The 144,179-nt window shown below is 41.0% G+C and overlaps 1 long non-coding RNA gene across 1 annotated transcript; it reads left to right on the forward strand.

Annotated features, from left to right (window-relative positions):
- The first annotated feature begins 21,872 nt into the window (after positions 1–21,872).
- Positions 21,873–78,625, forward strand: LOC311606182. The gene is made up of 7 exons (XR_014782246.1): positions 21,873–22,099; positions 33,223–33,319; positions 47,517–47,612; positions 47,899–47,971; positions 49,937–50,002; positions 76,138–76,208; positions 78,429–78,625. It is a non-coding gene; the product is annotated as an uncharacterized lncRNA (long non-coding RNA).
- The last annotated feature ends 65,554 nt before the right edge of the window (positions 78,626–144,179 follow it).

Consider the following 144,179-nt stretch of genomic DNA (forward strand, 5'->3'; position numbering starts at 1 on the left):
CTGCAGTTATATATCACTATTTATTTTCATATATTTTTTCCTGGTTCCTCTCTACAACTATTTACACATTGAAGTCAGAAATACATATTGCAGTCAGAGAAAGGCACCTCCCCCCTTTCATGTGATAATGTGAACAGAGTGCAGCTACACTTTTAATATTCTTTAATGTTTTTCTTTATGATTTTGGAAAACCTGTCAGTATTAATGAACTACCAAGTAATGGAATATCTCGTGCTGGAATGCAAGTCATTCTACCCTCTAGATCCTTTGCTTCAAGTTCCTTGATGCCAGTGAGCTGTAGTCTGGAACATGGGTTTTGCTAAAAAAAAAAAGAAAAAAAAAGTTTCCCCACTTCTTTAATCTTTAGTGGAAGTCCACAACTCAAAACATTCACGTGCTTCACGAGAATTACTAACAAGCTTAGCTGAAGCATGCTGGGATAATTTTAGCTAGCAGGTAAGTCAATATTTCTTTTACAAGAATAGTGAAATAGTGTTTACACAACTGGTGGACTATTATGGACTTATTTAACTTGTCTGAGAGAGCATAGAGCCCATTATTTGCCCACCTCATTTTACATTCATGATATAATCAGGCTAATGCTGAATTTCTTAACTTCCTTTCACCAACAACGACTAATTAATTGAGAAGGGAGGGGGGAAGATTTAAGAATAAAGATGTATTTTCTTTGGGGATTATTTATTTTGTGAGAAAGCATTAGTTCAGCTAATTCATTACTTTGAAATAGCCCATTATGTAAAATCAATCGGATCTGTCTTTGATTGTATCAAACATAAAGGCGACCTTTAACTGTATCCATATGCTGCAGAGCACAGGACAATGGCGTGCGATACCATCAGTTCCTTACCTCATTTGGACCCTCTTGTAGAGCTTGTGTCTGATGAAGAATGCACCGCTCCTGACATGCTGCCCGCTTCCTGAGAGTATGTGTCCAATCAAGCTCACATGGAAACCAGAGAGAGACTTTCTTTTCAAATTTAGAATAACACCAATGAGAGAGAAACAAAATAGCAAAGGCTTGAAATGAAAGGATCTTCCTGCCCATTGATGTGATTTATTTAATACTTCCTTGTAGTGTCCGAGTATCCAGACAAATTTTTCCTTATGTCCCAGTTCACGTGCTTGTTCTGAAATGGCAGGACTCGGGCAAAGCAGCCCATGCTCCAAAAATGACGATGCACTAAGCTTCCCTGGACATGTCCTCTGCTTCCCTGACATGACCGGAGCTCCACGCTATGCTGTGTCCTAGTTCTTCACCTGCAAACCTATATCAAATCTCCACACCAGGTGGAGAAAGCTTTTGTGAGAAACATGTAGTAGCAAATTGTGAACTGAGCTACAGTAAGTCTCCTTGTAGCCTTTGAAAGCCCATATAAACATTGATCTTCTGCAGGAAGGCAGATATGGCTGACTACATACAATGCCATCCTCCCTAGGTCTCACTGAGGATTTTATAAAGTATAAAGACACAGCATTCTAAATGAGTTGTATTTTTAAAAAAATCTCCAAAATTCTGCCTTCTGTCTTCTGCAACATCTATGATTTTGACTTTTTTTTTTTTTTTTTTGGATAAAGGATTGTGAACATGTCAACATCAGCACACCAAGGAATACCCTTTTTTCAGAAGAAAAAGATCAAGGCAGGAAAAAAAATACTTTTTAGATGAGGAGAGAGTGGGAGATCTACTCGAGATCAAAGCTGGGAGCCGGGGAGATAGTTGCATCAGGGATGTACGGCTTATACGCGAGGACCTGATTGGCTCCCCAGCACCCACCTAGGCACACTCCTGTAACTTCCAGACTGGTGTACTGCTTATGTACAAGGACCCGGATTGGCTCCCCTGCACCCACCTAGGCACACTCCTGTAACTTCCGGGCCGGGGAACCTCAGTGGTCAATCAGCCAACCAAAAGTTGCAAGTGACTCTGTCTCAAAAGAGGTAAGGTAGGAGAGTGACAGAGGAAAATACCAGGGATCAACTTCATGCCTCCACACACATGGACATGGACAAACGTACATGTACACACACACACACACACACACACACACACACACACACACACAGGGAAAAGGGGCAAGTTCTTGGTTAGGTGATGTACGGCCATTGATGGCCAAGGTCTCCTTTACAGAGAATTCACTGGAATTTACTCCGGGACTCAGGTTCTTGACAAGTCTTCATGAAAAGGTGGCAGACACGTTCTGTATATTAGGACTCAGCTATCTTGAACACTAGAAAAATAAATATTAGCTAGCAAATGGACTCACCCCAAGGCAAAGACAGTTATGGGTCTGAGATTGTGAAAGTGACTGCCTGGAGATTTGATACTTGGATGTGCACAATTCATAAAGTAAACCAAACAGCACTGAGAGCCCTGTTTCCCCAAGTGCCATATTTTGATGAGCCCTGTGCACTTCAATTGAGCATGCATAGTAGCATTTTTTTTTGCTGCGACTACAATCTCATAAATCTTGGCAAAACATATTGCACAAACATCGTAGCTCAAGTCTGTGAGTCAGCGTGAAACACTGTCCAGATTACAGCTATTAAAATTTACAGAAACCTTTTGTTGAGTGTTATTAGGTTTGTGGATTAATAAAACCAGCCTGTTTGTTTTCATTGGTCTTTAACAAGAGACAACAGTTTGCTTTTTAAGTTTCCTTGATTATTATTATTTTTTCTGCGTAGATTTTTAGATTGGAGTTTTGCCGAAAGAAATCTCATTGACATCTCAAAAAGCTTCTTAATTCATATTTTGAGATGTACCCGCCCGCCCCACCTCTGTTTCCTTAACTTTCCTTCCTTCCTTTTGTTATGCCATCTTTGTTTATCCCAGCCTTTCTACCAGGCGTACTGAGCATGGGTATGTATGTGGCCAGAGGGTCACTGGCTCAGTCACTAATGATAATGAGAACACGTCGTCGTAAGAACCCAGTACAACTGCCCAAGGACCAGAGGCCAGAACTCTGGTTAGTCATAGACAGGCTGTGTGAATTGAAACAGTCCTTTGGAGACCCAAATTAAAGGACTGCATTTGTTAATCTGAAATTTTCAATAAGCACACACAGTGTTAGATCTTACTGTCCTCTTTAAAACAAAATTTGCTTTTGTGGAGTCTCCACCCTGCTCTACTCTCCCCTCCCCCTTCCCCCATCCCTCCCCCATGGTGCCCTTATAGTCTCCTTTCTGCTTTTATATTCATGTGGCTGTTGCCATTCTCCCTTCATCAAAAACCTTTCCCCCAACTTTTGTGATGTCATTCCTAGTTTCTAAACTCACCCCACCTATAAACATACACATAACAGGAAGCTAGTCTCGGCATGAGAGAGAACATGTGACCTTCATCTTAGTCTGGCTCACTTTACCTACTACAATACTTTCCAGATCCACTCATATTCCTGAAATTCTTACAATTTCATTTTTCTTTAGAGCCAAATGGAGCCCATTGTATATAATGCATTTTTCACCATTCATCAGCTTACAGACATCTATACTATTGTGTTTCCTTGCCATTGCAAATGATGTAGGAATAACCACAGATGTGCGGGTATTGTTGTGGTAGGACATAAAGTCCTTAGTCTATGTACACCAGGAAGTGGTACATTGGGGTCACATGGCATTTCTAGGTTTAACTTTGTGAAACCTCCCGACTGATATCCATAGCGACTGCATTTATGCTTCTACCATTAATGAGCAAGGGCTCCTCTTCTTTCCCCAGTCCTCTCCATCACTTGTTGTTGTTTATTTTCTAATTGGAGAGGCGGCTTCTCAAAGTGGTCTTAATGTACATTTTTCAAATGGCTAACAATGCTGAACACTACAACATTAAGCAGCCATTTGTATTTCTTTTTATGAGAGCTTTGTGTTCGTTGCACTAGTTCATCTGTTGTAGTTGTAGTTGTGTGTGTGTGTGTTTAATGTTTACAATTACAAAATGTTTTAGCTATTACCCTATATCTGAAATATAGTTGGCCAATTGTCCACTCTAATGTTAGGCTAATTGTCTGTAATTGTCCGCTCTACTGGTAGGTTTCTTTTGTTGTGTAGAAACCTTTTCAGTTTCACATGGTCCTATTGGTTACTTTTCAGGGTTATTTTATCATTTACTTATCTCCTTGAGTCCAATTAGTGCTTCCCACACACAGATATGCATGTGATCGTCTACTGGGAAATGGAGGCCCTGAGTGGTTATGCTCTGTCTCTGCTAAGCCATAAGCTGCCAACAGCTCCTCAAGTAGGGACGGGATTGGTATCTTTAACTGACATGACCTGGGTCTTGTGTGGGTGACCTCAGCAGCCCTGAGTTCATGAAGGAGACATGATTTCCTCACCTGCAACAGGAGACTCTAGGAATGAAAACCTGTCCATCTACTAGATGCCAAGTACTTGGTTGTGGGGACCAATATAAACAGAGCTCCCTTTCAAGTAGTTTGCCACTGAGTTGAGAAGAAACATGGAAAACAGAAAATTAAAACACAGCATGATGTCAAGGGCTGAAAAGCCTTCTGTTGGCATAAAGAAGAAGGAGAAATCCAACAGCTTCATAGGAAAGGACGTGTTCGGAGCAGGCTCCTAAAATCTCAATTAGAATTTGCTACATGAAGAGGAGGAACAGAATGAGCTGGATGGAAACAAATTGTCATCCTTAGACATTATGTAGGCTTCGGAACAGGGGGACACTTGCGCAGTTTGGTAGACTGGCCTAATGTAAAGCAGGAAAGAGAGATTTCTAAAAGAATGCCCTAACCTTTGTTAAGATGTTATTTTGTCCTGCGTGCAGGAAGCCACTGGATCTCTAAGCAAGGCAGTAGCACAGCTGTATTTTATCTCCTTGAGGAGAAAATCCTGAGTTGGTGGCGATGCTGGAGATGGCTAGGAGAGGTAGGAGGGCAGGGAGTGTTCCTGAGACCTGCAAGGAGTGAGGGTCTGGAGCAGAAGCCATGTGGGGGAGCCGTGTGTTAGGGCCTTATGATACTTTAGGATCAGAATTCTGACCTGCCTGACTGAGGTATCTATGGGGCAGGGTGGACGTAAGATCTCGGTTGCCCTAGCCTGGGAGACTGAGCCCACAGTTACTACCCACTGTGGCCGGCACCATTTTGATGTGTGTCCCTATTTATGCTGGGTGCTGGTCTAAGTACATTACACATGTTCTTTTTTCATTTCTCCTTCTTCTTCAGAACATTCAAGGAAAAATTATAGCTTTTATTTTAGAAATAAGAAATAATAAGGCTCAGTTATTAAGCAACTTTCCAAAGGCATTCTATCAACAGATGATGTAATCTACATTAATTTGCTGTCTAACTCATCCTAATGCCCAACTTTTAAGTCCTGGAAGGGGTACAGGATTGGAAGGAAAAAAAGGCAATAAACATAGCTTTCAGCATGTCAAACTCACACACCAGAAAAATTTTCAAAACGGTGCTGACAATAACCTCTGCATCTTCAAACATCTTTTGAAGCGGATTACTCCGTTTGAGCCAAACACAGATTCCTGTTCATGGACTTGCTGCAGTGTCATTAAAATCTGTGCTGCTCACTTGTATTCAACATGCTATATGGTGATAAGATCTGGTATCTGGTAGCTATGTTATCCTATGGTCCTAACCACTTTTATGGCAAATATTCTTGGCAGGTGATTTTTTTTGTTTTGTTTTGTTTCTTTGTTTTTGTTTTTCAACATGGTTTCTCTGGGTAGACTTGGCTGTTCTGGACTTGCTTTGTAGACCAGGCTGTCCTGGAATTTACAGAGATCTGCCTGCCTCTGCCTCCCCAAGTGCTGGGATTACAGGCGTGTGCCATGCACCCAGAAAGTGATTTTTAAGTTTCCTTGTTCTACCTAGGCCTTTCTCATCACATCGTGGGTTGAAGTTTGATGCATTTCAAAGGCAGCAGCATCTTTCCCCTTCTAATTTCTTTTTGTTGGCTAATGACACATATTACTCCACTGATTCAAAAAAAATCCCCTTTTTTATGCACTGTCCTTGTCTTAATCTTTTTGTGTCATCAGACCACAGTCTAGTTTCTGAAGGCATGCTACCAATGCTTGTTTGGTGAGTCAGCAACCTGATGAATGAGTACACGCTTATTATAGAAACACTGGAAAAATAAATAAATGCAGAGCAAAATAAGAATCATATGCTGTTCTACCAGTAGGCATTAATTGTGGGTAAGATTTCATTTATTTCCTTTCAGTCTCATTGGTGGTCACAGATTTCTACCTAACTGTGGTGATGCTCTACTCAAATAGGAAAACAAATTCCCCTGTCATTAAACATCTTCATAAAGATGGACATCTCTGTCTTCATGAGCATTTATTCTCCCCAAAGTAGAGTCCAGGACCTTGGGGCTCAGGGAACTTGAAAGGCTTTCCTAATTAGGACAGATGAAATTAGGTCATCGTTGGGATGGGTATTCAGATGTGGTGAATGTAGTGTGAGAATACACAGAATTGGTTGTAGATAGATATCTAATGTTTCTTTTTACTTTCCCTTTGGATACATGTGCATGCCTATGTGCTTATGTGTGTATATGTGCACACACACTTGCATGTGTAAGTGCTTGTAGAGGCCAGATGATGATGGTGATGGTGGTGGTAATGGTGGTGGTGATGATGAGGATGGTGGTGGTAGTGATGATGATGATGACCATGGTGGTGGTGATGATGATGGTGGTGGTGGTAGTGATGATGATGATGACCATGGTGGTGGTGATGATGATGGTGGTGGTGGTTGTGATGATGATGATGACCGTGGTGGTGGTGGTGATGATGGTGGTGGTGGTAGTGATGATGATGATGACCGTGGTGGTGGTGATGATGGTGGTAGTGATGATGATGATGACCATGGTGGTGGTGGTGGTGATGATGGTGGTAGTGATGATGATGATGACCATGGTGGTGGTGGTGATGATGGTGGTGGTGGTAGTGATGATGATGATGACCGTGGTGGTGGTGGTGATGATGGTGATGGTGGTAGTGATGATGATGATGACCATGGTGGTGGTGATGATGATGGTGGTGGTGGTAGTGATGATGATGATGACCATGGTGGTGGTGATGATGATGGTGGTGGTGGTTGTGATGATGATGATGACCGTGGTGGTGGTGGTGATGATGGTGGTGGTGGTAGTGATGATGATGATGACCGTGGTGGTGGTGATGATGGTGGTAGTGATGATGATGATGACCATGGTGGTGGTGGTGGTGATGATGGTGGTAGTGATGATGATGATGACCATGGTGGTGGTGGTGATGATGGTGGTGGTGGTAGTGATGATGATGATGACCGTGGTGGTGGTGGTGATGATGGTGATGGTGGTAGTGATGATGATGATGACCATGGTGGTGGGGTGATGATGGTGGTAGTGATGATGATGATGACCATGGTGGTGGTGGTGGTGATGATGATGGTGGTAGTGATGATGATGATGACCGTGGTGGTGGTGGTGATGATGGTGGTAGTGATGATGATGATGACCGTGGTGGTGGTGATGATGGTGGTAGTGATGATGATGATGACCATGGTGGTGGTGGTGATGATGATGATGGTGGTAGTGATGATGATGATGACCGTGGTGGTGGTGATGATGATGGTGATGGTGGTAGTGATGATGATGATGACCATGGTGGTGGTGGTGATGATGATGATGGTGGTAGTGATGATGATGATGACCGTGGTGGTGGTGATGATGATGGTGGTAGTGATGATGATGATGACCATGGTGGTGGTGGTGATGATGATGATGGTGGTGGTGGTAGTGATGATGATGACCATGGTGGTGGTGGTGATGATAATGATGACCATGGTGGTGGTGGTGGTAATGAGGATGATGATGACAATAAGATAGACTCTCTCACTGTGTCCCAAACTTATTGTTTCAGACTACAGTAGCTATCCTCCATTCCTCACTCTATAACTCTGGGGCTACAGGCGTACATCAGCATGCCCAGTTTTTACACTATCTCTCCATGTGTGTGTGGCAGGCCCTTTGCACACCAAGTCACTTCCCTCACCCTGTAGCAGTTCTTGAGCACCGATTACACACTAGTTACTATGCAAGGAAATTCATAGTCGTCGATTTATTTAATCTTCACAAAAGACCTTGTGAGGTAAATCCTACCATTGTCCCCAGTTTATAGAAACACATTGTATACAGTAAGAAATTAAGACCCAACATCATATACCCAAAATATTTTACTTCTGGGATTTGGCTGTTAACAGGTTGATTTCATACTCATGCATACTCATAGCCCTACCTTCAAACACCACACACAGCTTTATGCAGCTTCTAGGGTTGAGAGACAAATGATAGCAATATCAAAATTTAGTGGAGGACCAGAAATTAGTATGGCTAAAGAGGAACAGTTAGAAAGATACAAAAGGATGGGTAGCCTCAGGGTCAAAGACTATAGCCATTTTTTTTAAAAAATAAAAGGCACATTACTGTTATTTAAATGAGGTGTTTATCAAAGCAGTTTAAAACTAGTCATATTTGGAGGGCTAATTAAAATGATTCTAACTATTATTTTAATAGTGTGCTTAATAAATAGTTAATTTCTAACCATCTTCCTCAACACCTCATCTTAAACAATTCAAGAAGGATTTGTTAGCAACTACTCTATTGAGATGAATTATGCTAGACTCCGTGACTATAGTGATTATTTGCCCATCCATTGGACATTTCTTATTTACACATTTAAATAATAGTTTTGTATGCCTAAAGTATATTCATGCATACTTTCTCATTTATTAGATCTCTGCAGAGTTGGCCAGGAATACGCACAGGAGCTAACTTGGAAAACTGCTAGCAGCCGCTCATTGTTAGTAACCCCCATGTCACTGGTATTTCTTGAGGTCTTATTCTGGGCTACACACTGCATTCTTCACTAACAACACACTAATGAATAATAAGACAGAAGGCCCTGGACTTCTTTTTTTCTTTCATTATTATTATTATTATTATTATTATTATTATTATTATTATTAATTGATGTAACTTAATTTATTTTTTTCTTTTTTTTTCTTTTTTTTTCCTCCTTTATTAATTTATTCTTGTTACATCTCAATGGTTATCCCATCCCTTGTATCCTCCCATTCTCATTATTATTATTTTTATTCAAGTAATTTATTCAGATTACATCTAAATTGTTACCCCTTCACTTGTATCTTCCTGTTCCTCCTTCCCCCCCTTCTTTCACTCTATTCCATTCCCCTAGGTCTGTGACAGAAGGGGACCTCCTCCCCCAGCATATGATAGGCCCTGGACTTCTTAAAGTGCATGGTCTAGCGAACACACTGAGCATTGAACACATGTGCATACATGAGAGATACATGGTTACAAACTGCAGGGCTCTAACTCTTACCAGTCAGGAAATAACATGACATGAGATGTGAGCGTGTGCTACATTTCTTAAGAGGGCTGGCATCGGATCAGTTTGTCCAGTCATCCTTCATTTCAGAGAAGATGAAGCAATAGTCCAGACAGTTATCCTTGCCAGTTAGTGAGATGCGGTTTTGCTTTTCTTTAGGGATTTCTATGACTTTCCTTTGTGTGTGAGTCTCTCTGACTGTGGGGGTAGCTTGTTGGGTATAGGTTCATTCTAGTGATAAACAGATAAAAGAAAGGAATCCAGGGACCTTTTAGTAAAGGACAGCTGGCCAAAACAACATGTTGTAGCTACTTTTCTGTTGCTGTGACAAAACACCTTGGCCAAGACAAATGATAGAAGGAAGAATTTATCAGAGGCTTGCGTACAGTTTCAGAGTTAGAGCCTATGACCATCACGGCAGGAAGCATGGCATGATGCTAGAACAGAAGCTGAAAGCTCACATCTTATCTGAATATCAGAGGCAGAGGAGAGAGAGAGAGAGAGAGAGAGACCGACAGACAGACAGACAGACAGACAGACAGACAGACACACACACACACACACACACACACACACACACACACACACACACAGAGAGAGAGAGAGAGAGAGACAGAGAGACACAGAGAGAGAGAGAGACAGAGACAGAGACAGAGACAGACAGAGATACAGAGAGACAGACAGAGAGACAGAGAGAGAGGGAGAGACACACACACACACACACACACACAGAGAGAGAGAGAGAGAGAGAGAGAGAGAGAGAGAGAGTAGGTCTTTGAAACCTCAGTGCTCACCCTCAGTGACGCACCTCCTCCAGCAAGGCCACACCTCCTAATTTTTCCCAAACAGTTCACCCAGTTGGGAAGCAAGCGGTCAAATATATAAGCCTATGGGGACCATTCCCATCCAAACCACCACACAGAGTTTTAGCACTGCAGTTTTAGGACACCTTTGAGCACTTCAGGTGTGTGTTGTTCCTGCAGAGAAAAGCAGTGCATAGCAGATATCTGATTTAATTTTTAGATACTGTTATAATCTTTTAAGAACTAGATCAGTGTCTTCTACTGACTAGTAATCAAACAAACAAACAAACAAACAAACAATCCAAACCAAACCAAACCAGAACCCACTAGGCCACTGTGGACATTTGTTAATAAACTAACATTGACTTTTTACTGCTGATTTACTTATATATGAAATGTTTGAAGAGATTGTATTTTTCCATACAAATCAAAATGTTTGACAATGTGGTTTTTATTTTATTTCCAAAATGCAAATGCTTTCAGTGTTCACACTGAGAGCTGTGCTTGCGGGTCTGCACTGAACAGGGAGCCAGACTCTGGAAGGCCCTTTAAGGAGGAACAAACAGGTGTCTGAGTGGTAAGAAAAGAAAATGTCAATTGTAAAATTTTTGGATATGGAGAAAAGAAAAGAACCCTAAGAAAGATACCATTTTAGAAAGAAAGGGCAAGAACTTAGTTCACTCTCAGGTATAAATGGAAAATACACATAGCACAACAACTGAAATTGCTATCAATCCTCAGAAATTAAAGAGATAGTCAGCTTAAGCTATTTAAGAGGTAAAAAGCTTATTTTGCATGATATGAACAAGACCCCCCCCCAAAAAAATGGTAATAATATTCTTCTGACTTCAGAAATAAAGTAGAGCCAGGCCTGGTTGGTACCTTGATTATATATAATAATAATAATGATAACAACAACAACAACAACAACAACAACAACAACAACAACAATAATAATAATAATAAAGTGACAGAGTACCAAAAGTGAACAGTTCCTCAGGCAGTCAGTGTAGAATGGGAAGGGAAGCTGCTGGGACTTAAGTTCATGTGATAAAAGCTAATGAGGTGCTACAAGAAGGATGCATTTGCTGGTGGGCTTTGTGTGCTTGTGTGCACACGTACATGCATACAGAATAGTGTATGTTAAGGGACTAGCCATTGCATATATTTTAAGAGATCTTGTTTCATAAGCACATATTTCAAGTTCAGATTTACTTTCCTTTTGATATAATTCTTTCTTTTTCTTTTTTTCCCTCTGTGTAGCCTTGGCCGTCCTGGACTCTCTTTGTAGACCAGGCTGGCCTCGAACTCACATCAATCTGCCTGCCTCTGCTTCCCGAGTGCTGGGATTAAAGGCGTGCACCACCACACCCGGCACTTACCACAATTTTTACTGCTTCCTTTGTGGTTAGGAAGCCAGTTAACATCTATTCAAAGCATAGGAAAACTGTTCTTTCATCATTTTCACTTACTTGACAAATATTTATTGGGTGCCTACTGTGGTGGTAGGATTCTGCTCTTGGTCCTGGAGCCCTAGCAACCAAAGGCAACAGGCAAAGACTCTATAATCTTTACAGTCTATCCTAGAGGCTGATGACTAAAAAAAGAAAAAGTAGGTAACTAAACTATACAAAGTAGATGGCAATCTACTAACACAAACAAGTGACCAAAACTAGGCAGGGAGGGTGGGCTGCAGCTTTAAGCGGAACGGCGGGGCAAAGCTCAAGAAGTGGTGTGGGTGACAGCAGAGTGAAGAATTCCCTGAGGGACACAGGAGAGGAGCATATGTTGTCAAATAGGGATAATCAAGTTGACAGGAATGGAGACTCAAGGGAGAGGCAAGCGTCTGGCCGTGTGTGAGAGGGATTATGAACCTTAGATTCGTTGAGGTCTAAATGCTCATCCTCAATGTGGGAAGCATCATTCCTTGGCCCGGGTCTAGACTGAATGAAAAGGAGAAAGTGAGCAGAGCGTATCCCAGCGATTCATTTCTCTCTGCTTCCGGACTGGGATGCAGTGCGACCAGGTCTCCTAATCTTCTGCCACCATGCCTTCACGCCGTAAGCGACAGCATAGCCTGGACCCAAAACAAACCCTTCCTTCCTTTAAAAATGTTTCTTATTAAATATTTTTTTACATATGCATTTATATTATTACACATACATACAATAAACTACCTACATCAAGAAGAACCATGAAACAACCAGGACTTAATTGTCTATATCTATATCTATCTATCTATCTATCTATCTATCTATCTATCTATCTATCTATCTATCCACATAGGCTGTCCTAAAGAAAACATCTTTCCTATCTTGGTAAGTCTAAAATGTAATGTAAATCAGAATCTATCATATCTCATCATTATCCACATAAAACACCTATCTAGACCTAGAAACATCTTAACCCCTAAACAACTAAGCTTAATTGTAAAATTAAAGTATCTGGTCTTCAACCACATCAGAGACTTGAGAAGGAATAAAATTAACTCCCTGAGTATACAGGGAGTGAAGATTAGCAGCTTCCCAAATGAGAAGATGACATAGGCAGTTTGTTGCCTGATCAGTCACCCAAAACTCCCTGTAACATTGGAGCATCATCTTCAGCCTTCTGGCCCAATATCTCTGACAGATGTATTTGTGAGTCGGGAACTATTGAGGACTTGCTTACCCTGACTTGGCAGAGTTTGGCTGTCGACTCTGCCTGCATCCAAGCTTGTCCTTTTTTCAGGCAGAATTCTGTTTGTGGTAGACACGAGGACATTTTGCCCAACCCTTCCTTTTTAAAATTCATTTTTTCAGGTGTTTTCCCACAGCAATGGTAAAAGTGACCACTACAGGGCTTTACAGCCTTCAAGGGGAGGCGTTTCCCAGGGAGAAGCAACAGTGACCACAATCCCCAAGGCAGGCGGGTACAGAGTCTGAAGAAGAGAGAAGGGAAGGTGACAGGAGTGTGCAGACAAGAGGAGAAAGGCTTCAAGATGGCATCAAGTGTTACTTTCAGTCAGTTGGGGATCCAGGAGAAGGTCTGAATGGGAGTGCCTTGTCTGAATTATGCATAGGTGGATGACAGTGTCGACTAGGGAGGAGCCAGTGAGTGATGGGAGGCAGGAGAAAAGCCAAGTTCTTACGATGAGACCACAGCTTGTGCTGAGGCATTCTCAGCGGAAGCACAAGTGGCTGTAGTAGGGATTAAATTCTGGATATTTTCTGAAAACGGAGCTGGCGGATTCTGATGATGGATTGTATGTGGGCTTTTGAGAGGAAGGGAGGAGTCAAGGAAGAAGAATTAGAGGGTTTTGACCTGAGCAACTGGAAGGATAACACTGACTTGAACTGAGATGCAGCCAGCCGTGGGAAGAAAGAAAGGGGCTTAGGAGAAAACAAGGTTGAAACTAGACATGTTGATTTTGAAAGCGTATTATATTTCCAATTGGAAACACCAGATATGTCCTTGGGTATAGGCAGCTTGCCTTCTGAGAACTCTGGGCTGGAAATGAAGATTTGATAAAGGTCGAATATAGTATCTTAGTTAGGATTTCTACTTCTGTGATGAAACACCAGGACCCAAAAGCAAATTGGGGAGGCAAGGGTTTACTCAGCTTACACTTCCATGTTTCTGTTTGTTATTGAAGGAACGCAGACAGGGGAAAGATCCTGGAGACAGGAGGCAGAGGCCATGGAGGGGTGGGGCTTACTGCTTACTTGCTCCCCATGCCTTGCCTTGCTCAGCCAGCTTCCTTATAGAACTCAGGACCACCAGCCCAGGGATGGCACCACTCACGGTGGCCTTGGCCCTCCCCACACTGATCACTAACTGAGAAAATGCCTTACAGCTGGATCCCATGGAGGCATCTCCTCAACCGAGGGGTCTTCCTCTCTGATGACTCTAGCTTGTGTCAAGTTAACACACAAAACCAGGCAGTACATGTAGGATGGTTTTAAAAACAAAGGTTTTTTTTGAGGTCACTCAAGTAATAAGCAGAGACAGGAGAGGGAAGAAGAGACCTTGGCAAACCTGAAGGCTAGCCTGTGAGAGAGACCGATGTTTAGGATGGTTCCCCGAGGCTCAGAGAAGGAAATTGGGAGGCAGGGAACTGTGAGGGAGGAGGAAGATGGGAGAAATCATTGTCTGGAAGGGAAGAAACCTTTTCTAAGTGGAAAAGAATGATCAGCAATGGCACATTTTTCTTATAATTTCACTATGGAGTCTAGCATAGGGCAGGTCATTTGTGATCTCAAATGTGAGTACTAGGGTTGGGCTCAGATAGTCAGTTTGAAAATGTGTGAGATAAGCTAGGCGAGGTGGCGCACACCTTTAATTCCAGCATTGGGAGGCAGAGGCAGGCAGATCTCTGTGAGTTCGAGGCCAGCCTGCTCTACAAAGTGAGTTCTAGGACAGTGAGGGCTGCAAACAGAGAAACCCTGTCTCGATGAAACAACAAAATCAAATAAACAACAACAAAAAGAAAACGTGTGAGATAGACAGTCCACATATTCTCTAAGCAAAAGACCTAAACCATATTTCGCATATTGAGACAGAAACAGCATCACCCATGAGTCAGGCATGTGTTAAAGGACTTTATGTGTATAATTTTATTTGACTTTCCATATGATACATACGAATTATTACAATCTGATCTCAATTTTCTATGAGAAAATTCAGGAGTATAGATTTTACCAGCTTTTAAAAAAATGATAGTGATGAGGAGTTGGGAACATTTCCTAAACTTCTAATCTGGCTAATCACTTTGTTTCCAAGCTATATTAGTTGTTTTTTTGGGAAACACTGTTATTCAATAGAAAGTAATTTTCTAGAATGATTTTTGTTTTTGGAGTCCATGCGTACACATGTGTGCATGCTTGCACATGCAGGCGCATTGCATGTGGAGGCCAGAGGCCAACCTTGGCCATCACTGCCTCTTTGTTTCTTGAGACAGGATCTCTGGATGACCTGGGCTTTGCTGACTCAGCTAGACCAGGAGGTCAAGAAGGCCAGGGATCAGGCTGTGCCCACCTCCCCAGTACAGGAATCACAAACACTCAGCCCTGTGCTGGAAAACTCAGGTCCTTATGTTTGCATAGCAAGTATTCTGACAAGCGAGCCACCTCCTCAGCCTCTCATTTCCAGTTACAATAGGAGTTCATTTGGAGAAACTCATGTACATTCGTTTGACGTCTATTCTTAGAGTGATGACACTGAAAAGCCGTTGGCTTCAACATGTCCATGTCCACAACGTCCCGCAAGGCAGATATTATTCTTTATCCAAATTTTACATAGGGATGCTCCAGTTGGGTTTAGAGAAGTTGAACAAACTGCCTAAAGTCACAGAGCTTCTAAGAATTGACCCCATGTCCTCTGAAATTGCATTCCATGCTCTTTCCACTACAACATGCATGTAAATTTAGTTAATTCCCAGGCTCAGCTTGAAATATTATCTCTTTACTCATCTGTGTAAAATTGATTACTCTTATTTGATGCACCATAATAACCCTGACAGCTGGAGCCATGGGGGACGTGAGTTTAGGAAGCACGTATGCATGCTTTCATTACACTTGTTTTCTCTGTGAAGCACATCACTTGATTTTTTTTCCACTATTAAAATTTTTACATAACACAACAGAAGAAAAAGCAGATTTGTTGTGTGCTTAGTTGTGCTTTTCACATTTGCCGGCTCTTTGGGGGGACGTGGGGCTGGGAGTGACGCTGTCGGTGGAGAAATGGAGTGAACACAAATTGGGATGCCGAATTTTGGAGTTTGTGGTGAGTTGGGCTCAGGAACAAGTCATTGCTTTGCAAGACCTTGTTTTATTTATTTTTATTTTTTTATTGTACCTTGAACTCAGATTCTATACACAGCACGTTTGTCGATTTCTTTATGCTAGTATGCACTTGCCGCTTCTGCTTTATGGCGAATACAGAGGCTGGGAAGAAAGTTCAATTTGTAAAGCGTTTGCCTCACAGACATCAGACATGAGTTTGGTCCTCAGGAAGCGTGATGTAGAACACGAATTTGGGAGAGTAGCGCGGTGGGGGAGGACTTGACAGGGGCTCAGGACAGACATGGATATGATCTAAGTTATGAGAAATCCTCAGATAATAATTTTTAAAATCTGGGTGTGATGACACATGCTTATAATCCTAGCACTGGGGAGGGTGGGGACAGGTGGATCCCTGAGGGGGTCTCTGAGCAGCTAACTGAGCCTACTTGGTGAGTTCTAGTTTTAAGGAAAATAAGGAGAGTGGCTGCCAAGGAATGTCACCTGGCTTCCATGTGCTTACATACACACAGACATGCATATCTGCATCAGCACATGCTCCTGCACCCCCACAAACACATGCATGCACATACACACACACACACACACACACACACACACACACACACACACACACGCAGAGAATACAATTATGAATCTAAAATTCTTTTCTTTTTTTTCTTTTTTTCTTTTTGAGACAGGGTTTCTCTCTGTAGCCTTGGCTGTCCTGCAACTCACTCTGGCCTCGTATGAACTCGGAGATCCGCCTGCCTCTGCCTTCCGAATGCTGGGGTTAAAGGCATGCACCACCAACTGCCCACCCGAATCTAAAATCCTCTAATAGCTCAACCAGTCTATGAAAAGTACAATGTCAATCCTGCAACACTATTTGGAGGACTCAGAATGACTCAACTCCCTCCCCATTCTCCTATTGCCACCAGTGGAGGAGAGAGAAACACGTTTTTGTTTAGATCCCAAGTGTGGGATGAGGAACAGACTTGTGAGAGAGCAGGTGATGTTTATCCCCTTAGAAGTCGAACCACCTTGTGGGGGGAGCTTTATTGTTACCAGATGAAAAATATCTTTGAGCAAATTCTGAGAGGAGATATAAATGTGAGTCAAAAACAAGAGGCGGGGCCTTTGAAGACTCGGGATTGTTTGGCTCTTCATGGCTCCACTAGAGAGAATCATTTGAGGTAAAGCTTCGGAGCTCTGGGCACTGGGCTCCAGTTGAGGCTCCAGGTTCCAGTTGCTCCAGGTTCCAGCAGAAGAAATCCTGCTGACTATGCCAGGAGTAAGTAAGTAAAATAAATAAAGAAAAAAATTGAGCCTATATAACAGCACCATTTTTCATTTTGTTATGTGGTGGTTTGAGTGAAATTGGCTCCCACAGGCTGGAGTGGCACTGTCAGGAAGTGCAGTCTTGTAGGAGTAGGCGTGGCCTTGTTAGAGGAAGTGTGTCACTGGGTGCGACTTGGAGGTTTCAAATGCTCAAGCCAGGCCCAGTGTTGCTCTCTCGTCCTGCTGCCTGCTGATCCAGATATAGAACTCTCAAATACCTCTCCAGCACCACGCCTGCCTGCCACCATGCTTCCCACTATGATGATAATGTACTAAACCTCTGAACTGGAAGCCAGCCCCAATGAAATGGTTTCCTTTATAGGAGTTGCTATGGTCACGGTGTCTCTTCACAGCAATAGAAACCCAGTTAAGACATTACAACCTCCACGGTTTCTTGAAGTCCTTCAAAGTCTTCTGCTTCCACAATCCTAGTTCCTTTTTCTAGAACACTCTTTTCCGTATCTTGGCGCAAGTGTTACCTCTGCGGAGACCTTCCCTGACCATCCAGTCTGGAGTCCTCTATTATTGTGCACATTTTATTCAAAAGTATTCATTACAAGTGAGAGTTACATTTTGTTTATAGGCTTATTTTTATATCACCTACCTCAGCACAAATGTAAGCCACATTGGTACAATTTCAGTTTTGATTGGGTAATATATTCATCCAGAATAAGTGAGTGCCTTTTTGAAAACTGTGTTCTCAGCTTGAGGTATGTCAAAACTGTCTAACAACATTGACTTTGGGCCATCAGCATTAGCACTATGATGATGTCAGAAACCAGTCCGTGGCAGAGAGTAGGTGTTCATACTTGGCATGGGCACATCAGGATGTTTGCAGAACAGATGCCAACTCTCTGGTCTTTTCGTTCACTGACTACCTTAAAGGCAGCCAATCTACAGGGAAAGAGTGCCAAAGGAGTAGATTAAACACCATATTCATCAATCAAGAAGCTGAGATGTGGAGATCTGCAGATCTTGATGCTACCCCTCTCTCCTCCAAATCCAATTCCTCAGTCTCACTCCCAGCTCTGTATCAGACCACCTGTTCTGGCCTACCATTCCCATCCTGCCAATTTCCAGAGGATCATACTGATCTCCTCCAATCTTCCTCCACCGCCCTCGACTCATCCATTTGTTCCAGCCCCAACTCCAGCAGGCAACCCCGCCAAGCCAGCCAGGGCAGCAGGTAGGCTAACTGAAGATCTTCACCTCTCCCGACTTGCTCTCCTCCAAATGAAGTCTGCCAGTCTCTTCCTCAGCTGTGTAGCACAGTACCTGCTATGGCCTCTTCTTATTCTCTGACCCCATTCCTAGGGGACTAAGCAGATGCTGTGAAGCACCATGCTTTCTTCTCTCTTGTGGGCCTCCTCAGCCTTCTGGCCCATCCCCATCCCTACCAGCTCCCCATAACCAGAAACACATTCTACCCAGAATCCCCAGTGGTCATACCAGCCAGCAAAGAGCTAACACACATTTCCTAAGAACCAGAGAGGGCAACAAAAACCAACTGACAAAATATCCATCCAACAAGGACAAGACCAGATATCAGCACCTAGAATTAACAATTATCCCAAACTCAGATGCCTAGATGCCAGCATAAAAACAGTCAGTAAGGGCCAAGGCAGTATGTCTCTACTAGAGCCCCACAACCCTACTACAGTAGGCTTTGAGAAATGGAATATAGTTGAAGCCTAAGACAAAGGCCTTAAAATAGCTGTTACAACTATGACAGAGATCCTTAAAGAGGAAATAAAGAAATTGCTTAAAGAAACCTATGGAAACACAAACAACAAGTGGAAGGAAATGAATAAAACAGCTCCAGACTTGAAGGTGGAACAAAATCAACAAAGAAACCCTAAACCAAGGGAAATCTGGAAATGAAAAATTTAGGAACTGAATGTAGTAATAGTAATAAAAATAGCATGGTACTGACACAAAAACAGACATATTGATCAATGGAATCTAATAGAAGGGTCTGACATAAATCTACACACCTATGGATGCCTGAGTTTTTTGATAAAGAAGCCAGAAATACACATTGGGAAAAAAAAAAAACCCTAGCATCTTCAACAAATGGCGTTGATCAAACTGGATGGTTGAGTGTAGAAGTCCAAATAAATCTATATTTATGACTCTGAACAAAAACTCAACTTAAGACAAAACACAATGAATCTGATAGAAAGGAAAGTGGAAAATAGCCTTGAACTCATGGGCACAGAAGACTTTCTGAAGAACAAGCAAACAAACAAACAAGCAAGCAAACAAGCAAACAAGCACCATTAACACAGACACTAAGATCAACAATAAGTGGGACTTCATAAACCTGAAAAGCTGCATGGCAAAGAATATTATTGTTCTGACAGGGTGAGAGCCTGCAGATGGGAAAAGATATTTACCAACTACACAGCTAATGAAGAGTTAATACAAAAATATACGAAGAAACTATATATCAGGACAAGTAATCAAGTTAAAAATGGGGTACAAATCTAAACAGAGAGTTCTAAATAGAGCAGACTCAAATGTCTGAGAAACACTTAAGGAAATGTTAAACATCCTTAGTCATCAGGGGAATGCAAGTCAGACCTATTTTGATGTTTCATCTTTTTCTTTCTTTTTTTCTTTTTTTAATTAATTTATTCATATTACATCTCAATTGTTAGCCCATCCCTTGTATCCTCCCATTCCTCCTTCCCTCCCACTTCCCCCCTACTCCCCTCCCCTATGTCTGTGACTGAGGGGGACCTCCCCCCCATATATGCTCTTAAGGTATCCAGTCTCTTCTTGGTAACTTGTTATCCTTCCTCTGAGTGCCACCATGCCTCCCCATCCAGGGGAAGTGGTCAGAGATGGGGCACCAGAGTTTGTGTGAAAGTCAAATCTCCTTCTCCACTCAATGGTGGAGAATGTCCTGTCCATCGGCTAGTCTGGGTAGGAGTTCGAAGTTTACTGCCTATATTTTCCTTGGCTGGTGTTTTTTGGCTCTTTTTGAGACAGGGTTTCCTTGTGTATCCTTGGATGCTCTGGATTCTTTTTGTAGACCAGGCTGGCCTCGAACTCACAGTGGTACACCTGCCTCTGCTTCCTGAGTTCTGAGCTTAAAGGCATGTGCCAACACCCTCAGCGAGATTTCATCTTATACTTGTCAGAATAGCTAAGATCAGTAAAACAAGTGACAGCTTATGCTGGCAAGGAGTAAGGGAAATACTCATTCATTGCTAGTGGGAGTGCAAACCTGCACAGCCACTATGAAATTCACTGTGGTGGCTCCTCAGGAAAGTGAGAAATGATCTACCTCAAGACCTAGCTACATCACTCTTGGGCATATACCCAAAGCTTCATCCTACCACAAAGGCACTTGCTGTGTTATTAATGTTCACTACTGTGCTATTAATAATAGCCAGAAATTGGAAACAACTTAGATGTCAATCAACACATGAGTGCATAAAGAGAATGTGGTACATTTACATAATAGAATATTACTCAGCTGTTAAAAATGAAACCATGAAATTCATTGGTAAATGGGTGGAATGAGAGGTGGGAAAGTCATCCTGAACGAGGTATACCTGAACTAGAAAGACAGTATAGAGGTTAGGTATAGAGTAAGGGACTAGAGTGGGTAGACAGATCTCCCTAGGAAAGGGAAATAGAAAAGACAGTTATTAATGGAGAAGAAGAAGAGGAGGAGGAGGAGGAGGAGGAAGAAGAAGAGGAAGAGGAAGAAGAAGGCTAGAATGCAAGAATTAAGCAGCAGGAAGAGAGGACAAAGTGAAGAATATGGGGAGGCTCAGCTAAAATGGAGGGCCATTTGAGGGGTACTATGGAAACCCAATACAGTATATATTTCCTCAAATAAACACATGTATGAAGATGATCTAAATGAAATCACCAAATAACAATGGAGACAGAAACCGAGCCAGAATCTCTTGTCATCAGATGAAGCTTTTACTAGCAGGAATAGGTTACATTGAAATGAACTGTTGGCCAAAGGGGTCCCACGGGAACCGGCAAACAGCACAGGCTGGCTACAGATCACTTCCTACAACCTGAAGGCAAAGCCCTATTGCTGAAGACAACACCTATGCAGCTCATTACACACGGAGAAGCTGAGCTAGTGCCTACCTGGAGCCTTCACCCATGTGGGCTAGTGTTCTTGGTAGAGGAAGGTACTCTGTATGCTACTAAAGGAGAAATGGAAACACCAGCCAAGCTACAAACTCTTTCATCCACAACTGTTTTCCTGAAAGATACGCTAATGCAGTGGTGGCACAAAGCTTGTGGGAGTAACCAACCACTGTCTGATTTGACTTAAGGCCCACTCCACGAGATGGAACACATACATACTGCTGTTTGGGTAATGAAGAACCTGAGGCTAGGTAGTCCATGGACCTAGGGGAAAACCAAATACTACAGTTGTGCTAAAGGAATGTAGCAGTGAAATGACTTCAATAGAAGTTATACTGCTCTGCTTTGTAGATCAGCGCCTCGCTCAGCCATCATCAGACAAGCTTCCGCTTGCAGAAGATTGGAACAAATACCAAGACCTGGAGCCAGACAATGTGTAGAGAGTGAGAAATCTTGCAACATTCAACCCTAAGTAGAACGTTTTCATCAAATCCATCGCTGCGGGGCTCAGGGACCTCTGCAGATGAGGAGGAAGAAAGAGTGTAAGAGCCAGAGGGGACGGAGGACACCAAGGAGAAACAAGGCCTGCTAAACACAAGGCTGGCCCACATGTGAACTCACATGTGGCGGCGCGCACAAGGCCTGCGCCGGTCTGCGGACGATGGGTCTTAGAGCTGAAAGGAGAGGTAGGTGCCAGCCCCCATCCCTGCCCCAGAAGCAGTCTCCAGTTGATAACCACTTGCAAATGAAAATTTAGTTTTCTCCCAGGGAGTCTCACTGGGAAACGACCACTCTGAAGGGCACACTGCATGCCCAGCTGTGGATGGCCAACAGAAAACGAACTCAGTGACCTTTTTTGGAGGTTCCTTGTGTCATAATGCCATGCCAAGGCCTTTTCTTTGTCTTTTTCTTTTCTTTTTTTAAAAATTTAACTTTTAACTTTGAAATTTTTATTTATTCTCTGTCTCCCTCCTTACCTCTTATAGGTCCTTTACATAATATATTATAGCTTCCAGTTTTGTGTTTTTAATGGGGTTCCTGAGTGTGTGAACTTGTGGGTCTCTGCTTCTGTGAGTGTTTCTTGTGCCATTCTTGGGCTCTTTTCCTTCTGTTTGCTTTGTCCTATTCTGATATGTTGGAGTTAGGGTTAGGGTGAAGGTTAGGTTTTTGTTTTTATCTTCTTTTGTATTATCCCTTCAAAGCCTGTTTTCTTAGGAGATGGGGAGGAACTCGGAAGAGTACAGGGAAAGGAAGCTCATCTATTTTTAATAACGATAAAAAAAAGAAACTGAGATGTGTAAACCTGTGGGAGTCCAAAAAAGATGAATATCAACTTTCAACCCTTTTGATAAGATAAGTGAGGATAAAATTCAGCCAACCCAGTTATCTCTAAACTTGACATTCTTCTGCTGCCCTTTCAGCGGCAGACCGTGGCTAAAGCTATCATTTTAGCTCCCTCTGCTGGTTGGAGAGGATGTGTTTTCAGGAGCCTGGGCTGATAAGGATGGATTTCTTTTTCTCTTTTTTTTTTTTTCCTCTTTTTTTCCTGAACTCTTCTGGGTCCAGGGGAGGCCAGTATATGGTCTTCTTTACAGCGTTTTAAACAACTGGATTGAGATACAATGAACACACCATGAAGTTCAGTCTTGTCCTTAGTGTGTTAGCAGAGTGTGAAGCATCACCGTCATCTTTTATTTTTCTCCCGACACCAGCTCCTGAAAGTTACTAATCCTTCCCGGTTTTAAAAGAGACATTTATTTATCCATTCATTTAATTTATTTGCTTGTTACTAAAGGGAGAATCTTTCTCTCTTTTTATTTTTGACCATTTCATGTATGTACGCAGATACATTGTGATCTTCTTAACTTCTTATGCCTGAGTTTCTCAGGAGTTCTTGTCTGCCCTTTCATCTGCTCTCCCTCCCACGTTCATGCCTATTTCCCCCGCTGTTTTCATTTCTTGCTTTTGGAGCAGGTCTTGTGCACGTAGTCACAGCCGTGGTATAATCGTGGTGACAGAGGCTGCGTCATGTCTGGAAGACTGTGTTTCATAGCACTTCTCTCAACCTTCCAGCTTCTGTGATCTTTCTGCCTTCTTCTCCTTGGTTTCCCTGCACCTTGGAGGGGATGAGGTAAATGTTGCACTTAGGGCTGAGCACACAACAGTCACTTTTCCTCAGCACTCTGATGAGTTATGCAATCTATGCCTCATCTGCCACCCACGGTGCGAAGATGCTCTCTTGTCCAAGGCTGGGAACAGCACCAGGAAATGGACATAGATACGTAGAACGCAATTTGGCTAAATGCCCATCCAGTAAAACAACAGAACCGGCCTTCCCCATAGGCTTCTGACCAAGTTCTCAGTACCAGGCGTGTACTCCTTCCTGGGAAGCTGGTTTCAAGTCCCAGCAGAAAGCGGCTGGTTATTCCTAACCATGTGCCACTATGACAACAGTGGGCACATCTTGTTTACAAGGTCAGAACTGTGGCGTGCAGCGTCCGAAGCCTGAGAGCACCTTCTGCCGCTATGAACGCTAGCAGCACAGAGGAACCTTCTAGCTTGGTCCCAGCTTGATTTCTTTATGTTCTGTTTACAAAATGTACCCTGTTTTCATCAACAGGGCCTTACCATGTAGCTCTAGTGGTCAACCGAGAGCAATGGCAACAGCTTGTGTTATTTTGGGAGCCTCGTCGGTCTCCCCGGGGAATAACTCACAGGGAGAGAGCTCACCCTTGGCTCTGGGATTTTTGTTTAAAAAGAAAATCCATGACATCTGGGAAGAGCATCACTGAACCACGCAGTTACGCCTGTCCAAATGGTTTAAAAATTACATTTTGAGAAAAGCTATATTTTGTACAGCTTGTAAAGCTGTAGGTTTCCATGTAGCCTTTTCCTATCCTTAGATTTGGTTACCCCACTCTTACTGTTCCCCCCTCCATCTACCTACCCCATGTCTGTCTAAACCTTTCCACGCCTAGTTGTTCTCTCCTCTACTTTTATATTAAGTGTGCTTTTCTATGCCCAGTTCCCTGTGTGTAGTGTCTTTCATAATGTCTACAAAAAAAAAAAGAAAAAAAAAAAAAGAAATCTCACTCCTGATTGTGATGGATGATTTTCTTTTTCCCACGTTCTCAACAATTAAAAAAAAAAAACCCACCTTTTTGATAGCATTCGTTGTAGTTTCACTTTGTTGCTGTGACAAACGCCACAACCCAAAGCAACCTGACAGAGGAAAGAGTTTATTTGGCTTCCACGTCCAGATCAGTCTGTCTGCTTCATTTCCGGTCTCTAGCTTCCTGCCTTCAATTCCTACTTTAGCTTTCCTTGGTGATGGACTCTAACTTGCACACCAAATAAGCTCTGTCCTACCTCGGGTTTCTGGTCATAGTTTATATCACAGCAACAGAGGCCAAACTAGGACACCCCTTATCCAACATCCAGTTTACAAATATTTTCCTCCCAAGCCTCTTGGGAAGCCTCTAGTATTTCCTTTGCTGTGGAGACTTTTTACTTTAATGTAGCACCACTTACTGTTTTTGAGTTTTGTCGTCTGTGTTTTTAGGGTCCTCTCTGTATTCCCAGCTTCCCACCTGTATTTTCTTTCTGATAGTTACATATTTTCCGGTCTCAATATTTATTTATTTTTTATTCATCTTGAGTTAACTTTTAAGGATGTAAGAGGAACCAATTTCACTTATTTCCATACGTGTTCAGTTTTCTCAGTCGTATTTAATGATGCTCTGTCTTTTCCCTGTGTTTCAGTATTGACCCCTTTGTTGAATATCAGCCACATTTTGTTGAAATTATGGGTGTGATGGCTTCAGCTCTAAAAGTTTTTCTAAGGCTTTGCTAAAACTACTCAAGTTCTCTATGCTTCCATATAAATGATAAGACATAGTTTCTATTCCTGTGAACAATAACTTTATAATTTTAACAGAAATACAGAAATATAGATTGCTCTGGGCAGCAAATTCGTTTCAACAATATTAACCTTCCAGTCTGTGAGCATGAAATATCTTTTCACTCATTTGTGTCTTCAGTTTTGTCATCAGTACTCTCTAGTGTTCAGTGGCCATATCTTTCACTTCAGTTTTTATTCATTCCCAAACATTATTTTTCTGAGGGGACAGAGTTTTTTATTCTTTCTACTTTGTTAGTGCATGTAGAAAGCCAATGATTCGGGAACATTGATTTTTTTTTTCTCCTGTAACTTCACTGTATTTATCTATTAGTTCTAACAAGTTTTTATTTTGTTAAGTGTCTGAGCTTTTTTTTTTTTTTTTTACGTGCATGCCATTTGTACACAGTGTTTATTTTCCTTTCTTGTTTCTTGTTAAGACGCCTTTATTTTTCTTTCCTTACTGACCTGGCTAGTGAGGACTCATAGCACTGAGTTGAGTAAGAACAGCCTTCAGTTTTTGCTGTTTTCCTAATTTATTGAGTCTCTATACAATAAACTTTTATGCCATGTTTTGTGCTTTCTCTCTCACTCACTAAGATGGTCCAATGAATCTGATCTTCATTCTGCTGTGGTATCTTGACTTATTCATATTTAGCCATCAGATTCCAGGGATAAATCCCACTTGATCATGGTGGGTGATCATTTTGCTCTCTTGAATTTTGCTACTGCTTGAGGATTTAAAAATGATTTGTTAATTTTATCTTATGTGCATTGGTGTTTGGCCTGCATGTATGTCTGTGTAAGGGTGTCAGAGCCTCTGAAAAGTTACAGACAGCTGTGAACTCTCATATGGGTACTGGGAATTGAACCCAGGTCCTATGGAAGAGCAGCGAGTGCTCTTTACTACTGGGCTATCTTTCCAGCCCCGACTTTAGTACTTTTTGTTTAGCTTTGGGATCCAGGCAATGGTGGTTTCACAAATGAGTTTGTCAGTCTTTCAAACTTTTTTCATTTTTATTTTGAACAGTTTGAGAAAGACTGATGTTAATTCTTTAAATGTTTGGTAGAATCAGGTTCTGGACTGTTCTTTGTTCATAGGTTTTTGATTATTGACTCAGTCTCATTACTGATATATATATATATATATAGCCTTATTCTTTTTATTTCAGACTAGTGGGTTATATGGTTTTAATGTTTGTGTTAGGTTATTTAATTTATTGGTATTCAAGTTTTATGATTGTCTCTGATTTTTTTGTATCTTTTTGCACTAATATTGCTTCTCTCTTTTGTAAGTTTAACTGTTTTGAGACTCTAACTTAGTGGGTTTTTTTTGGGTTAAAGTTTTATCAATTTAATTTAAAAAGATCTTAAGTTCAGTGATGTTTTCTATTGTTCTTTCTTCATTTTACTTGTATTTTGCTCTGATTTTTATCATTTATTTACTCCTGGTAGCTATGTGTTTAGTGTGTTCTTCTTTTTCTAGAGCTTTGGGTTATAAAATTACACTTTTTATATGATGTCTTCCCTTCTCCCCTCTTATGCCTGCGTTTGCTACCTCCTCTGTTTTGGTGTGCTCTGTCTCTATTTTCATTTGCCTCATGGTATTTTTAGCTTTCCTTTCAATTTATTTTCTTCTGATCCATTACTCATTCAGGAGAATATTGTTTAATTTCCACATATTTGTGAAAATCCAATTTCCCTCCCGTTATTGAATTTTAGGCTCTTACCATCATGGCTGGAAGTGGTATTTGGTATCTCTCCCATCTCTTTAAAACTGTTGAACGGTGGCCTAACATGTGTCTGTCCTGGAGATGTTCCATGTGCACCCGAGAAGAGTATTTTATTGTTGCTGGCTAGAATTTTCTGTATGTCTGTTAGGTGTATTTGGTCTACAGGGTTGTTAAAAGTTTTTTTCCCCCCTGTACGGGTTTATGTCTCTGTGTTCCACCATTGACAGGAAGGCACTGATACTCTGTGCTGTTAACTTTTTGTTTTCTATTTCTATCTTTAACTCTGTTAATACTTGCCTGAAATGTTTAGACTACTCCATAACTGCTATAGCACCTTAATTAACTGGTCACCTTATTCTTGGTTGTTATTTTAGTTTTTTTTTTTGTTTGTTTGTTTTTGGTTTTTTGAGACAGGATCTCTCTGTGTAGCCTTGGCTGTCCTGGAGTCCCTTTGTAGACCAGGCTGGCCTCGAACTCACAGAGATCCACCTGCTCTGCCTCCCAAGTGCTAGGATTAAGGGTGTACACCACCACACCCGGCGATTACCTTATTCTTGTATAATGGCTTTGTTTTTTTCTCTTGTAACAGTTTTTTGCTTTCAAGCACAGTCACCAGTAGAACAGGTATTTATTGGTAGAACAAGCACCTTCTCCCACTGAGACATCTCTTTATCCCTAATTTTAGCTTTTTTTTCCCCCTCTGCTACACCTTGTTTTCCCATTGTAGTTAACACAAAGCTTACATAAGCTATCTTGTAGGCAAGACAGTGTATTTTAAGTGGCAACAAATTATCTGCATTAAAAATTAACTGCAACTTTTGTATTTCTGATGTTGTGTTACATTACCGAATTTCATCTATTGTGAATGTACTTACAGGTTTTTTTTTTGTACATACAGCTATTTGTAAATACTGTACATCTGTATTGTTTTCTCTTTTAAGTGTTATGGTAGAGTAACAGATGACTTAAAAACCACCACAACTGAACTGAGCATTTTGTTCATTCAGATTCAGATCTGACTTTATGCCTGCTTTTTTAGTGACCTTATGCATTAATATATTCAAGATAATTTGTTTATTTTTATTTTATGTGCACTGGTGTTTTGCCTGCATATATGTCTGTATGAGAGTGTCATATCTTAGAGTTATGGACAGTTGTAAGCTGCTGTGTGGGTGCTGGGAATTGAACCCGGGTCCTCTGAAAGACCAGTCAATGCTCTCAACCACTGGGTTATCTCTCCAGGCTCTGCATTTGTATATTTTGATGCTGTTAATTAGTATCTTTTCATTTAAACTTAAAGAACTCCATTATATCTTCTAAAGGTCTAGGATTTCCCCGTTCTTTCATTACTTTTCTTTTCTCTCCCTCTGAGTCATTTTAAAAGCTTGAAACTTTTTTGAATTCAGTGGTTCTTTTTTGCTTGAGTCTGCTATTGAAACTTTGTGATTTTTTTCCCCAAATTTCTTATCTTCTTTGCTGTAGATTTTCTTGGGTCTTTTAAAATTATTTTACTTAGTTGAACTTCTCAGTTTATTCATTTATTGTTCTGATTTCATTATGTTTTCTACCTGGTTATGTTGTAGTCAAAGAGCTTCTGTTAGAAGATGATTTTGAATTCTTTGTGAGACAGCTTTGAGAATTCTATTGCTTTAGGATTAACTAACAGGATTTTGTTCTTTTGATAGTACCATGTTTCAGTGTTTATCCATAATCATATATATATATATATATATATATATATATATATATATATATATACATATATAGCACATATATTTATGTGATTTATATATCATATATATATAATTTGTGTGTAATTAAAATGACTTTTTTTCCCAAGATAACATTTATCTTGTAGCCTTGGCTGTCCTGGACTCACTTAATAGACCAGGCTGGCCTCAAACTCACAGAGATCCACTTGCCTCTGCCTCCCGAGTGCTGGGATTAAAGGTGTGTGGGAAAATGACTGTTATTATCTCTATGTTTACTTGTGTGGAATATCACATCTATAGCTTTACCTTCAGAAGCAAGGCACAACACATTGCTAGAAGTTTGGAGATGTTAAAGAGCTTTAAATAGATTGAAATAAAAATTAACGTACTAGCTTAAGCAATCTAAAACTTAAATTTATCCTTGAGAAAATTAAAAAAATATATAAATTACACCTTTAAGTTTGCTAACACCAAAGAGATGACAACCAAAATGTTGTATTTTACTTTGTGATGAAGGCTCTTTAGAACTGCACTGTAAGGAGCATTTCAAAGTTTGGACTGTCTGTGAAAAGAGAACACTAAGTATGTTAAACTGGGTACTTAGTTTTCAGTGTGGAGCGATGGACCCCAGACTCCGTATGCTGACGTGGCTCTTCAAGTGCTAAGTGTATGTGAAGTGATGACTGTGCACTGACTGAGTGTTCTGCAGGAAGGCTTTGTCTCTGGGAAACCCACAAGCCTTCACTCACAAAACCCTGTTGATTTAAACATGGTCCCCAAGGTGGAACAAGAGCAAAACCACGGGACTTAATTTACAGAGCTTAGGTTACAGGAAACATATTTAATAGCAGATAGTTCTGTTTTCATTGTTTTCCATTTAAGTTCCCCCACAAAATCAGATTTAAATAGATGCTGCTGCCATTGGGAGAAGATTCAGTTTCACATCCCCAAAGAAATAGTTTTGTACGAATTCACTCTACCTTGGCCTCGCATACAATGGGCCTAAGTCTAGCCAAGGGGATCAAGATGAGAATCACACTATAACAGTGACAGAATAACAGCGCCAAACACATGCGCTCTTTAGACTTTAACGCGGCCCTCAATAACCGGGATTACTTGCTGGTGAATGGATGTGAAAAAGGAATTTCCTTTGAGAGAAATCTCGTTTTGTCTGTCTTAGAAGCACAGCACAGATTAGTATTAAAGATTTCTGGGGGAAAGAAAAGAAGGGAAGTAGTTTGAAAAAAACAAAAAACAAAAACAAAAACAAAAGCCAACTATCACATCTAACTACTATTGTCATGCAGGAAGGAAGGTCCTAAAGTTTTCTTGTGAAAGCCTTGAGCTCTGACCACACAGAGATGATGCTAATGCTAATAATGATGGTGACGGTGGCTGGCATTTCCTGAGCATGGAGTACGGCTTCTATGGCTTAAGCTAAGCATTAAGTGAATGTGTTTGTGCATACATGGATATATGTGAGACACTGTGCCTAAGGAATATGATGTAGTAAGATTAATGCTGTGCTCTGGATGTCTGTATAGTGTGACGGTAAGGTATGAGATTGCATATATATATATATATATATATATATATATATATATATTTTTTTTTATCCCGCAGTTGCCTGACAAACTTTTCTTAGGGAGATGCAACAAAGATGTCTACTTACATAAGATAGAGAGCCAACATGCCAAAGCACAGACAAACACCAAGTCCAACGTGGTGAACTGATGGGTTTTATTAGGATTACTTACAGGAGTATGGGTGAGAGGTTACTTACAGAAGCAGAAACGACTCAAAGACAGCTGCATCACCAAAGTCCACCCCAGCGTGGGTGAGAGCTCACAGAAGCTGGGAACCTGGAGCCCACTGCCCAGCCTGCAAGCAGCTCAACAGGCTGAGCCCTTTCCAAGTGACTCAGTTGGTCTATTAAACCTTTTCCAGCTGGTTTCTGTTTCTTCCAGGCTGCTAGTCTGGTCTCAGAATCTTCTTTGGTGCTCAGCTTTCTCTCATCTGAGAGGGACTCTCTCTCAGCTTTTATTGTTTATTCTGGCCAGAAAGGGGCCTATACGATTGCATGCTATTGATTAGCATAAAGGGAGAGAGGCCAGCTTAAGAGACAAAGCTAGAGCTCCTCATAAGTCCTGCTTATAAAGGCCATTGGCCAGCTAGCGCTCTAGAGAGCTACAACTTCTTCCTGGGGACAGAGGGGACCATACGTAGAGGAGTGGTGTAACCTGTCTTTTGTGATAATTGATAATCTACTCCTACATTAGAGGAAGACTGACAGTATCCTTAGCTCTTTCTTGATTCCATGTGTTAGCAAACTTGAGACCTTCAGTGCTTTGGCCCGAGGACTGCTGTCCAGTTATGGGGCATTTTTTTGGACACTCACTTCTGTTATCAGCTTATCTTGGTGTGAAGTGTCTCTCTGTCTGAGGTAAGTGGTGTGATTCGGTGGACAGAGAGGCAGCCTCTCTACTTGCAGGCGTGGTTGGGACACATGGATTCTCTTTTCTGTCACTAGCTTTATTTTTGTTTGTGGATTGTACACTTAACACGTATAATCATTAGTTCCAATTGTCAACTTGACATAATTTATAGTCACCAGAGATGACAGGTATGGGTGAGGCAGACACTGGGCTGCCCATGAGCATGTCTGGGGCAGGGCGTGTGTCGGGGTGGGGTGGGGTTGTCTTCATTACATCTATTAGTGTGGGAGGACACAGCACAAAGGTGTGCAGAGCCATCCGCTGGGTGCAGGGTACAGACTGTATGAGAAGGGGAAAGTGAGCTGAACACAAGAATGAAGTTAACGTCTCCGTTCTCTTGACTGTGGCTGTGACTATGGGCATCCTCCAGCCTTCTTTTCCTTTCAGTGATGGACATAACCTGGAATAGTGAGCTAAAACAATCCCTTTCTAGCGTAGTTGGTGTATCAAAATCTGTAACAACTGGGCAGAAAATGAAGACAACATATTAAATGCAACTAAAATATAACCTGAAAAAAAATAAAATATAACCTGAAGCTGATGTTTAACTGCTTTCTGTGGGCTGCAACCATTTATTGTGCAGCACCAAAGCTAAGAGATTAGAATCATTTTATAATGTCAATCTCAGTCAAACAACAGTAACAAATATATGTAGTCACTTTACTCTGCTTGTCTCTAGTGGCATGTTAGTTGAACCAACCAACCAACCAACCAACCAACCAACCAACCAACCAGCCAGCCAACCAACCAGCCAACCAACCAACCAACAAAAAACATGCAATAAAATCTAACTGTGCATGTGACTTGTTCCTGCAGGAGTGGCTTGTCTGACCTTCCGCTGACTTTGAACAGGAACTAACCTGACTTCATGCCCATCATTCATAGGCCCAGAAGAGGTCAAGAAAACCAACCTCTAAAATGAAATTAGATAATAATGTTCCTTTAGGTAATCATTTATTGAGTATCAATTACTATTTTGTAAAATATTTATCAAGATGTCATCACTTTCCTAATTACACAGTTAAGGTTAACCATGCAAAATAAGAATAAATTGGAAGAAATATGACTGCTCTGGCTTTGCAGTGGATCAGGCACTTAATACTTTGAAATTAGGGTTAATATTTCTTTAGGGTTTGGTAGGTTCTAGACTTGTGGTAATGTTAGAAAGTTTTCTTTTTAAAATATAGCCACAAATGATAATGAATAGTATCCAAAACATAAGTAATTAGAGTTTAATTTTAAGAGAAATATTTTCAAATGTCTGTTGTGAAACTTTTATTGGAAAGTTTTAAGATTTCTTAAGAAAGAAAAGTATGTATAATGGAAACAAATATATTTGCTTTGATTTGCTCACAAAGTGACTTAGCACTCTTGGAGCACTTTATGTTTTAGAAACACTGTTAAATCCCATCTGGTGTTGGTAAAGTCTTTCACTCTCCCCTGCTGGGACAGGCAGACATTGGTTTGCATGACTATGTGTTCACAAAATATGTTTTGAAAGTCCCCAGTGGATTTATCCCAACTGTAGCAGGATGACAGAAGACACATTTCCATTATAATACTTTCAGGAATGGAGACAAATGTCATCAGGTCACAAAAGATCCATCAGTTTTACACTGTGTGACATTTTGGAAGGAATGTGAATGATTAGTGGTTTTAAAAAGGTTTTGGAATTCAACATCCTCTGTCAATATTACTTCAAAAATATTTATAGGTTCTGAGTCAGTGATATGCAATTTATCTCTATGGAATTTATTTCAGAATATGTGGAGTATTGCCTTGAACTTGAGTCATCCCAATAAATTGCCTGGAAGTATTATTATTATCAATAAGCAGCTTATTTTGCTTTCTTGAGTGATTTTTTTTATTCTACCATGACAGCCTTATATATCTGGAAACCAGCAGAGCCATTGTTGTATAAAAGAATATGATTGAATTCAGGAGAATTTGTTAACCAACTTCTATGTTTAGGGAAATATGGCGGACCCTGTGAGGAACTACAGAAATCATACATGACTTGTGTCAAACAGCTGATGGACTAGGCGGAGAATTAGGAAAAAAAATCAAGGTAAGCTTATTTTTAAAAAATAAGATGCAGGGAAGAGATGGCTAGAGAGATGGCTCAGTAGTTGAGAGCACTTGGTGTTCTTGCACAGGACCTGACTTGGACCATCAGCACCTACATGTTGGCTTACAACCACTCGTAATCCCAGTTCCAAGGAACCAGATGCTATAGACACTGCCAGCACATACATGGTGCACGTACACAAACTGAAGTAAAGAACTCCTATACATAAAATAATAATAAAGAAGAAATTAAAAAATACAATAGAGATGTATGCTAGCAGAAATGAGTGACTGATAAAATTTGATTGGGGTGTGAACCAAAACGCGATTTTGCAAACAAAACAAACCTCTGAAGTGGGGCTCAATTTCAGTTCAAAGGTTTGATGTAGTTATCACCATATATAAAGTGGAGAGCACATTCAACAATTTACAATAATCCAAAGTATAACCACAGGGAAGTGAGAGGAGACCGGAAAGGACAGCCTTACTCTAATCTTGGTGCTGGAACTGACTGGGTGACCCTAGGCAGCCTTTGGCTCACGTTTGCTGAGCAATCATTCAAAGCTGAACAACCGTACGAGCAGAGCATACCAAGACTGCAGTTCTGGAGGTCCGTGGAGAAAGGCCATGGAGGAGGAGAGGTCCATTATCATCTGTGTTTATATGGAGCTACCAGGACGTTGATATGGGAGCAACACCCTGGAGATTTTTGTCTAGCTCTAAGCACTCTCAGGGGCCCCCCGTTTGTAGGGACCATGATTTAATTACATTTTCCCTCTTTTAATACCTCACACTGGGGATACATTTCCTTACACACGTCCATCAGGGACACATTCAAACTGTTCTAGGAGGTGACAGTCCCATGGGAACCCAATAAATGTTGTCCTCCCGTGTGCGTGCTGCTCCAGCCACAGAAGGAAGGGGCTTCAGGTGGTGGAGGAATGAGGTTTGGCATTAAGGTTGGAGATGGGAAGGAAGAGGAAAAAGCTAGAGTTATTGTACATGATGCAGGACTTTATGCACAGGTGCAGTATTTGGGCACAAGGACTGAGCATGTCCTCTTCCTCTGTGGGGGAAAGGGAAGGAGGCTGGGACTGAGAGGGAGGGGGCTATGATTGGATGTAAAGTGAATAAATAAAGAAATAATAAATAAATTTAAAAAACCTATTATTTGGGCATGGGCCATCATTGATGGTTGTGTGACATTGCTTGCTTCTTTGTTATGTGCTGCACATTGGATGTTTTATCTTTCAGTTTTCACCGTCCCCCTCCTCCAACTCAATTTGACCCCCTCTCCTCCTCCTGTGGCTTTTCCTAGAGTGATGTCTAGGAAGTTTAGCTGTGGAGGCTGGTGAAACTTGACTGTTTGATTGGCAAACTGTCGTGCTGGCAAGGTGTTAGCAGGTCCAGGGGTGAGGCTGCACACAGAACAACATGGCGACTAGGTGGAGTCAACACCCTGGCCACACCTTAAGTTCTGTGACCATGATGAGGGGCCGGAGGCTAAATGTCACTTCCAGGGAAGTTTGTGAATTGGTTGGGGACTGTGATCAGAGTCCCAGGTCTGAGGTGAGCCCTGGGACCACTGAAGTACAAATTCCCATCCTGCAGTGACCACTGGGACCTCAGCAATCAAACCCCAGTCCTACAGTGACCTTCGGGACCACAAGAGCTAAAGGTCTAAAGCTCTCAGCTCTCAGGGGCTTGTGAGCATCCTGGAACTGAACAGAGGCCCTACACTGGCCTCAGGGGCCACAGTTCTGGTCCTCAGGGACTCTCTGACCCTCTCAGAGCTGGAAGCCAGGTTCTTGAACCTACTGAAGCCAGAGCCAGAGTGTCCTTTCACGTTGCTGGGGCCAGGGATCTTTTTCTTTTTAATGTTAGTGTGCACAAACATAGTTATGTCCACATGAATGCCTCTGTGTGTGTGTTTGTGTATGTGAGTGTGTGTTTGTGTGTGTATGCCAGAGTGTGTGTGAGTGTGTATGAGTGTGTGTGTGTGTGTGTGTGTGTGTGTGTGTGTGTGTGCCACAGTCAGCCTTAGATGTTGATCTTCAGGGGAGTCATCCACTTTTGGTGTTTGAGACAAAGTCTCTGCTGGGACTTGGAGCTAACTCACTTCCTAGGCTTGGCTGGTCCTCCTGCCCTCTTGCCTCAGCCTCTGCGGTGCTAGGACTACAAGCATGGCTTTTTGTGTTGGTTCTGGAGATCGAACTTGAGGCCTTATGTTTGCAATGCAAAAGGTTTTTGGATTGAGCTCTCTTTCCAGTACCAATAACATTGTCTATTTTTATTTCATGTCTCCTTAAATGTGTTTTTATTGACATAATTGTATCATTTTCTCGTTTCTTTTTATCCCTTTCCATCCTTCCTCACTTCCTGTCAAATTCATGTGTATGTATGTGTGTGCGTGCGCGTGCACATCTATGTGTATGTGTGTGTGTATGTGTGAGTCTGGGTATATGTGTGCATCTGTGTGTATGTGTGCATCTGTGTGTATGTGTGTGTGTATATGTGTGTGCGCGTCTATGTGTGTGTGTAAATACCACCTGCTCAGTCTGTTTAGTAATAACACCCATCTTAAGTAACTGTTGTTTTAAGAATTAAGTCACACTGTAACCCTTGTACTATATCTGGGCTTGGTAATTGCCAGTTGCATTTTTTTTGTACCAAACAGCAGCCATAGAAAAATGGCGCAAACGAAATGAGATTGGAGTAAATGATGTGTTCTTCATGACCCCAGCCTTCAATATATGTGGTCTTTAAAAATTTCTTGTTTCATGTGGTTTTTTAAAAAATAGGAATGACTACGTTATGCTTTGTGCTTAAGTACTTGCATCCAGGACACATGCGGCTAAGGCAAAGACTCCTGGGAAAGAATGCACATGGAGCCAGGAGCGGGCGTGGGAGATCCTAGTTTATGTGGACGGAATGCAAGCTGTTCTCTTTGCCACTGCAAGGATAGTCCGATTAGAACACATGACTTGAGCTATGATGAACAGAAGCCTTTATTTAACCTGTAACTACAGTGAGATATTCCTATAATGTTACTAGGTTATTCTAAGGATTGCAAGAGAGCCATTTACTTAGCATCTCTTTTGTGCAGTATTTGATCTTGGTTAGCAACAAGCTGGTGGGTTCTGACTCCATTGTAGGCGTAGCCACCTCCTGGAATTGAAGCTGCACTAGTCACATGTGTTGGATGTTACCCAGGACTACAGAGTGACCTGGTCCTCTAACCCATTTAACTCAGCTCCAAGGTGATGATGGCAACATATGAGGTCCAAAATGGTTTTATAAGGCTTTCTCCAGGTTTGGGGCCTCATAGAAAAGTTAGAGATGGCTGAGAGGCAGTTTCCACCCCAAACAGCTGAGCTTCACCCTTTCATCCTTGAAGTCAAAGGGGTAAAAATCACAGTTGGTGACAGTATTACTAGGAATAGTTGAACCATGTGTGGGTTCTGTTTCTAGGCTGGAGAACCCAGGGTATTGCACCAAACTTGAGTTCGTAGATGCAGGCATTAATTCACTAGTATTTACTAGTAATTTGATATGTGCTATCGTTGATATGCACTTTTTTAGGGGCTGGGGAGACATCAATATACAAAGCCAGCGTTTGACACAATAAAGCTTATGTATTTTACAAACAGTAACAGTGTTAACACATGAATAATATTATTTAATGGCATGATAAAAATAAAGCAGGATGGGAGGATAGAAAGATAGGTATTCTAATTTATACCAACTGTGGAATGCTTCCCTGGCAGGTGACACTGGCGGAGACTTGCAGGAAGACAGTCACAGACTGGGATACATGGAGGAACTATACGGACAAACAGCCAAGGCAGGAGGAAGCATGGAACTTTCAAGTAACACCAAGGAAACCAGTGTGAAGTGAGTAGAAACAAATTTGGATTCTCAAGTTAATAAAGGAGTTTACATTAAATTTGTAAGTAAAGCCTTTGGTAAAGATTGAACATAGAGCTGACATGATATAACATGCTTTAGAGTAGAGACACAGTGCTCACCACTGGTATTCCTAACCCTAACCCTAAGCCTAACCCTAAGCCTAAGCCTAAGCCTAACCCTAACCCAAGCCTAACTCTAATCCTAACCCAACCTTAATCCTAACCCTAACCCTAACCCTAAGCCTAAACCTAAGCCTAAGCCTAAGCCTGACCCTGACCCTGACCCTGACACTAACCCTAACCCTAACCCTAACCCTAAACCTGACCCTGACCCTGACCCTAACCCTAAGCCTGATCCTAACCCTGACCCTGACCCTGACCCTAACCCTGACACTGACCCTGACCCTGACCCTGACCCTAACCCCAGCCCTAAGAATGACAAGAACAAAGCAGTAGCTATGAGCTGGTAAGGAGTGGTTGGATGTGAAAGATGTCATGAGTACAAACTTTGGATCATAAATGGTGATGGTAAATTGCATTCCTCAGAACAAAGAGAAACTGCAGTGGGAAAGTATAGAGGAAGAATGATAAGCAAGGCTATTTACAAGACTAACAGCTCTTGCCACAGGCCAGAGAAGGGGAAGCAGGTCCAAAGACTAAGTCCATCAAGATGATTCATTTGTTTGTTCATATTTTTTGTATTATGTAAGTCTCATGATCAATATTTTAAACATGTATTGAACTCACTGATCTTTTACATTCTAGAAGAGTCTTCTAATATCTTCTTGTTATAATCTTACCAGTTCTGTTTACCTGTTATCTGACTTTAAAGCATGAGCTGCAGAAATAACTCAGTTGGTATAAGCATAAAGCCCTAGATTTGATCCCTAGCCTTGTTTAAACTGGGTGCAATGGCACAGTTGCATACAGTACCCAGGAAGTGAAGGCATCAGGATTAGAAGTTCAAGGTCACCTTCAGCTAGGTGTCAAGTTCAAGGCCACTCTGAGCTACGTGAAATCCTGTCTCAAAATGGTTTATTTTTTTTCCTGAACATATATAAAGTAGACTATTGTGTTTCTGGATTGGATTTATAGTTGCTCTCTGGATTAAGAGGAGCAGCAACAAGCACATGATCAAAGGTCCCAGTCAAGCAATTCATTTTAGACAGTCCCAGCTTTCCAGGCTGTATGACCTCATATAAGATGCTTAACTCCAGTGGCCTTTAGTTTTCTCAGATGTATAATTATTGACTTGGACCACCTCTATAATAGCAGAATGTCCATTTTACTAAAATTCAGCCTATGGTAGGACCATGCAATGTAATAAAAAACAAAACAAAACAAACAATTATAGTAGGCAGTGAAATAGTAGGATTGCAGTTGCTGTAAAGAATAGTACAAAACACACACCCAAAATGGCTTTAACTGAAGATTCTGAATTAAGAGGTGCCAAGTCCCATTGACATTTTTTATTATCCACTGAAGTAATAAAACTATTATTCCCCACTTTAGGGATGTGTCAGCTGAGAAGTAGGCATGTTAATTCATCCATAGTCAAAGCCAGTAAATGATGCAGCTAGGTATTGCTTCCTCAGGCTGCCCGGCCCACAGCATACTTGTGACAGCTGGCCTTCATCACTCCTTTTAAGTACCAAGTCAGTATGCTTCCTGTGGCCACATTGTTTTGTGTATTGCTATTAGTGGAGTGAAAAATCATGCCGAAACTTGAAAAATAAAACCATGCTTTAGCCAAAGACTTGATTATTGATTTTTTTTTAGACAAGGTCACCCCATGTAACCCTGGATATCCTGGAGCTTGATATGTAGACCAGGGTGACCTTGAACCCCTGAGATTAAAGGCATGAACTTCTATAATACCTGGTTCAGACACTTGGTTCTAGAAAGGGAAAGGGGTCTCATTTTTAGAATGCAGAAGTAGTTTGGACACGAGAGGACATTGTGAAGACAATAGCCATAAGACAAAGCAAGTATGTGGACTGTGCCTGAGTCTTCAGACAGTGGTACCATGTTTTATAGCTGTGGAGCACAGGGTCATGTGGCTGTAGCTGCAGTTCTATGTCTTTATTTTCTCGTGGCCATTGTTGGTGCTGTCTGTCTTAAGGTGGCTTTTCTACTGTATGGATGTAGCTTTTATTTGCTACATGTAATTGTCATCTCAGAGGCTTAGTGCTGAATAAGTTTACCCTTTCTAGTTCTTTCAGAACTCTGGCTAATTGGTTCATCTCAGCTGTTCTGGCTCGAACTCCTTTCCAAGCTGACTGATTCAAAGTAGCTTCTCTCAGCTTCTGACTGGATTGTTCTGCCTGGCCTCAAACTATCTTTGGAAATCTGTTCTTATCTTCTGGCTGCTCATTCTTCTTATTCTGTCTTCACCTACAACCTATCTCTGTAAAACTGTTTCAGTAAAATTCTCTCTCTCTCTCTCTCTCTCTCTCTCTCTCTCTCTCTCTCTCTCTCTCTCTCTCTCTCTCTCATCACCTCTCTTATCTATCTGCTCTCATGAGAGTTGGGCATATCCTATCTCTGACACATTTTGTAAAATCTTTCTCTGATTCATCACTTTGTCTGCCCCTCAAATAGGTGCCACTTTCAAACATGGCTGCTTCCTGCTACAAACTAATTTTACCTTCATTGTTTGAGATCAAAGCTGTGTATGAAGGGCATGTCTGTACTCTAGCGGGAGGCATTAAAGGTGTGTCATTCCAGATGGATCACACAGACCTAGAAAGTCTTGGGATGTGGTTCCTTGCCAGAGCAGCCCCATCGGTGGATTAAAATTCCTCTGCACAGTTGAAGCTGTTTTTCTATCTCAGTGTGAGTTCCTCAGCCCCTTAGGTCTTCTTCTTTCCACCCAAGAGGCCTATGCTATAAATAATTTCCCAAACATTATGCTTTTGGGATGATGCGGGTGATGCTATATACACTCTCCATTGGCACATCAGTTTCAGGTGAATGGCTCTTCTAAATTTAGATAAATTGGATTGTGTTTATTATGGTGGCTTGAATGAGAAGGGCCCACATAGGAGTACATATTGAAGTGGTTGTCATCAGGGAGTAGAGCAGTTTGAGTAGCATTAAGGGGTGTGGCCTTGTTGGGGCAGGTGTGGTCTTGCTGGAGGACGCATGTGACTAGAGATGTAGGCAGACTCAGCGTTTCTGTGCCTACTTCCTGTAGGTCAGGATGTAAGCGCTCAGCTACTGCTCCAGTGCCTTGCCTGTCTTCTTCCCTCCGTGATGACTGTGGACTTAGCCCCCTGAGACTGTAAGCAAGGCCCCAAGCACATGGTTTCTTTTATAAGAGTTGTCTTCACCATGCTGTGTCTGCACAGCAATAGAACAGGAACTAAGGCATTTATTTATGTTGTATGCTTTGGCTTATGTGTTTCTATGGTGCCCTTGTGTGCCACTGTTCTTTGTGTAGAGACCAGAGGTTAATGCTGGACGTCTCCTTCTACTGCTCTTCATATATTTTTTTTTGAGACAGAGCCTCTCCATTGAGCCCTCAGGCTCCACCTGTACCCATTTCCAAATACTGGGTTACAGATACACAACATTATGCTGGGGTTTGCACAAGTGCTGGGTCTCCCCAGACTCAGGTTCTCATGATTCTGGTGATGCAAGCATGTTACCCACTAATTTTGCCTAATTATATTTTGATTCATTTCTCTGATCCTGCTTGTGAGGTATCATAAGAATGTAATGGTTAGAAAAAAAATCTGGGTTGTCCTGTGTTGTTCGTCTATTAAATCTAACTTTGTTTGTTATAGTTATTTTTATAAAACCATGTTTGTTTCTCTTAGCTTATTTCTTAATCCGGCTATCACACAAATAATTAGGACTCTTTTATAATACAAGACTTTACAACACAATCTTGAACAGTTTAAGTCTGTTCTTTTTTTCTTTTTTATATAATCTATTCAGATTACACCCGATTGTTAACCCCTCACTTGTATCTTTCTGTTCGCTCCCCTTTCTCTCTTCTGTCTTACTCCCAACAAACGTCCCAGCAATACTTTCACCTTGTATCTTTCCTCAGATCCAGCTCCTTCCTCCTGATCTTTCTTGAACCTCAACCCATGCCTGAAATGCCTGGCTCCATCCCCTGCTTCCTCTCCTAGCTCCTCTTCCCCTGGCAGGCATGAAGTTCAGCCCTGTCCTCTTCCCTGTGCATCAGTTGGCTATAAGCTGCTTTATTGACTTATTGGGGGACAACTGGGGAGCAGAGTTTACACAACTTTTAGATAGGAAATCAGAATTTAAATTACACAGTAACCTTATGCCTACATTTATTCATGTTGATGTCAGTTTCTAAAAGCAGTTTGATTTTTAATCTTGGGATTCCAACACTTAGGATTATAATAAGTAGATAAACATAAAATGCCACTTGATAAAGTTGGTCAGGTGAGTTTAGGCAAAACAAACTGTAAGTAAGACACATAAAAGTTTTCTAGGTAACAGAGTTGATGCCATTCCCAATGTTTATGCTTACTCATAGGGTAGCAAGAGGCAAGGAGGCTATAGGACTCCTAGAAGTACACTCTGAGAATGAAGGTGCGAGTTTCCCCAGAATGGAGGAACAATAGCTGTGCTTTGCTTAATCTCGAGCCTGGATCAGTCTGGGAGAGAATTCTCAAGTGCTTTCGTTTTTAGAATAAAATGATCCATTTACAGGTTGCTTTAAAGTTTTTTTTAATAGTTTATATCTAGAGTTTATAAAGGTATAATATTTGTGAAATCAATAATTGGGATGTCAGGGGATGCTAATAGTATAGTTTCCATATATTCATAATTCATGAAATCTATAGAAAAACACACTGTCGGGGCTAGCGATATGGGTTAGTGGCGAGGAGCACCTGATGTTCTTCTAGAGGATCTGGGTTTAATTCCGAGCACTTACAAGGCAGTTATACACACCTGTAATGCCGGCACATCTGTAATGCCGGTCCTCAGTGATTCAACACTCTCTTCTTGCCCCTGTGGGCACTGCATGAACTTGTTACACAGGCAAACATACAGGCAGGACTTTATGTATTGCTTTAAATCTAACATTTATTTATGCCTTAATTTGCAACACTATACTTCCTGAAGAAGACTGAACTTCTGTTAAACATGTTTAAAAGCTGGAGGCAATGATTTTTAGCTTTCTGTCAGTATAAATTGTGTTGATTTCTGAACTTCATAGAAATGCAGTTAGACTGTATAAATTCTTTTGTGTCTGGCTTGTTTGGAAAAACTAATATTGCCAATACTCTTTTGGGTGTGTATGGTCCCTTTTTTATTGCCAAGGAATATCTCACTATATTTTGAAATAGATCCAATAGACATTTCAGTAATTGTATGTTGGTTGAAAGAAAAAAATAGAAGAATTAAAGACAACTTTAAGGTTTTTTTTCTTTGAAGACATGAAAGGAACAGGCTGTAGGAGAGAGGTAAGGTTCTATGACAGGGGCTCTCAATCTATGAGTAGCAACTCCTTTGGTGCTTGAATGACCCTTTCACAGGGGTTGCCTAAGGGTGTTGCAAAGCACAGATATTCACACTGTGATTCATAACAGCAATAAAACTATAGTATGGAGTGTTACCAAAAATAATTTTATGGTTGGGGTCGTCACCACAAAATGAGGAACTGTATGAAAGTTCAACCATTAGGAAGGTTGAACCACTGCTCTAAGTTAAGTCTCTTAATTTTGGACATATAAATGCCAAGATGTTGTTATATCTGAAAGCGGACATGTTTAATAAGCAATTGGATAGATGGCCTTGGAGTTCAGGAGAGCTATTTAACTAAATTGTGGTGTCTCAGCATTGAGTGGTATTTCGTAGGATCCAAGAATAAAACATCGGTGAGTGTAGACCTGGGGAAATAGAGCAGTTGGTGGCACGCTTGCCTAGCATCCATAAAGTCCCGTGACTGTCTGATACCTGCATTGCATTATTGGTCCCGGTGGTACACTGCTGTAATCCCAACACTCAGGAGTTTAAGACAGGGAGACTAGATCATTTCTGGCTACACAGAAGGATCTATGTTCAAAGCCAGCCTGGGACACATGAGACCCTGTCCCAAATGGAAAGGAAAAAAGAAAGATTAAATGATCAGTATAAAGAGAGAGTGTTTAGAAACAGAGTCCTGCAACACTCCATGGTGTTAAGCCACGCGGAAATCGAAGTGGAACCAGCAAAAATGATGGAGAAGAGAGGGAACAAAAAGAACCAGGAGACTATGCTGCTACCCTGGAGGCCATCTTGGAAGTCTAGCTAACTCGTTGGCGATAAGTATTTATCATGCATTCAATTTATTAGAACATGAAAATAATTGCGTGGTTTAGAGATTTGCAACAGCTGCGTTTGTCATACTTTCTACAGCGCTACACATGGAGAACTGGTAGCTGTCAGAAGACTGGTTGTGTTCTAGTACTGAATATTTTGCTGATTCTATCACTGAAAAATTCAAAATGACAGAGGATCTATTAATCAGTGCTCTTCGGTGATGGCTGCTTACTTTGGACTGAAAGTTGATGTCTTGGGCTTTGTAAATCCCTGAAGCTGAGCTTTTCTCATAAGAACTCCAGCCACGGCAAGTTTCTCAGGAAACAGATTACAGAGCTGGAGACCCAAGAAAAACATTTCTAACCCACACGGCATCAAATAGACGTTTAAAAGAAGTCCTGTAATTCCACACGAGCCAGCATTTCACATGTGCAGGCATCCTTCAACTTTTAAAGAGAGCAGGGGGTTTGTCTTTGAATGTCAACTAAAAAAGTTATGTTTTAGGGGGAGGATGCTCAACTGGGTGAGTCGGACGAACCAGGGCAAGACTGATTTCCATCAGACAGCAACTAGTAATGACCTCAGTGATAACATTTCGCTGCTGAGTGTCTCCCGAGCAGTGACTGTCAGCCCCGTCCAGCTCTGCATTTATCTGCTGGCTTTGCCTTTTTAATGAGAAAAACTGACTTCTGGAACAATATGGCTATTAGGAGATGTCTTTCTGCTGGGACTAACCTTTGATTACTTATGACACATTGATGGACCTTTGGGTGCTAATGATGAGAAAACCACGTGGGCTAGTCTGACAGCATAAAACTCACCTTGCCAATCGGAAACACCACACCTTGTCATGGTCCCCATCATAACCCCATTGTCAGAGTCCCCAGAAGCTGTTTAATGCTGGTGTGTGACCTCCATGTCCAGAGAATCTATATAGAAAAATGGCTTTGCGGATTGACCGATGACTTTCAGAGAGTGAGTTGTAAGCTGTTCTAAAGGAAGACTTGTCAGCTGTGTTTCCGATGGCTGATCATGTGACTCTTTGGTCCCTACTTAATATTTCCTGGTTGGTCTCGTGGCAAATGTCTGTTATTTTAAATGCATTTGGATTGTAGGTTAGAAGACACTAACATCCCTGGAAGTGCTTTCTCTCTTGTTAGAAACACACACACACACACACACACACACACACACACACACACACACACACACACAAAATGTAGGCTAGAATCATTTGTTGAGCAAAGTCAAGTTGATGCTAAATAAACAAGCATCTTAGCAGTGGTCTACGCAGCCTTGGATTCGGTATGGTTCACCAGTAACTGTCCTATTTTACATAGTTCTCCTTAGCTTCTGCAGTGTTTGTGTCTCCTTACGAGTGGCTTTAGAAATGCGGGAAGCTGCTTCCTTTGTGCAAATATTAAATAACGAATAAGGAATTTACAAGGAATATGTGTTTCTCTTTCTAAGGTTCACTGAGTACTAAAAATGCATCAGGAAAAAACCCAACTATAAATTCTGACTCGGTTATGAGTGTTACACTGCAAGAGCTGTGCTTTTATAAAGTCAAATTAGTTGGACCAGAGTATAAGGTTTATTGAGTTTACTGAATAAGTACTGATTGAGTTTGACTAGGGAACTGAGTTGTGCTGGTCTAGAAATGTTATGATCATTACTTCTTTTTGCTAGTTTGTTAATTAATCCATTAATGCCACTAATCTATTCGTTTATTTTGTAGTTGATGCACACCATAGGTGTATGCTAGGTCTTTTGAGCAAATGTAAAGAATATGACTCACAGCTGGACTTTAAAGTCTATATGATGTCAGCTAAAATATGATGTGAATGCAAAGAAATAGAAAATAAAGCAGGGAAACACGACAAGAAAGTCTGAAGTTCCCAGTTAAGAGCTTATAGATGTGTGAACTCCAAAATTCAACGTTACCTAGCCATAGTTATCTTAGTTTTTGAATAAGTACACATTAACTCCTTGACAGTCATATTATAAAGTTTAAATGTTTTTATTGGTTTATTTTGAGTAGCTGTGACCAAAACACCTTAGAAGGACATTGAAGTAGAGGCATTGTTTTCTTTCGGTTCATGGTTTCAGAGATTCAGGCCGTGGCCGTTGGCTCCACGGTGCAGAGCCTTGAGGCAGTGGGTGCATGCAGAAAAGGAGGCTGCTCAACTGATCCCCACAGAGAGGAATGAGGGTGTGAGCTACAGTGACACGTGACACACGCAGGAACCTGGAAGCCGTGATCGCCAGCCAGGCTTTCTCTAGCCTCTTCGGGGATCACGGAGGGAGTTGTGGGTTCCGGGGAGATGGAGAAGTAGCAGGGTACTCAGGTGGTGACGATTTACCAAATCCAGTAGAACCATTTTAACATTTTAAGAATGTGCTACGATGGCGAGTGGGATATTACTTTCTCACGTACTCTGGTGCCTCACCTTTGACCACGTCCCCTGCATGAGGAGGCCTGGTGGCACTCAGAGGAAGGACAGCAGGTTACCAAGAAGAGACTTGATACCCTATGAGCATATACAGGGGGAGGTAATCCCCCTCAGGAACAGTCATAGGGGAGGGGAATAAGGGGAAAGAGGAGGGTGGGAAGAATGGGAGGATACAAGGGATGGGATAACCATTGAGATGTAACAAAACAGGCAAAGCATGTGCTATTACTTATTGGGTATTCTCTTGTCTCTGAATTTAATTCATTTTCCTCAACTGTATAACAACTACGTGTTCATATAGGGCCTGCGTGGTTCATAGAGACTCAAAACGTTGGCAATCTACACAATAAATTGTTACCCAACTATAAAGAAAAATTAAATTTGCAGGCAAATGGATGAAATGGAAATAAAATGCTAACTTGTGAGAAAACACAGCCATGGCATGATGAATGCCGCACATTCTCCCTCGTAACTGGATCCTGGCTTTGAGTCTATAAGTTTGTGTGTTCAACTTGGAGTACCAGTTGAACAGGAAAGTAAAAAGAGGCCACTGGGAGGGATGTCTTGAGGGAGTGGGGATGGTAGACTGTAGGTAAGATGGAAGTGGAGACGTGGGTACTGGGGAGTGGAAAAATGTAAGCAGGGAGGTGTTAACCAAAACTTAGCGGCCGAGAAAAGGTCATCTGGAATTCTACTATTCTTGATCAAATTTCAAAAATATAATTTATTTTAAAAAGAATTTCAAGGGTTAGATCCTCCATGCCTAGAAAAGTTTTTTCCCCCCCAGAAACCAGAGTAATTAGAGAAAAACCCTATGCTGTGTCAGCGATGAGACAGCACCCTATGAGTGATGATTAGAGAGGGTCCAGAGACACCCGTTCCCTCCCCTGAAACTGTACAGACCCCTATTGCTGAAGACACCACACACCTTGGCTGCATGAGGCAGAGAATCCAAGCACAAACTGAGCCGGAAGCCTTCTCTCTGCTGGCAGCTTTCATAGTCCTGGAAGATGCAGGCTGCTGGGCTGCCGGGCTGCAGGTTGCCAGGCTGCTCGGCTGCTGGGATGCAGGCTGCAGGCTGCCGGGCTGCTGGGCTGCAGGTTGCTGGGCTGCTCGGCTGCTGGGCTGCAGGCTGCCGGGCTGCGGGCTGCCGGGCTGCGGGCTGCTGGGCTGCAGGTTGCTGGGCTGCTCGGCTGCTGGGCTGCAGGCTGCCGGGCTGCTGGGCTGCAGGTTGCTGGGCTGCCGGGCTGCTGGGCTGCAGGCTGGATGCAGGCTGCTGGTAGGAAGGGAGGCAGCCATGAGTCCTAAGATCTAGGGCCTCAACTTGCTGGGGTAGATGTGCCACCTGGGCTATGGAGTGTGAGCATCTGCTCTAAGATGGATTTGCACCCCTCTCCACACTAGAGAATCTGCACCTGGTTCAATAAAACTGGCGAAGAACCCACAGAGAGGGAAATCACGGGCTCAAGGGGGGAGAAAATAGAATACTGTTGTTTAGTAAATTGACACAGTGTCAAGTTGCCTTCAACAAATCTATGTTTATATGCAGAGAAAGCGAACTAAACAATATTGGCTTAAAACCACCCAGCCAGCGAGTTACTGAGGGGAGATAGGATCCAAACACCAATCTTCTGACCGTGCTCCAGTGAGTAGATGGGCAATACAAATTGTATTTGGTTTATGAAAAAAACCCTTTTTTAAAAAAAACTGGGAGAAGGGCACAGGGTGGGAGGGTGGACCCGGGAGAAGTGGGAAACCAGTGTGATTAGAGTGCATTGTATGAAATTTGCAAGTAATTAATGAAAATATTATGGGGCAGGGGAAGAACGTTAAAGCAGTATGTAACTACATTAATCATCTGCTTTCTTCCTGTTGTTCCTAATGTGCATATCTATAGTGGGAACTGTAAATTCTTACAATTTCCTTTACAGAAGGCCACCAGCATGGTTAGACTTCTATCCCCCAGGTCAAAATTCTGCAAAAGGAAGTGGGACAACCCAGAAGGTAAAAGCCTATAGAAACATTTTAAGCAAGGAAAATGTGTTCAGAGTTTTAGTTTAGCTTGGAGCTCAGTGCTGGATTGGCAAGAGATTCGGACTCTCAAACTGAGGTTCTCACTTTCTTCATTAATAAACACAGCACTTACCGTCTAAGAGGTAGATCTGATAAAACTGTCCAAACACCACCCTGAAAGGAGAAACTCTGGAGCTTCTCTCTGAGGCCAGTAAGAAACAAGGATGCCCGAGATAATCTCTTTTGATTGACAGATGACAAAATGGCGAAGTCATTGACATTTGAGAAGTAAAGGAAATGAGAAAGAAGAGTGTGGGGAGGAAACAAAACTGTCAGTGTGTCCGGAGGGGGGGGGGCCCTAATTGTTGCATAGAAAACACAAGAGAATCATCAGACAAACTGGTAAAGGCCAAAAGCGTTTGGTCTGCTTGCTGAGAACAAATCAATAAATAAAAAGGACAATAGAATTATTTTATACCAGTAGTTAGTTAAAAATGTATAATAGGTCACGGATTTGGCTTATAACAAAATCAATAGACTCAAAATCCATACAGTATATAGGGTTTACAAAAGATACTGTGGAGAAAATTTAAAAATGTTATTGAAGACACAAAAGAAGACGTGATTCGGTGAGAGAAACTTCAGCACGTGGAGGGGGATTGAACGTTACAAAGATGTGTAATATAAAAAACAAGTGCAATGTAATTAGAGCAACGAGCCCAAGAAAAGTGCACTCCGAACAGGTGGACCTGTAAGTAGCTAAGGCAATTCTTTATATGAAGAGTGAAATGGGGAGACATCCTCTCAGGTAGGCCAGGTGTCTGAGTTAGCTGTCACTGTATTACCAAGCTTTACAACTAAGTGTGCTACAGTCCCCTTGTGGGTCCTACAGCGTGGAAAGTAGAGACTACTTCAGACATGCACTCTGGCCACCAAACTTTCATCACTTCCCCCGGGGTAGGGCAGCCTTGCTCAGCTACAGAGGAAGAGGTTACAGGTAATACAGATGAGATTTGATAGGCTGAGGTCAGATGTTAGGGGAGGAAGGCTCCTCTGTTTGAGGTCTAGGGGAGGGAGGGAGAGGGGATGAAGGAGGGAGGGGGGATTGTGAGGGCATGAGGGAGGGGGATACAATCAGGATGTGAAGAATTCAAACTGCAGAACAAGCAGGTAACATATATTGCTAATCCCACTATATTGGAAGAGCTCTGAGACTGGCTGAGACACGAATGTCTAGGCATAGCCAATGCTTCTTGTTGGCTATAGAACCCCTATGAATTACTATTAGATGCCGTTCTTCATATGGCATGAATGAAAATTTACAAATGTCTTTTTTTTTAATGCTCATACAAAGAGCAGAAAACCAGCCTTAATTGTTCTGTGCATCACGCACATCTTATACATTTATAATTTTAGGACTATATAATGCTTGTGAGAAATTATATGTTTTCAGAACAAAAGAACCAGACACTGACATTGGATCAGACCTGACAGGATTCATTCCTCTCAGCAGGCTGGTCTCTGGCATCCTGTATCTTTCATGTTCCAGCACCAAGTGTTTCAGTTGCTGTTCCTCACCAGAACAAGACAGCTCCCAGGATACCTTCAAAGAAAGCTTCCAATCCCAATTGGTCCAGCATTTCAGACTGTCCCCCACAGGACTCTAATTAATCCTAGAATTTCCCAACATTTAGAAACTGAACCACAAACGCTATTCCTACTCTGTTTAACCATTTCCCCAATTTTATTTGGGCCCGTACAAAGGTATTATCCCAAATCAGCCAGAAGAAGCCTTAAGAGAACAATGCCCCATTTCTTTAAGGGGGGCTCGTGTAGGTTTTTGGTTGCTTTCCTGGGCTATAGAGGGTTAGTCTCAATGGGAGTTGGTTATAAGTTATTATTGGTCTTATTTAAGGAGAAAACAAGGCTGAACTCAGGGACGTCTCTTTTTTTCAGGTAGCAAACTGTCTCTGTCATCTTCTCATTTGGAAAGCTACTAACCTGCACTCCCTGCATTCTCAGGTAATCAAGTTTATTCCTTATCAAGTCTCTGATGGGGTTGAAGACCAGATAGTTTAGTTTTACAATTAAGCTTAGTTGTTTAGGGGTTAAGATATTTTTAGGTATAGATAGATGTTTTGAGCTGATAGAGATGAGATATGATAGATATTGATTTTAATTCAGAATTTTAGACTCACCAAGATAGGAAAGATGTTTTCTTCAAATTTGCCAAATACAAATAGCCAAATAACATTTATAAAATTCCTGATTGTTTCGTGGTTCTTCTCACTGTAGTTAGTTCATTTATGTGTAATAATATTAATGTATATGTAAAAAAAGAAATATAGCAATTGCTTTATAAAAATAAAATAAAAATTACAGTTACTTACATAAAAATATATAGTGAAGATAATACAAATGGAAAGTAGCAGCAATGCTCTTACTGCACCTCAGTTTTCACTCTTCCACTCATTACCCCTCTTGACATTTGACTGGACTTATGGTTTTTCACAGTAAAGGCACAACTGTGTGTTTTCTTTGTATCTAGGTGGACCATGTTGTTAGATTCTGGTTAGTGAAAAAAATGCAGATGGATGGTGTGTTGCCTTGAATGCATACATGCTGGCTGTAGCATCACTGGTTATCTTGGACCAGAAGTCTATGTTAACAACAATGGAGAAGGAGCTGTGTTTTCTCTCACTGCGAATTAACTAAGTTAGTCTACTTAACAATGTCAGCTCTTCATTTTTGTAAATGGGGGATGATTTCTACTCTGTTTCAGGTACTACTGTTTCTGTGTTTCCTTTCACTTTATATAAACTTGATTGTGTCTGAAGCACAGGTAGAAGCTAGGACACACGACATAGTTTGGAATTAAGATTCAGTTCATCCAAGAGGCAATCTGGTCCCTGAGCCAAGGGAGACGAATGAAGGGATGGTTACAGACCCAGATGCTCCGGCAAGTGGAGTGTTACAGAGTTCCTGTTGTAAGGTGTTGATTTTCTTGTAAAATAAGAGTAGAATTAGAGGTTGAGAAGAACAAAATAGGTCTGAGTAGAATAGGTTTGAGGTGAATAGCAAAGATTTAACAAACATGTTATTGTGAGGAATGAGAAAGAGCTGGAAATCAAGGGTTTGACAGCAGCATTGAGGTTACAGACAACATAATTATACCAGTCAAATATATTGTATGGTACACATCACAGGCACGCCTGGTTAGGCTTTTGCTTTGCAGGGGTGGGGGACCAGAGAAGGAAAAAGGGAGATTTGCAGCAACTACATAGCTACTTTCTAATAGAGCTTTATCATCTGATAGATGAGTGAGTCGTGTGAATGTGCAATTTGAAACAACACAGACGAAGCTTCCATTGGAAAATAAGCTCACTGCGGGAGATAGCTGTGTTTGTGGGGAGGTGGACGGGCATCATTTATGGACCTGTTGAGAACAGAAGGAATGCTCTAATATTTCAGAGGCTATAGCATAATTCTAATCCTTAAGATAAAGAGCTTCAAATCTAACTCAAAATGTTAGGCTGATACTCGAAAGCAGAGAGTAAGGAGACTGTGACACGCCCTACCTCAACATCCCTTTTTGCTTACAGAAGCCTTCGTTGGACAGATGTTTTGGTTATAGCAGTGCAGTGGGAAAGTATATAATTCACAGGTAAAAGGACACATCTGAACAGATGTAATTGAAGTGAAATTTGTGTCACTGATTTAATACTTGACACTTTTCAGGAAACATTCACAACATGTTTTATGTCTGTCAATCTACCATCAATATGGCCAGGTAGGGTTTTCTCATGACTAGTAAGCGTTTAGGGGCATAGGTGTAGAGTAGCTGAAATTGGTGACTGCTTTTACTTCAGAAGACGTAGCTAGAAAGCATTAGAAGTGGCTTTTGACTTCAATGTCCAGTGTACATTTCCCTATGTTTATCTTCAATTAGAAGATTTCTCACAATACGTGACTGGCCTGGACATCTCCACAGTGAAGCAGGCAAGGTTCTCATTTACCATGATGGCTTCCCAAATGTCTGGGTCTTTTTTTCAAATTATTATTTAAAACTTCAATTTGTGGTTTGTGGTTGTTGCTAAAGGCAACACATCCATCTAAAATGGAACATTTATTTTTTATTCTGTTACATTTGCTCAGCTTTTTAATGCCTATAAATCCTAACCCCCCTAAAGACTGCATTTGGAGGCTGTGTTGAAAGAGGAAAATATATCTCGTTCGTGTTGGCCTCTAGAGGTCACAAATGCAACAGAATCTTGTCTTCTTCTGTTCTTCTCAACAATGGTTCAATAGCCCACAAACCACTACGGTTGTGATGGATATGTGTGGTCATTGTAGACCTTAGGAGTTGAATGATCACATTACAAGACTGTTTGCTTACAAACATGTCTAGAGCTTTAAGTTTTTAACCAGCATCTTCTGTGAGTTCAGAGACTCAGAGAACAAAAAAGACAGTACAAGGATGGTTTTCAAGTTCTGTAAAGTATATTTTTTCAGTATAGAAAACTATGCCATATATTTCTATTAATATCAGTAGCAATTATTGTCTATTACTTTTTGAAATCTGCTTAATCCATGATCAATACTTATTGCTATAGGCAATAAAAACTAAAATATTCTATGTAAACATAAATTGTAAAAGTACTACTTTGTTATTATTATTAAATAGTAAGAACTTACATTTTAAGTTGTTTGGAATATTATGAAAACACTTTTGGTAGCAAATTTGTTGTCAGCAAAGCTTTTAATTTTTTTAGTGTTTGGATTTTGTGGGTTTTTTTTAATGATGAAAACCTATATTCATTGGCCATCTGTAACCTGACAGGCACTGTGTTAAGGACTTGCTGAGCATAGTCACTCATTTATTTTCATAATAACCAAATGCAGACCTGTTTGCTAAATTTAAATATTTATGCTTCACAGTATTTCTTCTTCTAATTATACATTATCCTAGAGATAATGACTATCTTGTTTCATGACTTAAATAAATGTATTTAATATGAAACTATGTGTCAGTGAAAGAGAAAAGGAAACAGCCATGAGGTAGTGTCTCTTTTAGACTCTATCACCTCTGCTTTAGTCAGGGTATGAACACCAGGAGATTAAATAGGACAGAAACACCACCTTGGTGGTTTTCATACCAGACCTAAAACCAATGCAGGCTTGCTTTAGCTTGGCGTGGTGTTTCCTTTGTTTTGGCTTTAAAGATCACGAGATTCGAGACCGACAGCATTCACTTTAGCAACTGTTAAAAAATGTCTGACGCGGCTTCAAAACTTGAACTGGGACCAGGTCAGGTGATTTGTTGTTGAAAATTGTCCCAGTTTGCACAGTTCAGTTAGCAACTGGGAAAAGGAGTAACTCTCACCAAATCTGGTATCCTAAAAGCCTGGCATCATCAGTCATCATTATCTATCGCTTTTATACTTTTCTTTTTTTGTCTTGCACGATATTTTAAGAGAACAAACTTGAAAAATGAATGAGACCCGCATTTTAACTATATTTAATTGCTTATGATTAGAAAACGTGTGTTACACACTATCTTAATTAGTGTTTTATTGCTGTGAAGAGACACCACGACCATGGCAACTCATATAAAATTGAGGCCAGCTTACAGTTTCACAGGTTCAGCCCACTATCATCATGGTGGGACTCTTGGCAGCATGCAGGCAGACACAGTGGCAGAGGAGCCAAGGCTTCTACATCTTGATCCCCAGGGAGCGGAAGGAGACTCAGTGTGTTACACTGGGCATAGCTTACACACATATAAGCTCTCAAAGCCTGTCTGCGGAGTGACACACTTCCTCCAACAAGGCCACACCTCCTAATAGCGCCACCCCTTATGGGCCAAGCATTCAAACACGTGAGTCTACGGGGTCCATACTTGTTCAAACTACCACATTCTACTCCAAGGTCCCCATAGGGCTGTAGCATAACATAATGCAAAATGCATTTAGTCCAACTTCAAAGTCCTCATAGTTTATCATAGCCTCAAGAATGTTTAAAAGCCCAAAGTTCAAAGTCTCTGCTGAGATTCATACAGTCTCTTAACTGTAATACCCTATAAAATCAAAATAAAAAACAGATAACATACTTCCACAAGAAGACCAACAGAGCCCACTAGCCTGAGCTATAAATTTCCGTCTTGGATGACTTTCATTGCATCTCATATGTTTTGGTGTGTTGCATCTTCATTTTCATTCAATTCTAATATTTAAAAAAATTCTTCTTGAAGGAATCATTGCATACTTTTCAGTCAATAGTGTGTGGTTTAATACAAGTTTGAATGTTTTCTAGTTTCCCTTGCCACTGATTTATTCTGTTGTGGTCTGATACAACATAGGGGATTACTTCAATTTTCCTGTATTTTTTGAGCCTTGCTTTGTCTCTTAACGTGTGATCAACTTCAGAGAGCATTTCATGGGCGCATGAGAAGACAGTGGATCTTGAGCTGTGTGGGTGGACCGTTCCGTAGATGTTGGTGTGCCCCTCTGATCTGTGGTGTCATTTAATTCCAGTGCTTTCTGTTTATTTTTTGCTTGCTTGGCAAAAGTGTGTATTGGGGCTGTCGGTTATTACTTTGTTGTAATTAATCTGTGACTTCATGTCTAGTAATGTTTGTTTTTATGAAATTGTGTAAGCCTGTGATTGGTGTGTGTATATTTGGAATGAGAACTTCCTCTTGAAGGGCTGTTCCTTTAGTCACTGTGAAGTGACCCTATTTATCTCTTCTAACTAGATTTGACTTAACGTTTACTTTTGTCAGATAGTAAACAAAATTATTTGCTCTTGATTTTCTTTTTATTTCAACTTCTGTATTGATATATAGACAAGCTGTCAACTTTTGTATGCTATTTTTTCTATCTTGTTACTTTGTTGAAAAGAAATTCTTAATCAGTTCTAAGAGGTCTTTGCATAGGAATCTGTAGAATGTTTTAGGAACAGTCTTGCCATCTGAAACATAGATAGGTTAATCTTTTCTTTTCCTTTGTGTATCCTCTTATTTCTGGCTAATATTTTGAGCACTATATTGGATAAGATCAGGAAACAGCACTCTTACTTCATTCCAGATTTTAAAAGAAATTCTTAAAAATAAAATTTGCATTTATGTTCTTTAGGGAAATTGGTCTAGAGTTCTTTCTTTCTTTCTTTCTTTCTTTCTTTCTTTCTTTCTTTCTTTCTTTCTTTCTTGTTGCACCCTTATCTGGGTTTGGCATCAGAGTAGTGCTTGTTTCACATAATGAGTGTGGTAGTGTTCCTTCCCCTTTTATTTCATGGAACAGTTTGAGGAGTGTTGGCGTTAGCTCTTACAAGGTTTGGCGGGATTTGGCAGTGAATTCATCTGGTTCTGTTTGTTGCTGGCAGACTTTCATTACTGCCTTGATCTCACTGATTTTTATGAATCTGTTTAACTTGTTTATATCTCTTTGATTTAATTCTTGAAGGTCAGTTGTGCATAGGAATTATCTGAGTCTTCTAGATTCTCCTTTTTTTTTTTAAAATAAAAAATTTCAAACTATACCTTAATGAGTCTGCAGATTCCACTGGGGTATATACGACTAACTTCCGCACTTTAATCTCTAATATTATTAATTTGTTTTTTCCCTTTGGTTAGTTTTCCTAGAGGCTTGTCAATCTTGTTGATTGTTTTCAAAGAACCAACTCTTTGATCAATTTTGTGCATTGTCTCTTTTAGTCTAAGTTTCATTAATTCCTGCCAAGATGCTTTTCATGTCTTGCTGCCTAATTCTTTTTCATTTGGATTGATCTTGCTTTTCTAGGACCAGGAGGTGTATCATATGATTGAGAGTTTTTCGTACTTTCAGTATAAGCACTCACAGTTATAAATTTTCCTCTTAGAACCACGTTAGCCATATTCAAAAAGTTTTGCTAAGCTATATGTTCATTTTCTTTTGAATCTTGGGGATTCAAATTTTTCTACTTGATTTCTTCAGCATAAATAATGCATTGTTTATTTTCTACGCATTTCTATAGTGTCTGTATTTTCTCTTGTTATTGACTTCTGGTTTTATTGTACTATAATCTGCCAGGGTGAAAAAGATCGTTTTGAATCTTATAGTTGATAAGACTCAATTTGTGGCATAGAGTGTGATCTATTTGGAGGTGGTTCCATAGACTGCTGAGAAGAATAGGTATTTGTTTCTGTTGGATGGAGTGTTCTGCAGATATCTGTCAACTGCATTGATTGATGCTGCTGTTAAACTCTGATGCTCTGTTCCTTTGTTGGCTTTGTTATCTGTTTTTTGGGGGGAGGTGGAGAGGATGATTCTTATCGAGCATCCGATTCGAAGGCTCAATTCCAAGGACCACTTGGGCAGAAGAAAACAAATTGTTGTAGCAGCAGCAATATCAACCACACTGAAGTACAGAAATTCACTTAAAATAAATTACGGTCCACTAATGCATCACCAATGACCTTAAAACTACAGCTGAGAAACACCTTCAGCAAGGTAGCTGGATACAAAATCAACTAAAAAAAAAAAAATCAGTAGCCCTCCTGTATACAAATGACAAACAGGCTGAGAAAGAAGTTAGGGAAGCTACATCCTTCACAAAAGCCACAAATAATATAATGTATCTTGGTATAACTCTAACCAAGCAAGTGAAAGACTTGTATGAATGAAGAAATAAATTGAAGAAGATTTCATAAGATGGAAAGATCTCCCATGTGCCTGGATCAGGAGAGATGACATAGTAAAAATGGTCATCTTACTAAAAGCAATCTGCAGATCCAATGCAATTCCCATCAAAATACCTACACAATTCTTTACCAATCTTGAAAAATCAACTCTTACCTGCATATGGAACAACAAAAACCCCAGAATACCTAAAACAATCCTGTACAATAAAAGATTTTCCTGAGGAATATCCATCCCTGATCTCAAGCTGTACTATAGAGCAACAATAATAAAAAATGGCATGGTACTGGCATAGAAATAGGCTGATTGATCGATGGAATTGAATCGAAGACCCAGAAATAAGCCCACACATCTATGGACACTTGATTTTTGACAAAGAAGCCAAATCCATACAATGGAAAAAAGCATCTTCAACAAATGGTGCTTGTCTAACTGGATGTCTACATATTTATCACCCTGCACAAAACCAAAGTTCAAGTGGATTAGAGACCTCAACATAAAACCAACACGTTAAATCTGTTAGAAGAAAAAATGGAGAAGAGCCTTGAGCTCATTGGCACAGGAGACAACTTCCTGACCAGAACACCAGCAGCTGAGGCTCTAAGGTCAGAAATTAGTAAATGAGACCTCATGAAACCGAAAAGCTTCTATAAGACAAAGGACACTGTCAACAGTACAGAACGACAGCCTATAGACTGGGAAAAGATCTTCACCAACCTTATATCCAGCATAGGGCTAATATTCAAAATATATAAAGAACTCAAGAAATTAAACACCACCAAACCAAATAACCCAATTAAAAATGGGGCTCAGAATTAAACAGAGAATTCTCATAGAAAATATTGAATGGCTGAGAAACCCTTAGAGAATGCTCAATGACCTTAGTCATCAGGGAAATGCAGATCAAAATGACTCTGAGATTCCATCTTACACCCATCAGCATGGCTAAGATCAAAAGTTCAAGTGACAACACATGTTGGCGAGGATGTGGAGAGAGAGGAACACTCCTTCATTGCTGGTGGGAATGCAAACTTGTACAACCACTTTGGAAATCAGCCTAGCACTTTCTCAGAAAATTGGGAATTGGGCTACCTCAAGATCCAGGCATACCACTCCTGGGCATATACCTGAAAGATGCTCTACCATACAGCTAGGACATTTGCTTAACTATGTTCATAGCAGCCTTATTTATAATGGCCAGAATCTAGAAACCACCTAGATGTCCCTCAACAGAAGACTGAATAAAGAAACTGTGGTACATTTACACAATGGGATGCTATTCAGCTTTCAAAAACAAAGAAATCTTGAAATTTGCAGGCAAACGGATGGAACTAGAAACGATTATCCTGAGTGAGGTAACCCAGACCCAGAAAGACATGTGTGGTATATTCTCATTTATAAGTGGATATTAGACCAACATAGATGTCCTCTGAGAGACCCCACTCCGTTGGGGTTGGGACTTGCAGCTGGACTCTTAGGGAAGAGCTGTGAGTTGTATGGAAGAGATGGTGGATGGAAGGACGGGTGTGGGGGGTGTGGGGAGGGGGGAGGGGCTGCGGGGGAGGGAGGAGAGGGTTGTCAGGAGCTCCACAGGGAGACTATCAAGGCTGGTGGATCTGGGCCCAGGGGGCCTGCATGGATACATGCAACCAAGGACAGGGCAAACAGAGGACTCGGAGTGCCTGTTCAGGTACAGCTCATTCTCCATGTGGGGAAGGGGTGGGGTGGGGGAGTGGGGAACTGCCTCTGACCTGAACTCTGGTGCCCGGGATTTGATCACTCCCCCTTGGCAGAGAGGCCCTGTGGGAACACAGAGGAGGGGGATGCAGACTGTCCTGGTGAGACCCGATGGGCTGTGGTCAGATGGTGAGGGAAGAGGATCCCACCTGCCAGAGGTCTAGGGGAGGAGAATAGATGGGAGGGATGGGGAGGGTGCAATCCAGATGTAATGTGAATAAATTATAATAAAATAATAAACTAAATCGTAAGTACTTCTCCTTAGGAAAGTGCTACAAAATGAAGTTCATATGTTTTTTAAAGTTTGAACATACTAATTATGCTGAAACTGAGCCTGTTTTGGGCGGGGGAACCATTGCAGGTCTTCTCCTAAAGTAGTCACCTTGAGATGAGCAATGACAGTTTGTGTACTGTTCACAGTGCTGAGTTCCTTAGGGAACAGTGATGAAGACAAAACACACAGAGGAGAACTCACACTCAGCTTTCAATGTTCTTATTAATGTTTGATGAGAAAGCTAACTCTTAGCCATTTAAAATCTATTTGTTTTTAAAATACTTGTTTAGAAGTTTGCATTAACACTTTTGGAAAATATGAAGTAAAAATTGAATTGCCAGCCCCCCACCCCCTCAAAAAAAAAAACAAAAAGAAAAAAATACTTCCCTTAAATGGACAAGAAAGTATAAATGGAATTCAATGGATTTGTGACAGTAATAACAAATGAAACCATAAAATAAACAATAAAGCACAAACCCTGTACACACATGGTAGGGGGAAGAAAACAAAAAGGATTCGTTGGAACGGACTTTTGGGGCCACTGAATAGAAACTCAGGAAGAATCAGGGCCATTGTCAGTTGACCTTGAGGGCTTTTCTTTCCTGGGTTTTACCAGTTGTCAACTCTGTGTTCGTCACACCTTCCCAGAGCTTTGTGTCCTTGGGGGTCTATATCAGTGAACAATTGGATCAACCTGCTGTCTTCAGGCAGGTGGATTTCTATGAGTTTGGGATCAGCTGCTGCCTTCCAAGTACTAGGATTAAAGGTATGTGCCACCATACCCAACTTGGAGAAATCCGAATTTTTATCTATTCCTGTTTCTGCTTTGGGTTCAGTTGGGAGAAAGGACTTGAAAGCATAACCACTTACATCCTTTTCAGCTCAAAAACTTTATAGACCTCAGACTCAGAACACCTGAAACTGAAGCTGTGCCAGACCTCACTCAGCCAGGCCTCACAGGGTCTTGGGAGCTTTCTGGCTTTCTCACTCAACACCGCTTGTTAGAGACTGAGAGATAGTGGAAGTGGCTTAGTCCACACAGTGGTTGCAAAACCACGTATTTCTCAGCCGAGATCAGCACAGCCGACAAGACTAGACCAGACCTCTGCCTGAGCCCACAGTGTGTTGCCCCTAGCTGAGACCAAAGGAAATATTCGATCACTTGAAGAGTCTTGAACTACAGAAATGCCCACTGAGGCATGGTAGGGCGTTAACCGTAGTTCCAACATGCAGGAAGCAGAGGCAGAAGGATTGCTGCAAGTTCAAAATCAGTCTGGTCTACTCAGCAAGTTCCAAATAAGCCAGGGCGACACAGGGAGGCACTGTTCCAAAGGAAACAAAAACAGACCAAGTAAGAACTCCCAAATACGTCAAGCACACAACAACGACAAACACAAAGCCTGTCATTTAATGACACCAGGCTGCCTGGCAAATACACAGTTGATAGGTAGGTCATCTTTGGGAATAATTTTGCATACCTTGCATTTATCTTTACTCTTCAAACTTATTTACTAAGTGGTCAGCCCCTAACACAAACACATATGAGTAACACAAAACAGACTCAGCAGGTTGTATTTCTATATTTATATTTGCATTTCATGTGTGTAACAATGTAATAAAAGAAGACGAGGACGCGATGATGCTGAGGGAGAGCCAGTGGGGCGAGGGAGGAGTTGGTGGTCAGAGAGTGCAGCATGGGAATGGTGCAAATACAGTATTCATGTGTGGCAGTCACATACGGAAAATATAAAAGAAATTGACAGTAACTGTTGTGTTTGTGGACTTTTGAAAATTCAGTTGGGGGTGTCGCTTTTGTTTTTCCGTCCGCTTCCTCTCTGGACAGCATCTGGACAGCATCTGACCCTGACATGGTGCTTATAATTGGGGCGGTCATTTGTCTCTGCCTCTGTTATGCAAGATGTTCTTATACGTTTCCTATAGCTAGAGCAACACAACCTCCCCCTGACTGTCAGTTGGAAGAAAGTTTGGAATTGACGCCCCCTCCTACCACCTTTTTTAAAATTAACTTCCTACCACTTCCTCATTGCTGTTGCTGATTGACACTGCATTTTCGCTCGGATCACTCAGGATGGAGGCGCTTTTCGTACACGAAGCCTAGAAACCTGAGGGAAAACCTGAATATATGTTTTTAAAGTTCCAGAGAGAAAAGATGTCCTGCTGGAGATTCAGTTTAACTATTCAATGCTTATAGGTTCCTCTGTGTACAGTAAAACCAATCACAGTGCTGCTGACGCTGTAAGAGGGGGAAAAAAAAAGACATTGTATAAAATACCTGCAGTATGGAAAAGAGAAATTGACCTTTATCGCATGTTGGTTTGCTAAATATTTCTTCCTGGGGAGGACTTACCTACTTGTTAGGAAATTAGATGAGCAGATGGCACTGAAGTTCTATTTAAGAAATAAGCGCAGAGGCAGGTGGTTTGCTATGAGTTCGAGGCTCAGCCTGGTCCACAAAGCGAGTCCAGGACAGCCAAGGCTATACAGAGAAACCCTGCCTCAAATAATAAACAAACAAACAAACAAATAAATAAATAAGAGCTTTTGCTTATCGCCTCAGTGTGCAGTGCACAGAGATGCTCAGTAAATATGCGTCCTTGTGCCGTCTCATTTTAATCAGCAGTGCCTGTCCAGCAGGGAGACAGCCGTGCTGTGGAACTGCACATTGTTACGGTGAATGTCACTCACAGTCTAGAAATGCTTTTACATTCTGATGTGCGTAACGCGGCATGGGGTGCCTAACTGACACATGGTTTTTCGTTACTTCAAAACCGGAAACAGTCGCTTTATTTTGTGGCTTTGTGAGAAGTGCACTTTTGTGTGTGAACATCAGCCGCTGTTTTCAAAGCTCGCAAGTGTCCGTGGTTCCTAGACAGCTGCTGGGCTTATGGCGGGAGTAAATAGGATGCTGTGGCTAGCACCTCATTTTTTGATGAAGATCAAAAGGATGGAAAGAGAATCTATCCACTATTGGGAAAAGAAAAAAAAAAGAATTTGGAGTCTGTGTGATTGCCGTTAAAGTGTTTTCAGAGCGTTTTTGAGAAAAGAGTAATCTAGTTCAAGGGTTCCAAAATCTAAAACGCCACGGGGACATCAAGAGAGCATACCCTCTGAAGCCACACAGAGTTCTAGCCTGTCACGTCACTGGCTTACCTGTGAATATCTTTTAAGGACACTCGGTGACTCCAGTAGCCTATCAAAGCTCAAAGCAGGTTAAGGTAGCTAAAAATCTTGTAATTTCAGGATAGCAATAACTTTCCTTTGGAAGCCTTTGGATAAAATACCCTACCATGTTAGGGTAATGTATCGGCTGCTTGTCTTGCCACCATGACAAAATATCTGAGAAACACAACGTGAGGAAAGGTTTGTTTTAGCTCATAGTTCATGGGTGTGTCCCATCCCCGGGGGTGAAGGCATGGTGCCAGGCTTGTGAGGCAATTGGTCAAATTCGATCCACAGTCAGGAAGGAGAAGGTGATGAACGGCGGGACCTAGTTTGCTTTTTTGCTGTCTTTGCAGCCCAGCACCCCAGCTCATGAAATGGCATGGCACATATTTAGAGAGGATGTTTCCACCTCATTTGACCTCACCTAGAAAACCCCTCATAAACACACCCAGAAGTTCGATTCCAAGGTGCGTGTAGACCATTGGTTCTCAACCTGTGGGTTGTGACCCCCTTGGGGTTGTGTATCAGATATTTACAGTATGATTCACGACAGTAGTGAAATTATGGTTATGCAGTAGCAACAAAACCAATGTTATGGTTGGGCGTCACCACAGCACGAGGGACTGTATTAGGGGTGGCGGCGTTAGGAAGGTTGAGAACCGCTGCTCTAGATCTTGTTAAATTGCCAGTCAATACACACCATCACGGGTAGTAATGCTGAAAAGATATGTTAGAGAAAGGAGGTTAATTCACGTGTGTTTCCTTCTCCGGCCTTTTGTATGACTACGAGACTATAGTTGTTTTTTTTTTTTTAATTTTGTTTTTATTATTTAAAACAAATTTTTAAACTTAAGTATATTTTGATCAGATTCTTCCCCTCCCATAAGTCCCTTCTGAGGAGACTACAGTTTCTATTAATCGCTGTTGGTCACATTAGGCACATTTTGGCAATGATCCTTTAAAAACCAACTTTTCTCCTTTGAACTAGAGGAGAGGCGATCTTGGGTGACTAAAACGTTTGAGTTCCTTTATCTTATCAACACCATCTCTTTTTATTAAAGAGATTGCTGTGAAAGCGCCTTTCAAAGTATTGTGTTATTGCCTCTGGAGGCTCATTTACAGTGCTGAGCTATTTATTTTATGTTGAAAGTTAACCCCTCCTGCCACCTCTGCCCCCACCAGGCCCTCCACCACCACCACCACCCGCTGCCCCCACCAGGCCCTCCACCACCACCCCTGCCCCCACCAGGCCCTCCCCCACCACCCCTGCCCCCACCAGGCCCTCCCCCACCACCCCTGCCCCCACCAGGCCCTCCCCCACCACCCCCTGCCCCCACCAGGCCCTCCCCCACCACCCCCTGCCCCCACCAGGCCCTCCCCCACCACCCCCTGCCCCCACCAGGCCCTCCCCCACCACCCCCTGCCCCCACCAGGCCCTCCACCACCACCCCTGCCCCCACCAGGCCCTCCACCACCACCCCTGCCCCCACCAGGCCCTCCACCACCACCCGCTGCCTTTTCCAGGAGCTATCAGTCGGCTGAAGGAGGAGACTAGAATCCCTAAGAGGGAAGGTATGAACCCTTTCCAGGAAAAACTAGTTTGAAAGCCCAGTCACTTCTCTAGGGAAAGAGGGTCCCATTTTGTGAAGATGTTGGTTGTCTTCATTAAAAAACGAGAGGCAACTGCCACAGTTTTAGCTAAAACCAGCAAGAGCTGTCAAGAGCCACACAGGTGGCACCTACCTTCCTCGATGAAGATGAACGATTAAAACAAACTGCGGGTAGGACCACTCCTGGAGACGGCTCCTCCACGTGCCTGCTTCCATCTGGAGCATGTTCTACCAGAACAAATGTCCACAGGCCACAGCTGAAGCTTAACATATCTTTTATTGAGGTTTTGTAGCTATAATAAAGTCCCCTAAGATAATATAGAGATAAATCATGAATAAAAGATATTTAATTTTGGTACGAAGTAAATATGAGTTCCGGTTGGTCTGCAGGTGCTTCTGCACTGGGAAGCCATGTCATGCCATACCTGGGCACACATATTCACTACACGACTGATGTAGGAGAGTGTCTTAGCTCTTTGAAGATTTATTTCTATTCACTCAGTCCGCATACTGGAATTCCCACTGTGTGCTAGACAGGTCACCAGAACAGATTTTTTCCTGACTTTATTTACCTTTTCATTGGGGTCAGTAGTCAGCAGACTGGGGCTCATGGGCTAAATCTAGCCCATGATATATTTTTATAAATAAATTTGTATTTATAAAACTTATATATAAATATGTATTTATATATAAACTATATAACAGAACACATATATAACTATTTATAAAAGACGTTGTCATTCTCACTTGTTTAAATGTTATCTGGGGTTGCTTTTAAGTACAACAGCACGGCAAGGATTTCATGGTTCTGTGTATTGACTTTTTTCGTGATTATGATAAACACCTGAAAGAAGCAACTTAGGAGAAGAAGGACTTATTACAGCTCATGGTTTGAGGGAATTTCAGTTCATCGCAGTGGACAAGGCATGGGAGCCGGGAGCTCTGTGGTGGGTAAAACACAGGCAGCTTGCTTACACTGGTAAGTTGGGAGGCAGAGGGAGATGAATGTCGGCACTCACCTGACATTCTCTCCCCTGCTCTTTTAATTCAATCCGAGTTCCCAGCCTACGAAATAGTGATGCCATGTTCAGAGTGGGTGTTCAGTACTCGGTTGGTGCTCTCTGAACCCACTGATTCTCTGTTGATACTCTCTGAATACACCCTCACAGCCAGGCCTAGCTATGTATCCTAGGGATTCTTCATCCCATCAGGTCCACAATGCAGATCAATGAGCTCACCGAGAAAGCTTAAATTTATCTGTCTAAACATCTTTACTTGCAAATGTTCATTGGAATGAGCCATTGGTCTGCCTCAAGGCCTCTGGCTTCTGCTACGCTATCAATACTGGGTCCTCACCAGGCGTCCTCTCAGATAATCTGTTGTTGCCCTGTATCATGGAGGTCCTGAAGCATTAGATTTATAGGACTTGCCCCTTCAGACACTCTAGCATATCAGAGATGGGGTAAATGATGGTGTGGGCCGACTCAGAGCCCTGGATCTGGCCTTGAGTGGAAGCTGAGTTGGTCAGTCCACTAGCTTTCCTGGACCAGGGCCACCAGGGACAGCTCTTGCACTTTACCCTGGGGAGGGACAGGACCAACTCTCCTGCTTTCACACCCTCAGGCTGGCTCTCCCATGCCCATCCCCAGCCCCTTACAACCAGAGCCAGCTCTACTGTGATGCCCAGGTGAAATTCAGGGCCTACTCTTCCAGGTGCTACAATCAGTGAGGAGCAGGGGCAGCTTTGTTTTGCTTATTTTTAACTTAAATTTCTCTAATTTAAAATTTTTATTTTCTTTTAGGAGGAGGTTGCAAGGAGGGAGGGCGGTTATGAAGAGATGAGGAGACGAGTAGGGTTGGGGTGCATGGTGTCACAAAGAATCAAACAAAAAAGTTAAAAAATACTTATGATTTGATCCTTTGCGGAAACCAAACCACCAGCTTTGGTCTAGTTTCTTTCTGAATCAGTAAATCTAAGGTGGGGACAGGAAAGAAACAACAAAATAGCTGCTGGCTCACACACTAACAAAAGTCAAAAATGTCTGCTCAGGTCATTATAAACCATCTTAATAATTCCAAGGGCATGTGCTTGATAAAATATGATTTTAAGATGTTTGTTTGGGAAGCAGGTTGAATGAGTGTGTCTTAGTAATGTCTTAATCAAAATGATAGAATAAATAATAAAGAATACCATTTCTAATGATGGGATCAGAATAACCTTTGGGGGGATTATAGTAAGAAATCAATGTTGGAGAAGCAGAATCCCAGATAAGGAGAAGATTATAGACAACATGGCAGAAGCTCTAACTCTTTCTGGCCAACGACTTTGATGGATATCATAGCTAGACCACTACCCTGTTCGAAACTAGTCAGCTCATCTTGTGAGCTAGAACTCACGGGCAGAAGGCAGAATGCCATCAATGTGTCAATGAATGTCCAATCAAGAACCTCTAACACTGCCTGCGGAACTTTGAGTTGCCTGCGGAGGCCTTGTGCCTAATTTTGGGCTGTAAGATAAAGGGGTCGTCAGGGAAGAGGTGATGCTTCAGGTGAACGTCTGGTCAGCTTAGTTATAATAGTGCCCTCCCTACATTTCCTGACTGTGGCAGCAGAAGCTCGCCTATCCTGGAAGAGCACCCAGGAGCCAGACTGCTTTTCAAAAGTACGTTCAAGTACCTACAAAGACATGAGAGTACTGTTCATGTTGTAGATGGTGCTAAGCTCCATGTGTGCAAAAGATGCCTTTTAACTAGTTTTTAAGCTGTTGCGGCGAAACGGCTTCAATGAAAATACTTTGTGTTAGAGGGAAAAAAAAGAGAGAGAAAACGAACAACTTTAATTGCATTAAATCCTTAAAAGATGCGTGACCCAATTTCCTTAATTAAATCAGTTTCACTTGTTCACAGTTGGATTTATGATATTCAACTTGGGGAAACATAAATTGCCTGGAATAGGGGTGACCAATTCAAGCAAATAACTTCATTTGATCAAGGAAAAATAAAGTCAATACTCTGAAAGAAGAATGACATCCCAGCAGAATGAGTTGATGAGAAAACGATGAGTGTTAGTGCGTTCGGCAGGTCTCTCCTGGGTTCAGGACTCGGACCTCCACCTGAGCATTGCTCATCACTTGAGAAGCCTTCACGTCATCTTAAGAAATCTTTGCCTTTAAAATTTTTTTCAATTAAAAAATTTAAAAAATTGTTTATTTTTTATTTAATTAATTTATTTGGATTACATCTCCATTGTTATCCCCTTATTTGTGTCCTCCCATTCCTCCCCCTCCCTCTTTCACCCTATTCCCCTCCCCTAGGTCAATGCAGAAGGGGACCTCCTTCCCCACCATATCGTCACAGCCTATAAAGTCTCATCCTGATAGCCTGCTTATCCTTTCCCTGAGTGCCACCGGGCCTCCCCACCAAGGGGAAGTGGTCAAATATGGAAGAAATCTTTGCCTTTTTTTTAAAAAAGATTTTTTTGGTCTTTTAAAGAAAATCAATTATCCTAAATGGCCAAAACATAGTTATTTCTGCTTTTCTTTCACTTGAGAAAGCAACCAGGATTTGGAGAAATTCAACTTTCTTGGACAATAGGTCAATGGTAATATTGTGTCCACGTAAGAGCTGTGAAGTACAAATGCAGGCTCTGCATAGGCACAGAAAGATCATGTCCTCTTTCTTAGAAACAGCTCCTTACTGGTTCCTTCTAGCTCTCCTGTCCATGAGCTTTCTGACATTTAACTTGATTCAGTAGATGGAATAGTCCTGGCTTTGCATCTGTCCTGGAATCAGGAGCAAGGCTTTTTCTGTGGAACTATTTTCTACTAAAAAAAAAAAAGCATCTCTCCCACATAGCAGAGATGGTTATTATAATAGTTAGCCAGCCATATATGGAAAGCAGTTAGCAGAGCATTCCCTGTCCAGCAGTAAGTAAACTCTGAGTATTAGAATTCAAAGTCCCACACATAGTAAAGCGAAGGTGATGTGCCTCCTGTTGAAAATTAGACCTATGATCTGAAATCTCAGTATGAGGTTCTAAGTATTTAACTCTGAAGGTAGCCTATTTCCTGAGTGAGAAGTGCTCGAGGTATGATGAGCCACTTTGTCCTAAAGCATGAGAGCTGGGCAGGGAAGAAGTGGAGAAGAGGCACGGATACAAGGCCTGGGGAAGCCGGGGATTGCTGTGGAGACACAGAGCTTGTGAACTGGAGTGGGAAAATCAAAGGGGATCTTGATGAGGATAGAGAAGGCAAATTATCTACGTAGTATTAACATTTGACTTCATGACAATGGAGCAATCCCCTCATAGAGCTTTCTATAAAGAATGAGTATGTAGTTGAGCATAGGTGGCTGTCCAGTATATTATATGCCTTCTAAATAGGATATCCTGAGCGAATTTCACAATAGCCATGTGCCGTGGCTGTTGTTGCTTCAGTTGAGATGATTAAATAGAGACTATAGGAAGTCCAGATTTTATGAAATCACAGAGCAGGAAAATGGAAGGGCTTGCATTAAAATTCAGCTCTCAAACTTGAAAGTCTGTGTCCTTTTTTATTTTTGTGGCACTAGATATTAAATCCAGAGCTTTGCAGACAGCATGAAACTGCTCTGTCACTGAGCAGGTGTTGCTAACTTGTGAAGGCTGGTCTCAAACCTGCAAACCCTCCTGCATTCCCGTCAAGGTCAAGACCCAGGGCTCACATTTACTGAGTATCAGTTGTAAGCTCGGCACTATGGCAGGCACGTCACTTTTACAATCCCATTTACTCTTCAAAGTAGGCTTAAGAGAATGAGATCATGGTTTATGGAACAACTTTTCTTAAGATGGCATGGGTTAGGCCAGGTGTTTTGAGCAAAGCAAAGTATACGTAAGACTCTGGCCCTAGCACATGGTGCTCCACCCCTCGCTGTCCCAGCAAATCTTTACTCTTTAGTTTCTAACAACATTACCATGTATAGTAACCTTTCAGCATATATTTGTAAAATATGACTCATCATCTAGCTTTCTTGTCACGTGTTTATTTTATTTTTAAAGCTCTTTAATATATCTTGTTCAATTTGTATGGAGCTGTACAGTTTAAAATCTGGCAGTCATCAAGGATCTGTACACTAAGGTGAAGACAAAATTATTTCATCATGTGCTTAAGGGGGCCCTTAATTTAATTTAGAATCTCTTCATCGAAACCTTTTATAATATAATAAAAATATGTCCTTGAGGGGGGGCCAGTTTCTTAGGACCCCACATAAGGAGTTAAATTTAGACTTCTTTTTGTACTTTTAATATTAACTTAAGGGGGTTTTGAAGCAATAATACAATAACAAAGCTCATGATTATAGTAAATTGGGAAGTGTTTTCTTTGAGGCTAATAAGGTAATCTCAATTTAGTAATAGTATGCCATTTTCTTTCCTTGGCCTTTTATTCAGAGTGATTTCAGTAGTTTCTAAGAAGGAACATGGATTTTGTGTGTGTGTGTGTGTGTGTGTGTGTGTGTGTGTGTGTGAGATATTTCTTAGTCAAAATCTTTTTTCTGTATCTTACAGAGTTGGTGACAGTTCAACGATTTAAAAAAAATCTTCTATTGAAGTCTTTAAGATAACTTTGAAAACCTTTGTGGTTTAACTTCATAAATTACACACATGCACACACACACACACGTGCACACACTCACATAATATGGGGTTTCGTGACATTATTTCCACGTATGCATGTACTGTGCTTTGATCATATTAGTCCTTTGTATTACTCATCTCTCCTCTTTCTTTCTCCTTCGCCCTTCCACACCTTTACTTGTAGTTCTTTTGTTCCCTTTTCAGTTTCCTGCATTCTTACTTGCGCTCTCTCCTTTCTCTTTCCTACCTTTTGCACATGACAGAAAATGAGGTACTCCTTGTTTGTGTGTGGTTGGCTTGTTTCACTTAGCCTAATGATCCCCAGTTCCATCCATCTTCCTGCAAATGATACCATTTCATTCCTTTTTATGATCAGGACTGCATTGTTCGTATACATTACATTTTCCTTATCAATTCGTCTGTTGGTAAGTGGATATTGTAAGTGAAAGGACACTTTTCAAATGAAGAAAAACAAATAGCTAATAAATACATGAAAAAGTGTTTACCATCTTTAACCACTGGGGAAATGAAAATTAAAACTTCATGCAGGAGTTGGACATGGTGACACATGCGTGTAATCCTGGGTGAAGACAGGAGGATCAAGAATTTATGGCCATCTCTGGATACATAGTAAGTTTTAAGCCAGTATGGGCTATGTGAGATCCTATCTCAAAAACAAAGAAACAAACAAACCCCAAACAGCCCCACCTCTTCCAACCCAAAAGCTGAATGAGTTGTATCTTTCCCCAGTCAGAATGGCTACCAGAAAGAAAACAGGCAACAATTCCTGGAAGGATGGGGCGGGGGAGAAAAGCTTTTTCACTAGCACAAGAGTCTATAAATTAGTCCAGCCAATATGAAGATCAGCTTGGAGGTTCTTCAAAAATTAAAAAACATATTGGTTTTACTCAAACTTAAAAAATATAAACAACAGTGACTTTTTCTATATGGTAAAAGATACTTTCATTTTTCCCATTTAAAAAATTAATTTATTCACTTTGCATCCTGGTTATAGCCCCATCCCACCTCATCTCCTGGTCCCAAGCTCCCCCGCTTACCATTCCTCAGTAATTAGGAGCTCCCTTTCCCACCCACCCCAGCACATCAAGTCACCTCAGGACTGAGCTTCTCCCCTTCCCCTGTGACGTGGCAAGGCAGTCCCACCAGGGGGAAATGATCGAAAAGCTGGCAAGAGAGTCCATGTCAGAGACAGCCCTCGCTTCTGCTTCCCTTACTAGAGGACCCACATGAAGCCTGAGCTGCCCATCGGCTACATCTTTCTGGAGGGCCTAGGACCAGTCCATTCAAGGTCCTTGTTTGGTGCTTCAGTCTCAGCAGGCCCCTCCGGGCCCTGGTTAGTTTGCTTTGCTGGGCTTATTGTGAAGCTCCTGTCACCTCCAGGCCCTTTCTCCTTCCCCCCACTTTTCCACAAACACTTAATGTTTGGCTGTGAGTCTCAGCATCTGTTTCGAGGTGCTGCTGGGTGGAGCCTCTCTGAGGACAACTCTGCTAGGCTCCAGAAAGACACACATGGTATGTACTTACGTATAAGTGGACATTAGCCATATAGCACAGGATAGACATACTACGATGCACAGATAATCTCATTTTAAGTAGTATTCTTCAGCTACTAAATTCATCTGTTAAGTCAATGAGTCCTGCCGATTCCACAGAGCATGCTCTATAGTTGAACAAACCCAGTTTTTAAAGTCGGCATGACTTATGGAGTTCAGCAGCGAAGTGTGGCATCATTGTAGGCAGAGTCTCTGACTAAGGCTTCTTTCCTTGTAGGTAGTTAATAGAAGTAGAGGTTGTTAATAGAAGTAGAGATTAGTTTCTGACTAGACTATTGGTTAGGATACTAATGTTAACAGAAGTAGATTGGTTTCTGACTAGACTGTTGGTTTGGGTCTTAACGTTGAGTTTGCTTTCTTCAGCAATGCACCACACTTTCCACTAAGAGCAGCTGTTTCCAGGGACCTTTCTCTACAGGAGTTTTCTAAAGGCTTAATTTAAACAGACCAGCCTTCCTAAGACACAGTAATATGACTTCCAACACCTAGAAATCTCTCATGGTTTCTTCTTAGTATCTCATTGGTTAGGCATTTCCCATCAATGCCTCACAAAGAGAAAGTGTTTTTGAGTTTTGACCACCCTGATTAGTAAAAACATTACAGCACAAAGGGACTTAAATTTTGTATGCTTTAAAGATCAAGTAATTAAAAACGCTCTTTGTTCTTACTTTTATGTGTAGGAAAATGTTGAGGCTAATTCTCTGACCATGTGGGATAATTTGACTCTCAATCAGTAAATTTAAAAGATCTTTCATAACATAAAAAGCTTCAGTTCTGCCAAGGACAAACGACTGGCACTAAGATTCCTTTGTTAGCTTAAGTCATTGATATGTAAAACAAAAGAAAATTCTTTGGCAGAAAGCTGTGGAATTTCCAGATGGTTTCTATCTATTTTCTCATTGATTGTATAATTAAAATCCCCTTTAATCATCAGGAAAAAAAAATTGAGATAGAATGCTTGTAATAGAACCCTACTGTGCTTTAGAGGACGACTTCTTTGGTGGTAGGTTCACTACTAATGAACTACTGGCAGCTTTTGGTCAATTGTTTAAGGAGAGAAGATGCCCAGGTAGCGCACTTCAGATGAAAATGCCTACTTGTAGTATTGTATTGGTTATGCCAAATAAGATAAATCTTTGGTCTATTGAACAGTAGTAAAATGAATATGAATTAGCACTGGCCAAGGGCATTTTTTTTTGGGGGGGGGGAGTGTTTCTCTTTCCTTGAAGGAAGATTCACACCTTTAATGAATTACAAAACAGACTACAGTAGTTGTGAAGTTAACTGCTAAGGAGATACCAATAGATTAGTCAATAAACACATAGGTATAGATCTTGTTTACTCATGGAAACAAGAACTAGCTGTATTCTGTGGGGTATATTGGTCAATAGAACTAACATTCCCATGAATTCCTTTTACCTGCTGAGCAGTAGATTCCTATTTGTCTATACATATAGAATCTGAGTATATAGGCATGGTTTTAGTTGGTAGATGAGGATGAGGATTTTTTTAGATTGAATGACAACTTCCAACTCTGTGGTGACCTTTTATGCTATCCAAATGTCTGTTTTTATGTATCTATTTCTTCTTGTTTACAAATCGTGTTAATGCTAGTTTTAGAGTTGAAAATCATATGGCTCTATTGATGACCCATAACCCCATTTATATATATATATATATATATATATATTTTTTTTTTTTTTACTTATGGTCTTTATTTTTGGAATACATCTGAACAAAATTAGGAATATAAGAGCTCTGTAGTTGTTTGAATAGGAATGGCTCCCACAGGCTCATTATTTAAATGTGTGGTCATTAGAGAGTGTCACTACCTGGAGGGTTTAGGAGGCGTGTTTTTGTTGGAGGAAGTGTGCCATTGCTGGAGTCAGTGTGGCCTTGTTGGAGGAAGTGGAAGTGTGTCATTTGGGGGTAGGCTTTGGGGTTTCAAAAGCTTAAGCTAGGTGCAATGTCTCCTTCTTCCTGCTGCCTGCAGGGCCAGATGTTGAACTCTCAAGCCTACTTTTCCAGCACCATGTCTGCTTGCATGCTGCCATGTTTCTTACCATGATGACAATGAGCTAACCCTCTGAAACTGTAAGCCAGCCCTGGCTAAACGCTGTTCTTTAAAGAGTTCATGGTCATGGTGTCTCTTCACAATGGGATACCGAGTAAGCCAACTTCTTTCCTAAAAGCCCAGTGAAAGGCCATGGCGGATCTGATACTACCATGTTGCTGGGTGAAGAGAAAAAGTGAGAGGGAAATTTGTTGATAAGGCTTTGCTTCTTGTTGGTCTTTGCAAGCCTATGTGGTTCCTGTTGGTCAGTGACTCACGTTATGGAATCTAAAGGCACAGGTGAATAGGGTTAAAAGCACTGATCCTAATCACAATGTATCCATCGAATGCTCACCTGCACTGTCTCATTTAAATTTTACAACCCTACCCAGAGATTAGAACCACCATCATCTTTGTTTCCGGAGTGAGGATGGGAAAGAATCAGGGAAGTCATATAATTTGGAGGACCCACAGTTTAGTCTGGGTAATGCTTGACCAGATACTTCCTCAAATTCTTGTTCTATATTTTATAGTGTCAACATTGTACAAGCAAGCTGAGTTGTTGAGCATCATCAGAAGAGGACTTTGAAAGATCCATATTAATGCCAGGGAGCCTCTCTGTGACCATCATTAGGAATAATTGCTGTCTGATATAGTCATCTTCTTGGAAGATACAAAAATATCTTCATATTTGCTTTGTATTTTTCAAACCCAGTTATTCTCTGTCTCTGTCTCTTTCTGTCTTTCTGTGTCTGTGTCTCTCTGCTTGCTTCTCTTTCTCTCTCTCTCTCCCCCCCATCCCCTGTGTGAGGGTGTCATATAGTTTCAGTTAATATGTAACTATTTTATTGTTATGTCTCATTTAACCTTTGCTGCAGTATGAGCTATTACTTAGCATGTTATTTAGTCTTAAATTTGAAGGGGACAGGTATCACTCTAGTTCATAAAACCAAAGTCATATACTTATCCCAGCACATGTTTTAAACTAAACTAGCACATCTCTAGTGATTGTTACTGCATTGCATTCAATTTAATTGACTGCAACATTTCCTTTCTTTGTGGTACCCAAAATAACAGTGCTGGTCAAAAACTGATGTTTTTGATGAAATGAAAAATAAGATTTCAATTTTATGCAGACAACTGTGGAGTTTAATTTTTTTTTTTGCAGGTTACTCAGCTAACGATTGGTTATGACATTTGATGGTTAGTTTCTGAGAAAACCACCTTATTTATTCTGGGCACAGCTGGGCCAACATTGTCCAATTTTTCTTATAATTAGATTTGACATAAGACAAAGTTCTGGACAATAGAACACAAACGGGTAACTGGATCCACAAAACCCCTGGATTTTCTCCACTTTTATTTTCCCAATTGTGCCAGCTGGATGCCAATACGCAGAGGGATCCTGGGAACTACATCATGAAGGTTGCTGGCCTGCAATTGGATACACACAATCTGCGTACAGTAGAGTTGCTTTTTATCTCTCACATTTTTTTAGTTTATTAATTAGTTATTCACCAGTGAGAGACAAACTTAAATTGAAATGTAAGGATTTGGGATTAAGTGAAGGAAAGATAAACATGTTTTTTGTTTAGATCACAAGTGGGGGATGAGAAAAAAGCCTTGTGAGAGCAGGTGATGTTTATTCCCTTAGAAGTCAAACCACCATGTGGGGGAGATTGGTTATTAAGCAGCTGAAAAACATCCTTGAACAAATGCTGAGAGGAGGTATAAATGTGAGCCAAAAACAAGAGGTGGGGCCTTTGGAGACTTAGGATAGTTTTGGCTGTTCATTGCTCCACTTCAAGATGCTCCTAGAGAGAACTGCTTGAGGGAAGGCTTCGGGACTCCGGCCTCCTGCTGAGGTTCCAGGTTCTGGTTACTCCAGGTTCCAGCAGAAGAAATCCTGCTGATTATGCCAGGAGAATCATTCCTCAGAACTGATATCCTTATGGTTTTGTTATTGTATTCTTTAATCCTCTTTTCCTATTGTTTCAGTTAGTTGGATTATAAGTGATGTATGCTTGGTTAATAAGTTCGTAATAAAATATATTTGCTAAGAAAGTTGAGCCTACAATTAAGGTGTTGTATATACATTCTGTTATCTTTAATATACTGGTAGAACCCAGACTCAAACTGTATCGTTATAATTATAAAATATTTCTTTTAAACTAGCGTTTATCGATGTTAATTGTGATACAGTGAATAAATATTTATTGTGAAAGAAGTTTGGGAAACAGTTGAGAAATTTCCTCGATATAATGGCAAAGCTACAACTATTGTGTACTATGATTGCCATGAAAATGTCATATGTGATTCTGATAGTTCTCAGTGACTCATTGAATCTTTCCTATGTTAGAGATTCCATACTTTATATAGGCCAATTTTTAATTAATGTATATTCATTATGCAGGACAATGGGAGTCACTATGACATCTTCAAATATTTATATCATTTGCTACACTCTGATTATATGCACCACATTTTCCCTCTTCTTCACCTCCTTCTATCAGTTCCCTTCTTTTCCTCTAATCCCCTTTCTATGTTCATTCCTTTAAAAAAAATCTAGATTTTACATGAGAGAAAACACATGTTTGTCTTTCTGCATCTGGCTTATTCTGTTTAATGTATTGATCTCCAGGTCTATCAACTTTCTTGCAAATGGCATGATGTCACTCTTCTTTACATCTGATGAGACTGCTGAAGACACACATTTTCCTTGTCCATGCATCTGCCGCTGACAGGTGTCAGGGTTAGTGCCATGAAAACATTTGTGACTTCTGCCACAATGAGCATAGGTGTGTAGGTATCTGTGTGAAATGTTGGTTGGGACTCCCGTCCTGTGAGTACAGATGCCTACAAGGGGCGTAGCTCCATCCTGAGTTCCATCTAAGTAAGGATTTCCACGGTGGCCTCCCTGGCGATGCTCATGGACAGTGCACAAATGGCTGCCTTTCCTGTTCTGCATCATTGTCAGCATTTGCTGTTTATTTGCTTGACGGCAGTCATTCTGATCACCGTGGGACAGATGTTCAACAACAATTGAGTTTCCTTTCAGCATGAGAAAGCTAAGCATTTTTCATGTATTTAACAGCCGCTTGTATTTCTTTGGAGAACTGTCTTCACAACTTACTTGTCCATTAGGTGGTTGTGGATTTTTGTATTTAGGTTTTTACATTTTTTTGCATATTTTAGGCATTTATTTCCTATTGGATCCCACCCCCTGCCCCTAGTCTGTAGACTATCTGTTGACTCTGCTGTTTCTTTTCTTGTGGTGATTTTGAATTTTATGCATTCCCATTCATTAATTCTTGCTATTATTTCCTGAGTTGTTGGGGTCTTATCAAGAAAGCCACTCGCTGTGTATGTATCTTACACTGTTATTTCTATGTTGTTCTCTGAGTCTAGAAGTCTTAAAGCTTTTTGTTTTATACTATGTAGGGCATCTGGTCCACTTTGAATTGATGGTCACACAGTGTGAAAAATAAACCTCTAGTTCTGTTTGTCTACATGTAAGTACCTACTTTTCTCTAATGAAGAAGCTGTCTTTTTATGTATATTTTTTGCTACCTTTATCCAAAATAAATTGATTGTAGTTGCATAAGCTTTTTGGGATGGGCAGGGTGGGGGGAATTCTTTATTCTGATCTATTTGTTTTTGTGTTTACTTTTGTGGCCCCATTGTTTTGTTTCTATGGCTTTGAGGCATAATTTGAAATCAGGTATGCAGATACTTTAGTTTTACTCTTTATGCTCTGCTGGCTAGTTTTATGTCAGTGCAACGCAATTTGGAATCATTTGAGATAAGGGAATCTCAGTAAAAAAAAAAATGCCCCCATCAGATTGGTCAGTGGGGCATTTTCTTGATTAATGATTGACTTGGGAGAATCCAGCCCAGCATGGGTGGTGCTATTTCTAGTCACTGGGTCCTGGATGGTACAAGAAATCAGGATTGGGAAGCCATGGAGAGCAGGCCAGTAGCTTCTGACTCTGGGTTTTGCCATGACTTCCCTCAGCAATGGGCTGCTATATGGATGAACGAGATACAACAACCCTCCCTCAAGCTGTCTTATCACAGAGATGGACACCTTCTGAGACCATTGCTTGGCTGCAATCTTTTTCCTTACATCTATAAAGAATATGCCACTGATATTTTTGAAACATATTGTTGTAGATCACTTTTGATAACATGGTTATTTTCACAATATTAATTCTACCAAAGCACGGACACGAGATGCCTTTCTATCTTCTAGTGCCTTCTTCAGGTTTTTCTTCAGTGTTTTAACATTTTCATTGTAGACATCTTTTACCTCTTTCGCTTGGTATATTTTTAGGCATTACGTTTTTTGAAGATATTGTAAATGAGGTTATTTTCTTGATTTTTCTCAATATTCTTAGTATGATTTCTCTATGGTGATCTATCTATCTATCTATCTATCTATCTATCTATCTATCTATCTATCTATCATCACCTATCTACCTATCCATCCATCCATCTATTTATTTGTTTATATCTGTTTTTGGTAGCTCAGTAATATGACATAGGACTAAGTTTGGTAGCTTCCATTCCTTTTTTATTTTATGGAATAATTTGAGTAACACTAGTTTTAGCTCTTCTTTAAAGATCTGGAAGATAGACCTTTATACTTTTCTTTTTTCTTCTTTCAATAGAGATCAATTTAATTTTTATTTATACGTTTTTGTTTCTATTTTTAATTTTTATTTTATTTTGAGAATTTAAAAAAATTTATTAATTTATTCAGATGACAACTCAATTGTTATCACTTGTATCCTCCTGTTCCTCCCTCCCTCCTGCTTTCACCCTATTCCCCTCCCCTAGGTCTAAGACTGAGGGGTACCTGCTCCCCGACTATTGTCACAGTCATCTTGGTATATAAAAAACCTATCCTGGCCCTACTCCCTCCTGCTCTTCTGGGCTAGTGATAGGAGCTTATGTCCACTTCCGCCTTTCAGTACGAGGGCCTCATCCAGCTTGTGCTACGCATGTTGTATGCCTGCCTTGGACTAAATGTCCCAAGGTCTCTCTCACTCTCTGCACATTTCCCAGCTGGGTTCTCTGAATTAATATCTATTGCAGGCGGGAGCTTCTCTGATGCCGGCAGAGTGAGACCCTGATCTACGGGCAGAGCAGAACGTTATTAGCAGTCACTGTACAATCACCATGGTTGATTAGAGGGTTTTTAGCTGGGTTGCTGTTTACCTTTCTCTTCTGGTAACATGAGCACTCATCAGTAGGAGGGAAGGCTCTCGGTGTTCCATGAGCTATGTAGATGTTGTCTTCAGCCACAGGGATTTACCATCCATTTGTGGGAAGCAACCAATAGTTTTAGCAACAGCCTGAGTTGTTTGGGAGTTTCCATTGGATCACTTTGGTTGATAACTCAACTAGATGCAAAGCATTCCTATGCCCAAACTTTTGACATCAAGACATAACATTTTCATCCATGAAGTTTATACTTAAGAACTACGCAAATGAACTGAAAAAAAAAAAACTAAAGAAAAATCTCATAATATTTTAATGGAACTGATTTTTATGATTGGCCACATTTATAGCTAGTAGACTATATTTAAAATATTTATTTCCTTTAGGTTTGGGGTTTAGGTACAAGTGCTATATTCCAGAGAGGAGATACAAACTGAATTACATGCTTCTTCTACTTGGAAAATGAGAAGTTGAAATTTAATAAACTTTATGTCCTTATCTTTGCTTAGCTCCCCAAACAGCTACATGGAAAGAGATTCATTTAGTATTTGAAAAAAGAATAGAAGATCCTTGTCATCTTCTCATTTGGGAAACTACTAACCTGCACTTCCGGCATACTCAGGTAATCAAGTTTATTCCTTCTCAAGTCTCTGATGGAATTGAAGACCAGGTAGCTTAGTTTTACAATGAAGCTTAGTTGTTTAGGGGTTAATATGTTTTTAGGTCTAGATAGATGTCTTAAGTTGATAATGACAAAATGTGATGGAGATTGATTTACATTCAGAATTTTAGATGCACCAAGATAGGAAAGATGTTTTCTTTAAGGCTGTTAAATACAAATAATGAAAACACTAAGACTATAACATTTATATAATTTCTGGTTATGTCATGGTTCTTCTTGCTATAGGTAGTGTGTTGTATATATGTGTAATAATATAAATGTATATGTAAAAAATAAAAAGAAATTTAAAAATAAAAAATAAATTACTTTAAAAAAGAGAAAAAAAAGAAAAAGGAAAAAAACAATAGAAGAAGCTGCAGAAGCACAAGGAAATACTTAATAGTATTTCAGATTATTTGTGAAAAACAGAATTAAAGCTTAGAAGTCTTTTTTCAATCCTTTCTAAATTTATTCACATCTGTTTGTCTAAGAATGAGCAGCATATTGATTATCAAAACCAGGTTAGTGTTTTTATATTAATCCTTGATTTCCCCCATTCTATATAAGAAAGGCTCTTTACTTTCATTGGCATAAACTTCTTATCACAGATGCCCAGACCTTAGTAGGTCCTCAGACTTAGCACAACTGACTCCACAGTGGAAGTACCACTCAGGCCATAAAGCTCAGCACACAGACAGCACCTCCTGCCAGAACAAAAACAAAGACCTAATCCATCACAGGCCATAGTTCTGGGAACTACATCTCTAAACGTGCTAACCTTGCTTTTTTAGTTCTGCTTCTGGCTAAGTGTTCTTGTGAACTGAAGTGCATCAACCCAGGCTACAGCTTTTGTGCTTAGAAGCTCACCCTGAGAAGCTTACCCTGAGAAGGCTTGTGGGAATACTGGGATCACAAATACTCCGTGTAGTTTCTTGCTACCTAATAAAGACTTTCTATTGGCTTAAAAACCTGTGTCTGGGTAGTTGTCTCTGGTGGAGAGCCTACAACATTTTCATTTGGAAATGTATTTGAATGGAATGTGTCCTCTGTGCAGAGTATTTTCCACATTATATATATTCTCCACATAACATATATATTTGTGTATACATATACACACATAAATATATATAAACTCACATACATATGTGTATGTATATATGTGCTTGAGTTTATTTGACCTCTTTTTAAGTATTAGTGATGAGTTAAACAGATGGCTTTCTTTCAGATATTTATCTTTCAGCACTGCCAGATCGAATGCCTTTGATGACACATGTGCCTGTGTCTTCAGGTAGCAATACATGGTGCAACAGCTAAGAGGCAGGGGTGCCTTCTGAGTTTCGTCATGCGCTGATCGGTCAAGGGACTGAGTTCCTTTTCCAAGAAACCATTCCAGAAACAAAATGTTTTCGCCTGAGCTTAAATGAAAAGCAGATACCGAAAAGGCTTTAAACTGAAAAATAATAGATTCGCTGGCATCAGGTACTGAAGGGGCTGCTCATTATTTAGATTTCTCCAAAAAAAATTTTTTTTTGGCTATGCTTGTTAGTTGAGGGTCCAAAAATTCTCTGGAAATTATTTTCTGTGTTAACCATAAAACTACTAAACAGTTTATTATTGTCAAATTCACTTAAAATGGATAACCCTGATCTCTATGTAATTCCCTTTAGGGACTAGCCTGTGGTTAGGATACACTTTAGGACGCCATTGTTAAGCATCTCAATAAATCAATATAGTTCAGGAAAATCTGATATTTCTATGGAAATTTCCATGCTTCCATTACTCTTTGCATACTATTAAAGCCAGTGATTCCTCAACTGGAGAGTCTGGGGCAGACATTTTCTTAGGCACGCTGACGAGAAGAACACTGCTGTGGGAATTTGTCTCCTTCATGCTCAGTCTCTATGTTTATGCTCTCCAAGTTTACCTTCAACCACTGTCAACCTAGATTAACGCTGTTCCTCAGTCACACCTCTAGCCTCCTTATTTGCCAGGGGACACTGACAGCATTAGGTTTGCTTACAGAGTCTGATAGAGGTTATTGTACAGATCATATAAGGAGTCCATTATATATATGTATGTATTTAGCTGCAGGTAAACAACCCCTATTTGCCTAGTATTGAGAGTTTGGAACAATTGATTATACTCCTGGGTCAATAAGATCTACTAAAATTGTATGGGAAGCCCCTAGCCCAGCAACATCATCATTTATGAAATCCTTGTCTAGAAGAGCTTAATACTTTTAGCAGTTAGGACAAAATTTGTTGATGGAAAGATTGCTTATTTAGTTACTGATCTTTCTTTTTAAAAAGGTAATGGCTTTTAAAAATTACCTACTTATTAGCCGAGCATGGTGGTGCATGCCTGTAATCCCAGCACTGGGAGGGCGGGGACAGAGGAAGGTGGATCTCTCTGTAAGTTTGAGGCCACCCTTGAGTTTCAGGACAGCCAAGGCTACACAGAGGAACCCTGTCTCCAAACAAACAAACCAAAAACATTTACACACATATTTAGGATGATAGTAGATTATTCTGTATCTAAAACATAGAATATTTTGTAGCCTCCAAAAGAAATCTTGGTTCAGTAAGAATTGAAGAAATTATAGACCAAGAACCTCATAAACGGATACATTTGGCCTTTCATACTCCAGGGTTCCGTGTTTGTGTAATTGACCAATTAACCAACTTTGTTGCTTATTTGGCCATCAAAATATCAAGTCAAATTCGAAATATTAAATATCAATAAATAAAATTTTATGTCTGCAATGAGCATGTATAATTTTCCCCTAAGCAGTATAGTGTAACAATGAAGTACATAATGTTTCCACTGTATTAGGCATTATAAATAATACAGAGGAGTTAGTGCATACAGGAGAATGTGTGCTGTCTGCATGTGTATACCATGATGTTGCATAGACGGGACATGAGCATCTCTGGGAGGTGGTATCTCTGAAGGGTTCTAGAGCCCATTCCTTGTAAACCCCACAGGACCAAGGCATTTTAAAATGGATTATTTCCCATTTGCTTGTTTTCTGTGTTGTGATGTTAATGTCTAGGGGTCAATAAGCATGTTCCCCTTTTTCTGTGAAATTGAGAAGAGTGATTTTGGAGTTGCCTATGCAGGCTTTTTGCTGAAAAAAAAAAAATCCAGGTTTTGCGTGCCTTAGAAAATAAATATCTTGTCAACACTTCTTATTCCTTTTTATTTTCCCAGGGCTGTGGCTTGTAAAACAGGCATGCTATGTATTGGCTTTCTCTTGGACAGGACTTGCTTCCTCTCATGAGATTCTGTGATCCAAAGTCCCAAAGAGCTTGGACTATCCGAACATTGCATGTCTTAGCATTTGTTCTAGTAGACTAGATTACACAGAGCAAGAACTCCTATTGGATTCCTGCAGCCTTTGAGCTTGGACAATCAGTCTTAGGAAAAACCCAAGTTCCTAAACTCTGGTGGACTTACTTGTCTGCCTTTCACAGTCCCAAAGAATTAGTTTCATGTAGCAGGGCTCAAGTGGACAAGCCTGGTTTTTTTCTGCTTAAATAATTCACTTGTTCCATTAAAATTAATGCCTGATAGCTCCATAAAAATATTTTTAACTTTGAAAGGGTAAATTTATGGGTTTTCTTCTCAGACGATGACAGGCAAACCAGAGGAAGTGAATTTTAATTCCTAACAACTGTTCTTAAGGCCATGCTTCTCAGTTTCTTTATTTTTAAAATGGTCACTAGCCTTCTGTGTAGCCCCAAACAATAGCACGTTGCCTACTCTGCGAGCAACAGAAATTGTATGTTATCTTTGTTTAGAAATATACATCTTTTGAGTTTATCTCCATCAAATTGTGTCTCAGTGTGTGCTAAAGTATTCATTCCTGTATGACTGCAGTTTTTTAATGGAATCGCCCAGCAGGCCCAATTGTCAATGGTTAGCCATATCATGAATAGACAGCCATGAATATAGAGTGTGGGTAGCTAAGCGCCCGTGACCAAATGGTCAATGCCATAGAAATCAGATTTTAGAGTAGGCAAAAGTAGGGTGACGGTCTCAAGGGGGAATGCATTCACAGTGCTCCCCGCCCCGCTCCCCCTTTTTATTTTTGGTTGTGAGCCTAGCCTTTAACGGCTGACCCATCTCTCCAGCCTACTGCTCCCTTTTTTGGGTGTATTTTCTCTAGCACACTGTTTGAAAGAAGATGCTAACAGTAACAGTTTTGTGTTAGGCTTTATTACCGAAGCAAAGGAATCACTCGGTACCCATGGCTCCCGAGGAGGCTCCTCACTCTTCCACGATACTTTACTCGGCAGATGAATTAGGTGCGAGGCTCTTAAGCATCCTGGGTTTTCAGAATTTCTCTTGAGGGAAAGAATCTAAGGAATTGGACCTCCCCGCAAAGTTCACGGACACAGATGGAGGAAGTGGTTGCAGCGCGGCGCTTTGTGACTGAGTCTTGACTTCTTCACGACTTCCCAACATACCTTTGAAGTTACGGGAGAACTTGCTGTTCTTTGAAAGTGCCAAGATCCCGTGTTAAGCCTTCGGGGTTTTCATTTGCTGAAGCTCTTGCTGCCAGGAATAGTCCTTTCCCAAATCCCAGACTGGCTTGTTTCCTCCTTTTCGTTCCAGCCCCAGATCAGACGTCTTTTCCTCTTGAAACACTTAAAAAAAAATCACACTATCTGCTTTGGCAGTCACAGAAGAGCACTTACCACACTGGTCCTAGACTTTATTTTTTAATGTTTTATTTGTCCTCATCCCTAGAATGTGATTCCATGTAGGGGAATTTTTTCCAGTTTACGACGGCACTCCAGCTATTTGATGGCATCAGGTGTTTGATACACAATGTGGTGGTGAATGAATAATAGAATTCTGAGTAAAGCCAAGCAGGCTATTATACAGGACTTGTGTTATAAGGAGCTGTTTATTTTGTTATTGTTGTTGTTGTTATTATTTGTATTTTATTTTTTATATTTTATTAATTTACTCATATTACATCTAAATTGTTATCCCATCCCTTGTATCCTCCCATTCCTCCCTCCCTCCCACTTTCCCCCTACTCCCCTCCCCTATAACTGTGACTGAGGGGGACCGCCTCCCCTGTATATGCTCATAGAGTATCAAGTCTCTTCTTGGTAGCCTGCTATCCTTCCTCTGAGTGGCACCAGGCCTCCTCATCCAGGGGATGTGGTCAAATATGGGGCAGCAGAGTTCATGTGAAAATCAGTCCCTGCTCTCCACTCAACTGTGGAGAATGTTCTGACCATTGGCTAGATCTGAGTATGGAATACTACTCAGCTATTAAAAACAAGAAATTCCCAAAATTTGTGGACAAATGGATTGAAATAGAAATGATCATAATGAGTGAGTTCACCCAGAAGCAGAAAGACTCAAATGGTATATACTCACTTATCTCTGGACACAAGCCCAAGGGGCATGTCCCATGAAAGTCTTCACTCACCAGGAAAGTGGGTCAGAGGGGAGAACATCCTATTGGGACTCTAGGTGAGAGAAGTATGGGAGAATGGGGAAATAGAAGGATCCAGAGGGTCCTAGAAACCTACAAGAAGAATATTTTGATGGGTGGATCTGGGCCCAGGGGTCCTGCCCAAATTATGGCACCAGCCAAGGACAATATGTGCGGTAAACTTTGAACCCCTACTCAGATCTATTATTATTATTATTAAAATGAAATCTCCTTCACTCCCACTGCTGTCAATCTGCTTCTGGTTCCAATATTAATTTAGAAATTGCAAATTGCTTACAAGAGGCATCTGATGGTGAATTTTATGGGACAGAAGGCTCAATAATAAGAAAAGCAAATCCCATCCTAAACTCCTGTGACATCAGTTAGAAGCAGGTGAGTGCTTTCTTTGTAACATCAACATCGTTTTCATCTGTGTGCATACATGTCTACTACAGAAGGTAGCATGTCCTCTTTTCTGAGGATACCCACAAGTAACAAAGAAGCATTAGCAGGTAAAGCCAGGAATGAGAAAGTTCATAAAAGTTGTGGGGACACCGTGGCTAAAACTCTCTTTTTAATCTTCCAAAAGCATGTGGCTTGAGTGATATGCTAATTCCCAACACTATTCCACCATCTTATTTTTCAAATACGTCTCTTACTATTTGCTTATTACTTTCTTTCTCTCACTTGCTTTTCTTGCTTGGCTATACCCTTAGAAACTGAAGCTGCTTAGAATTCTACTCCTCGCCGCCTTCTTCTTCCTCATCTTCTATGTTGCTTCACTGCCTTCATCTTTGTGCTAATGATGACATCTTGGTACCTACTTTCAACCCATATCTTTCTCCCAATTTCCAGGCCTGAGTTTCTAGGCTTTTCAGCTCATACCTTCCACCAGCACCTCAAAATGTCATGTCTCAAACCAAGTCAGTCCTGTCAGTTCCAATGTCTTCGTCTGTTTTGGTTTCTAACCATCGAACACATTATCTTTTCCTTATATCCTATACTTTACAGGCTACCGTTGGCTATTTTCTATCCTTCCAGTCACTACAAAATCAGATTTCCATCATTTAAAAAACCCAAGTGGCTTCTTCCTGTGTCTTTGATCATACTGACTCATTTCTGTCTTCTGCAAACACCTTATTCCCCCCCCAAGAAATTAATAATTAAGTATAAATTTCTGCAATCTACACCCCAAGCATCTTGATAGCTCAATGTCCCTCTGTCTCTCTACTCTCAGCTGAGTTCAACTTTTAATTTTTTTTTTAATTTTTAAATTTTAAATTTTAATTTTTTTTGCATTCCACCTTTTTCTTGGAGTGTGCTCTTTCTGTATTTCCATCTCCTGTGTCTCAGCGCCCATTGCTGGCCTACCTTCTTCTCTCAATGGACTCTGTAGTTTCCTCGCTTTTGTTGGTGGCTCTCTACAGCAGTCCATTAGCCATTTTTCTCTCAATGGATTCTTGTTTTTGTTTGTTTGTTTATTTGTTTGAGACAGGGTCTCACTATGTAGCCTTGGATGTCCTGGAACTTGATATGTAGATCAGGCTGGCTTCGAACTCACAGAAATCTCTGTCTCCTAAGGACTGGGTTTAAAGGTCTGTGTCACCATGACTGGCCCTTTTATGTTCTTTCTGGACAATTATTTAAAGCTAAATTAATTTAGATTACTAAAATATGACACTGACTTTACGGGTATCTTAAAGCCAAAGATAAAGCTTCTATTTGATTGCTTTGCCTTATCTTAGGCAATGAATGGTGTAATGGCTCTTACTCAGGAAATCTGGATTTTTTTCATGAGTATCAAGATCCTAGTAAGTTTCTAGGGAGATGGGGCAGAAGGAAAGGAAAAGAGAAAGGGGAGGAGAGGGAGGGAGGTGGGAGAGAGAAGAGAAAGGTGGAAGAGAATGAATGAATCATGGGCGAAGACTATATCATGCCTTTGGATAAACGTAATTTTCGAATAAGAAATTGTAATGAGCTTCCAAGGTAATTAAAGCTTCACCAAGACAAGGTGGCGTTGCAGACACAGCATGCACACCTGTTTGTGTGTCATTGTCACTATTCTGTTAAACATTCTACAATCTGAGGAGATGTTACATGAGGTTTGGGATGTGAGTTTATACTCAAAAGAACACTGTGTTCTGGAGCATCCAAGGAATTCACAGAGTTCTTTGGCTAAACCGTGTCAGCCTCAGCATAAAAGGATGCAGAGAGCTTGCATATCTGACATCAGGAAAGGCCCTGACAGATAGGACCTACCTGCTGACCTCATCGTGCTGTGGTCTTCCCTGGCAAAGTCACCTTCACTCCTGGAAACTTACCTTTTTTTTTTTTTTTTTTTTGTCCTCATGGGTGCAGTCGCTATTTTGGTGTCCTCTTATCTAAGTCACAATGTCCACTGTTTCTTGTTCGTGCATGTTTTTAAAAATCACTATCATAGCCAGTCAGTGGTATCACAAGCCTTTAATCCCAAGAGAGGAGACAGTTCAAGTTCAAGGCCAACCTGGTCTACAGAGCGAGTTCCAGGGCAGCCAGAGCAGCTACCCAGAGAAACCCTGTCTCTGTCTCAAAAAACAAAACAAAACAAAACATCACTTATAAAAATAATGTGTACCCACGGAAGCAGCTAAAGTTACAGGCATGCAAATACACAGGAAAGCAGTTTTCCTTTTCTCTGCTCTCTATTATTGTTTCAACAAGACTCCGCGGTCTCGGGATCTTTTAAATTGCTGCTCAGTTATTATGCGCTTCTTGATTTGCTGGTTGGCGACGTGGCGTTCTAAAGCAGCTGTACATATGCAGTGAGTACTTGTGGGTGGGTTCGCAGATAAGTGCATACCTTGGCATCAGTCAAATCAAGGCTACAAATACATACACCATTCTCAGGGTTCCCCGTCAGTCCTTTCATTAGCAGCGTTTGGATTTTCTTTTTAGTAAAAGTATTTATCACGAGCGCTGCCCTCTGAGCAGGCTCTCAAGGTGTAACACAGTACTACTAATTATAATCACTACGTTGACGGCATATTTCTGAAACCTGCTTTGCATGACTGAAGCCTCAGCCTCTTGCTGTCTCACCACCACACCCCCTTTCTCCAGGCTATTCACCCTCAGACTTCTGATTTCTGAAACTGTGGGTGTGAGCCTAAAAAACTCAGGCAGTACTATTTTTCCTTATTTGACTTTTTTTTTTTTTTTAAATTTACCACAATGACCTCCAGGTCCATCTGTGTTGCTTACAAATGACAAGATTTCTTTTTTCAGCAGGCTGAATAATATTCCACCATCTGTATAATTCAGAATTTGTTTACACATTACTTCACCCATGGGCATTCAGGTCAATTCCATATCTTGGCCTGTGTGAGTTATGCTGCAACTAAAGAGGGAATGCAAATGGGATTCCTAGGTCAATGGCAGATCTTTTTTTGAATGTTTCCGAATAACCTTCTTTCCGTTTTCCAGAGTCACTAGCAGTGTATTTCCTACCAACAAAATACAGGTGTTCTCTCATCTCTGTATCCCAGCAGAATATCATCATCATTTTTTCTTTCCGATTGCAGCCATCTTGACATGTGTGGAACGATGGGACAGATGGTTTTGATTTTACCTTTCTAGATCATTAGTCATTCTGGATGCCTTTTCCTGTGTCTTTCTGGCCACGTGTCCTCTTGTTTGTGTGTCTCTGTGTACGTGCTGTTGTATAGAGGTGTGGCGCGTGCATACCTGCACACGGCTGTGTTTTGAGGCCAACAGTTTGACAGCATATGCCTTTCTTCAGTGGTTCTCCATTGTTGTGTTTTGAGACAGGGTCTCTCACCAGGCAGGGAGCTTGAGGTCCCTGTCTGTCTCAGCAACCCCTTGTCATAAGGCTGGGGCTGAAGGCATGAGGCGCCATGCTCAGATTTCCCCATGCGCTCTTTAGTCTTTCCAGGCCATGCACATCTTTTGGGAGAAAGGTTCAACCAGTGCCCTTGTCATTGTTTAAATTCCGTTATTTGTTTTTATATTATTTGGAATTTCTTATATATTAAGGTCCCTCTCCACATTCTACAGATTTTTTTTTTTACAGGTTCTACAGATTTTTTTTTTTAAAAAATCACTTCTCACAGGTTGTTTTTTCTTTTTTAAGCTTAATGTTTATTTGTCTACTTTGTTTCTTTGAGACAGTGTCTTGCTATGTAGCATAGTTTGGCCTTGAATTTCTGAGCCTCCTTTCTGAGCCTCCTGGGGTCCCAACTAAAGCTAGTTAAGTCCACATTTGACTTTTCCTTTATTGACAGCTGTTTTGAGCAGTCCATGAGCTACTTAGCAGGACGTGTCACTGGATACTGAGAACTATATCCTGATTTCTGTGCCCACCTTCTCCCTCTTCCTCCCCTTACCTACGTACAGACATTGCTGATCTATCCACCCCCAGTGATCTGGTGTACTGTGTGTCCAGCAGTCTGTGTCTTGCCTTTAAGGAAACTAGGTACTAGCTTTGGGCCAAGGGAATCAGTCTCAGCACTAAATTCTGTTCCCTCAGGATGAGGCAAAGCACTTTGCTTTTTTTTCTTTTTCTTTTTTTTTTTCCTGTCTGCATACTATGGCTTTGTCTTATGGTGTTTATTGCTGCAAAGAGACACTATGACCAAGGCAACTCTTATAAAGGAAAGCATTTAACTGAGGCTGGCTTACCGTTTCAGAAGTTCAGTTCATTATCATCATGGCGGGAAGCATGGCAGTGTGCAGGCAGACGGACGTGGTGCTGGAGAAGGAGATGAGAGTTCTACATCTTGCTCTACTGGCCGCAGAAGGGGACTGTGTGCTACACTGTGCAAAGCTTGAGCATAGGAAATCTCAAAGCCTACCTGACAGTGACACACTTTCTCCAACAAGGCCACACCTCCTCCAACAAGGCCACACCTCCTCCAACAAGGCCACACCTCCTCCAACAAGGCCACACCTCCTCCAACAAGGCCACACCTCCTAATAGTACCATTCTCCTTGGGCAAAGCATTCAAACACATGAGTCTATGGGGGCCAAACATCTTCAAACCACCACAGAGGGAGGGGAGTTTCTCTCTCTGCTGAACTGTGAGGTAACTATGGGTGGTTACCGAAACTAGTGTTCGAGGTGGATGCATGGAGTCTTAGAATAAGATCTCCTTGCTGATGGATCTTTAACATTCTTAGAAGCTATTGAAGAAACTAAAGATTTTTTTTCCTAACTCATCACCATTTATCATTTTAACATTTGAAGTTGATACATTATAAATTTCCCTGTTAGCTCACTAAAATATAAAAATGACCACATGCCAAGTTATTGTTAAAAATCAAATAAAAAAATTCAATGTAGCATTAATGTTTCTGAGTTTAGCTTATTTTGCATAACATAATGATCTCATTTTATCCATTTTTTTGGAAAATCTATAATTTCATTCTTCTTTAAAAATTCTTCTATATATGTTCACCATATGTAGAAGATTGCCACTATTCTGCAGGTATTCTCGAAAACTAATATAGTTTCTGAAGCAATACATGACAGATCATTTCTGAATTAATTAAGATCATCACTCAGGTTTTAGTATGTGATCTGTTGAGATATTACACATCAGGCAACTTCAATAAAACTCTATTGTGTGAAGACGATAGAGTACATGCCAAAAGAGCAAACCGAATAATTAAAAGTTATTATGAAGATAATTGAGGCCTTGTCTGGAGTCTTACGTTATATTTGGAGACATTCTGCATCAGAGAAAAAAAATCACCAGAGCATTGCTGGATCTGACTTTGTGTTTGTTACTCACCCCGTGTCAAACAATCTGCTTATTCATCTAATTGTTGCATTGTAATTAATTTCTGGTTATTATGCTTTATCCCATGTCTTGTTCATTTCCTCTTCTCCAATTTTAATCTCTCGGCCTTTCATTGGTTGCCTTTTTAAAATTAATTCATTCATATTACATTTCAATTGTTATCCCATCCCTTGTATCCTCCCATTCCTCCCTCCCTCCCATTTTCCCCTTACTCCCCTCCCCTATGACTGTGACTGAGGGGGACCTCCTCCCCCTGTATATGCTCATAGAGTATCAAGTCTCTTCTTGGTAGCCTGCTATCCTTCCTCTGAGTGGCACCAGGCCTCCTCATCCAGGGGATGTGGTCAAATATGGGGCACTAGAGTTTGTGTGAAACTCAGTCCCCGCTCTCCACTCAACTGTGGAGAATGCCCTGCCCATTGGCTAGATCTGGGTAGGGGTTCAATGTTTGTGCATGTATCAAGGAGCTTGGTTGGTGGTATAGTTTGAGCAGAACCCCTGGGCCCAGATCTGCCCATCAAAATGTTCTTCTTGTAGGTTTCTAGGACCATCTGGGTCCTTCTACTTTGCCATTCTCCCATGCTTCTCTCACCTAAAGTCCCAATAGGATGTCCTCCCCTCTATCCCACTTTCCTGGTAAGTGAAGACTTTCATGGGACATGCCCCTTGGGCTAGTGTCCAGATATAAGTGAGTATATACCATTTGACTCTTTCTGCTTCAGGGTTAACTCACTCATTATGATCATTTCTATTTCAATCCATTTGTCCACAAATTTCAAGAATTCCTTGTTTTTAATAGCTGAGTAGTATTCCATAGTGTAAATATAGCACAGTTTCTTTATCCATTCTTCTACTGAGGGACACTTAGGCTGTTTCCATTTTCTGGCTAATATGAATAAGGCTGCTATGAACATGGTTGAGCATATTTTTCTGTTGTGTGCTGGAGCATTTTCTGGGTATATTCCAAGGAGTGGAATAGCTGGGTCTTGAGGAAGTCCTATTCCCAGCTTTCTGAGATAGCGCCAGATAGATTTTTAAAGTGGTTGTACACGTTTGCGTTCCAATCAGCAATGAAGGAGTTCCTCTTTCTCCACATCCTCGCTAGCATGTGGTGTCACTTGAATTTTTTATCTTAGCCATTCTGATGGGTATAAGATAGAATCTCAGAGCTGTTTTGATTTGCATTTCCCTGATGACTAAAGACGTCTAGCATTTCTTTAAGTGTTTCTCAGCCATTTGATATTCCTCTGCTGAGAATTCTCTGTTTAGCTCTGAGCCCCATTTCTCAATTGATTTGGTGGTGTTTAATTTCTTGAGTTCTTTATATATTTTGGATATTAGACCTTTGTCAGACGTAGGGTTGAGGAAGATCTTTTCCCATTCTGTAGGCTGTCACTTTGTTCTGTTGACAGTGTCTCCTGCCTTACAGAAGCTTACAGAGGCTGAGGCCTCATAAGGTCCCATTTGTTAATTGTTGACCTTAAGGCCTGGGATGTTGGTGTTCTGTTCAGGAAGTTGTCTCCTGTGCCAATGTGTTCCAGGCTCTTCCCTACTTTTTCTTCTGATTTAGTGTCTCTGGTTTTATGTTGAGGTCTTTGATCCACTTGGACTTGAGTTTTGTGCATGGTGACAAATATGGGCCTAATTGCATTTTTCTATATGTAAACATCCAGTTAGACCAGCACCATTTGTTGAAGATGCTATCCTTTTCCCATTGAATAGATTTGGCTTCTTTGTCAAAAATCAAGTGACCATATGTATGTGGATTTCTGGGTCTTCGATTCCACTGATCAACCAACCTATTGCTGTGCCAGTACCATGTTGTTTTAATTACTGTTGCTCTATAATACAGTTTGAGATCTGGAATGGAGATTGCTCCAGAGGATCTTTTATTATGTAGGATTGTTTTAGCTATTCTGTTTTTTTTTTCAAAAGCCACAATTTCACTCTTCTTTAAAAATTCCTTTGTGTCTATGGAGCACATTTTTTATATAATATTTTTAAGTTAGTGTGCAAAATGACACATTTCATTATAAAATGTTTGTGCGTGTATAAAGGAGCTTGGTTAGAATTGGCCTTTCTGCCTTCTCCCCTTCCACAGAGCCGTGAGCTATCTTCCTATTCGTCTGCCTCCTCCCTACACAGCTCCCCATCTGCTCCCATCTCCTACGTATCACAGCTTTCTTTTCTCCTTAAGATCTCTTTCTCCTTTTCCAATTTTATCATCATTGTCATCATCATCATCATCATCGTCATCATCATCATCATCGTCGTCGTCGTCGTCATCTCTATCACAGAATTTAAACCTAGGTTCTAAGCAAGACAAAAGAATGTAGGATTTAGTCCAGGTGTGGAGGCACATGCCTTTAATCTCAGCACTCAGGAGGCAGAGGCAGGTGGATCTCTGAGTTTGAGGCCAGTTTGGTCTACAGAGTGAGTTCTAGGTCAGCTTGGGTTACACAGAGAAACCCTGTCTCAAAAACCAAAAACTGAAAGCAAACAAACGAACAAAAAATTTACAGCATTTATTTCTGAGTCTGATTTATTTCACCTAATGCAATGATTTCCAGTTCTTTTTTTTTCTTCTTCTTTTTTTTCTTTTCACCTGAATGAAACACTATTGTGCACATGGGACTCCATTTTCATTATCTGGTCATAGGCTGATGGTCACTTAGGCTACTTTCATCTTTTAGCTGTTGTGAAGAGGTCCACAATCAGCACGGATGGGCACTATCTCTGTGCTGTGCTGACTCTGAGTCTTCCTCAGTGACTTCCGTAGAAGGTGCACCAGGGAAAGAAAGAACATTAAAAAAAAAACATTTATTCAGCAAGTTATGGGCTAAAATAACACCACTGAACACTTGAAATGCAAAAGTGTAAATAAAACAGGAAACAAACAAAACAAAATGCGTGACTTGCTATTTCCTCCTAGTTTGGATAACTGTGTTCTTCTTTGTCTCTCTCCCTGTCTCTGTCTCTCTCAGCTGTTGTTTTGCAGGTTCAGAGACGAGAGCTGTTCTAGTAACTCAGCACATGGGATCAGTATGCCTTTTCTGATTGAGAGGAGATCCACATGACACCCAGATTTCCATGGGGTCTCCTGGTCCACAGCCTTCTGCCTGGGGTGCCAGGGTTACACTTTCCGCCTAGTGTTTGCTGTGTTTTGGCCACTAAGCAGGGGTGGGTGGGGTGGAAGATCTTTCTGCATTTTCATCTACACAGGCCCTCTCTTTCTAACTAGCTCCAGGGCTTCCTGCCTTTTCCCTCTCAGGTCCCCACAACCTTTTCCTGAGATCAGTTCTGTCCATGGTGAGACTGTACCAGCCAGGTTCACCGTATTTCTGGTACTGTTGCTCACCTAGACACTGGGGGGGTGAAGGATGGCAATACTAAGGCCCTAGCAGTTCTGGTGACTTACTCCAACATGCTGCCTTGAATGCTGCGCCAGGCCGAGAGAGGAGATTTGTTTTATATGGCGGAGGATGGGAGGCAAAGGAGCAGTGGGAGCCGGGTGACGGCGGCTGGGTGACGGCAGCAAGCAGAGGGTTCAGCCCAGTGACTTCTCTCAGGTGCCTCGCTTCTTAACACAGTAAAAGCATCCAGCTGTAGGTAGGCAGACAGTCCAGTTTCTTCTCAGCATCATTTTCTGCTTTGACCCAAGTCTTTGCGCACCTACTCCACGTGTGTCAGCCCCGCAGGCATTCTGAAAGTGCATCTCAGCGCGGCCTGCTTTGGTCCCGCTCTCACTCCAGCAGGCCCTGCTTTGTTCTTTCTTTTGTTCCTTATCTCTTGCCTGAGGTTGAGACGGGGCTGAAAGGAGGGAGAGCTCGGCTGATGAGGAGGAGCCAACTTACCCTCTCCTGATGTCTATTCTTGGGAGTCGTAACCAGTTTTGGCCTCAGTTAAGCAGCACGTTGATTTTATTACCCAGGCCCATCATCCTTGTCTCTACCCACCCCCTGAGAAGATAATATTTGAGTTTTCCGACTCCCCATGGGAGTGTGGGCATGCTCATTAATTTTTTTTTTAAACAGGGAAGTTAATTGGAGAAGCAACCTGATGAAGGGCGTTTTACACATTGTCTCTAAGAAACCTAACACCCAGGCCTCAACCTTGGCTCAGGGAGAGAGAGGTATGGACTCACCCAGAGGCATTGGAAACTCTGTTCCATTGGAACAGAACTGTGCTTGTGGGCAGAGGGAAAGGCTGCTGCATATTAATTGCAATGAAATAATTCCAAGTGATGAACGCATCATGCGCTTTAAAACAAGCTGTCTATACCGGTGTTCTTAATGATGATGTACATAAGCCTTCATGAGCAAACCGGGAATGTGTGCCAAATAATATTTTTTAGGAAGCATTTAATGAGCTCCCGTATGCCGGACAGGACACTAAAAGAAACAAAACAAATGCTGTGGTCCCTTTACGTTAGTCAAGGCTTGTTAAATCTCAGATGTGACTTCATAACCGGAGATTGCTCCACTGCCCATAATGAAAAACCATTTTCAAGGGAACTTCTGGCATCACTTTTAACAGTGTTTCATGCATGGCCACACTATGTGGCCCTGTGAAGGTCAGAAGGGCAGCGGCTGGTAAGTACATACAACCTCTTCCCTCTGGAGACCTAACTTTACAATCTAGATTTGCTTTGTCCACAAAGGGAGAAAAAAAATATGACTGAATTCATTCTTGTTTTTACTTGGCCTCATTAGAAATACCACCACACCACTTAACGTAGTTTCTTCCAACTGACCTAGCTGAGGTGTGCCGGCTGTGTTGGAAGGAACGTGCGTGCCACCTGCCTGAACTTGTGTTTCCTTTAGGCCAAACGCTATTAATCCTTCTGTCATGAGCACTAAATCCCCGCAAGCCCTCTCTGTGTTAACTTAGCACCAGTTCAGGAGATACTGTCTTTTCAAAGGTTAGACTCTGCAGAGGGTTTAAGCATGAGGCTGACTGGCAAGTCTAAGTGTGCACTGTGATGAGCTCCCAGTTGGTGAAGAGCGGTTTGGTTTCACCCCACCAGGGTAATTCACTGAACCCCCAAGCTGCTTGTGTATTTAGCGTCATCTCTGTGAGTTTGGAGTGAGGTGTGAGTGGTTTGGATTTTCCATCTGAGAATAGAAGGCTTGAGACATGTTGACAAGTTCTGATCTTTGTACAATCATGAACGCTTCCGAACTCCTGGACCCAGCGCTGTCTGAAGCAGATCGTTTCCACATGGGCTTAGCTCCTGCTCTAGGGTACCAGGGAGCCCCATGTAAAGCCCAGGCTGGGCCTCCCTCACTTGGCTACGGTCAACTGCCCCATTCTCTCGTGCTTCCGACTAATTTGGCTCCGGCTCTTCAACGCGGCACATGGCTCATTTCATCTTAAAAGGCCTCCAAATCAGCCTCAAACCTCTTTAAGTTCTCCGGAGGAATTTTAAGTCTGCTTCTGAAGTGCCGTGCTAGATTGCACGTTGTCATGAAATCAGGCTGCAGAATCAGGCTAAACTGGGGAGTAGCCCAGAAAGTGTAATTTTCAGTGCTTTAAATACTGGAACTCGACAGGTATGTTTTTCAGCAGAGGTGTAAATGATCTGCCCGTCTTTTGATCCCTCTTCTGGTCCGGCCAACTGGAGAGAGAAGACACATTTAAGAAGTGAGGATTATGAGACAAAGGAAAATCCCACACTCACTCCAGGCCAGAGGCCACCCCGGCTCAGTCTCCTGCTCTCCCGTCTTTTTACAGAAAGCAGCAAAGGCGCACAGTGCGGTTACACTAGAAATCTTTGGAGAGGCTGTATCTGGGACCGGCGTTTTCAAATCCCCAAGGTAAAGCAGAGGGCACACTGGATGTGACAGAATTATGAGTTCAGCTAACATCTCACTTTTTTCCCTCTATGCTCCTCCTCAGGGAGCCCTCCGAAATGGCCTTTCCCTGCCCCAAATTTATGTTTGTGGTCCACATTATTTTTGTTTTGTTTTTTAAAGAAAGTTCATCGGGCATCCTTTAGTGGTCAGCGGTCTCTGCGCAGGGGACCATGGGATCAAGGGTTGAATGAAGTTGCGAAACGGTAAAGTAGAGAGTATCAGTTTTCAAGGAGTTGACCTTCACCCTGCACGCCTGACAGGAGCTGTGAGGGGTGGCATTTCACCTGCTTGCAGAGCCTGTCACGGTTTTGTGGCTGCCTCTGTGAGATTCAAGAGTCCTGGATCAGACACAAAGGGCAGTTTGTTATTCACAGGAATGACTCGCAGTGTGACAGCTTTCCACCCTTTGCTTAGAAGGGATATATGGTCTTTATTATGCTTGATAGGGGTGTCTGCTTCACCCCGCCCAGGAGGAGCCACCATCTTTATCTTCTAAGGTTGTTTACAATACAAAAGGATGTTTGGAAAAGGAAACAGTCACTGCTTCATGTATAAGATGTGTAGAAATGTCACCTATCCATGGGACAATCTTTTCCAACAGTTCATAAACCTGAGTTTCCCCCCCCCCCCCCCATCACAGATTGCTTTCTGGCCCCTATGGGTATGGCCACTAAAGAAAAGGGAGTGTCCTCGGGTGGGGCAGAGGAAGAATGTGGCTGAGCCTTGGAGGTCTCCTGTGTGAGGATTCTGTTAACCTCTCTCAGAGCATCCATAGTCCAGTGACAACATGAAACATTAGGTGTACCTCTCAAAGGCAGAAGCGTCAGGCTGCAGGGGTCAGGCAGGCGAGCCCCAGAGTGACCAAGCATCCACCCAGAGGCAGCTGAGAGACTTGGAGGGGAGATGTGGGCCAGTCACGCAATAATGACATCAAAGTTAAACAAAGTTCCCCTGTTTGAAGGGAATTAGCTTAAATAAGTGTCTCATGTTGGCCAGAATTTTTCTTATTTAAGCTTGGTATACAGGGATTTAGAAATAGCCATATGGAATTTCTTGAAGGTTGGTTAAAAAACAAAATGTGCTTGTAAGCTGCCTGCCAAGTTTCAGCCTTAGTTAATTTTTATGGACGAGCTTTAAACTCCTAAAATATAAGTGTATAATAGAAGTGCTGATGCAGACACAAACCTAAATACAAAAACATGCAGGCGAAGCCGAGACAGGCATCACGGAATTTTGCAGAGTGAGTTAGATAATGGTGTATGAGTGTTGAGTAAGATGAAGCAAAAACATGAAAAACAAACAAACAAACAAACAAAACCCCAAAATACCAAAAACCTTAAAACAGTAACAGCCAGCATCCTGGTTGGAGGGGCTTGTAACATGAACTAAGAATATGTGTTAATTAGAAAGTACAAGGTCAGAGATGTACGTATGCAGTTTATATCTCCTGCCTGTCTAGAGGAGCAAACTGACCTAACGCAAACCGTTTTTGGGCTCTCAAACCCACGCTCTGGACCCTCTTTCACTATCAGTGCTAACATGGAGCAGCTGCGCATTTTGTTTTCTGGAGAGCCTCAGAGAAAATCTACTGTACATTCGGTTGACAGTGAAATCCTGATGTACTTATGCTGGAAAAGAGTGTACTAAAATATCTCTTTAACAGTTTACAAAGAATGTTTTGCATACTTCATTCTATTTGACCCTACTTGATTTTAATAATTGATCTCTGTGTAGAGAAATTATTATCTCCATTTAAGAGATGGGGGAATGAAGCCTCTTTAGCGGCTGCCTAAAGTCATATAGTACGCAGCACTGAAGATGAACTGACAGATTCTCACAGCAAATGCTGCAAGCTGCTTCCTCCCGGAAAATGTAGTTAAGTGCATGGCTTGCCTGCGCAACAATTTCTGGATGGGATTGTCCTTATAAATGAAGTTATTTCCATTTTAAAAAATCGATGAAAATATGTTAATAAATGAATACATACATAGATAACGTGCATGTGAGTTTCCACGCATACACATAAACACCCCTCCCAAAATTATTTCTGTGGTTCAGTTTTGTAAGAAGAGAAATCAAATAAAGTCCATCACTTCACGGAGGAAGGAAAGGAGGGAGAGAGGAGAACAGTGCTGCTCCCGAGGCAAGGCTCGAGACTCTTCTGTGAACCTTGACTCCTGGCTCACGAGTGTCTGATATAGAGGCAGAGTTGCTGGAATAGATAAAAGTTCATTTTTTCAATGAAATATTTTAGAAGGCATTTGTTTTTGGTGAAGAGAATAGCACCTTGTGTTTGGATGGTGAGGGAGGGAGCTTTGCTATCACATAAGTACTGAGCGATCACATTGTAAACATAAGTAGACAGCCAAGCTACGTTCTACTCCTGGAAAACTGAAATGCTAACCTTGTACTGTCTTAAGCTCTTCAATGCGCAAGGCCAATTTTTTTTTCTGATATGTTTCCTTATTTCCATAATGTGGCTATATAGGTTTGACTTTAAAAATAAGTTTTGGTATCTGAGTATATGTTATTCCCCACCATTAATATTATTCAAAAAACTGCCAGCCATTCTACAGCTTTTATTCCTGAAGATGAATTTTTTTTTAAATATGCGGCTGGCAAGATGGCTCAGCAGGTAAAGCTACTTGCCTACAAAGCCTAGAAACCTGATTTTGATTCTCAGGGCCCCTAGAAGAAAGAAAGAAAGAAAGAAAAAAAAAACTGACCCCCTCCACATGTGTCACATATCTGCACACATACCCAAAATCGTAATAGGATGGAAAATATATGGTAGAATACCTCATGTACTAATTATACAATCATGTTTGAATGACTGATGCTATCATAACATAACACTATCAGCTTAGGGGCACGGCCACATTTTAATTTATTTGGAATACTCACTAGAGCTCATAACTTTGTCTTTAAATATTCTGAAACTTTTTCTGATGCACATTATTTCCAATCTGCTTACAAATGAACAGGATAACAGTTAATTTTTTATACTAATATCTATTATTTTCCTAAATTTACTTAGAGTTGAACCAATTGTATCATATGTATAATATGTCAAGGTATTTATCTCTTTTAATTTTATTATTGTTTTATAAAAAAACCTTTAAAACATTGTTTACTGGTGAAATAAATGAACATTCTGGTCTTTTTACTTTTATTATGAATAATTTCAATATTCCATTGTCTACTATGAAACATGCTGTTGAAGACTGTGTGTATGTGCGTGTGGGTGTGGGTGTGTGTGCAACAGGACTGATGCACACGTGAACTTGCAGAGGCTGTGGCAGTATGCCTAAGGCTTGCACACACTCAGGTGAGAACGGGTCCCAGAGCAGAGAGGAGAACGCAGACGAGAGCTCCCATCCTTAACCGAAAGCTGTCTCCAGTTAGCAGCCACCCACAGATGAAAAATGACTTTTCCTAAGGCCAGGCCCCATACAGAACAGTAGATGGCCAACACAAAATGAACTCAAAGTCGATTTTGGGAGCTTGTTGGCTTCATATTGTTTTGCTTAGGCGTATTTATACTTTACTGGTCTTTTCCTTGTGTATTATGGCTTCTGATTTTGAGTGTTTATGGGTTTTGTTTGTGTGTGTGTGTCTTTGTGTGTATGCCTTTCTTGTACGCTTTCTCGCTCTTTTTTCCTTTTTCTTTGTTAGTTTCTTCAACTTACTTTTGTTTGTTAGTCCTTTTAATTTGCCTGGTTTGTTTGTTTGTTTTTATGAGAGAGAAAAAACACATGGAATTGGAAGAGTGGAGAGATGGGGAGTGTCTGGGAGGAGATGAGGGAGGGAAAACTGTAATCAGAATGTATTATATAAAATAATTTTATTTTCAGCACAAAGAACATTATATGAAAAATTGTGTCTGTTCATGTACACTTGAGCACCTCATAGTGCCCCATAGTCTGAGGATAACTCAGAAATTCCTTCCCTTCTTTGTTTCTGAGGCAGGGCCTTCTGTTCCAGCCACTGCACTGCTTACTCTGGCTTAGCTGGTTGTCCTGCTCCTAGGATTCTCCTGTCTCCACTTCCCATCCCACCACAGGAGTGCGAGAGTACGGATGCTCATCAGCATCTCACAGGGGAATGAGGAGCCATCTCTCCAGGCACCCTCACCTCTGAGAAAGGTCCTTATCACATTTATTTTATTTTTTTTCTGTTTTTGCTTTTCCTAGAGTTTTAATTAGAAATGCAATGACAAAACAAAACAAAACAAAACAAAAACAAACAAAAAACAAAAAAACAAAAAAAGAAAGAAAGGTACCCCCACGAATAGCCAGATCTTCAACATTGTGTCTGTGCCATTAAATCTGTCTTTATGGTTCTTGATTGATCTTTGTTCAGTTTTACGCACCGAACCAGGTTAAAAGCCACAACGTCTGACCGCCGAGACTATTTTTATTGCTTGGCTTTCATCCATCGTGATGTCCTTGTAGAGACGTGACAAGGAAATGTTCTCTGAGTCACAAGACCAAAAGGAGGTTTTATTGGGCATCAACAAGGAGGACACTGATTCTAGTTTGCCGAAGTTCAGGTGAGTCAGTGGTGCTGCTGAGACCTGTCTGTTCCTGGGACTCTGTCTGCTTAGCCTCCGTCCCAGGTACCCGGGTAAGGCCCCTGGGAGAGCATGCCTTTCCCCTGAGCAAGCCAGAAACAAGGCTGTTTTCTGAAATAAAGTGAGCATGTGATAAGATTTTTTTCTTCTTTGGTTTTAAAAGATACTTAAATATTTTTCTCGTTCTTGTAGTTTGGTTTTCAGTTTGAAATAACTGACTAGATTAGCGAGATTTATATCTCACAAAAAACCCTATGCTGTTTATTCCTGCCCTGGAGTTGTATAGGAGCAGAGCCAGAGATAAGGGAATGCAAATATAAATAACAACTATGAAAATATAAGGCTAATTCATGTCGATTCTGTCCATGGATGTAACAGGAACAACAGCACATGCTAAAGTTCCAACTTCCATAAGAAGGTATTTAGTGACTTGTATTTATGGGATAAACATTGATTTTTTGAAGTTAAAGACCCCTGAGAGGAGTCCATGCGATGTGTAAGAAAATAGACACAGGAGAAGAGTGCATTTCCTAATCACACTGGTAACGACGTCTTTTGTGCTTGTATCATATTGCAGGCCTATCAGGATCACTATTGGGGGGCTGGTGTTCACCTTGCTGCTTATGTTGAAGTTAGCCCTGTATCGAAGGAGATTTGGGGATTTTGGAGACTGGATTTTTGATTCACTGCTTATGGGAGTAATTTGAAGTGGCCTTGTACAGAAATATTTATCGAATGTGGTTGTTTTTAAACTGTAGCCTATCTGTTTTGTATGGATTGTGAGCTAAGGATGCTTTTTATGCTTCTTAAATACTTGAAGAAAGATCCTCATGACACATCAAAGTCATAGGAAACTTGGATTTTTATCATCTATAAGTTACAATGGCATAGTAGTCGTGTGTGTGTGTGTGTGTGTGTGTGTGTGTGTGTGTGTTGTTATGGCAGCTTTCTTGCAAGAGTGATCAAGTTGAGTTCACATGCACAGTAATGCACACATGTATGCATACATTATAAATAAATATACATACATTATAATGTATGTATGTAGCTTTGTCCTTGTTTTTAAGCCAAATTGTCCCCTTACAGTGCTGTATTTTGTGTATTCCCAAGATGTCAATTTTTAGGTAAGCCTCTTGGGTTATGGCTATGTCACAGCAAATAAATATTTAGCAGGAAACGCGCTGTTTCCATTTCGTGGGATGAATGTTTTAGATACAAGAACTACTACCTCCTAAACCCTAAACTATTTACTCTCCCTTACAGAAAACATTTTATGACCTTTGGCCTAGAACAACCTTTTAGTGTATTTGTAATGAAGAATTGAATGTGCATTATTTTCCATGGTGTGTCTCTTGACATTAATTGGCTCATTTATTTATCCATGTAGTGATGTAGTCAATAAAGTCATTCTTAAGTGATGACACTGATTCAGTTCTTTGACTTATGGGTTATTATATTTAAAAAATTGCATAACGTTAGGAGAGCAATCCTGAGGATTTTCTTATTTTACAGAGAACCATAATAAACTATACACTCCCCCCCCCCCCGAGAATAGTGCTGCTATATATAGTTTGTGCACTCTGTGTGACTGTCACTTTTTCTCTTGACTCTGTAACAGCAGCATCCTAACTTCTTTTCCCAATGTACCTGGTGTTATGAACTCCTTGCTCACTTGAAAGGAACAAGGTGTTTCTGTCTTAGACCACTTCTGGGGATCTAGCCACTATTCCTGAAAGTGTTTTTGTGTGAATATCAGGGGGCGTGGGGCTGAAGTGTCATTATGTTGGTCTTTACTGCCTTCCCTGTTTTATAGATGGAAAAAAGTCGGGGAGGGGGCAGGGGGATTTCAGAGATGTCAAGGAACCTTGACATTAAGTGGTAAATGTTAGCATATAAGCATGCCTCCAGGTTGCTTAGCAACCTCTGATGTCATTACCTGCAGAAGCCACCAGGGGCCCCGGATAAAAAAACAAAACAAAACAACAACAAAAACAACCAGCCCTCTCTCATTCTCTGTCACTCTCTGTCACTCTGTCTCTCTCTCTGTTCCCCTGAGGCTTCCCCCTCTCTTCTCTCCGAGTGCTTCTACAATAAATCTCATACCATGTATGTTGTGTGGTGCATATTTAACAGTAAAGGCAGGTCTCAAGCATTAGATTGCTTGTTTTCCAGTGCTTTCTATGTCAATTTAGTATATCCTGCCTTGTGTTCAAGTCATTTTCCTGGCCACGTTGTTGCTTTTACACTGTCTCTTTTGGTTTTGGTTTTGGTCTTTCTTGAGATGTCAGTTGGGAACTAAGTCTCTCAGGCTGTGGCTGTGTGACAACAAAGCTAGACCTTTTCCATCTCTGTGGGTGGCAGTGTCCTCATACAAGAGCAATTCCATCTTGCATTCCCTTCCTGTTCTTCCTTGTTTCTAAATCATGTGTGTTTACTTGAATAAGGAAACTTTCCATGTGGCCAGTGGGACTCTCTAGGCTTTAGCCACAGGGTAGAGATACTGTGGGGTAGTGACAACAGCCTTTGCTCAGTGACAGAGGTAACCTGTGTTCACATTTGACTCTGTCACTTTCTGGATGTGAACCCTTTGATAACCTTAGTTTTCTTCAGCTCCCTACACACCCTGACTGAATATTGGTATACTAACAATGGTACAGCCTAGGGGCCTTGATTGGGTTTGTTTGTTCCTTTTTTTTTTTCCTGCCAATGAAAGGATTAAAAGGTAGGAAAACCTCAAACACAATAAATAGGTAGAAGCGGTCTGTGACAGAGTCGGCAGTTGAAGAAAGTGAGGAAGCAAACCAATCCAGTAGAGCCACAGAGAAAAAGACTCTCCCTCTGCAAAGCGGCGGTCGGGGCGGGACTCAGAAGGCTGAAGAATCCAGTCTCTCCTCAGGGTTTTTTAGGTCCCTGAAGAGTTTTTGTCCCTTAATTTAGGGCCGGGCAGTTTGAAGAAAGATAAGATGGTTGATTGGCTCACAGCTGTTGTGTAATGCGTCCTGATCCAGCCTTCAACTTGCTGGGCCAGTCCATCCCCTCGCAGGGGCCTGCTGGCAGGAGAAAAAAGGCCTTTGTTGTAAGCTGCCAGCCTCCTCGGTCCAGGTCAGGAGGGTGAGGAAGAAGCTGGTCATCTTATTCCCCGGGCATGTTTCCGTCTCCATCTTCTAGTCTCTCAAAAAGTACCTTAGAGTCATTCCAGTGCAGTGCACTAAGGATACAGACCTCTCCCCACTCACCCCCACACATCACTTCAGAACAGTGTTTTTTTCCAGGCTCCTTGTGTGTTCCTGGTGATGGTGAAAGGCAGCTTATTGCCTTTTTACTTTTAAAAATTTAGATGATTAGAAATATCTTCCATGAGTAATTGGTTAAAAAAATGATCTTTATCTAATTATATGTGTGCATGCATGTGTGAGTATGTGCATGTTCAAGGATGCCTGGACAGGTGTGCAAGCCTAATGTGGCATCTTCCTAAATTGTTTAGTCACCTTATTCTTTGAGGTTGTTTTCTTTCTTCTCTCTCTCTCTCTCTCTCTCTCTCTCTCTCTCTCTCTCTCTCTCTCTCTCTCTCTCTCTCTCTCTCCTTCTAAGGTTACCCATTTGGTTAGCCTCAGGAAGTAGCCTGTGTTAATCTCCCCAGTTCTGGGACCTCTAAGCCTGGAGTTCTGACTTGAATGCTAGGGACCAAATTCAAGTGCCCACGCTTATGTGGCAAGCATTTTGCTAACTGAGCCATCTTCTCTCACCCTCTAAGCCACACAGTTACCAGTGGGAAGGCAATGAGAAATGCATGGGGAGATCATGAGATCTTAGCTTTTAGAAGGAACAGGCTGAAACACAGTTTGCAGAGGGAACAGTGACCCGTGGAGGAGGCCCTCGAGGCGACACGAAGGAATCGCACACAGGGATCTAGGTCAGAGGACAAGTAGACGATAACATCAGAGGGGAGAGGCACGGAGCAAGGTGGCGAAGGCATGCTGCTAAAGCAGGGATAGTCACAGGAATATCTGTGTTCCATGCCAGTGTGAGGTCACCAGCAGTTCCCCAGACACCAAAACAACCAAGTTACTAGATGAGCATCCTTCCTCTTTGTGGTGACAGGATGCATGGTTCCATATAGTACTTACTGAAAGTAGTTAGTGATCAAATAAAAATAGTGGGCAGGTGGTCCTAGGCAGGGAGATTTTGAGGCAGATGTGCACGTGTCCTCATTCAGTTATTCAAATATTCAAAGATAGTCTCCCCCCCCCCCCCGCCACTTCTCTAGTCTTTATTTCTAGGGTTTCCAGGGGCTCAGCACGGGAACACAGCCTTTGGTTTCTGGAGCCTTTTCCAGCTGACAGACATCTTTCTCAGATGGTCCAGTTTGCCACTGTCCCTCTAAAACAGTGTCCAGAGATGAGTGCCAGGCACAGGTATGGCACGGTGCTGTGGACTGCGTCAGGCTCTCTACTGTTGTGTTGTGTACTGTATTATTTGATCACCACCTCAAGCCACTTTCTGATTAGGCCGGTAGCACGCCATCAAACATTCACTCCACCTGAGGCGCATTAACTTTTCTAGCAGCCAAATCATGCCCTGGCTCACATTGAATTTTCTGTCAATAAAATTCTATCACGTAAAATACTACTAAACTAAAAAAAAAAAAAATTGGCCTATTTTGGGCAACCTAGTGTTTGAACCCAAGTGAAGGATTTTATATGTATTTCTGATGAATCGAATCTTGTTAGCTTTGGCCCAACAGAGATATATTTTTAAATTTGTAGTTGTTACGTAACATATTTGGTTAACTTTTTCATCTTTGTGCCATTAAAAAAATATTACTGAGCCTTATATGCCCTCATTTAAGCCATTGCTAAACAAGCTCGAAGTAATAGGCTTGCATTTCTTTGACTATCCCTTCAACAGGACATCAGGCCGTTTGTCATATCACACCATTTGTTGAAGTCTCCAAGGCACCTGCTGTGTATCAAATGTCACATTATGCTCTGGGGACAAAACTGCAAGCACAGTATAGTGCACTCTCAAGGCATCTAATGAAGAAGGCTAACAAACGAAGAGACACGTGTGCTGCTGTGTGTTGAAGAACGCCTGAAGAATGACAGAGGACTCAGGACTTCACGCAGTAACCACAGCGTCATCCGCATCTGGAGACAGGCAAAGCTTTGGACTTTCAATACTCTTCTCTCCTTACAAGTCATTTTTTTTTACATCACTCCTAATGTAACACCAAAACGTATGACCATTTTGTTGGTTTGAAAAAAGAGAGGCCCGTGCTATGGTATGGGGCTGTTTATTCTTCACTTTGTATGGATGCTTTTTTTTACCAGCTTGTTCAGAATCCCCATGTACTGCTTATCCCCTCTTTTAAAGAGATTTGTTTCACTTTGAAGGAAGTTCATGTATGTGAGTATGCGTGCATGAGTGTGAGTGTCCATAACAGCTCCACCCCCGGAGCTGGAGTTTCTCGTGGTGTTGAGTTACCTGGTGTGGGTTCTGGGAAATGAACTCAGGTTCCGTAAGAGCAGGAAGTGCCTCTAACTGTTGTACTGTTCCTCCAGCCCTGACTCGTCTGTCTTTTCATAGATTATCTACAATTCCCTACACCTCAGTTCTCCTCATAACCATGTCGAAGGGTGCTTCAGTCACAGACGGCAACGATTAGCTCTGTGTTCATTTAAAATCACGGTCATGCGGGTGTGGTGCTGTCATTCCACCCCACTGTCCCTGTCTCTCACACAAAGCAGCGTAATTGGAGAAACGGGGTAGTCTCTGCCTGCCCCATCTGTTGAACATCCATGAGACTGCAAAGCCCTTGCTTCAGGATTGTATGAAAAAATTAGTTATAGTTTAGAAACAGATCTTTGAACTGTAAAACAAGGCTAGAGAAATACAGAGAACTGTTTAGAGATAGAAATTTGGCTCATTCGCTCTATGCAGCCTGGGTTGGTGCTGGCTGCCGCATATCCTCAGGGAATAAGAAGCTGGTCTGTCTCTGAGAACCAAGATGAGGTTTGACCCCCATAAAGGGCAACTCAGCTAGAGAAAATAGAGAAAAGCTGTGCTCCTTTCTATAGAGCATTGAAAGATCACGTCCTTTTCTTTAGGCCTCCAGCTTTTCTCTCCCTCGCTAATTTGGAGAAGAGGTTTAATTTTAAAGTTTGATGAATCAGGCCGATTTCTGTGTTTGTGCTCTGCCTTGTATACACCAGTGTTCCAGATAACTGGGGGGGGGGAGAGGGAAAGGGGGGCAACAGCAGTTTGTTCCTGGGTGAACTGTTGAGAGACGAAAAGTGTATATAAAGAGCTCAGGGTTAACAGCCCATATGAAGGACATGCTTGGTTCAGATGAACTAGTTTGTTGTTGCTGCTAAGTTAACACTTCAAGGATTTGGATGGCAGTAGAGATGTTTATGAGGCACAAACCGCTGGACTCCTCTGGTGTTCTCCAGTCTCTAAGATGTTTCTAACTATGTTTATGGCAGTTACTTACATGTTAGACCAAATGGTTTTTATTTTTGTTGTTGATTTTTCCTTTGAGGTGATTGTGGGTTGTGATGTGCACAGCTAAGCAATATTTTAGTAGCCAGTGACACCTCTTGCCCCAGTTAAGATGACAATTGATGTCTTTTAGATACCGCTGCACGCTTCCTGGAGGGCAAATAACCCCTCACCGACAACCGTTATTCTAGGCTGAAAAATGATCATAAGCCATTTTCTTCAGTCTCAACACTACATAATTCCCTTTATTTCTTCCTGGGAATTGTGAGTTTGAATTAAGAAAGATACCCTTAGCTTTGGGTGGATCTTTATGTCATTTAAACAGTTATGCTATTTATACACAAGGTTGATTTTTTTTTTTGAATACAGTTGACAATGGAACCATCTGAAACAGGCACTGTGAAGTGGTCCCCTGAGAGAATTCCAAGGCACTCACTGTGCTGTGCTGGATTTGTATGCTGTGTCACTTGCCGCGTTTGGTCCCGCACAAAATTCTGCAGGAGAGAAGGGATTTTCATGAATAATAAATGGCATTTTCAACAAATATTCCTAGAGATTAAGTAAAAAGCACTGTGCTGGGAAAATGAAATGGTAGAAAAATTATGTTCACATAAAATTAATGTGTTAATTGGCCAGAGTGTTTCAAGAGGATTTTTCTATTTTCCAGATGCTTTGAGTCTTTCTTGTTTTCCCCTTGGCAGCATGGTGTAAAAATGAATTCTTTGAGCCTTCTGATGACATGTTGTTGGATTACAAAATGCATTGATCTTAGATTTGTGACCTGTAAGAATTCCATGTGTACCATTCACTAGGGACAGTGCCACTGATGACAATACCACATGTTCTATAGTTACTTACTCACCCAGTTGATAAGAACAAACGATACGGAAAGAACAATGTCACATGGAGAACTGAATCAATAATTTTATTTTCCAGAGTGTCTTGTATGGGGGAAAATGGTCTATACTCTGTACAATTGCAGTTAATTGCCTTTCCTCCTAGGTAGACAGCAGAGCTTTGCAAAGAAACTCTTATCAAAGGACGTTATTATTAGGTAAACACTAGAAGTAAATAACATAAAAGTATTCACAATTCTTTTTAAAACCCATGTTTCAACTTTTAGCCTTCGTTCCAATGCACTTGAACGTTGTCAACACATTTCCTGAGCTGACAGCATACCACTTTCTACATCATGCCATGTTCTAGAAAGTGAGGGAAGACGGCCCCAGAGAGATGAAACTCGAGTTACTGCTCCAATCTTAGGGGACCAATTATGCAGCTTCGTTTGGCAGCTATTGCTACGGCCACTTAAGTGTCAAGGCTTTGATATCCATTTGTAACCATAACCTTGCGTTTTAGAAATGACTACTTGCTTTGGCAGCCATCCTAACCTAATTAGGAACTAACGCAGACTCGTGTGTTTCTTGTAAACACATCAGCCTGAGGTAAGGGCTAACACATGCTCCGAGCCTGCCTGTGGCTTTATCTTTTTCCTCCTTCCTGCAATGCTCGTCCGGGCCTGGATTATATTCAGCAGAACTGCTTTTCCTTTGATTTCCCAGTTTTGACATTTTAAATTGATGACTTTCTTGCTCTTTCCGCTCTCTGGCAAGAGTTTCCCCTTTTTCCTTTATTTTTGCCTTTGCTGTTATTTCATTTTAGTTTTACAGCTGCCATTTAAACATTTATAGAAAGACAAGCCGGACACCCGCCGGGACAGAAAGGAACAAATCTCAGTGGTGACAATAGCGATAAGAATTATTTATTCCATGAGTTATATATTAGAAATTTGACTCTTTTAAGAACAAAACTTGGTCATCTCCTGTCCGGCTGTACTTGAAATCATCTCTCACATAAGTACATAAAAGCGGATGTTGGTCTTGCTCTAAGTGCAGCGGGAAAGGAGCTCACAAGTGGCTGTGGGAATACAGCTTGACCATAGACTTGAGTTGCAATGAACTGACCATGCACTTTAGATTTTGAATGTCACCAGTGATAAGATATAATCGTGGTTTTATAAGTCACCAGTGATAAGATCTTACTATGCACTAGACAGTTGCTGTTCACTGAAAGACAGTAACAGATTTGGGCTTTTAAGATTAAAAAAAAATGCCTAGGACTTAGGATAGCATCTATATTATCTTTGCAGCAACACGGTGGAATTGGAAATCAATTCCAACACCATCTTGAGATGAGTCTATGGTGTGATACAGTCACACATCTGTGACGTCAGGTTCTAAACCTTATACTATCAACCACTGTGCTCAACTGTTGTCCCGTTAGCTTCACTTTTAAATAGAATCCTCTAGAAACAAAGGATCAACATTTATTGCATAAAAAGGCAATGAGTAAGTACCATTTTTGGTACCTATCTTGGCTAACACAAATTGTTATTGGGTATTGGTACTTTCTACATCTTTTCCTATTCCCTGCGTGTGCTGATGGGTTATGGAAAATGATAATAGGTTGGTGTAATTTGTCTTTTAAGGTTGGCCCATTTGTAAAACCAGTACTTTGCAATTAAGTATTTTATCAAACTTGGAATTACAGATTCCATTCAGTACTGATGTGGGCCTAACATGAAAATATCTTTCTCTATGGCAGTTAGTCTTGGAGTAGGTTTAATCTCATGGGGAATTGATGAACACCGAGAACAAAAAGTCCGTGGGTGTCAAGTGATGAATTAGTGATGCTGTTGGCCAAAGGGTCTTCTGGACTTGGCTTTTAAGATGAAAATGTGTTCCCTAAGGTAGAAGCTTTGGTGATTCATTTCAAGTACCTACTCTTTCTTAGTATATAAACACAGTGACAAAAAATTTCTATAATTACTGCCTTTCCTGCATTTCTCAGTTTGATTAGTCATGCCTTCTCATTTATAACTATTTATTTATCATTTTGATGATTCCATCAAGATATTTTTTTCACTGCTCCATGTATTACTTAAAGTGCATTATTTAATTTACATGTAATTTAAAATTAGACACGGTGGCACCATGCCCACAATTCCATCCCTTGGGAAGGAAAGGCAGAAGAAGCAGAAGCATGCGTGAAAACTGTTGCAAACTTAAAAATGTCACAGAAATAATGTTAGAAGAAATAAGAGTTTGAAGATTTCTGATTATCTTTTACTGACTTCTAGTTTGATTTCACTGTGGGATGAGAATGGAAGTTGCTTGTTACCAATGCTAATCTTTCAAATCTGTTATGTTGTTTCTGAGACCTGAAATACGACAACATGGTGGACAGGTACGGGTAGGTGAACAACAGCTTATTTTGCCTTGGCATTTATTTTGACCAGGGCCTGACGAGCACCTAAGAACTGTGGTTTTGGTGTGTGAAATTAGTTTAGGGGAAATTCTCAGATATCATTGTTTCAAAAAAAAAAAAACGTGCTTCTTTCTCTCTTAGTATTCTGCTTCATTTATGAGATATGCTCAGGGTTAGATCTATTTCTTTTTCATCTATGGGGTGTTCTGTGACTTAACGATGCAAGTCCACTTACTGTCTAAACGCTATAACTCTTGATATAAAAAAACTGTATTCTTTATTGCAGGCATGACGTTTTTATGCTAGTTAATTTCCTCATAAAGTTGCATTTAACAGGATTAGAGATTAGTAAATCTCAATTACTCCTTTTTGTTTAATTTCATAAGAACAGAGGAAAACAGGCAAAGTTTATCTTCTATTTGTCTTAGTTTAACTTTCAGCGTCACACACTGGGAAGTGCTTGGAAGGACACGTGGGGCCAAGAGGACCTGGGGTTGCATCATCTCAGAGGGGTGAGGTCAAAACCCACCCATGGGGATGGACGCTCTGTTCTGCTTCTTCCCGCTTACGTGTCTCAGGGCAAATGATTGAACCTTATTTTTTTTTTTGTGCCTGAACTCTCTCCTCTATAAAATGGAGTGCAGTATGTATCTCAGGGTTGCTGTGAAGAACGCATTTGTAATGAGGGAACGCAGAAGCATGCAGAACACACCAATCCAATAGTTGTTCTTTGGCATCTCTTGTGCCCAGGGCTGCAAGCCTCAGGCTTTCAGAGTCTGCTCCTTCCTACTGTCTTCGTGCTCAGAGAAACCACTTGGTGTCCAGGTCCCAGGCAGCAGATGCGCATCCTCTTTCGGATACTTCTCTTCAACGCACTAATGCTAAAGGGACTAAATGGCTATGTTCCCCAAGATACACTTGTCCGGCCTAGCTCAAATCATATGACACTTCTATTTCTAGCCTTGGCTAGAATATGCACATACATTCACTGTTGTTCCCAAGCATAAAGACGTAGAGGCTTTCAGGAATATGTTGTTCTATTTTTACTGGAGTATATGCTTTAAATGAAAAAGCTGTTATTAGCTGAGTTGATGGCTGAACATCTAAGTTTTGACCCCCGTCTTTCAATGCATGTCAAAAGATCACATTATATTTTATGAATATCTACAATTACTATAGGCCAGTAGAAAAGTTCAAAAAATCATCCCACACTTAAATGACTTGAAGTGTGATATCCTATTTATCAGGCAAGTTTCTTACTCCTGTAACTCGCGTTGTGTCTAGGTCTAGTGGGTAAAGGTGGCCATGGGGTTCAGAATCAGTACACTGCCCATTGCTCTTCTTCACCTCCTTGGGTTTCTACAGTACAGGAGGGTCTCATGCAAACCTTGATCTGCTGCCTCCTCATCTGAAGCTCTGCTCCTCAGTGAGCGCCACTGATGCACTGCTAACCCTACTAAATTAAATGGCTGTTGTCAATGCTTGGGATCTCTGCTCCTCTCCATCTGACCATATGGGCAGGATCTGGATCTGTCCCAGTGAGGAGACACACACACTCACTGTGTCTACTCATGAGGGTCTGCCTCTGTGTAGGCAAGGTTTCTTTCAGTGACTTACTGTCTCTTCCTCTAGTTTGGTCTCATGTAGGGAGCCCCCAAGCCCAAAGAATCTATGAAGTTCTCAATCTCAATTGCTGTCCAATTTTAAATGCTTTCCCATAGAGCCCCACAAAGGTCAGAGTCCCTGGCCATTTCATGTTAAGAAACATAAGACTACTCAACACACACAGGAAACCTCTAGGGGGTGGTGTGGACTCTGGAAGGCAGCCCAGAATACTTTCCTTGCATTCATGTTCACAGTGGCTGCTTGAGTTTCTATGTGAGTCTGGCAGTCTTGGGAAGGGGACAGAAAGCCGAAGCCTGTACAGCTTAAACACAAAAACACATATTCAAGTATATTTGTTTTCCATGACTCTACCATGCATGAAAGAAAAAACCAATAAAAAATTAAAAGTTTATATATATATATATATATATATATATATATATATATATATATATATACACACACACACATATATATAGTCTAGCTGTGTTCTCTAAGGCTTAAAAGGAATGTGACAATATTAATAATTAACAGACATTAAAAACTATATAAAATTATTGCTTTCATAATGTTTAAAATTATTCTGTGATGGTGGAGTTTGAGCCTACGGCCTCATGCATTGATTCCAAACACTCTATCGCTGAGCTAATTCTCAGCCAGGTAGAGTGCTAGAAAGTGGGGCTTGGTGATGGGCATCATGAAATTCTAATTTCCACAGAGCTTCTGTTGGAGAATTCCATCAGACTACACTTTAGAGGGTTTGAAAACCTAGACATTTCATGTTTAAGACAGTATATTTTCCTAACGTAGAGATGCCTATGAGGGATGTGTCAGGACAAGGGACAAAAGGATATTTGGAATTCACCCTCTTTGGGAGGCTGTAAGATAGATAGATAGATAGATAGATAGATAGATAGATAGATAGATAAAGACTGCGATAGCACACACAAGAAACTTATAACAGAAAATAATATTAATCAGATTTCTCATGAAATTTTAGTAATAAGCAATCAAGTTTCAGAAAGCAGCACAATGCTGGGGCAGACTGGAGACCTGTCTTGACTGAGAGTCAACACTGCATGCAGGTGGAAACTACTCGGTAGTTCAGGGCCTCTGTTGTTGGAGAAGAATTTTAGACGTCAGTCTGTGTAAGGCCATTCTGTCCTGCTGGTCAGAAAGAGCAGGTCATCTGAGGGTCATGCTATCTAAAGGGAGGCATCTCAGAAACAACAAGCTGGCCCGAACCCCTGGCTTATAGCCCCCGCAGCTCTGGTTTCTGCCTGAGCTTCCAGTTATTGCAAAACAAAAAGAGCAACTGGTTAAAAATGATTAAAACTCTTACTGAAAGTATGTGCTATCAGGCACAGAAATCTCTCACAGAGCCAACTTTATTTTATAGGAAAACTACCAAAAAAAAAAAAAAAAACCTGATAGGATTTGGAGGGATAGTGTATGTTTTCTTTCCCAGTTTCTACCTTTGAAAAGGAAAAGTCTCAGTCAAATTGAATGAGATCAGAATAGGGCATATGATTTCTATTTAGGCCTAGAAAAAGCTTAGCATATACTTGTGATATTTCAGGTGATTTTTTTTGCAGGGGGGAGGGGATGGGTGGGTGGCTGTTTGTTATATGGAAAACGGCATTTAATAAGTTAACTCTTAAGAAATGAATCCAAATAAGGCCAAATGGACACAAACCTTTCCCAAGCTACCCAAGTCTCCATCTCTTTAATGGAAGTCTTTGTATCTCTGAATTATAAAGTTCAAAAACCACAAAGAAACTTCTATTGACCTATATTGAGTATTGATAATAGTACTAAAATGATTTTTACAGTTTTTTAAGTTTTCTTGCTATTCTTTTAAAAGAAAGGAGAATATTAGATGGAGTACAGCTTAAAGAACTCTATCAATGATTGTTATTAGTATCTTAAATAAATGTCCCCTAACACTAAAAGTTTATCCCTTACCTTAATACTTAACCACATATCCCTTGTGAAATAAAGATAGAATCTAAATCTTCAGGTTCCTGAAAATATTGCTACATAGTAACTTAAGATGGTAAGAAAGAAACTTCTGTGGTAATTTAGGACGCACAGAGTTGGCTAGCTGAGCTTCGTTTTTTTAACGGTCACAGATTTAGTGTGTCTGTTTTACTGTGTCTGCAGCACTTCTGCAGGTGGCCAGGATAAGGTTCTGAGCATGCAGAAGCAAGCCTTCTTGTCAGCTGAATGCAATCAATATGTAAGATTACAGAGCAGAGCACATTTAAGGTAGAAAGGCAATGGAAACAAAGCAACTAAGAAGCTAGCATTAGGGGCATGTCTGGAAGACTAGGAACAGATGGGAAATGATTAGAGCATTGTGAAAGGGTTCGCTCATGCAAGGATGCGGAGAGGCCATAGGAGCGGACCTGTAGCCTAAGGGAGAAATGAGCAAAGCAGCAGGGACTCATGGAGGCTCTACTGTGCGAATACCCTCTGGACTCAATAGGTAACCAAACACGGCAGAGTTTAAAAGCACAGATGTGTGAGAGAAAACACTAGAACTTGATGAATCCGGCAGTGGCATTTGGGATGACTTTAAGAGGTGGATGTGAGGCGGAGGGTACATCCTGAACTCAGAGGGAAGTACAAACTTGACGTGCAGACAAAAGCTGTCATCGCTTTTCCAGAGCTACTCACAGGGCTAGTGACTCAAGTCATTGGCTGATAGTGAGGCAGGAAAGGGCATATTTCCAACAGGTGACGAACGGTTCCTTGTGTGTGTGTTTCTTGTCATCTTCTTGGCTTCACCTTTCACTGTAGTGGAAGTTTTGGTGTCTTTAAAAACTTGTTTATATTATGTAAACATGTTTTTGTTTGAGTCCCAGGTGTGGGATGTGGGGCTGCTTCAGATTGTCCACAGCAGCAGACTGTATTTGCCTCGTGTGGGCTCTGAGAGAGGCATGATCTTTGCCAGCTGCAGATAGTTTAATTCTGAGGCCTCTGGAGAGGGAGCAGATGTCAAGAGTCCGAAGAGAGGCGGGTAGTAGGGTCTTTGAGGAGGAAGAAGGCAGCTGCTTCTCCCCATTGCAGCTCCTGGTTGCTATTGATGATGTTTGAGGAGAAGAAGTTGGAGACATCCTGACTATAAAGATTGGACTTTCCCCCAAGGAACTCAGTGGCCCTAAAGAGCAGGAATTAGTCTAAAGAGATATATACTGTCCCTTTCCCCATGAACCTCCTTTCTTTCCTACTTAATGTTTGGGTGTTGGAAGGGATTGGGATGGATAAGGGTTGGAAGAGAGGTAGAGATATAAGCACCCCAATAAGATCGATTTTTACAAAGGCATCCACACTTTCCCATTTCCCTACACCCTTCTTTCAGCTTGTGGAACGGCCATACGTCAACTCAACCTTTCCATAAAACCCCAGCACCCATGTCACTGTCTCTTGGCTTGGTGTCCTGACAAGGTGCTTTGTCTCCCCTGTCTTCCCCCTTGTTAGCTTCTGCAGGTCTCACGCTTTCCATCCTTTTTCTCCCCCACAGTTTCTCAAGACTTTAGGGGGTCATCTGTTATAACTGCATACCCTCGTATGAGTTTTGTGCATTTATTTTGAGACTGTCTCATTATATAGTCATGGCCATCCTGGACGCACTTTGTAGGCCAGGCTGGTCTTAAATCACCGAAATCCACCTGCCTCTGCCCCTTGATTGTTGAGATTAAAAGTGTGTGCTACCATACCTGATAGATAATATATTTCCTATTGTGACTTCCTACTCTCTCCATTCATCTATTCCTTCTTTGAACTGAAGACTGTAGGGACCTGAGGTACTTGGTTGATTTCTGTATATCCAGCAGGTAGCAGGTAGCATAATTAGCCCAGCAGTTCCCTTTCTGTTGCTGTGGTAAAGCACCATGAGGTAAAGCAAGTTGGGAAAGAAAGGGTTTACTTGGCCTATGCTTCCACATCACAGTCTATACCACAGGATGTCAGGGGAGGAACTCAGGGTCGGAACCAGAGGTAGGAACCAAAGCAGAAGCCATGAAGAATGCTGCTTACTGGCTTGCTCCTCATGGCTTGCTCACTCGGGACTACCTGCCCCGGGGGTGGTACTACCAACAGTGAACTCGGGCTCCCACATTAACCATTAACCAAGAAAACTCTCCACAGATTCACCTAGGTAATCTAACGGAGGCAGTTTCTCAACTGAGCTGTGTCTTCCCAGATAACTCTAACTGTGTCAAGACAACAAACCAGGAAAGTTAGCAACACTTGTTAGGTGCTCAATAAATGATGGGGTATAGATAAATGCCCAATTTAGTAATATCACAAACATCTATTGGGTAATAGTTACCTTCACAGCATTTGATTGCACAGGGAGTGAGATATGAAGAGAGAGAGAGAGAGAGAGAGAGAGAGAGAGAGAGAGAGAGAGAGAGACAGAGACAGAGACAGAGACAGAGAGACAGACAGACAGAGAGACAGAGATAGAGAGACAGACAGACAGAGAGACAGACAGACACACACACACACGCACACACACACACACATACACACACACACACACACACAGAGAAAGAGAGAGAGAGAGAGAGAGAGAGAGACAGACAGACAGACAGACAGACAGACAGATAGATAGACAGACAGACAGAGACAGCGGCACAGGGAGAGAGAAATTTAGCAATATCATTATAAGAAATAGCACAATTCTCCATGTTTTGGATGAAAATAGGGAAGAACATGAAAACACAGGGAGATCTCATGGGGCATTCGTTAGGGCAGACTCCACTTCAGCTGACACAAGCCAGGAGGACAGAGAATGGTATGTAACGACCTGGGAGCAGGAACAACGGTGCTCGGACACAGAGAACAAAGGAAACAATAAGGCCAGGAACGGATAAAAAGTGGCGTAATGTTTTTATGCTATTGGGATATGAAGGATTATTTTCTCTCAAGTCCTTCCTCAGACCTTCTTAGATCTAAGTAAAGACTAGGAGTCTGAAGGAAGGAGGGGAAATTCTATTTGAAGGCATGAAATACAGACATCACAGGATTGTTTCAGTAATGTTCTATTGTCAGAAATGATTCAAAAGATAAATCAGTGTGGGCTCCTGGGAATTGTGTTGTGGGACTTTTAATTATTAAATAACTAAGAATTAGTCCAAGAAGCATATTTGCAGTCGTTCCTTGCTAGAGATAAAAGAGGATGATGTCAGCCTCAAGAATAAAGGAACGTGTGATGTATTTTGGAAGAAATAACTGGAAAAAAACAACAAGAGCTTCTGGCTTGATGTTCCAGGGATACAGCTGAATGGGCCAAGATTTTATTAAAAGAAAAAAGTGTGTGTTACAGAAATGAGAAGACAAAGGGTCAGGGAAGAGAGGCACCGTGATCTTTTAAGCTGGGTGAATAAAATAGATTATGGCCATGGAAACATGCATAAAAGGCACAGAAGAGGACACTAGAAGAAACCAGATGGACAGAATTCTTGTCTGGGAGCAGAGTCAAATCAATGCTGATAAACGAAACCACTGTGAACCTGCCGGCATAAGCGAATTTGTGAATGCCAAGTTGCTGGTTGACTTATGTTCACATGGTTACAATATTAGGAGAATCATATTCAATGCAGGGATAAAAATCTTAGTCCTTAGGAGGAAATATATTTATCCTAGACTTTTAGCACACAAATGGAGAATGAATAATAAGTAAAAGATGGCAAAAAAAAAAAAAAACCACCCAAAGGTAACAAAATTTGATCTTGCCTGTATTTTTCCAAAATAGATATAGATCTCTTAAAGGGAACTTTTTTTTTTAATTAAAGAGAACAGCTGTTTGGGGGGATTACACAATACCAGGTAGTCCCAAGGATGATAGATTAACCTGCTCTGTTTTACGACAGCTTTCTTGATGGAGCCACCATCTATCTTAACATACTCTGGAGTCTTTCAAGCTTTTAGCTATTCTCATAGCCCCCAAGGCCATGGCCTCTGACTAGATTCAGCGGGTGCCACCATGCTGAGACGCGGATTCCAAAAACTGTGCTTTGTATATCGCGAGACAAAAGTTTTATGACAGTCAAATGCAATATAAAAAAGGAAAGAGAAACAACTAAGGAAAACAGACATTGATAACTGTTCAAGAGAGAGAGAGAGAGAGAGAGAGAGAGAGAGAGAGAGAGAGAGAGAATGAAAATCCCAAATTACACATGCAATAGTCAGATTTAAAAAGCTGAAAGAATGAGAGAAAGTATTGGAGAAAATTCTATCTGATATTCTCATGTGCTTTAGTCTAGTGGCTGAAAAATATTTAAGCATCTTTTTCTTTTCCTTTTTCCTTTCTTTCTTTTTTTAAAATTTATTTCTATTTCTAAAATTAGAAAGCTATTTTCTGGAGCTGAATTAACACAAGACAACTAATCAAGATACTTAAAATTTACATCACTTTTTCTTATGTTCTCAGCATATTTTTATGTCTCGCGAACACCCAACTTTTACATATTATGTAAGTAAACTATCATTTAGATATTTTAAATTTCTGCATTAAAACTTGTTGTCCATTATTCTCTGTATTATAGGAACTTCTGCAGATGCCATGTATCTACCAGGTCATGTGATTACGCTCTGTGTGGCAGCTCTGTTAGAGAGTGGCACTACTCCGTTTATTGTTTGATATGAGAAAACACTAGGTGAGGAGATTCAACTTACTCCAGTCAGTCAGGTAATGTGTGAGAGACGGAGCTGAGATTTACACCCAGGAAGTTTTAGTTGGAGGTTCTGGCACTTTTACTGAAACCATATTATCTTTGCCTTTTGAAGTCTCAATCAGTGCCGGAGAGATGGCTCCTGTGGGCACATTGCATGTGGCACAATCATAAGGACCCACATGACAATCCAGGGATCCCACAAATGCCTTTAACTGCAGCTCTGATGGATCTGGCAACATCTCTCTCATGCACAGGTATGTGCACCCACATAAAGCTGCAATACGCTCACACAGACACAGACAGACAGACAGACAGACAGACAGACAGACAGACACACACACACACACACACACACACACACACACACACACAGAGAGAGAGAGAGAGAGAGAGAGAGAGAGAGAGAGAACCACCACCACCAACAACAACAACAAAATGAGAAGTAACAATCTGTCATGTATTGACTACTGCCAAAAAACCGTTTTTTGATGCCAAGGAATGCTACTGTACTGGGTACAAATGATTAAAAAAAATTGCTCTTGACCTAACTTTTTCTGTCTGTGTCTGTTGAAGCAGCCATAGGTCATGAGGAAAAGAAAGGATTGCTCAACACAGCTCTAATTTGATAGATTAATCAAACTCCAAATAAAACCAAACGAAAATTTCCCAAAGCACTTGCTAGACTAAAAGAACACTCAAATACAACTTTTTAATTACAACAGAGAATTCTGGGATAAATTACAGCCCACATCTTACAGGGATGTAGAAATTTGTCAAAAAAAAAAATCAAATTGTACCCTCAAAATTGGTGCATTTTATTGGATGTGATCACACCAAATAAAAGATATGTAGAAATCCATAAGATTGTTTCCTTTCTTTTTGTTTTTGGAAGATTAGGCCTGGGGAGGCTCAGCTCAGTGGTAGACTCCTCATGAGGGCCTGGATTCAGTCATCAGCAATGAAATAAAAAGATAGTAAGTCATAAAGGGATAGCCATGGGGTCATTGTGGAAATCTAGATAGTGTACATTTCAGAAGTTAATAAAGTATTAATCCTGATGTGGAAGCATTACGGAGTGGTACCCTCTAGGATGCTGTGTTTTTGTGTGCTTTATATGTGTTTTGTATGTTTCTGGGTGGTGTGTCATTTTCATAATAGATTTTTTTTTTGAGACAGGGGCTCACTGACTCTGTGTACCACTAACTGACCTGGAACTCACTAAATACACCACATGGGCCTTGAACCCACAGAGATCTGCCTGCCTCTGCCTCCCAAGCGATGGTATTAAAAGTGTGCGCCACCGCATCTGGTCCAAGATAGACTTACAAGTGGAAGATTAGCAGCACGTACCTCAGCCTTTGTTCTTGAACTTAGCTCATCATTGTGTTCTTCTCTTTATTCTGCACTCTACTTCCCTACCTGGAATTTCTTGTTTTGTTGCTGGCACGGGCATAACTTAGATCCTTATCCCTAGGGGGTCTGAGCCCCAGCCACAGTGATCTACATGGGTCCTGGCTGCTGTATTTGTACACACACACAGCATCCTGTCCACAGAAAATTCCCAAAATGACACGTCAGTAAATTACCTGGGAGGCAGCTTTTCCCCCGTGTTCCCCTGGCATAATGGGGACGGTTCTCCTCAGTGTATTCTGGTCTCTTTTTACAAGTTGCTCCAAGTACAGAGAAAGCGGCAGCTCAAAATGATTGTAACCTACTCTGTAGCCCCTAGTGAGAGCATCTCCACTGTGATAACCAGTCATTAGGTCATTTCTGTGAAGGACTGATCGTAACAGTTGGAGCTTTGTAGATAAGATTTCCTTCTTATCCTCGGCTGCTCCATCCCTGCACGGCTTCATCACCATACTTTTTTTCAAAGGACCGACTGTTGTGTTTATTCATCAGGCCGGTGGCTTCTGATATGTGATATGTGATAAGATGAAAGGTCAGACGCCCACTGCCACAGTCCTTTTGATTTTCAGAGGGTTTTTCTCCAGGGTATCATGTGGGGATCCAACTTCAGTGGATCAGTCGTTCTGCAAACACCTGGAGGCAGTGTTGGCTGAGGACCCACACTCAGGGAAAAGGCATTAGAAATGCACGCCGCCGGCTCTAGTTAAGGGCAATTGACTGTATTTTCAAGGGTAAAGGGAGTGTAGTGTAGGCAACTAGTCACTGGTGTGGTCCGTTGGAGAGATGGCGCTGTGTTGGGTTTTTGACGTAGCGTTCTGTTAACCACGGCTTTGGTCCTCTGGCGGAACCTGTCGCTAGGTCAGCTAGATCAGGCGTGATGAACGGCAATGTGTGTTTCAAACTCCTGTGTTCTTCATGCCATCACTGCTGCATACTTCTGATGCCCACTGAAATAATCATGCTGTCCACTTCCTCCATAACGGATAGGTGTGATTGGTGGGATTAAAGGCGTTCGCCACCACGCCTTATTCTTATCTCAAGCTCTTTCTCCCTCCGTGAAGAGTAGGCAGTACATGGACCGCCGCATCACAGTCCAGTGCTCAGTTCTCTCATGGTGAAGGAGCTCAGGGAGGGAGCTCCAGCAGGAACCTGGAGGCAGGAACTGAAACAGGGGTCAGGTTTTACCAGCTCCGACATGAACTCTGGTGACCCCTATTTCATCACTTCCTCTCGGTGGGGAGGCCCGGTGTGCACACAGAGGAAGGGGAAGCGGGCTATCAGGATGAGACCATATGGTGTGGGTGGAGGTCCCCTTCTGTCAGAGGTCTAGGGGAAGGGAATAAGGCTGAATGAGGGAGGGAGGGAGGGTGGGAGCAGGAAGATAGAATCGAGATGTAATCGGAATAAATTATAATACATTGAAATTTTTAAAAAGTAAAAAAAAAAAAAGGGGGGGGCACAGGCGTGGTGGCGCACGCCTTTAATCCCAGCAATTGGGAGGCTGTGAGTTTGAGGCCAACAAAGTGAGTCCAGGACAGCCAAGGCTACACAGAGAAACCCTGTCTCTAAAAACAAACAAGTTAAAAAAAAAAGTCAGCCCTAAATATTTTAACCCCACAACACTGCAGCATACAGAAAAAGACACATGTAAGAGGGCAGCGTCTTCTACAGTGGCTCAGGTTTGACTTGTGAGTGCTCAGGTAAAGGACTGTACTGGGGGGGAGGGGGGCGGGGAGCATTAGCGGCTGCTTCTCCTTGGCTGTAGGTGGAAAGCAAGGCCCTGGCCACATGCAGGTCCAGAGGCCAGCGAGCGGAACAGACCCTGTGCCTAGCAGCAAAGCTCTGTGGCAGTGGGACCTGGAACACGCTGCCAGTCAATCAGGAACTTTATTTCAGAAATAGTAGCAAAGAGTTAGATTTCCCCCCCTCTTAGTTGCTTACTTACTCTTCATAGCCATTTTAAGAGTGTGTAGTATAAATGGTATTAAAAAAAAAAAAAAAAAAAAGAGACCCAAACCATCTGAGATGTGGCCAGAGGTTTCTTTGTCAAGACGTGGAAGTGGTCACTCTGAAAGACGACTAAGTAAAAAAACCTGGCTTGTAACTGTGTTTTGGACATTTACAACGTTACAAACATCTTAGTAACCCACTTGAAAAAGCAGATGTCACCAAAATGCATATTTTCAGCTTCTCTTGAAAAACTTATATGTCCAGTGAGGCCCGGATTGTTTCGAAAGTGGGTGTGTTCTCTTCAGGCCGCGCGGGTTCCGGGCAGTGAGCACGAGACGCTGCGTTAATTCATGCTGCCTGTCTTGTCCTTTTAGGCATCGGAATTTCCCACCGTTGGTCTGAAGAAGTGTTTTCTAATTGTCATTTACCCTGTTCTAGCGATTGAAAGGCCCTTATGGGAGGTCTCTAGCCTCTTCTCAGAGTCCAATCGCGGGGTCAGAATCCAAGCTGACGCGTGGAGCGCCAATTTTAAGTTAGCCTCAAAAATCTCTTCCTGCGCAACAGGGTTTTGGTTTTTTATGTTTATAGGTGTTTCCCTCCCTCCGTGGATGTGTGTGTACTGCACACATGCCTGGTTCCTACGGAGGCCAGAAGAAGGCATCTTATTCCTAGAACTAGATTTACAAGGGTTGGGAGGCCTGAAGCACAGGCAGCACACCTGGAAGCCAGAGCAGCGAGCGCCCCAGAACAATTGGATTTTAACCGAGCAACGACGTCAAAAAGAAACAGCACACACCCAGCGTCCTGTGTATCTCGGGATGGTCCTAAGACTTACACAGAAATGATAGGTGTAACTTTAGGGTGTGCTTGATTTAGTAATGAGATGCTGGACAATCTCATGGAAAAAAAAATCATACCACTGATGGCAGAGCCAGAGCCCCAGCAGCAGGGACCCGTACTAGCAGTGCAGCTGCACCTATGCTTTCGGAAGAAAACTTTGCTTTCCCTTTGCTTAAACTAATATTAATACGGATCTTTATTATTACACACATGTAAAACTATCTTAGTTATGACAGCTTCTCCCCCACCCAAAATTCTCTGATTATTTAAAAACAGTTTCTAAAAAGACAAATCTATGTTTAAGACTTTTGGTCGAGAAATTTGTCCATTTCCCTTAAATTTTCAAATTTTGTGGCATAAATGTCTTTGAAGTAGGTCCTTACGATTCTTTGTATTTCTTCGGTGTCTGTTGTTATGTCTCCCTTTTCATTTCTGATTTTGTTAATTTGGATAGCTTTTCTTTGTCTTTTAGTTAGATTGGCTAACGGTTTGTCTATCTTGTTAATTTTCTCAAAGAACCAGCTCTTGGTTTTGTTGATTCTTTGGATTGTTGTCTTTGTTTCTAATTTATTGATTTCAGCTCTGAGTTTGATTATTTCCAGGCGTCTACTCCTCTTGGGTGTTTCTGCTTCTTTTTTTTCTAGGGCTTCCAGATGTGTTGTTAGGTTGTTTATGTGGGATGACTCCATTTTCTTTTTAAAGGCACTTAGTGCTATGAATTTTCCTCTTAGCACTGCTTTCAATGTGTCCCACAAATTTGGGTATGTTGTTCCATCATTTTCATTGAATTTCAGGAAGTCTTTTATTTCTTCCCTTATTTCTTCCGTGACCCATGTGTCATTAAGTAGAAAGTTGTTTAGTTTCCACGTGTTGGTATGCTTTTTGTTATTTCTATTGTTGTTGAAGTCCAGCCTTAGACCATGGTGATCTGATAAGATACAAGGTATTATTTCAATCTTCTTGTATCTGGTGAGGTTTGCTTCGTGACCAACTATGTGATCAATTTTAGAGAACGTTCCATGGGGTGCTGAGAAAAATGGGAATAGGGCTTCCTCAAGACCCAGCTATTCCACTCCTTGGAATATACCCAGAGGATGTACTACCACACAACAGGGACATATGCTCAACCATGTTCATAGCTGCCTTATTCATAATAGCCAGAACTTGGAAACAACCTACGTGTCCCTCAACAGAAGAATGGATAAAGAAACTGTGGTACATTTACACTATGGAATACTACTCAGCTATTAAAAACAAGGAATTTCCAAAATTTGTGGACAAATGGATTGAACTAGAAATTGTCATAATGAGTGAGTTCACACAGAAGCAAAAAGAGCTAAATGGTATATACTCACTTATATCGAGACACTAGCCCAAGGTGTACGTCCCCATGAAAAACTGTACCTACCAGAATAATGGGTAAGAGGGGAGGACATCCTATTGAATCTTTAGGTGTGAGAAGCCTGGGAGAAAGAGGAAATGGAAGGATCCAGTGGGTCCTGGAAAACTACAGGCGAGTCTGGGCCCTGGGGTCCTCCGCAAACTGTGGCAACAGCCAAGGAAAAAATAGGCAGTAAAAACCTTGAACCCCTACCCGGACTAGCCGATGGACATTCTCCACTGTTGAGTGGAGAAGAAGATCTAACTCTCACACAAACTCTGGTGCCCCATATTTGATCATGTCCCTTGGATGGAGATGCCTGGTGGCACTCAGAGGAAAGATAATAGGTCACCAAGGAGAGACTTGATACCGTATGAGCATATTCAGGGGGAGGAGATCCCCCTCAGACACAGACATAGGGGAGGGGAGTAGGGGGGGGAAGTGGGAGGAAGGGAGGGATGGGAGGATACAAGGGATGGGCTAACAACTGAGATGTAATATGTATAAATTAATAAAAATGTATTAAAAAAAAAAAAAAGACTTTTGGAATAACCTCATTGACTGCTTTTTTAAAAACAAATTTTTTAACTTAATTTTAAAGTTTTCTTCTCTGAGTAGAACCTCACTTTGTTTTCAGTCATGCATGCGCTTGTACTTTTATGAAATCATTTTACATAAATGTCAGCAGACTTACATACATTGAACAGAGAGTGTGCGTTCTGTTTCCCTTTAAATGTCGTGAGTGCCCATTTCAGTTCCATTTCGTTCAGAGAATGAATTTACCCCCAGAGAGCGGAGTCAAATGTGCAAAGGGACGGATGTGAGTTTGTTCTGCTTGAGCTACGTAAATGGCTTGAACGGAAAGAAACGAAGTTACTGAGCCACCCAAGAGAGGTCTTTGAGGTAGACTATTTCAGGCTCAATTTAGAATGAGATGATGACGGTCCCAAGGCTTGGATTGCGAAAATGTTCTAAATAAATAAATAACAGGGTTCCATATTTTAAGCCTGAGAAAGAGCAGCTTTGAATAACAATACACTTTATTTTATTTTCTTAGAAATTATTGTACTTAAGTAAGGATTATTATTGTAATGCACCATTTTGAATACTTGTAGTTCACAGACAGAATTCATGGGTTATTCAATATAACAAAAGAAACTCAAGACAAACCAATCTTGGTGAGTGCTTTCACAAAAATCTTAGAGATGTTTTTAGAGGTTTTAATATTCACCTCTCCCCCCCTAAAAAAAACTTTTCATACAATATTCATTTTACAAGTGCCTGGGAAATTTTCTAATCCTAAAGTCTGAAACTAAGAGAGGAGCCAATAAAGCTAAAGCACGTTCTGTTGACATCAATGGCATTTCCACATTGGGCCAGCCATGTGTGTGATCACTAGAAAACAAAATTCTTAATTCCTCTGGTGTATTTGAAGTCATATGTGCATCTCGCTGTGATAAAACACTCACTGAACAGAAGCAAATTTTCTTTTAGCCAAGTAGAGTATTATAAAGCTGTAGCTATTTTGTAACAACCTAATTTAATTTTCAAATGTTACAAGTTCTTTTTAAGAGTAAAATGTAACTATTAAAGGTTACATAGATTTGATATATAGATTAGATATGGATAGATGTATAGTTTATGCAGGTTATTCTTCCTCCAGGAGCCATGGTCATTTAATAAAAACCCAGTGCCAGGAAAGGGATACGTCTTTTAAGGTGTTGGTCAGGGGGATCCAAAAGCACCCAGACAGCAGAGGCTGCTGCCATTTCCCTGGGTTGCTTGGCCAAACTTGAAGAAAAGCCCTTGGTGAGGAAACCACACTTGGGTCACAGGACTTGGAGATGTAAGGCCGTTACTGTCTGGGAAGACTTCGTGAGAACCAGCTATGCCAACAAAGAGAAGTAATCCATTGTCCCACCGAAGGGTAAAGCTTGGTAAACACAAGTACAAGATGCTCAGCTAGGTGTACCCAACAGTGCAATAGTGGCACTTCTGTCTTGGGGGGAGCCAATAGCTGTCTGTATGGGAATAAGGTCCACTTGGTAGGGGGAAACTCAGGCCTAACACTGTGAAACTATGCAAGGACCCATGGGTGCAGTGATCATAGACACAGAGGAGGACCTGCTACAACCATTTGGCTTAACTAATATGGTTTCCCAACTGCTTTTTGAATATTTACTCTTATACCCATGAATAAGTGCAGCTTTCTCCCTCCATCAAAGCAGCTTCTTCCTGCAGGTGATGGACACTAGTAGAGATATCTAAAGCGGCCAAAATGCAAAGTTAAGTGGCTGTGGAGTTCTCAGCCTTAGCTGGTCCATCTACAGCACAGTATTTACGGCTCAGGGAACATCGTGGAGAAGCACTGGGGCGGCTGCCGCCAGATAGTGCTTTCTGCACACGACATAGGAAGTGCACGAGTGAACTCTCAGCAGCGTGCCTGACTGTACAGACCCGCATGAGACCAGGCCAGCTGACAAGCTAACATGAATGGGGAGCTTTTTTTCCCCCTAAGCCTCTATCCCTAGATAACGTGAAGGGCTACAAGCTGTCGATGCAGGCTGAGGGACAGATGGAGATTCTGTTTTCTTCAGGGACAAACTCTGTTAGGTCAGCCCTAAACACATGTACATGTAGGCAACAATAATTGGACTCAGCAGGTGGCATATATGTGCCTGCGTGGCATTTTTGCTTTATATGAATGAGTATTACACATTCATGTATAAGACAATACGGAATAAGAGGACAGGCATTTGAGATGGGTGATTGTGGGCGGGGCATGGGAGCAATTAGAAGGGGAAATGTAAATACAGAGTACTTACATATCCTAAAAACACAATAAAAATAACAAAAGTAGATCATCACACACAGGGTTAAGTTTTACTGTAGCGTTTTAAACACAAGTTTTTGTTTGTTTGTTTGTTTTTTAAATTCTTCTTCACCGTTTGCCCGTGCGTGTGGCCTCCATCCTTCCCACTGTAGCGTCCTTCCGGCTCTCATGCCACGTGCGTCCCACTGACCTCCCTCCCTCTCCTCAACGCTTCCTTCTCACCCTCGTGGTCTCTTTTCTGGTTTCATAGCCTATTCTCCCAACACACTCATATACCTACACAGAAATATTGTAAGCTAAGATTTACATACGAGAGAGAATATATGAATTTTGCTTTTCTGACTCTGGATACATCTTGCTTAAGTGCATGCATTTACTTCCAAGTTACCTTTTTAAGTAGTTGGGTAAAATTCTGTTATCTACAAATACTATGTTTTTATCATCCATTATTCAGTTGATGGACATATAGTCTGGTTCCATTTCCTTGCTGCCCTGAGTAAATATGGACATTCCATTACCTCCATGGTAAGACAAGGAGTCCTTTGGGAAGATGCCCACAAGTGGCATATGTGGGCTGTATGAAAGTTCTATCTTTATTTTTGAGAAACCTCTATGGTCATCATGGTGGTGTGCTAGTTAACTCTCTCACCAGCTGTGAATAAGGGTTCATCTTTCCCCACACACTCACCAGCATTTCTGGGGTCTCCTTTCTTAATGACAGCCAATCCACAAATGTCATCAAAGCTCTTAGCTCTAAATGACTTAAGGGGACTAGAGAGATGGCCCCCAGTTAGTAATGGACAGTCCCCAGGTTAGAATCTCAGCACTTGCGAGCTTACTCAGCCACCTGTTAACTCCAGTTCCAGGGGAACTGATGCCCTCTTGTGGCTACTGTGGGCACTGCACAGGCATGGTACACAGATATATGCAGGCAAACAAAACAAAACAAAACAAAACAAAACCAAAACCAAAACCAAAAAACCATTTATACACATAAAATAAAAGTAAAAATAAAACAAAAATTTAAATAACATAAAATAGACTTAATGAAATACATGAGGCTATTCTCATAATGGCTTGGTGGAACAAAAATTTGTCTTTAAATATAAAACATTCAAAGGCTTACTATTACATGTAGAAAACAAAACAGGAAACTTTTCCACACGGGTCAGAGCAGAGTAATTGGATTTATGGGTTGTTTGAAAGACATTTATCATCTTTGTGTCCAGTGGCATAAATAAATGTTAAGGCTCTATTCTTTGTTCGAATCTCAGAAATGAATATACTTATGTATTCATATATATATATATGTTTTTATATATTCTCCAGATTTATTGCAAGAAAAAATGCCTTAATATTTTTCTTTAATTTTCAGGGTCAGGAAGTGAAATACATATTGAAAAATTCAGTGTCTTACAGGAAAGTGGGTCAGCTGCGTATGTCGGTCTCATTCTGAAATAAATGCATTTCTTGTCTTTGAATATGCAAAGTGCTTCACTTTTTGGGTATTTGAATATAAGCTATGTTAACCTCCTGGAACTTACATCATGTTTCTATGTACACGAATATGTAGATAAGGAGCCTTCTTATATTGAAACAATGGTCTTGTTCTGTCCTTTAGCATTAATGTCACTGGTTCTTTTAGGTTTTCAGTGCCTCCAATTTTCTACCAAAGTAATAGAAATACAACTTTACCATGCTCTGCCTGGAAACGCTGTCACGAGATATTACCCTCAAATCCCACTCTACGTTGTGTGGGTCGTGACAAATACCTTGTAAACTTTAAAAAGCAAACAAACAAAACAAAAAAACCCTCCAAATGACAGTCAGGACGTTAGGCAAACTTTTAAGAGGGTTTTCTACTACAGCATAAACTACAGTTAGGTAACTACTGGTGCCTGTGGCAGCCGGGAGAGGCTTGTGTTGCAGAGAGCAGACTGAGGTGGTGGCCCCAGCTGCTACCCTAATCCCAGCACGCAGCAGCACACACTAGGAAGCATGGAAGGCAGACGAAGGTAGGCTGCTTAAGTGGAAGGACTTTGGTGGGAGACACTGGCCAGTTTTCTCAGACTTCCTAACACCCTCACCATCCTCTCAGCTTCCTGTGGCCCCTCCCCGCTCCTTCATGTTGGTCAGTGCTGCATCCCAGCCCCACAGCTGTCTGGATTCTCTGGCTCGCTTTTTTCCCCCCTCACAGGTGTTTCCCCCATTAAATCTCAATCCCATCCATACTGGTGTCTGATTTTATGCAGTTGGCCCCTGTGAGACATTCCTATGGTTTTGTAATTTGGTAGCTGAGCTTCCTATCAACCTTTGGCGTTCATTAACTTGATGATGAGCAATAGCCTGTTTCATACCATGTGACAACACACAGACATTCCCACCGGTTAAACGTTTTCCTTATGAATAATAGGAATGGGTTTTTTTTTTAAAGAGACACATTTGATGCTGTTTTTATGATACTGACTGTTCTGAGAGAATGTGAATTAGTGCTCTCTTAAGAATAATAATACGCAAAGAAGTCATCCTGCTTACACAGCATGGTTTCGAGTCCCTGTGACTACTCTTTTGTCTATTTCTCCCCAAACACCTATCAAAATATCAAAACCAAGGTTAATGGAAAGTATTTCTATTTCTTTATAGCAGAGGCGTAATGATTAGAGCAGCCCCCATAACAAAATGAATAGGACGTTCAGGGGTAATTCAGCCATTATTTCTGTTTTTATTACATATACTGAAGAATAGTGATTGTTAGTAGAACAAAAGTATTTTAGGCTTTTAAAAAAGTTTATAGTTTTTATACATTTAACCATGCTGTTCTTACAACTTTATTTTATTTTCCACACTGGAACACATTTTTATTGCCTATAAATCAACCCCATAAGTTTGCATAATACTTTAACTAGAAAATACATTAGGTCTTATGTATGGAACATTTAGGTTGTTCATAGCTTTTGTTGATGAAAATAGTGCTTCTTTGTGTGGTTTTATGAATCTTTCCATGCTTAGATTGGCTTGTGTACCCTACAGAAGTCATGAGGCTGCCCTTTCTGCTACACTCTTGACCTGTTAGCATTGTCTTATTTTAGAAAATTAAATTAAATGCTCTGAATTATTTTTCCAGAAGAAGGTATTTGATTGGGGTGGTGCTTGTATATTTATGTGAGCTTTATTACCACCTTTGTGAACTATTTTATCTCTGATTTTTACATTTATCTGTAAGGGGTTTTCCTTATTTATGAATATATGTTTTTGCTTAGCAAAGAAATCACTCCTGGTCAATTGTATAGCATCAAATATTTCCCCTCCCCTTACTTAGCTCTATCCTCTCTTTTGTTTATTTGTTTGCCACATTCATTCATTCATTCAACCAGCACCTGTGCTTTGCCTTGTCAAGCTCCAGACTGAGAGCTTTGAGCAAAGACAGACGCAATGCTATTTCTCTCATAGATTCTGTAGTATACGGGCCAAATTAAACACCAAACAAGAAGTTATCAAAAAAAAAATCTGATGTGTACTAAGTTAGGAAGCTAGGTATAGGAAGCTGTTTATGTTCATTATAAAAAATATTGTAATAAGAAAACTTAATATGAGACATACCCATTCAACAAACTTTTAAGTGCACAACAAATTATCCTGCTATAGGCTCAGTCCCACATACTAGAACACTGACCTTCTTTATCCTTTGACTGACACTTTATATTCACTGAAATATAGTTAGTAACTCCCTGTTCCCCTTCTCTGCACATCCCAGGAACATATTGACATGTCTGGCTTACTTGATTTTATACAATGACTTTCAGTTTGTGTATTTCAGGATCTTCCTCTTAAAAAAATAAACTAAAAAATTATTCCTTAAAAATTTTATACATGTACACAATGTATCTTGATAATGTCATTTACTTCCCTGAATTTCTCTCAGGACCCCAGATTACATATCCCCAGCATCATGACCTTCTGTAATGCCTATTTACTTGTTTATTTAACCCACTGAGTACACTTAGGGTGCCGATATGTGCATGGGAATGGAGTCATCCATCCACAGGGACATTTGGAACCAAAGGTCACACTTCTAATGACAATGCTCCTTCTCTCAGAAGCCACCAGCCGCCAACATCAGGAACAAGACAAGGATGTATCTATGTTTCACTTTTATTCAAGGAAGCCGTTGATGTCTTAAGCAATGAGAGAGGAGAACAGCATATATATATATATATATATATATATATATATATATATATATATATATAGGAAAAGAAAGAGTCAAAGTGTCCCTGTTTACAGGTGATGCGATCGCCATATGCACACAGCCACGTTTGCATCCCAAAGTGGTTATTGTTAGAAATGTTACAGTGAACACAAGAACACTAGTATGTATTTGAGATTGTGATTTCTTCTGGATAAATACCCAGAATGAGGCCTCTGCATCATCTGCGGTTCTGTTCACTGTTTTGAGGAGCATCTCAACTATTTTTTTTTTTCATGGCAGAGCCCTTTATGCTCCCCCAGGAGTGGGCAAAGTTCCTCATTTCTCCATGGTCTTTATACATGGTCTTGGGTTTTCTTCCATTTAATTTGCTTTTCTCTAATTAGTATCCATGGCTACTTGTGTGTCTTTGGAAAAAAAATGTGTAAGTTGCTGTCTTATAGAGCTAGATAAGCTTTGTTGAGTGTAGGTTGATACAAAGCAAGGCTGCCCCTCACGTTTTCCCTCTTTGCGCATACACGACCTTTGTGACTTCAGCCATAAGCCAAGCAGTTACTATTGCTGTGATCTTGGGTTTCTGGAAGTAGGAGCCCAAATAAAAACCCGTTGTTGTAAGGTGCTGTCTTAGGTGTTGTCAGAGTAACACAGAAATAGACTAAGGCACATGTTTTCCCAAGACCGTTCGTTGAAAAGATTATCCTTTCCTTATTGTATAGTCCTGGCATCCTTGGCAGATCATTTGACCAATGATATTTGGATGGATTTCTGGGCTCTGTATTTATCCCATTAGTTTCTATGTCTGTTTTTTAAATGCTAACACATTACTGTTGGTTACCGTGACTTTTCAGCATATTTTGAAATGATGAAATGTAGCGCTTAGAGCTTTTATTATCCTTTCAAAGAGTGATTTGCAGTCTTTTTTGGTTCTTTATGGATTTTAGAATTTTTATTCATTTATATGAAAAAAATCTCGTGTGAGAGAGAGAAGGGGGGGGGGAAGGAAGGAGGAAAGGAGGGAGGGAGGGAGGGAGGGAGAGAGGCTGTCCTGGAATCACTTTGTAGGCCAGGCTGGCCTTGAACTCACAGCGATCCGCCTACATCTGCCTTCTGAGTGCTGGGATTAAAAACATGTGCTACCATGACTGGCCCCTAATAGTTTATTTTTAAGTGGAGTATTTAGGGTTTTCTATATACAAAATTGATATAATCGGAATATTATGCTTCCTTAAAATCCATAGGTTGACATTTTAGATCTGGAGGTTATTATATGAAAAGATGAGGGACTTTGAGAGGCAATTAGATAAGGAAGTATAGCCTTAAAAAAAGCTGGAGCAGAAATTGAGGGAATGACCAGCCAATCACTGGCCCAATCTGAGACCCATCCCATGGGAGAGAGCCAACCTCTGACACTATCAATGACACTCTGCTATGCTTGCAGACAGGAGCCTAGCATTAACTGTGCTCCGAGGGGCTTTATCCACAAACGGATGGAAACAGATGCAGAGACCCACAGCCAAACACTAGGCAGAACTTGGGGGAATCTTACGGAAGACTAAGGATTGAGGGAGCCAGAGAGGTCAAGGACACCACTGGCAAACCTGGGCCCAAGGGACCTATGGGGACTGAACCACCAGAGGGCATACATGGGATGACGTGGGCTGTCTGCACATATGTAGCAGATGTGCAGCTTTGTCTTCATGTGGGTCCCCTAACCAGAGGAGCAGGGGCTGTCTATGACAGTATTGCATGCCTTTGGATTCCTTTTGCTGAACTGGGCTGAACTAGCCTCAATAGGAGAAGATGCACCCAGTCCTACTGCAACTTGATATGCCAAAGAGGGCTGGTATATATGTGAGGCCTTCCTTTCTCTGAGGAGAAAGAGAGGGGGGAGGGGATGAGGGAGGGGAGGGGAGCGAGAGGGATTGGGTGGGAAAGAGGGAGGAATGTAAAGTAAACAAACAAACAAACAAACAAGTAAACAAATGGAAAAAAGAAATTTAACGACTACCACCACCACCACCACCACCACAACAGCAAAGAATGGCCCAAATCTCCTTCTAAGAAAGATGGAAGGAGCTTATCTGCCCTCCCATGTTAAGAGGCAGAAATTCCCATCTACGAGACAGCACGCCGTACGTGACAGTAGCATTTGTGACATCAAGATTGAAGTGATAGTAGTTTACGTCTGTGAGGGGTACATTTATCTCATTTATAAGCCTCCAGTCTTTTGTTTTAGCTGCCTGAATGGATTAAGACAGAAACTGTGTTCTGTTAACAGGGACAATTTTGCTCCCTTCTTTTTGGTTTGTATGTTGTTTGTCTGTTTATTTGTTCCTTTTTTCTTTTTGTTGCCTAATTGCTCAGGTTGGAGCTTCTAGTACTAGGGTGAGTTGAAGGGCTGAGAGCAGACATTCTTATCTTGATCCTAATCTTTTTGTTTGTGTTTTTGTTTTTTCTCTTCCAGACAGGGTTTCTCTGTGTATAACCTTGGCTGTCCTGGACTCCTTGTAGACCAGGCTGGCCTCGAACTCACAGAAATCTGCCTGCCTCTGCTGAGTGCTGGTCTTATAGGCCTGTGCCACAGTTCCTGGCTTTGCTCCTGATCTTAAGGGACCACTTTAAATGTTTTACTTTTGGACATATTGTTACATATGGCGCTTTCTTACAGTCTCTGTTGTCCTCAGCTGAGCGCCTTCTTCTTCCACTGTTGAATGCCTTTTCTTCAGTAAGTGAGGCTGTTATGATGCGTGATCCTCTTAGGGTGCTGCTGGAATCTTGGGGTTTTGTAGAGATATTTTGCATTCTTATCCACCAGAAATAAAAGCTTGTTATGTCTGTTGCTCTTGGTATATATATATATATGTATTTTCTCTTCTGGATTTAGTGTCAGTGTAACACTGGCCTTAGAAAATGAGTTTGGAAGTGTGCCTCCTCTTCTAGTCTTGGGAAGAGTTTCAGAAGAACTTGACATTAATTCTTTGAATGTTTGTGGAATTCAGCATCGAAACCATCTGGTCCTGGGCTCCCTTTGCCTGGAGGTTTTTAATTACTGATTGAATTTCCATGTTAGTTACAGGTCTGACCTTCTATTTCTTCCTGATTTAGTGTTGGAATGCTGTGTGTTGTTAGAGATTTACCCATGTCTTCTAGATCCTCCAACTGTTGGTGTGCACTTATTCACAACAGTCTCCGAGCATCATTTTCATTTTTCAATTTTAGTTGTAAGATAGCTTTCACCTGGTTTTATTTACTTACATGCTTTCATTTTTTTTCTAGTTAGTTGCCAATCTTCCTAACAGTTTAAAACAACAAACTCAGTTTTGTGGTCTTTCTATTCTTAGTTTGATTTCTGTTCTTGGCTTTAAGAATTTTCTCTTTTTGCAAATTTTGAGTTTAGTGCTTAAAATTTTTTTTGTAGCTTAAAGGGGTATAAATTAAATTATTTATTTAGGGCTGTATCTCTTAAATGTATGCATTTATAATTATGAAATTCTACCTTACTAATTTTTTACTGTATAAGATTTGATAGGCTGTGCTTTCATTTTCTGAAAATTGTTCAGAATTGTTCACTTTTGTGTGCTACTATACTATCTATCATGAAATATTTGTGTGTGCTTAAAAAGAATGTGTATTCTGTTTGTCCAGGGCACTTACATAGTATATTAGGCCTATTTGGGTTATAGTGTTAAGCTTTCTGTTTCTACATGGATAATTTATCTAGATCAGGGGCTCTCAAATGTGTGTGTGTGTGTGTGTGTGTGTGTGTGTGTGTATGTGTGTGTGTGTGTGTGTGTGTGTGTGTGTGTGTGTGTGTGTGTGACCCCTAGGGCATACATGGCCACAGAGGTCAACTAAGACCATCTGCATATCAAATGTTTACATTACTATTCACAACTGCAAAACTACAGTTATAAAGTGGCCACAAAATAATTGTATGGTGAGGGGGGCATCACCACAACAGGAAGAACTGCATTTAGGGGTCGCAGCACTACGAAGGGTGAGAACCACTGATCTAGGTGTTACGTCCATTATTTAAGGTGGGATCCTGAAGTCGCCTAAAAGTTTAAGATTATTACTTTATCTTTCTGCACTTCCATCAGCGCTTGCTTTGTATAACTTTGGTTTTGATTTGGAAGCATATCTATCATATTATTTTTTTGTGAGTTGACTTATTTATCAATATACAATGACATTGCTGTCTAATTTTTAAATTAATTTGTTCTGCCTTAGTATAAGTATATTTATATGTCTCTTTTCATGTGGAAAACTTTTAAATTTTTTTCTTAAGTTAACAATAAAGCTTTTGTTTTTTTTGTTTGTTTGTTTTTGTTTTTATTTCCTGAGAAATCAGGGCCTTGCTGCACCGGCTGGCCTAGAGCTCACTGTATGTCTCAAGGTAGTCTTGAATGGATGACAATCTGCCTGTTTATGTCTCTGGAGGAATAGGACTTTGGATGTGTAACAGTACTTTCATTGAGTTTGCATTTTGTTAGTTATATAATTTTCTTACAGTGAAAAATTCACTCAGCTACTGTATACCTTTTAAGTGGAAAGTTTAATCCATTTATATTTAAAGTAATTATTGATGGGAAAAACTTTGGTACAGAAATTTTTTTAGGCGTTTCATTCATTGTATAGTTTTTTAAAAATGTACTTCTCTTTTCTTGTCTTTATTTTTGCTTTGTTGAGTCTTGATTTGATATATTTTGGCTTTTCACTCTCCTGTGTAACATTTATGTGTATCCTGGTGTGGTTACTTCAAGACCTACATGCATTATTCTTATAGTTATGTAGTCCATTTGATGTTGATAATAAACTCAATTCCACTGAGAACTCATACTTCAGTTTCTGCCTCTCCATATTTTTAAAATAAAATTTACATTTCCTTGTATAAAGTTTGCCTTATAACTTTAGTTATATTTATTGTGATATAATTACATATTATTCTCTGTCTAAGGTTCCTGTTTTGTTCTTCACAAAAATCCTTATTATGGTCTATTAGACTTGTTAACATCCCTGCTATAAGACTTATGTTTGCAGAGTCCAGGTCATTCACTATTTGCTGACGGCCACCGGGACAGAGTCCATATCTTAGCTGCTGTAAATAGAACGGTGATGAATATAGGGATTTTTTGGCATCTCTTTTGTATATTGGCTTCATCTTCTTCACAGGAGTGGCAGGCCTGGATCATATGGTAGTTCCATTTATAGTTTAATTCTTTTATATACACGTTTTCCCCTGGGAGCCAGGCTGGCCTGAAACCCATAACACTCTGAGTGCTAGGCTTACAAGTGAGCTCCATATTAGCTAACCAACCATTTTCTTTTAAAGCGGCCCAGTTCTGCTTATTTTGTGCCTACTAATTTATATCCCCGCCAGCGATGTATATGAACTTATTCTTCCGGACACCCTCACCAACTTTTATTATTTTTTGTTTGTTGTTAGTAGCCAAGGTAATTGGGGTGAGGTGGCATTTGTTGGTAACTCTGGTTTGCTTTTCTTTGATGGCTGAAGTCATCGTGCAGTTTTCTCCAGACACTCATCAGCGCCTTGTAGTTCTTTGGAGAAGGGTGTGTTCAGTTCATCTCCTTAAATTCTCTCCGGATTACATTTTGTTGTTGCTCTTGCTGGTTGTCTTTTTAAAGTTTTTGGTTACTTGCATATTTTAGATATAATCCTGTCATATATATATATATATATATATATATATATATATATATATATATGAAATATTTTTCCTATTATATAGGTTGTCTCTTTAAATTCCTAAAAATTAACTATTATTTTGTATATGAGTTTTGCCTTCTTGTTTGCCTTGCACTGCGTACATGTCTAATGCTGGCAGAGGCCAGAAGGAGGTGTAAACTCCTCTGGAACTAGAGCTGCAGATGGTCATAAGCCACTGTGTATGATGGTGCTGAGGATGGAGCCCAGGTCCTCTTCAGTAATGTATTAACCACTCAGCCACCACTCCACCCCTTGTAGGTTGTATCGTCACCACTGCGGATGGTTTTCCTTTGTTGTGTAAAAGGTTATTAATCTGATATAATATCATTTGTAAGTTCTTGCATTTAAAATCTTATCTAGGAAATTGTTTCCTGTGCCCATATTTTTAACTATTTCTATTGCATTTTTTTCTATTGGTTCAAGAAGTTTAGGTCTGACATTAAGGCCTTGGGCCCATTTTTATTTGAGTTTTATACAGGGTAAGAGACTGGAGTTAAATTTCTGTCTTCTACTTATGGATATCCTTTGTTCCCATCACCATGTGTGGAAGAGGTCCCACTTCCTCCAGTATATAATTTTAACCTCTTTCTTAAGAATTGTTTGGGAGAAGATAGAGAGCAATTTTTTCCCTTCCATTTTGTTGCATTGGTCATTGTGTCTGCTTTTATGCAAATACCGTACTGTTTTGCTTTGATGGTTTTATAGCATGTTTTGAAATTAGGCACTGTTATGCAACTGGCATTGCTAATTATCCATAGGATGGATTTGGCTGTTCAGGAGTTTAGTGCTTCCATTCGAATTTTAGGAAACTTTCTAGTTCTGTGAAGAAACCCATTGGTATTTTCATAGGTAATGAGTTGAGTCTGCCATTCACCTTAGATAGTATGCCATCTTAACAATGTTAATTTTCTCATCCCATGAGTATAGGTCTCTTTGCCTGTTGACGTCTTCTTTCATTTCTCCATCTTCAGTGACTTTCATAATAGAAGTCTTTCCGAATTGTAGGCTTCTTTTTCAAGAATTGTGTTTGTTTTTTGTGGCCATTGTGAATGGCGCGACTTTCTCAGCAAGTTACAGGTGAATAAGGAAGCTACTGTGTTTTCTTCCGCTGTACTGAATGTCTTAGTCCTAATCGTCCCCTGGCAGAGGCTATAGGATGTTTCACACATGGAACCACATTGTTTGGGATCAGAAATAATTTGACCGTATTCTTTCATGTGTATGCATGTGTGTATGAAAGAACAAGGTCAAATTATACATATATATGCATTTTAAAGGTACTTTTTAGTGCCTAATTATATTGGCTAAAATGTATATTGTGTTACTGGAAAAGAATGGAAACAGCAGATACTTTGTTTTGCTCCTTATTGCCAAGGAAACAGTTTCTGTTTTCTCCACTTATTGTGCTTGTTGCTTATGCATTCGCCACATATAGTCTTTACTCTTGTTTAAATAGGATCCTTCTACCACTGACTTAGTCAAGGCCATTGTTAGCAACCAAGATAATTGGAGATTGTGTCTTCTTGCAGTTCTGACTTGAGTTCCCACGCTGGCTAAAGTTGGAATAGGAATATGTCTTCTGCCTACAACTGTTAAAATGCATCTCAGCTGGGCTGGGAATTTATGTCAGTGGTAGTTTTACCTGGATGCTATCTCCAGAACCATACATTTCTCTTCAAAGATAAGTAGTAAGGCAACAGAAAATAAAAAGAAAAAAATTTAAAAATGTAAGATTAAAAAATATATAGAGTAGGAAAAAGCTATGAAAAGTACAAAGTAGGAAAAAAAAAAAAACCAGAAGAAAGAAAGCAGACAACAAAAGCAGCAACAAAACCAGAACTTGGAATAAAACCAGGAACAAAGTCTTCCCGTTTCCAGATGCTTGAATGAAGTGGTTACTTGGTTAATTACAACCTAACCTAAAGGTCTTTCTAGGCTGTGTGCCCTAGACAGGGTGATGACTAAGCTTTTCGCTTGCCCCCTGCTTTCACTTGTGGTGTCTACGGGATGACTAACGGGGTGATTTTTGGCTGAAGCTTGTTGAAGTTGCTCTCTCTGCTTTCCACACTGAAATGAGGTAGCGGGGAATGCAGAGCTGACAGGCAAAAAGTGTCCCTTGAGCTCTTTAGTCTGTCCACGCGGGGCTGGGCAGAGGCTGGGAATCCGTTGTTTGTGAATAGATGCCTCTGAGGGCAAGTGGGGTGATGAAGCCGGCACGAAGCTCAGTGCTGGGTAGGGGTGACATGGTGCTATCTGCAGTTCTCTGTCCCGCACACGGCTAGTCTCTCCTGGGGTCAGGAAACAGGTCCCTCAAAACATTAATTTTAAGGGAAGCTTCATCCTGTCTCCTGCGTTCTGTGTCACGAACAGAATTTCCTAGGCGGAGAACTCTTGGGTTTGGGGCTGGAGTCATTCTTGTGACCCAAGACCGTCTAGTGACACAGCTACGGGCTGGGGCAGCACAGTGGCATGGTTGCAGGGTTCCAGTGACAAGAAAATGAAGGGTTTCTTGCTCCCAAAGCTATTGTTTAGCAGGGCTCATCTCAATATGGTTGCTGATGGTTCCAGGAGGGACCAGCAAGTTCTAAAGCCAGCTTGCCAGATCGCCTTCCTGGTTAGAGAGCATGTCTCCAGGAGACAGAGGCTGCACTAATGGAGCTTTACTGGGCCTTCATCTGTGTGTCTGACTGGGAGATGATCCCTTTTCTGGCTGCATTGCCAGGGGACTGGGTACTTGGTTAATGCAAATCTCTCATTTCCAGCAAGTCTCTGTGCTTCTACCGCTGAAGTTCAGCCATCACCTCAACAAGTTACTACACCTTCTCTTTTGGTGCTGTTTCATGGAGAACCACGTGACTGCTGGTGCTACTATTTGTGTGACATCCTCTGTGAACGGTAAGTCCATTACCCCCCCCTCTTGTTGGACTCAAATTAGCACTAAATAATATTATTTGGATTTTTGAATCTACATGTCTAATTTCTTCCATAATTTCGGGGATTTCTCAGCCTTTCTCTCCTCTTTTTACTCTCTTCCCTCCCCTCCCTTCCTTCCTTCCCTCCCTCCCTCCTTCCCTTTCCTTCCTCCTTCTCTCCTCTCATTTTTTTGAGACAGGATCTCAATTATGATTCATTACAATTACAAAGTAGCAACAAGGACAAGTTTATGGTGTGTGTGTGGTCTCCACAACAGGAGGAGCTGTGTTAAAGGGTCGCAGAGAACCGCTACTCCAGTGTAATCAGTTGAAAGTCAGTGGCTGTCAAGAAAGCCATTGTGTTAGGAGGAGTGTTAGAATCCACAGGACCAGGAGTGGGAGCGGGCAGCGGGGAGCAAACATAACCAGAGGGTGCTGTCTCCTGAGGCAAGAAGTGGAAAGGCAAAGATGAAGATGTCATCTGCAGATCTTTTAAAAACTATTTTGAATGTAACAATGTTCCTAGCAACTTGTTAATTCAGAAGATGAACACATTTTTTAAAAAAAATTCTCTTTATTTTCAGTCATTCTGAAATTGCCCTGGCTTCAGCTCAATAAAGATGGGTGATTTTGTTTGGGAGGGAATTTCCAGTCACTAAATAACAAGAAACAGCTTATCTGCTGGGATTCCCCGGACTGTTGATCAAACATTGGGTCAAGTTACCAAATTTTAATAATCTTGAAGTCGTGTCCAAGGCTTTGTTGATCATACTGACAAAGATGTTTTTGAAGAACAGGCAGTTACTTCTGACCTCTGGAGATCTGGAATAAAGAAGTGCTTCAGAAGTGATGTTACATATAACCAGTGTGGAACAGTGTTACTGTATTTCTCACAGTGGCTCTAAGCAAGTCTATGAGTTTATGTATATCCTTTTACATTCTTAGAATTAAGAGAAAGGAAATAAAAGGATAAATTTTAACTTATTTTTTTCTGGCCTAGGAGAAATAAATGAAAAAAGAATAATAATAATAATAATAATAATAATAATAATAATAATAATAATAATCTGGGACTCATCAAATATACAGTTAATAAAAATGATACAAAAAAAACCTAAAAAAGACTCCCAGGAACACAAAAAACTTTATTAAAATTATGCACTGGTATTGCTTGGGTTAGCATCTAAGTATTAATAATTTTGTTCGCTAAAGAACTGTTAAATGGACAACTTAGAAATATTATTTATTTAATTATCTAATTTATAACTGTGTGCATATGATGTGTGTGGGGCACACTTATGTCACGGCATTTCGGTAGAGATCAGAGAATAACTGGGTGGCGTTGGTTCTCTCTGCCCATTTACAAATGGATTCCAATTTAGCTTGTCCAGGAAGCACTTTAGCCACAGGGCCAGCTCACTAGCCCATTACAGGATCGCTTGAAAGATAAACCTCCTAAGAGGATCATAGCATCAGGCACTAAAAACTAGAGCATGACTGGGCTCAGTGGTCCCAGAACTTAGGAGGCAGAGGCAGGAAGATCTCTATGAGTTTGAGGTTTTGCTCTACAAAACAAGTCCAGGACAGGCAAGGCAACACAAAGAAATCTTGTCTCAACAAACAAACAAAGCATAATGTATACTTCTAAATGAGGGTACAGTCATTTAAAATCCCAAACACATCGAAACAATTCTTTTTCTTTGGGGTGTGTGTGTGTGTGTGTGTGTGTGTGTGTGTGTGTGTGTGTGTAAACAAGACTGGAGTATATAGTCATGTGCTTTTACAGCACACTGATATGGTTTAAATTTGTGTTTCCCAAACTTCAATATTACATTACTTTAATATCAAATAATAATATCCAAATAATATTCTAATACTTGGGTTTTTAATACTCATTTTCTGAGTTATATAAACAACTTGAAATATATGATGCTCATGAGTATAGATGCATGATTCTGATTGGCTAGCTAGATATCATATCTCTCATTTCTTAAGAACAACAACAAAAAAGAAAAATTGGAATATTTTGTCAAAACCGGAGGAGACTCACATATAGAGCATTTGTTTCCCATCTATGGATCCTTGCTGAATTTGAGAGAAAGACAATAGAATGTTGGGCCCTATACCGGCCTAACACCTTAGCTAGTAGGGAGGCTGAGGCAGGAAGGTCATACGCTCAGCAACTGCCTGTGTTACAGAGAAGAGGTCAAGGCTAGTCAGCAATCTTCTGAATGATACGTTATAGTTTTTCGAGACAGGGTCTCTCTGTGTAGCCTTGCCTGTTCTGGACTCACTTTGTAGACCAGGCTGGCCTCAAACTCATAGTGATCCGTCTGCCTCTGCCTCCCGAGTGCTGAATTTATTTTCTACTTTCTTTTATATCTTCAACAGCTTTCCTTGTAAACGTAGCGCGATAAACTAATCTTATGTTTGCCTCCAAATATGCGTCTATAGGATACGGCTTAGTGACAGTGTTATGCTGAGATTACCCAGATTGCGAGACCCACAAAAATACTCGATGCAAAATCCACAGGGTCCTGTATTACGAGCTCAGAGCTTCGGATCACAGTCCTTCCTGAGGCAGCAGGATAGGAGAATGATACCGGAGCTTCAAGGGCAGTGGGTTTATAAGGAAAAACTGTAATTAGTGCTAACAGGAAAGTAGGGAAAAAGCCATAAGTGGAGGTTGTGAGTCTCAGGAATGTAGTCCTTCCTGCAGGTTGGGTGGAGACTGGATCTCCAGGGAAAGTTGTGAGTCTCAGGAATGTCAACCTTCAAGCAGGTTGGGTCCAGGAAGCTGAATCTCCAAGGAAGTTACTTTATCTCAGAGGATCATTGGGCATTAATTGTATCTAATTGTTTTGGTGCAGTTTCTGGAGGATGCTGGCAGGTGTCATTCCCAGAACACAGGAAGAAGGGCACCTAGAGGACAAGTTCTCATGCAGACCATCGTTAACTGCAGAATATAAATTACATATAGGATATGGTATTAATTTTGCCCCTACAACAGCACCTCACCTGAGACATAAAATACATGTTCCCTCAAATAGGCCCGGGAAACAAAGACGGAAAGGAGTGCGTGAGGGAGAGATAAACATGTCTTTTGTTTAGATCAGAAGTGGGGGGGGGGGGTGATGAGAAAAAGACTTGTGAGAGAACAGGTGATGTTTATCCCCTTAGAAGTCGAACCACCATGTGGGGGAGATTGGTTATTAAGCAGCTGAAAAACATCCTTGAGCAAATTCTGAGAGGAGGTATAAATGTGAGCCAAAAACAAGAGGCGGAGCCTTTGGAGACTTGGGATAATTTTGGCTGTTTATCGCTCCACTTGGAGATGCTTCTAGAGAGAACTGCTCGAGGGAAGGCTTGGGGCTCTGTGCTCTGGCCGAGGTTCCGGGTTCTGGTTGCTCCAGGTTCCAGCAGAAGAAATCCTGCTGATTGTGCCAGGAGAATCATTCCTTGGAACTGATATCCTTACGGTTTTGTTATTGTATTCTTCAATCTTCTTTTCCTATTGTTTAGGTTAGTTGGGTTATAAATGAGGTACTCTTGGTTAATAAGTTTGTAATAAAATATATTTGTTAAGAAAATTGAGCCTACAGGCACATGAACAGAAGCAACCATTACCTGCTTCTGCATCCTTCTTCAAGTACAAAAATTGATAGCTGTTGTGTTGTATATGCTCTTTAAACAATTGAAAATGCCCTGAGTACCACCCCTAGTAAAACGTTCTGACTGAGCAGCAAGCAGAGAGAAGAAAAAAATATTTTGAAAAGAATCTACTGCTGCAAAGAAGTACGTGACTAACCAGAAGACTTTTCAAGAGTAATTGAAATCAGGAGCACCAGTGTCCTGGCTCCGATGGGCTCTGTGTTAAACTGTGACAGGAACTTCTGTGCTGTTTCAGAACTGCACTGTTAACACAAACCACTGGCATGCCTCATATATGGTGCACCCACCAATTAGTCAAAAGCAATTAAACAAACATTTTGGCTAAAGACATTTTTATAAGTCCATGTACATTGAAAAACAAGTTCAAATAACCCCCTAAGTAGGGCTTGAACTTAAGAATGTGTAGGTATTATGTTTTAGGAGACTCTTAGGTATAGGAAGTGATGCATACAGCATGTGACCCTACATCTGCCTCAGAGCTGAACTAAGGAGCTATTTGAACAACACACCTTTGCCAAGATTCACAAATGTTACAATCCGCTTTGAACTTGTGGCAAAACAATTTTTCTGTTGGCTTTCTCCCCCCCCCCCCCACCATCATAAATAGAAGAAAAGTAATGTGATTTCCTTCAGCGGTTCTGGTTTACGGCAATGGTTCCAATAATTTCATCTCTAAATGCAGTGGAAGAGCACAGAACACAGATGAACATTTAGGTCAGAAACCAGATGTATGATTCAGAGAGAAAAAATGGGCTAATTTATACCCAGATTGAGCAAAAATTTAATACTTCCCAGGGTGTTAAATCATCTGGAAAAAAAATCCTTTTTACACGATCCATTCCTCTGGTTTTATCTCCTCACTCACTCTATCCAACATGGGAAGAAAAAAAAGAAAGGGCAGAAATGTCTTGAGAACATTGGAGGCAGCT

This window comes from Acomys minous (genome assembly GCF_964271855.1).
Source record: "Acomys minous genome assembly, chromosome: 9".
NCBI lineage: Eukaryota > Metazoa > Chordata > Mammalia > Rodentia > Muridae > Acomys > Acomys minous.